Raw genomic sequence first — 144,179 nt, forward strand, 5'->3', positions numbered from 1 at the left:
TAACCTTGACTTTATTTGGTTAGATATGCAAGTATAAGCTATAGGCTTTCTCTCTGAGCAATGTTTATGTATTCTGTCACCTTCAAGTAAATAAACAACAATTTAAACATATGTAGAAATACAAACTACAGATGCACCAGTTTGGTGCTGTAAAGCTTTGTAATAAGAAAAACAAGTTAAACAAGTCTGGATGAGAAAATGTAGAAATGAAAATGAGGAGACACGTCGACACAGGTTGTTTATTCTTCAGCCAGAACTGGAGGTGAGATTTTCACTGCCAGTCTGTGAGCAGTACCATGCTAATGAGCTAACATTAGCCTGAAGAGCTAAAATGATTACCATTGTTCAACGATGCCTTCGACTGCTCAGCTGCTTCGTCTTCTGTGTGTGTTGCTGTGACGTTACTGTCTGTGTTGCTGCAGGCATGATGTGACCATCGTGCAGAGTGTGTGTGTGTGTGTGAATTTGACTGGTATAGAATCGGATATGTGACGCTGAATGGCCGGTCAGCGGTCAGGACCGGTCATGCTGAAAATTGTCCAGTTCTGGTCTCTTGATGGTCAATTGGTACATTCCTAATTTAAACTTGAATAATATATATTAAGAATTTTTGACGCAAGGTCCTTCCTCTTAAGATCTGATAGCTCGCTGACAAAACTTTATTGGTTTAAAGGGTTAAATTCAGATGCACACTAGATGTAAAATAAGTAAGAAAAATACAAATACAAGTTATACAAGAGCTTTTAAAGTCAAAAGTACAAGGCAAGCAGTAGTCCAGGTGCACAACACCAAATGTAAAAAAACATGGCTGACCATGACAAAATTCTTTGGCAAGTGACTCCAAAAATAAACTGCCTACCCCAGCTTTAAACTATGATACTTAATTTGTATTAATATAATAGAAACATAATATAATAGAAAAGTAAGGACAAATGAACTTGCTCCTTGTAGTATTCAATTTCAGAGACAAACAAATTCTCATTGTGCTTTCTGTTCCTTCTCAACCTTTTTATATTAGCAAAGAGCAAGGGAGAAAACATTCAGGTAGTGTTTGTAGGCTTTGCACTCTTAGTCGGTGCCGACAGCCGCACAGCCGGATAAAGTGGCAGACGTCAGTAGATTACATCAGCTGTAGCTCATTTACTTTAATCCTGTAATGACTAAAATGAAATGTTTGGCTGTTGTTCAAAGATCATTTGAGAGTGAAAAGAAACACTCTCTAACATCACTTTCTGACTGCAAATGGATGCAGGTGTGTAGTGCAACAACACCATGAAGGGTGGTGGTGAACGAATGAGTGAATGAATTAACAGTTTATATTGAAGTGTCATACACTCAGCCCACATGTGCTTACAGGGCAATATTTACATTTCACACATAGGCAAGACAAAAACATGCAGGAATCTCAAAGTTAAACTCACGTGGATAACATTACTTCTGTAACTTACTAGATATCCATTGGGATTTCCAATACTGGGAGAAATTACTCCATAAATTGAGCAAAAACATGAGACTATACCTGTTATTAGACTGCTTCAGACACGTTTAATCAATATTTACAGATTGTAGGGACAGGTTGTGAGCATTAATTAGGCTGCCACTACAAACTGTTTCTTCCTTCTCGGATAACAAAGCTGATTACAGATCAAAATTGAATCTTTTAGGCTTAGTTACCTGCGAATTAAGAAATATTCTAATTAGATTTTCTAAAGGATTTGAAGCATTAGGGATTAGGTAAAATTAGGTAATGATGCGGGGGCCTGGTAAAAGTGTCTCTGTTTTCCGGCTGTGGAAATGTTTTAACTGTGAGGGGAAAACGTACTGTGGTCTATGATGCTGCAAACCTGACAGAAGTGCCTCATTTCCAGTGAACTCAGACTGTGAAACTGACGGAAATAGTCGATAAGAGGGGCTCTTAACAGAATATTTTAGCAAGCAAAAAAAAAGAAAAAAAAAAAAGGATCCTGGTACTGATGGTCCAATGGGCATATACAATGATTTTTTCCACTTCAGTTGAGCCAAGCCAACTAAGATCTCACTCCGCTTCACTTCTTTCAACCCTGAAAAGTGTACTTCACCCCCTCCCCTTGGAGCCATAACTGTGATACCTTGGTACAGACACCATAAACAGTTGAGATGGTGTCGAGACGGTTTGCAGCCACTGTCTCACACGATTTGGACGTGCTAGAGTTTCTAAAAATCCTGACATTTCTCTTGAACCTTGCTTCCTGTTGTAAAAAGGCTGCTGGTGGTGTTTGCTCTGGCAGAAAAAGCAATCTGTTTTGTGCCAAAGCAGATACACTATAGATACCCCGTGAAATCTGGTCAGCCGCACACAATGTAAATTACAGTGTGGAGGCCAGTCGTCTGTGTTAATTATGTTCCAGACAGGCCACTGGTCTCAGAAGCCTTAACTGTGATCCCAGCAAACACACCAATTCCTCATTGCTCTGCATGCCTCAAGAACACTGTTGTTGGCTTTCATTAAAAGTTACAATATTGAAACTGAGTGAGAGTCCAGAATACACTTTGCTTTGGGGGCACAATAGTTTCCAGTTTATATTTTATTACCTCTGAATCGCTGAATTGCTCCACGTGGTTGGGATAGCTGAGCCTTCGCTGACTGCCAGCAGCTGTGATCAGAGCCTATGATGATGGTGTGGTGCGAGCGGTATTTGATGCAAGAGAAAAAAGCACAGTAAAAGGTGTCCTGTGGTCTTTATTGGCTACTGTTGGAGTGTTGATATTTGCTCAGACTGCAGTATGTATCTGTTGGTGTGCATCTCCTCAGTTCACTGTGGCTGTTTTCTCCTTTAACCAGTCGTACGTGCATGACTAAAACACCAAAAAGTAATTATCTTTATGTAGACCTACAGTGTTTCTATCCTACAGCATGTCAGTAAGTTGATATATACATTAATCCATCAAGCTTCAAAGGCTGTGACTGACATCACCCTTCCATCATGGTGATGAGTCTGCCTGCAGGTTGGAGACTGACCATCTTGTGACAAAACAGCTTGGGACTCAATGCTCTAAAGACGGTGGAGAGGAGGATTTCAGGTTTAACCTAGTCTCACCTGCCCCGATCAGCTTGTGTGACTCCCAGGTCGACACTGCGTCTGCTTCCTGGGCCCCATCATCACCCAAGGTCAGCTCCATCACCAACAAAGCCCAGCAGAGGATGCACCTTTTGTAGTAGCTGAAGTTCAACCTGCCAAAGACACTGACGGTACACTTGTCCACCACGAACATGGAGTCCAATCTAACGTCCTCCATCACCATCTGGTACGCTGCTGCCACTGCCAAGGACAAGGGCAAACTGAAGTGCATCCTTCACTCTGCTGAGAAGGTGATCGGCTGCAATCTGCCACCCCTCGAGGATCAGGAGTTGAGCGGGAAAGATTATGGCCGACCTCTCCAACCCTGGACACACATTTTTGGAACCGCTCCCTCAGTTAGGAGGCTGCGGTCCATCAGGGCCGAAACCTCACGTGACAGTTTCTTCAGTTTCTTCTGACTGCAGCTGGCCTCATCAACGAGGCCCTGGAGCCCCACTGCCCCTGATGCCAACTCATGGACACTACATAGTACATTAATGAAAAGTCTCCACATCTGACTGAATGCATATTTTTGTATATTTAACATATATCTTAATTATTTAATTATTCTATTCCATTGTATTCTTATTGTCTAATTAATTATACTTATGATTCCTGACTTTTTCTCTTCCTTTTTTCTTTTTGGGACAGTTATGCACAAAAATATTAGCCATTTCTTGCATGTAAAAAAAACTTGTCAAACTGATGCTGACACTGTGATGAATAAACACAGTCTGCACAAACAATTCAGCAGTTTCGATCAGGTTTTATTAGAACTTTTTCTTTAACAGGGCATTTTTTGATTCCCCAAAAATATATTTGTTGCTATCACCTTTTTCCTTTGTACAATGATTCCCGTGAACTCTATTTCTGCCAAATTTGGAACGGTTTTGTCATATCACTTTAGAGACTTTGTGTTTGCTTGTTTGCTCTCTCACTGGTTTGAAGTAAGTTGGGCTCTTTTGGGAAAAGTTGTTAGTTAATGTTGCTAGGCTGCTGTCAATCAAATCTGTTCAAACAAGGTTTGTTTCCCCCCAAACTTTCACTTTGATTGCTCTTATTCAGTCATTAATATTTTAAAACTTTAAAACCGAAGGTTTTAAAGAGACTGCGCTTAGGATGCACATTTTAATAGCTTATTTAATCATCTGTACTGTACACATGCAGTCTGCCTGGTCTCTGTCATTCAGTAATGCAAATAAAATCATCAAATCAACAAAATGACAAACTCAGCCTCTCCTCAGGCATGCCATTGATGTGATCTGGAGTGCTGACATGGTTATAAACACTCCTTCAGCCAGTGTGACGAATCAGGCTAATCGCCAACTGTCAGGTCAAATTGCACTCCAATTAATGGAGGACTGAGAGAGTGAGCCAAGTATGTTTTGGAGAACCTATAGACATCAACAGAAAGTCTGCCTTGACCTTCTCCTGTCTTTGCATGTTCAGAAATCTGCACAGCAGGTTCTCCTACTCATTCAACAGATGTATTGGTCTTTTTATTCTTCAATAAAACCTTTTAATCTCACCAATCTTTTGGATCAGGATTGTCAATTCCAAAAATGTTTTTCCACATTTAATCAAATTAAGATGTTCTTTGAAAACCTTTTGTACTTGGAGCTGTTTATAATTCATATCTTTGTCCTGGAGTGAATTGCAGATATCAAGTGAGACCTTATGCAGTGTGGCTGACTCATGGTGTGATCTCTGTTTGAGTCTGCTCACCTACTGTGTGTGAAGATCCCCTCCCAACTAAACTAATTAACTATGCATGTTCACCCTCTGGCACAATTCGTACTTTCGATATCTATAATGTATACAGACAACTTTGTAAAAATGTGGCTTTGAATTTTCTTCAATGTTGTATATAGATTCTCTTCTATACACTGAGGGTTTGGTGACCTTACGAACCAAACAGCATCCCAACCTTCAGTAAACCTTACTGAGGCGACTTGGCAGATGTTGTCCATTTATCCTCACAACCTCGCTCTATATTGATTTGGTTGACTTTATTTGGATAACTGTCATGAATTTTAGAAACCTTCACTACTTTCATTAGGATTTTATCACCCAAAAGTCCTGAAATGTGCGCTGGACATAAATTTACAGCATTTAGTCTCTGGTTGGAATTAATGTGTCGAAGATGGTTAAAAGAGATCCTGGACGCTGTAGTGTAGGTGACTTTAGCTATAGATCTGATCTGTTTCTCGACAGCAGGTTTTATCAGTTGTCGCTAATTAATGTTAAAGATGTTGCTTTCTCACCAAAAGGATGAAAAAACTTGTTGTCTAGTTCATTGACTAAGGGTTCAACCTTTGGGGAATCCCACAAATAATCCATATCCCATGGACACACATCACTGAGAGCTGCCTCCTGGTTCTCAAGTCAGGTGCAACTTGCCACAATAAAGGATATGCACTGATGCCACTTTACCACTAGAAACCCCACCCCCAGTCAGACTGACATACTGTAACATGGCTGCCTTCAGTAGGGTAAACTACGAATCTGGGAGTAAAATAATTAATTATTTGCATAAACCTAAGGCAGTTTGACTCGAACGTGATACTTATAACTTATCAAAGAAACAGTGGTTCATGGACGTTGACATCTGGCCAGGAATTTGGTTTACCTGGCAAGCATCATTCTGTAAAACCACTCTAATATCACAAGTTTATTGTTCAACCAGGCTTCATGTCACTTTAAGCTGTTAAAACCTCCAGGCTAAAATATTGATATGAAATGAATGAAATTTTAAGTTGATCAACTCAAAAGTTGTGAATGAGGACTTTTAGTATTGAGAGCAGGTAGCTCATCTTAGGTCAGTTCAGGACTATATTTAATCAGCATTTTATGTAATCTCTACTCATCTGATTTTCAGGATTTCTTTAGCCCCATTTGTACAGTCTGTTCAAAGCAGGGATATGCACTGTTCTGTATAAAACATGCAAGCATGTTGTGTCACATGTCACGCCTCTTTTGCTGGTGTGCTATTTAAAATCAGACACTGGGGCAGCATTTTGTCAGCATCGTTTGGTTCACTGTTGAAACAAAGTCTGTATTGTCGGCCCTTCTTTGCTGCAGTATTGCAAGATCTCTGTTTTAAAAGGGCTTATGAGTTATGATCAGGAGTGGATACAGAACTCTGTACTTCTAAGGATCTGACCGGATTACATTAGTACTACTGACTATTGACTGAAGTTAAATCATTTGGTGCCAAATTTCTTGACTTGAGAGAGTAACAGTGAAAAGGGAGAGTGAAGTTACTTCTACAGCGTGCTCAAGTTACAGTGAGTCAAGGCAAGCTGAAAGCTCAAATGTGGTTAAAAATTTGATGCAGACAACACTTGCTGCAGTATTTGTGATGTGAAATGCAACGCTGGTGAGGCCAACCCATCTAACCTGCGGAAACACCTGGGAAAACACAATCTAAACGCGGAGTGTACCGTGTTTAACTGCCTAAAAGCATAATCCCCTGTAGCAGCTGCAGCTAACATTAGCACGCCTGCAGAAATGTAATCATCCACAGCCAAATAAACTTTAATTGAACTTCATCTACATCTTTGTGAAATTACCCAACTCATTGGATAAGTTGTTGTTGGAGTTAACTGGGCTGTTTTTCACTGCCTTGGTTGATGTTATTGTAATATTTTCACCAGCCAAAACTCAGCTATTGGCTGCGCCCAAAATTCCTTAACACCATGATAATGACACATAGAGACAGACAACCACTCATGGTCACATTCACACCTATAGGCTACAGAAGCATCAGATAAATAGAGTCACCAGTTAACCTAATTAATGTGCTCAGAGAGAACCCATGCAGACATGAGGAGAACCTGCAAACTCCACACAGAAAGGCCCTGCCCCAGCCACAAACTCCCCAGCCCCCCAGCTGTCTGGGAGATTTGAACTCAGGACCTTTTTACTGTGAGGCAGCAGTACTGTACTAACCAACGCATCACCGTGCTGCCTGTAATATTCCAAAATATCAAAATGTTACACCAAGACGCAATGCATATTTTTGCTTTAAAATACTATAAAAAATGTTTAAGTTACAAATACAAATTCATTTATGTAAACTGTGTAGAACTCTGTTTAAAACATTTTTTAATGGTGTTAAATTTGGTGAAGGGCGCATATTGACTTGTTTAGGACCCAAATTGCAAAGTTTGGGACTTGGAATTGCCTTGATTCAGGACCTCACACCACCAGGACTTATTTGGGACTTGAAATACAATTATTCGTTCCACCTCCGCTGATCATACAGGACCCAAGGACAGCAGACCCTGCCGGAATAAAGCAGAGTGTAGGCGAATCTGGCGACAGCTTTGTGTGTTCAAGTATTTAGTGACGCAGCCGTTACTGTGGTGGCACATCATAGTGCGAAACTCTCAGAAGATTTTCACATGCGTCCACTGTTGCCTGCTGACAGTGACAGCATGGATAATTGGATTGTCGATGTTAGGCAGTGTCTCTCAGTAACTGATGAAGGTACCTTTTTGGACGGCAATATTAACATTCTTCAAATTTTACATAGTAGTTAGACGTTGGCTGTGACAATTGCCAGAAATAGATAATAAAGAAATGGAGAAAAAGATGACCAACTCTGCCACATTTAAGTGATGAAGTACTGTATTCAGAATTTTCAGGAACAAAGTCCTTTCTGTTTTAATTCTTGATCCAGTTCTGGCGAATGCCTAGGGAATCTGTGTAGATGGTGTGGTCTCAGACAAGGCCACTCTACATGAAGTAAGGGCTCATGTATTTTGCATTCTATTGCACTTTAATAATTCTGTTTGAGCAGCCGAAAACTGCACAGGTTCTCCCAGATTTCCTAGACATTGTTGTCAAATGTAACATTACATAAAAAAGTACATGTAAAAGGAGAAAATGTACACTTCTTATGGCACCTTACATACAAGCGTGCATACTGTACGGAGATGCAGCAATGCCGTCTTGTTTACTTCCGGTAATTTCCCTGGATTCGTGTATAATAAAATCTGATCTAAAACACAGTGAATTCAAACAGACCCAAATACAGAGAGAACAGTGACACTGGGATCAGAAATATACATCACCAATTAATGAGCAGCTGCGATCAAAAACAGTAGCACATCTCCATGTGCTTAAAAACCCCCCACATTTTTCACATGTAATCATGATCATATGGGTTATGATCAGAGCTAGAAACGAGTCAGTGCAGCTTCATAAAATTCCTGATTGGAATGAGACTTGGACTCACTCCAGTTTGGGTCTTTGGTCAGGTGTCACATACTAGAAGCCAATTGCAACTGTGAACATTTCTAGTGTGAGGCTCTGCTGACACTTTAATTTTCAACTGAGGACGTAAACTGTCTGTGTTTTTACATAATTTCTCACATATTGCACCTTTTACGGCTCGGCTGCCATTGAGAATATCCATCAGTCAAAGGTCACTTTGTCACCGCGCTTTGTATGTCAATGCTCTCCAAACAGCTTGGGTGTTACAATCTTTTTTCTTCTTATAAACAGATCTGATTTTAGAAGATATGAGTCATCCACATATTGCAAAAAAAAACTACAGCCTCAAAGATGACCATAGGTTGAATCAAAACCTCCTGACAGTATCACTAAAACAACAAAAAACGGACATTTTAAGCTTTACAAATAGAGGATATATTGCAGGGCTTTTGTGCTGGATTGCATGGGGTTGTAGGCTTCGCCCCCTCCCCCGTTTGGCTGTAAGGTTTTAAGGGAAAAGAGGACAGAATTTGACCACAGTCAGCACGATGAGTATGATATGCTGTCACAAGATTTTAACTCAGTTCAGCTTTGAATATATTACAAAGGCATGTGTTTCTGCGGAAGCGGTGTGATTTGAATGTTGAAGGTGTTTTTTCCATTGAATTTCTGACAGACTGCCTAAGGAGAATATGCAAGTAGTGTGTGATTGTTGTATGTATGTGTCCCACAAGGTGGCTTTTATCCTCTCCATTGTTGTCAGTCTACACAAATCAGATGAGGTTGCATTACAGCACTATAGAATATGCTTTACAGTCCCACATGCCTGCACTGAGTCACACATGAACAGGCTTCCTGAAGCACAGTCCTGACAAATAATAAGCCCAAGAGCTGGGGACATCAGTCCCTACTTCCCACACGTTTTCCCACACTATGGATGTCTTTATTGAGGACCCCATCATTAGATTGCTGAATAAATTTAACTACACCATGGTCACCATAGGAATGCACACCACCCTGGACTACATTAATCTCAAACAAATTTGTAGCCCATCTAATGAATCATTTTAGACGTTTAACAAAGAAAAAACAAAACAAACATTGTTTTCGTTCATATGTCACGACTCACACCATTATTTAACCACCAAAGCAAACATTAAAAGCACTGGCTTAGAAACGGTTGCCCAGCAATTGTGATCACTGGGCCTTATTCACAAACAGTGCTTAAACCATGCATACAAACGTTTTAGGCACAAATCTCGGATTCATCATATTATCTTACCTGAATTTGTCCATACTCAGAGCGAATTTAGAACTGCTTCAGACCATGCATCTGCACAAATGATTATAGCCTGGCTGTCTTAAAAAATGTTGAAACACACCTTTTTACTAAATGTTAAGCACATCAAAACCACATTCATCATAAAAACTGTATTAGAAGTTTTGGAATTGTTTTTATGGTTCATTTATTTGATTGTATTTTCCTTGTTTTTAGAATTTTATCATAATTGTTATAATTATCTGTTTCTACCTTAGGCACATCCATTGATTTTATGAATGTATTGTGCTAGATTACATATCATCATCATTGTCTTTGGGTGAAAGTCCTGGCTGGATGTCATCGCTTTGACCCTCATTTTTTTTTTTTTTTATCCCACTTACAGATATTTCCAATAACTGCAGTCAGTTCTTGAGCTGACAGATCAGGTGCTCTTTCTCCTCCACCTGTTTCCTTATTTTTCTTGTGGTGTGTTTTTCTTTTTAATGCAACAACTTTAATGTCAAACCATTTCTCTTTCACTGGAGACAGTCAGTTTCTCCCGGGATACAACACAACATGCACCACTTCGATTATTGCAGCCCAAGGAGTTATTATTATGAGTCGCAAAAGTGTCTTTTCTAGCGTTCTCCTCGGACTCGGGCAGTGCAGCGGCGTTTCCAAGGTACAGAATAAACAGGCAGAGATGGCGCTCGGCGCTGGTAGAAAACAGGCGAACCAGAGAAATAAAACATTATTTTTTCCTGATTGTTTCACCATGATAACGCTCTAAACACAAATAAAGACCACACCAAGGCAGTTTTTTGATTTTATTAATTCAGTCGACTATCTGCTTCATCCGTAGTCACTCTGCTCATGTCAATGGGGCAACTGGACAACACAACTGTTAAATGATTGGCTGTTTGTGTTGCACTCGTAGCATGCTCCATCATCAAGAGAGACGACAAGCTGCTTATGAGCCGTGGAATATTTGTTATGTGCTTTCATGGTGGTTTGCAGTTAATGCATTCAAGAAAAACATTTTATTGAACTACTTTCTTATTGCTATTGTTGACATGTCATCAGCCACAGATATTGATATTGTTTTATCATCCAGGCCTATACTGTATATACAGTACCGATTTCTTAGCAAAACCTTATGTTAAGTTCAATTTTAAGAAGGTTGATTTTCTTCAGGAAATCTATTTAGTCAAGAGTTCGTGTAAGTTTGTTGGTTGTCTTCTTGATTTTGGCATGAAGTTCATGAACACGCTCGTTTGTCATTGTCTTTGTAGCTTTTGCTTCAAAACGTTAATAACCAAATAAAGGAACAAAAGATCTTTTGTGTACAAAAGAGTTTTTGTTCATGGTGCAGTCAGCCTTTTCAACAGAATTATATAAAGTTTATGGCCTTGCAAGTGTTTCTATGTATGAATGCCATATGAGATTTACTTGACAAGCCTGAGGACAAAAAACAATAACTGCTACATAACAGCGTTACCTAAGAGGCTGGGCAGTGACAGAGTAGAAAGTAATGGAGGTGAAACTGATTTCCTGTGTCGTTACAGGCAGTCAGTGAGACTGACTTTTTCCCCATTTCAAACTTTTAGACTTGTTTTGTGTCCCCTGAATGTTGCCCAGCAGCCATGTTTCCACAAAGAGGCTTTAATTTACACTCTGTCTTCTTGGGCAGAAACAGAGCGCGACCTTCATTCCAAAGTCTCTTAAAAGAGAATTGGTTGACCCCACTCACATACTGATTGTCACCTTTTTCACCGACTCTGACCCCTCAAGAGTACATCATCTATGAAAAGGTCGATCTTCTGTTGTTCTTTTGAAATCTAGATATTGCCTGGGGCAACAAACCAACTACAAACATTTGTGTTTTTGTCCTCCTTCTGATCGCTTCTACATTTTCCTGCTTTTAGAGTTGCCTTATGAGCATTTTTCAGGGATTAATAAGCTTAGATCAAGACAGTCCAGACACACAGTTATTTAAAATATGGACAATTAGCACACATTTGTACTCTCGTGTTTTCAATCATGGTAATTCCCGTTTTCTTTCCGTAAATGCTCAGTATAAAGCATTGATAATAGGGTTAATGTGGTAAGGTACTCAATTTAATGCACTGCTTATTATCAGCAGTGTTGTAGGAGGCATTTGATAATACTTCATGTGAAAAGGGAAACCTAGAGAGTAAAACCTGCTACACTATCAAATAAAAGAGGGGGTGGATCCAATAACTGAAATCCAACAGAACCATCCTGCATTAAATTCAATCTTTTTGAAGGTTATATCTGGTGAGACTGTCGGAAACATGCTGATTCAAGTCTATAGGAACTTTTGAAGCAGTTGCTTGAGGTGGTGTATTGGGCTGCATTATATTTGTGTTCCTTTTATTTTGTCCACCACTCCTTGCATATTAAGCTGTCTCTTTCATTCACAGTCAAGTCACTTCAGTTCAACTGGCAATTGTTTTTCCATCAAACATTGGCTGTTGTCCTTTCATTTGTTTATATGTCAGATCATCCATCAATCTTATTGACTCTCGTAGCTGGATTTTGATGAAGCTTGGGGAAATAATAATAACTCACCACTTCAATACAGCAATTTCAAGTATTTCAAGTAGCAATTGGGGAGGGGGTTTGGGGTTTGGAGTTAATTGTTTGTCTATGTGATATCTTATACATCACAGATTAGATCAGGACAAAACCGTTGGGAATTATGGATCTCACCACTGTATTCAGCCATATCCATAATTATACAGAGTGAAGCAGCTACTATTAGAGGTTGGAGTGAAATTACACATCAGACTTAATTGTGTATGGAGACTTGTACCCCAGAGGGTAGTTCTGCAGTTACCAGGGGGTACGTGGAAAGATTGTGGAGCAGCTCAGAAAATTTGAAACGAGACATGACACACTAGCTGCTCTCTGAATCTGTTAGATACATCAGTGCCAGAGTCAGCTAAATGCTAATGTTAGCATACTAACTAATATGGTCACAGTGATGCTAACATGCTCCATGCATATTCAGCGGGTGTAATGTCAGGATGTTGCTAGCGGCAGATATGCTTGTCATTGAACAGAACTAGTTGTTTAGTTGGAGAGTAAGAAAACACTTGGGCAGTAAACAATATCATATCAGTTTGCAGAGTGTGGTTAACGTTAGCAGTGCTAGCACCAGCAGCCTGTACTCCTTGCAGGTTAACGTCCTCGTACCTGTGCTGAACGTGGTTAGTCATTGCTCCGGTCAATATTTTCTTTTTTCTTGTTTTTTTTTCTTATGAAATACTGCCTAAGCGTGCTGGTTTTATGAGAGGTCATCTTTACTTTCCACCTCACTGGTTTGCATTTGGGCATTAGAGCCCACAGCATGGCTAACTGTCACATCTGTGAAGACACCATTAATGCTCAAAGGTACATACAGGTTTTGGAGTAACATATACTGCCATCCACACAGTGTCTTAAATTTGCTTATCAAGCAAAAATGGGGACGAATTTTGGTTTCACAAATTCAACAATTATGTGCTCACTTCTCAAATGCATACAAAAGACAAGACATCAAATGAACATTGAATATCTTGTAATGTATGCTATTGTTTTTATTCATAGTTGTATTATTTCTGGTGCCGACTAGCAAGGGTAGCAATGTTTTATGCACAAGTCCCTACTATGTTTAACGCGTACACCATCTTAGCTTGGCATATTAGCATGCTAACATTTGGTAATTAGCATCAACACAAAATACAGCTGAGGAGAATGCCATTTGCAGGCATATGGCAATAATCAAATGAAACTGCCTTCAGCAGAGCCACTCTGTTAGCATGGCTGAAAATAATGATTTGCCCTAAACGTGTCTGTGAAGATTCTCAGTCATCCAGGTCATTGTATTCATAGAAAAGGTTGTCGCAGGCAACTGGACTTGGTGGAGTTCTTGAACTTGAACTGAACACAAAGTGAAGAAGCCTCTTGGATGAGAGGCAAAACGTCTTCAAGAACTCTACCAAGTCCAGTTGCCTATGACAGCCTTTTCCACGAATTCGCCCTAAACATTTGTGTTTGAATTAATGCACAGGTTTCAAAAGCTCATCTTTATTCTGTTTACTGTCAAAAGAACCAATAAACCATCACCTACAAAAAGACTGACTTTACAGGACAAGATAACCACCAACCTGAGAATGAGAAATACTCAGTGTGTGAAAAGTATCTAGGAAGTAAGCTAAAAAATGTATTGCTAAAATGAACAAACAAATGATTGAAACATCCTGCTGCTGCTGCACCAACCATTGCAGGAATAGGAAAATAGTTGATGACAGACTTAATAAACAAGAAGAAGAAGAAGAAATCAGGCGATCCAACTTTAAATCCTGCTTAAGTTTATTCCACCTGAGTGTAGCAAAACATTTAATGAGCCCTGATTTGAATTTTGGAACTTTGAGAATAAGCTGCTGCTTAAAACAAATACAAAGTTTCGGTTCAGAAGAACAATTTTGGACTCTGCTTGTTTCGATAAAGGGATACTTGAACTCATCTGATATGGGTGAGGGGCACATCAGGAATCACTGAAGTATAGACCTATTACCTGAAATGTGACTAATAGCATTGCAGAACTTGGAAAAAAAAACCCATCTGGCAGCACCTCACTTAATCTGTAGACAAAAGGCGATTTCTAATTCATTAGAGCTGCTCGAGGGTTTGGTGGTTTGGCTTCAGGTGTTTGCAGATAGTGACGGAGCAGTGAAAGATCACAGAATAATGCATTCAAGTGGGATTAAACTGCACTGTGTCCTGTTTACAGGTGTTTGTGGAATCTGCTCAACTACTCAGAGATAGTCATAGTTCAAAGTGCGATGTCTGTGCCGTGACTCTTTTATCTGAGTTGGCTGTTGTCGTCATTTCTGTCCTCAAAGTCAGACTGTCTGCTCAGTGCAATTTCCCGAACTTTTGTGCATTCCTTTTTTGTAAGGTAGAGATATGAAATTCAAAGCACGCAGTCCTTTTTTCTATTACACAAAGGTTCATGCTTTCACGACGTCAGGCAAAACCAATTAACCCAAAACTAGACCAGTAGAATGGGGTACACAAATGACACATTGAGGAAAGAGGATTAAAATGTTCATTGTGTACATAATTGCTCTGCTTGGCATAATGTCAATGCTCTTCTCAATTCCAACAGACAAAATCTGGAATTGCTTTGCTGTACAATGAGGAGACCAACAATACCTATGATGTCTGCCTGAAATTGACCAAAGAGGTATTAACCATACAGAAGCTGGATGTGGTTTGCACAAGTGGAAGTGAATCCCAAGTAAATGTAAGTGCGCCAGAGGGCTTGAGGCTTGCATTGTTATTCATGCCGCATAACTCCAGAATACTGTTTCAATGTTCACAATATCTCTTTGCCAATAAGAAACTCCCACTTTCTAAAGCACAGAACTGTTGTACTGCGAAGACAGGCGACTGGCGGTCTGGGCTTAAGCATCAAAGTAAGCAGATAAGTTTTGATTCTGGAGAGAATAAAGTGAGAATGAAAAGTCTCTGGGTTGCAGAGTTGACTGTTTGTGTCTGAGAGAGCAGTTTTGGCAGCAAATTCCACCACTGAAATGCAACACCGTTCATTCTCATCTTCCTCTTTATGCTTTTCAGGGAGGTGCAGAGCACAACGTACCAGTGGTTATTTCAAAGATTTTCAAAGACCAAGTAGGTAAGAAAGTATTTTATTTCACTCCTGCAGTATGGATCTGGAAATAATTTATCAATTCAATGGTAAATGTCATTAATTAAGTTGATTATAGAAATGTTAATGAAGTTAGAAAAAGATACTGGATGCATTACAGATGGCATTTAAAGGGTAACTTGGGTATTTTTCAACCTGGACCTTATTTTCCATGTTTTTGTGACTAATTGGGACAACGATTTTAGAAATTGATCCACTATTGAGCGAGTCCACTGCAAGCGATGGAACAGCATGCATTGTAATCCTTATGGGCAACTGCGCACCATTAAACGTACTTCCACTAAATGTGCTTGTTTTGCCACTGACAAGCTCAGACTTTTGTAATTTTCTGGCAACATTATGGAAAAGATTCCTACAGAGATGAAAATAGTCTGGCTCTACTCTCTGTTACTACACGCTGCTTCTCTGTTGTCCAACCTCCCGCTTTCTCTTCAGAGACAGACTTTTTTGTTAAAGAGTAAGATACATTTTCTTTAATCAGAAAAAAAGCCACTTTTATTGCTGTCATCAAACTCATCATTAACAAACTCAACAAAAACATTGTGGTTTGTCTTTCCACTGTTCCAACAATCACCAACTCTGGTTTGGTCATAATAATCCATTTATTCACAGCATCACATGTAAAAATATCGAAGGAGGAGCGAGAAGAGGTTGGACATCAGAGAAGAAATGGGGAGGAATAGTGTGTACAGCCAGAATATTTTCACTTCATCTAACATAGTGAAGAAAGAGTTTATTTTGGGGGAGCAGTGGAAAGATGAGCAACGACTATTTGGAAAGTTTTATTTTGTTTCTGTCGAGGTTGAATGACGTGTGTTTTATGATGATAAACTTATCTATAAAGGGAGTCAGGTCACTTTGAACAGAGTGATATAGCGCCTGTCTGTGGTTAAACAAACCATATCTTAGTCTATAAAAAAAGGTCTGTCCCTGCAGTGATCCTTTCCGTAATGTTAGACACTAATGTTCGACTATAATAACAGTCTGAGCTTGGCGCACTTGCTCATAAGAATTACGTTGCATCTTAGTTTAGCCTCCGCTGGCTGTAGCCGTCTCGCTCAGTACAGGAAGATTTCTGAAAATTTGCATTCCCATTAGTTGCAAAGACACAAAAACATGGGAAAAGAAGGTCTAGGTTCAAAAAGCAACAAATTTACCCTTTAAGTTCACATTAAGACTTGGAACATTTTGAGAGCATCATTTATTTTTATATTTCCTGTAGAAGTATCAGATTATATTGGGTCAATCAATCAAAGATGAAACCAAAGACGGAAAAGTAAAGAAATGGGCTTTCGATCTGGGAGACAGTGGAATAGTTCAGACTTAAAACAAGCAATTTTGAATTCTTTCCAAGGTGAGATTGAAGGTTTAATATCAACCTCAGGTACTTCAGCGATTTATATTTTGCATTTTCTCAGAGTTGGGAACATTTGTGAGAGTGGGGTATAAAAAGAGGAGTAAGAAGCCAAAGAAGCAGGGTCCACCTTTCCCATAATGCAAAAGTATTACATCTGCCTTTCCTGGTAAATTCTCAGGTCTTTCAAATCCCAGTTTGTACTGCAGGATTTCTGTTTTAAATTTTGCAGTCTCCAAACTCTAACTGATGACATCATCAGTATTATTTTCTTAGACTTTGGAAATTGCCCTCCAGAGCCAAAGAAGTCGTTATACAACTGCACAGACTGGGCGCTACTTCTGACAAGTAAACTAGTAAACTTCATGTTTAACATCTGACCCATATTCTGCTACTTTATTATGGAGCTGGACTGAGGAGGTGTTTAGCCTAGCTTAGCGTGAAGACTGGAAACATGGGGAAACAGTGAGGCTGGCTTTAAAAAATATCCCTATCCCAACTAACACATCTAACACTGACTCAACATCTTTGTTAGTTGATAGTAGTTAACAATTATAGTTAGTACAAGAGTGCCAAATCTGGCATCCTCATTAACATCGGAAACTGCAAACAATCACCACAATCAGCTCTTCGTCATGAAATAGATTGTAGTTCTAGTACACTCCTAAATTTACATTTCTAGAAGTATGGTTAAAAATCTCTTAACATTTGCCTATTATGTCCCCTAAAGTAGCTTAGAAGGTTGGAAAAACTAACTTAGTCCACATTATGTCTCATATATGTGTATGTGTGTGTGTATTTATATGTGTAAGTGAATGGAAATATTCTAAATTTGTTGTGCATCATTTTATACACTAGGGCTTTTGTCAATCAAAGAAAAGCACATGCAAGCACATGAATTCCTGCACTTTCACAACAGTTCTGCTTCACATGTAGTTATATTATTACCTTCAGGGCATGTCTATCAAGTACATATAGTGTTACATAAACACACAGGCGACAAGGGTCACACCGGCTTTCATATACAAACAAAGCTCAGAGTGAATGCAGCTCGCCCTGCAATTTAAACTTCCACAAAAGCAACACTTACAGTCATCAAACATGCTACTCTTGTTCCTTAGTTGCCTTCACATGAGGCTTAAAGTACAAACTGCTTCTCTTTCATTGTCCCTCAATATTATAACATGATTCCATCATTGCCCCAGCATGTGGTAATATCCACATTAGCAATATGTTAACGCCAGATTCAACAGGATAACGTACAAAATAAATACCAAACCAACATCAAACTTGGCAAAACTGTATGTTTGAAGTTAGGTCACAGACAGCTGGTATTGAGCTTAAACATAAACAGTCCAGTAGAGTAAAATCCACACACGTTGTCATCGAAAAAAAAGCTCCTCTGTCCTCTGAGGCTGGGGGCTGATGTGGCGTATAGCGCTGGTACTTTGATATGGTGTCAGTTAATTTGGAGCCAGTAAAAGTTCAGTAAATAGCCACTAAAATACATCAGGTCTGCATGTGTCATGCCCGACAATAATGGATTAAAAACCGCTTCTTTCCTTTAAAGTAACAAAAGCAGCTGTCCAAGAATTAGGTCAGACAAGAGCAGGTCGACCAACCAATCGATCAGCTGACCAGACGGTTTCAGTCCTCTTATACACAATTCTCCAAATTCAGAGATACTTGGAGTCTTCAATAGATTTTTTTTTAAGTTCTGTAGGTTAAAACAATGTTTTGTTTGACAGGTTAGGTTTAATTAAACAACACGATACATTGTGTAAAGGCCTAAATATACTCCTTTCAGGAGTCTGCATTCCACAGACAAGCCAGTCTCAACAAATTAGAGGTCTGGTAATGCCATGCAGAGCCTTGCGTACTAGTGGGCTCAGAAAGTATTGATTTAAGCGTCCTGTAGGAGGCATTGACCAGCTGTTTGCCTGTTTATGCTAAACCAGGCTAAACATGTCTTGATTCCAGCTCCACAGCATAAGATTGGTATCAGTCCCTTCTTTCTTTACCCCAAAATGTTGACGTATTCCTTTAAAATCTGCTTTATTGATCGGGCTGTTTACACCTATTGGAACCCAATAATAAGTAAAAATATGCTGTTTATGTATCGGGGCAACAAAGTTTGATCTAAAACACAAGAAAAAGAAAAGTTTGCATACATTTCTTGTAATTGGGTGTGGAGTATATTTCCTGTGAAGAAGTAAACAGAAGCCTGATTGGGAGGGTAATGTGACCGTGCTGTCAACAAGATGGAAGAGAAAGTATTTGTTCGTCTGTTAAATTGTAGGAAGTGATGACCTCTCAGTATTCAGTTACGATGATCAGAGTGTCATGTGACTGAATCATTTTCCTGTAATTCGTCGTTTTGCCCACATCTCTCTTAATACCTTTCTGCATACGAGTGAATCATGTCTTCATATCCCGGGGGACGTTAAGAGCTCTTTTCACAGAGCTTTACAAATCTTTTCACAACAGAGCTCTCATTGTTTCCTCCCGTGCCGCTGCAAATGAGTTTATATCCTGATTAGTTTCAAATTTCATGCTTTCCTGTGTTCTTTCTCTGAGCTGTGGGATGTTGCCAGAGATTAGTCAGACAGAGACACTGATTGCTATTTCCACCACATTAACATGTATGAAATGAGCAATTATTTTTTAATGTTTTCATTAACCTCTGACACTTGACAATCGACGCCTGCAGCTGATCAGACGGGGAAGCTGTTCGTCGGGGACGCTGTGTTGCAGGTTGGTACATCAGTTCATGACTTATTTGCTCCAAGGTTGATGCGGGTCATTACCAACAGTGGCGACTTGTTGCGTCTTAATGTCAGCCCTCTTCTGTTTTGAGAGTGTAATTTCATTTAAGAAATAAGAAGAGAATCTTTTTAAAATTTAAACGCTGTGATTTTAATCGGATTAGACTGTTGATGTCTCGATGCTCTGTTGAAGAGATAATATTGTGCTCAAATTTATTCTTACTGAATCATAACACACAATTTCAATTTAACTGAACAAATACCTCATTGTCAGATTCATTGTAAGGTTGCCAACAAATATAAATAGCTCCTGTTCATTAAAATAATCATCAAAAGCATCTAGTCTTTAGTAATGATATTCATTTAATCTTTTAAAAAGTTAATTTGAATCTGTCTGGCAGGTTTATTGGATCTGCTGTTAATCTTGAGCATCAAGTAGATTCACTGGACAGCCAAGCATTAATAACATTCATATTGGAAGTTATTATGAATTATATTATATTGTGAATTGCTGTTGCTTTCACCTTTGGATCACAGCTGCTTCACATTTGATTTGAAATTACTTGTTTAAATACTTATGCTGCAGAATATTGCATTTATTTACATACTTTAATTTATGGCAGAGCATGCGGGGACACAAAGTGTCTTTGTGGTTGTTTTGCATCTCTTTGACATTGTTTTGTCTCTTTGTGGTTGTTTAATGTCTCTTTGTTGCCATATTGTGTCTTTTTGTGGTCTCTTTGCATCTCTTTTTGGTTGTTTTGTGTTTCTTTGTAGTTGTTTTTTGTCTCTTTGTGGTAATTTTGTCTCTCTCTGTGATCATGTAACATCATGTTGTGGTTGTTTTGTGTGTCTTTGTGGTGATTTTGTGTCTCTGTGCTGTGGTCATGTTGCATCCTTTTGTGGTCATGTAGCCTCTGTGTTCATGTTGTGTCTCTTTGTGGTCATTTGACTGTCTTTCAGTCTGATATGTTATGTATGTGAGTCACTTCATCCAGAGGTTTGGTCCGGGGGTCCTGGCCCTGTGCCTGCAGCAAGTGGCCATAGAGTTGCTAAATTACTGTAATTTACAATCCACATTACTTATTTGCTTTTCCTCTCTCTCTGTTGGTTTCTTTAGGTCAATGGCATAAATGTAGAGCCTTGTACACACGAGGAAGTTGTGAGTATATTTGTAATTAACTGTTTAAAAAGCCAATATCCTGCTCCATCTATCCATTGCTGTTCCATCTTTCTCCCAGGTTTAACACCAAATCCCAGTGGCTTTCAACACGAAGTGGTGCGCCTCAACAATCTCAGTTGTCATCTTGGCAGGCTGCCTTTTCTTTTTTTTTTTTTTTTTTGATTTAAGCTGTGACAAATTGAAAAGATTGAAAAGGAGTAGATCGGTATCACAATCTGCACAGAGATTGAGGGCGCTAATAATGATATTTCAGAGTTTTAATACAATTTAGCGTTTGTCCTTGTTAAATATTTTCTTTTTTCTCTACCACCATCCCCCATTTCACACACACAAACACACAAGCACACACGCTCTTCCCATGTCTGTCATCTCTTTCTCCTTGCACAGCCCCAAACAGCTGTTCACTGTATTCACCTCCAGAGCGTCAAAACACATAATGAGCAGCTTCTCTTGAACAAAATCCAGAGCTTTTAATGGCAGGCTGTCACGCTCGCACCACCGACAGATGCTCAGGCTAAAGTAACAAGGGCTATCGCACGATGTTCGAGAGGATAGTGAAGGATCTGATAGCAGATGTGCATTTAGGGTGCATAGATGTGACCTTGCATGTTAGACGTTGCAGTCAAGTGTCTCATTTGCGCTTATTTTCTCTCTTTGCCAACGTGAATGGAGGATGGACAGATTTCAGATTTTATCCTTTAATCCTAACCTTACTTGAATGCCTCTTTGAAACTATGACTCAACATCTTTGAGGACATATTTTATATCACTTAGGCATCAGATAATCAGACATTCAGAGCGTAATTACTTTGTGGTGTCAGCTGTCACTTTGCTGCCGCCTGTCATGAGAGAAACGCCGGCCTTCAAGTTCTGCCTTTCATCATTTAAGTGAAGCTGCATCTGTCAGGCTTTAACTTATGATTAGGTATTCTGCACTCATCTCCTGTTACATTTTGTTTGCTCAGGCTGTGTACAGCTCGACATGAATGTGGTTTGTTTCATTTATGTGAGATTAAATTTTATCTCCCCGCATCGCTTACAGTCTCCCTCTCTCTCTTGCTATCTATCTCAATCCCTCCCTCTCTCGCTCCCATCAGGTTCACCTCTTGCGCACTGCAGGAGATGAGGTCACCATCACCGTTCGCTACCTGCGAGAAGTCCCATCATTTCTCAAACTGCCTCTAGGTAAGACTCACGTAGTTTTGATGCCATGCAAGCTCACAATAATCTTCATTTCACTGAGCATTTTGGGCAATAAAGGAATAAACCAAATTTATGGCAGATTGTCTTTTTGCCCACTTTGACGCTTTAAAGCAGTTCAGTAGATGAGCATTTATTTCAAAGTAATAGATTGTCATGCTCAGTGGCCTGAGGCAGGCAGTAATGTCAGAAACACCCAGAGCTGCAATCCCCCGCTCCTGTAGTTACCTTCAGCAGCTTGAAGCGATGAAAACACAGACGCTAAAGTCATCCATGTGGAGCCGGTAAAAGGTGATGATGGCGAGCAAGAAAATGAGAATTTGAAGGAGCACTAAAGACAAAAAGTAAATTGTAAATTCTAGAAAGTTTAGCAACTTTATGGAGCGCTGTTTCAAAGCAAGTGGAACTACTTTGTATTTTTTTTATATATCAAATATATAAAACAGATACGAGAGTGTTATCAATCTTCTCATCTAACTTTCAGAGTATTTCGCAAAATGTTGCACTTTTCCTTTAAACTCTTAGCTTAACCAACACATATGTGGGAGCTAATGAGGAAGCATAATGTAGCACATTAGGGGAACTTGGCATTGCATCATATGTGTCCAGACTGTGAAGCCAAGGATAATTATTGTCTTATGAATTAGCTGTAAGCAAAAAGTGAAGGAACACCACATAATGATCATTTTGCACAATTTACCTAATTATGAGGAGCACACAGATGTAGGAAAATAATTAATACTAATAGATGCCATGAATATTTATAGCTCAGTTGATAAACGAGCAGGATCCACAAATTCAAACTGAGAGCTGTGAGAAAGTCTTCATATCTCGTGGGCAAGTTAACATTCATAGGACGACTCAGGTTTTTCTGTAGGGCGTTTGGCTGACGAATCATGCTTTGGTGCCTGAGAACGAAAAGGTTCAAGTTGCATTCTCTCTAAGCCGTCCTTTGTCTCACCATGGCACAAAGCAGAAAAGGCCCAGAGCCGTTTACTGAGCGTGCCCGAATCAGAAAGCAGGTCCTCTAACGCCAAGCTAATATCATATCAAAGAGCAGCATTTGTCTCTTTTGGATGCCGTCCATGACCTACAATACACTGCAGGGCTTAATGGCAGGGCAGCAGACTGAAGTCAACAATAAACTCTAAAATTTACCACTACGAGCTGGGCCACAGTGTTTGAGGTTCAGGTGGAAAGAGTGAAATAATAAAAGACCTGACAGGAAGTTGGACTAAAAGTTCAATAGTGATTCCTCTGAAGTGTTTTTGTAAAGAACATGACTCATTCTCCTCCCTCTCTCAGGTTCTCCTGGGCCGTCCACTGATCACAGCCGAGTGTCCTCGCCACTCTTCGACAGTGGTGTGCACTTAAATGGAAATGGAAATGGAAGCAACACAGTAAGATTTATTTGATATCACATGTATAAGGTTGATTGGACTGTTTGATTTGTCTCAGTATTTATCTTTTTTTTGAATGTGTTATTTTCTTATACATATGCCAGTTGGTGCATTGTCAACATAAGTAAATGAAAAACTTCTCATACATAAATCCAAAAAGTATGTTCAAATTAATAGTCTTTCAGTCACACAATTGAGCCCATATTGTGTGGTTTCCATCGGGTTCTAGTCATTCTTCCTCTTCATTATCCAATAGGTCCATATATTTCACAAAAGCAGTAAATGTTCCCCAGACAGTTTCAATTTCTTTTGTCCCTTTTCACATATAAGTCACACTTCTTAAAGAAAAAGAAAAAGATATTAGCATTTGTCAAATCCACATGGGTAATTCTTGGTCTGTTAGCACTGTGATTGATCTTTTGGCATGCAGGAGACGCACATCTATCATTATTTGTTCACTTTTGGCTTGTGGTCTTTTAGATATTAGCCTCAATGTTTTCCCTATGAATGTTTTTGAGACAAAGCTGGCAAAGGCTGGAGAACATGTGTGGCATGCATGGTGCGCACTACATGCTGCGCTTAAGTGACAAAATCGCAATTTGATGGACGAAGGTGGCCACAGGGATTCGAATTTTATACCAAGCTCAAGCAAAAATCTAAAAAAAAATCAAACATTGTGACAAATGACACTGTTAAATTTGGCACAGGAATTGACATAAAACACTCAACTGCAGTCTGTCTGGGCATAATACACTCTCCTGGCTCTATTTCATGATAACAGGCAAGTTAAGAATGACGAAAGAAAAGAACTCTCCATTGTGAACAGGTATCAACAGGTGGGTCAAAACGGGAAAGTCGGCACTAATGTTTTGGTGCAGCAAAAGCCTTTACATATTTTGTTGGAATTTTCAACAAAGATGGCAGCCAGTAATACAACAGTGGCCCACTTTTGAGCTAGAAAGGCAGAGAAAACCCTTGGCCTTAAATAAAAAAAGGGTCCATTGGAATCTCTTTTGATATAATGTTTTCTATTGCTTTTTTCAACCTCCTTCTAAAATGATCTTATCCTACTGCAGCGCCAAACACAATAAAATAGTGCCCCTTCAACTCAGAGCATTTTGTGCATAAATCTGGGCTATTATATTGATTTAATTTAACTTAACTAGAATGATGCATGTTCTCATTAGCCATTTACACTGCAACAGTCTTAGCTGAGTATTAATTGATTGAGTGCGGGCCTCAGTACACACTGATTCCAAGTCCTCGAATGATACATCTGTTTCTAGGTCTTCCAGCCGTGCATTTAGTTTGTAATTAGAGTTCCCAGGTGAATTGGACAGTAATTAATTGTATAACTCTGATGTAGCACGTTTGCTGGAACTATCCTGAGACACAATTTTTTCCAAGTTAGATTTTTTTCAGATTTAATTAGAAGCCTTATTAGAACGAGCAAAAATAATGATCTGAGTTGAAGGTGTTCGAAAGATATTTTCTATTTAAGTCATACCCATGTCTCATTTCTTCAAATAATGTCATGCTACCCATATCGTTTCAGTTTTTACAAGCAAATGGTGCTTTCAAATTTAATTAAATTCCAAAAGAATAAGATAAAGTAATCAGGAGATACATGTCTACTGTTTGAGTTGCTAAGATATAAAACAACATAGAAATGTGCAGTATTTACACTGTAGGCTTAATAATGTTTTTCTGAGGGGCTCATTCACAGCTATAATAAGTATCTTGACATAATTCACTTTAAGCTGAATAAACACACTTTTGAACTTGCAGTGCTTTAAAAGTAGCTTTTACTTTGTGTTACCAGTGTGTTTTGTGTGTCAGCATGAGGACTTGAGTGTATATGTGAATTAAATGGTCATTGCTAAATTGTCACTTAGACATAACATCAGATGCACTTACATTTAAAAAGAACATGCAGCTGACTTGCCGTATGCTGTGGTCACAAGAACGTATTTGGCTTGAAATTTTATAGACGTGTGGTCTGTACTGGTGGGGCGTTAAGTCCATTAGGAGTCCATTAAGACTGTCAGTGCCATTCATGTTGACAAATGATCCTCCTGCTCAAAGAGCCTGTCCTGCAGTGCCTACATGTACCAGAATGCATTGCGTGTGCCAGACTAGCCTAGCTTTTTGTGTATGTTTACTGCGATGCTAATTAAGCTTCGTATCCTAGCTTTAAAATGGTCATTAAGATCACAAGACACAATAAGTGATCTACTTCAAGGTTCAGGTGAAACAGCCAGCTCCTCCATCTGGCTCCTCTAATTCAGAGCAGTTTAACAGCTGTGCATGTCACCCACAGTCATCCAAATTTAAGTAGAAAAGTCTCATCTGCATCTGGACCTGGATCTGCATCAGTAATAATGGTAGACAATCGCAAGATAAATGCACCAAATCCTAATTCTCATTCCAGCCAGTGCCATTGTTCATGAGGTAATAATGACAATATCAGAAGATGAAAACCCTGCAGTCATTCGGGTTCATTAGACTCCTTTGCTGAGGTTTGCTGGGATTTATGTGAGATCACAAAAGTCAATGTGATAATGAAAATTATGAAGGTGTGAGTTTCCCGTCGTTACAGGTTCGACAAAACCAACAGCACATGGGGGAGACGTCAGTAAAACGTTTTGTCACGTCACAGCAGGAAAAGCACACGTGTAGTTGACAACATTAAAAATGACTTCATTACATTTAGAGGGATAGTTTCAGGGTCCAGGTATTGTGCATGCTGGATCATTGTCACAGCCATGGTTTCCTGGATCATTTGATGGAACTGAGATAGTGTTACCGTTATTGCTAACACCTGGGTTTTTGTTATTATGACACGTTGCAACATCTGCTGAGAAAAAAAAGAGTCATGCATAAGAGCAGCACCGTGACTCTGATGATCTGAATGGTATTATTGGTTAACACCTGTGTTTAAACCACTGCTTCATGTCATAATGGCTGCTGTGAGAAAAGGTCCATACATTGACAATTTTTGAGGTAAGCCTGTAAGCTTGGGTTGAGCTTGTTTGCTGTTCAGGTTAAATTTCTCAGTGAGTTCAGTGGTTTGGGACTTATTAATTTAGCATCAGTGTTAGTGTAGAGGCTAGAGGTGGAGGGAGATAGTTAGCCTGCCAGTAGCACCATAGTTTATTGATATGAAGGGTTGTGTCTTGTTAGCTTGCTAGCTAACAAGTTGTAAGCCTGCATTCAGGAAACCCCTGGGTTTTGTTGAGTGCTGGAGGAGGCGTGAAACCTGTGGCTTCACTGTGGCTAAACTGTAAACTGTAGACTGTAGACAAGTTTTGTTTTTCTTCATGTTTAAATACAGAATATCAGGGTTTTCTGTCTTTTGCTTTGTGCTTAGGCGTGCACACTTACACAGTTCGGGTGCGCTCCTTCAGAGTGCCTCACTGTGAAGCAAAAAAAAGTAAAGATTTCGTTTTTTTGCTAAGCAACTTTAGAGCAGACAAAGAAACTGGAGAGAAAAGGGACAAAGGGACAGAGACTGACATTGGGAAAAAAAATAATTTTCCATGAATATATTCATATAAAATAGAAGTGCTAATATCAAATAAAAAAGGTCCTCTTTGTACAGTGTAAAAAGTATCCAGAGTAGGATACGAGACTTGTTAATCAGGTACCTGTGCTGACATGCAGTGTTTTCTAAATGATCTGTCAAGTATCGGTGGTCAAACAGCAAACTACTGAGGACTGATATCCAGTCCTATTTACTACTGCGACTTAAACTAACATAGCTTTCATTACAAGCGCATATTTATTTGCCTCACGATTATCTTGATCTTACAGAAGTTGTGAGGGCATCATTCCCTCGTTCTCTCCACACTCGAGTGCTACGCCTGTCTACATAGTCTTTGTAGTCTTTGTTTGAGGTTTGTGGTGGATAAATGGGTTAAACACAGGAGTCTCCCCTGGAGACTGGGGTTTGAGACGTGTGAAACTCAATGTCAGTGTTTTTAGGCTTTGTTGATTTATTATTGTTGTTATTATTTTGGCCCTGAATGAATTGGCGACTTGTACAGGGCGTACCCCACCTCTCACCCATTGTCAGCTGGGATAGGCTCCAGCCCCTCCACGACCCGTCAGGATCAGCGGCTATGGACAATGAATGGATTATTATTTTGTTTTGTTTTAGTCTTTTTTGTCACAATTTGGTCAGTTTGGCAGCTTGTGTACCTACTTGGTCGGGTTTAGGAGCCATGTGGGGTGTAAATACCCAATGTGTCTATCTGCAAATAACAGTTTTGGCTATGGACACTTTGTTTCTTCTCTCTGCCATGTTTTGTTGTATACTCTTGGGTGTAAATGGTATTGTTGTCTGCTGACACCTGGGTGCTAATAGCATCAGCAAATATTTAAGTAGTTTTGATGTTGAGTTATTTGTAAAGTAATAGGTTTTTCAGTGAGAGAATTATGTAATTAGCAACTGATTACAGTTTCTCTGGACAAAGGATTTGTTGGGCCCTTAAGGACAGAAAACATGGCCCTGTCTTACTGTACATTCTTGGCAATGTGTAAACACAGCTTTTGGCTACAGAAAGTCCTCTTGTTCATTTAATGCTAATTGTTGTGGGGTTTTTAGTGGTTTATTGATGAGAAAAGGTACATGCAGGCCCAACCTGCCTTTTCATTGATGTTGGCATCAGATAAAAACCAACACCTTACAGTGAACCTCACTGCATTGTCTAGAATTCACTTTGTATTGGAGGGCAGCAGGGGCAAAAACACTAGCAATCAACTGCTTTCTATAGAGATTCTCTGTTTTTATCATTTGGGCTACCTCAGCAGGACTAACCACTGGCCGGGCAGCAGCAGCAGCAGCACTATCAGCTGCAGCCTGAGCCTTTGTGGACTGTGGCTCATACAAATCCGGTTTGACTTTGACATGTTATTAAATGTGAAGTAATCCATAATGTCCTCTACGCATATATGCTAGGACGGTGTTTGGCTGTCCAGAATGTGGGTCTCAACCCTGATAGCCGACTGCTGCTGTGGGAGCTGCCCCCCCGTCAGAGGCAGGAAAATTAAACTTATCTGAGCCAAACTGTTGTTCTTCCAGCCTCCACTGATGTCAAAATAGGTCAGAGGGTGATAGAAGTAAACCAGGGTGTTAGCAACGCTGCTGCAGAGAATATTGGCAGGTTTTGTGGATGTTATAAATCCTCTTTTGTAGAAAAGTCCTGTGACTGAAAATCAGTAAGGTTTGTTGATGTACTCCTTTCATATGAGGTCTTTTTCTAAACGGCTGTGTTATAATTCATCTGTTTATCAGCTGTCCTGGAAATTTTAATCTGATGTAATGCAATGAAACAGGGGTTTCTTGCATTCATTTGTTGGATTTTTTTCTTTGTGAATTTATTTGCAGTGACTTACTTAAATAATGACACTGCAGAATATTGCATTTATTTACATACTTTAATCAATGCAGGAGATGCAGAAAATAGGGTGTGAGTTTATAAACTGTATATTTCTAATATGAAATAGTATCAGTCTTTTGCAGCCATAGTCAGATATTGAGACAACGTGCTCCAGGACACGGACAATCATGTAAAACTTTTTGTGGTGTTTTGTGTCTCTTTGTGATCATTTCAGAGCTCAACAGTAAGGCTTGTCTGCTTGCCCAGGGCAAGTAAACTGCCATGTCTGGCAAGTAAATCTGGCAACTCACTTGCCTGATCAGGCAAGTGGTTAAAAGTAGTTAAATCATCATCATCATCATCAATTAGTGAATCATAACTTTTAATGCCAAAATGGCAGAGCCTCTCAAATATGGAGATTTCATACTTTTCTTCATTTATTATCATATTGCACTGGATATTTTTGGATTTTAAACTGACAAAATGAGACATTCAAAGACGTCACCAATGTAAAGTTAGTGGGGGTCCAGGGCCCACACTCATTAGACCCATTCAGTAACACATTGTTTTGACTCTGTTCGAAGTACCAGAGGTTGATCATACTCCAGGGGGGCGTGACACCCCTCTGGTTCTGCGCCTGCAGCAGGTTTTGTGGATGCTGTAAACTGCCCCTCTGTGACTGATACAGGGAAACAAGAGAAGCAGATCAGTAAAGTTTGTTAACGTACTCCTTCATATAAGGTCTTTTGTAAATGGCTGGGTGATCATTCATGTGTTTGTAATTGGTCTTGACGAGTTTTATCTGATGTAATGCAGTGAAACAGGGTTCTTTGCATTGATTAATTTTTTTTTCTTTGTGAATTTTCATACATCTGCAACCTCATGGCATATTGATGTAAAAAAAAAAAAGACTAACTGGCCCTGTTTTCAGAAATGAAATGTTGAATATGGGTAATTCTGCTGCGTTTATTAATTGTCATCTCATTTCTACAGCCACGTGAATGATGTTTGATCTCTGCACACAGCAGCAATACATCAACACAAATGCCTATTTGATCTTCTGTAAAACTGCACAACAGCTCAATCAGTGGCTCTTCTCGCGCAGGGTCAAAAGGAAGAACAAACAGTCACAAAATTTCATTTTGTCCCATGTTATCCTGCAGTGCTATTACTGACTCCTTGAGCGTGCTTGATGTTGGAGTGGTGATGGCTGAGATTACAGAGTATACTGCTGGGATGATAGGTGGGCTGTAGCAGCAGCTGATTCCACAGAGGGAGTTTACCAATCAATCTTAGCAAAGCACAACATGATACAGTCCACCCATCCCCTGTATCAACAGGATGAGTGCAGCACTAGCCTCTTTAAAACATGGTAAATGCTCTACATGTGATATGACCTAAGATTTATATAGAAGTGTTTTTTTTTGCTTTTTAGGTTGTCACTGTGTTACAGAAATAATAAGCCATATTCCTCTCAAAACATGATTCTCTCTGTTTTTACTCTCTTGGCAATGTAAGGAAGCATATTATAAAAGAAGAAATATTGTTTATTGTCTCCAAATGGGAATGAAAATGAGGTACAGGCCTGCATGTTTTTAGGGAGGAATAGCCTGCTCCAAAATGTATGTTAGTTAACATAATGTGATTCCTTCTTAGAGTTGGACAAGAACTGGATTAGGCATCTCAACAGCATTTATTTGGTAGAAAACCCAAAGTATATAAACAGAAATACAAGAGACAGTGTACCACAGGGCATCAGTTAGTGTTCACTGAGATTTCTGTATTTAAAAATGGTCCAGTAGTAGAATTTTCCAAAGCTCAGTACTTGAGAGGCAATGTTGGCGTGCTTGCACAGAAACCGAAGCGAATTTCCACCTCGCGCAGCACAGAGGGTGTGTGTCTGAGTTCAGTGGAGCCGGACTGAGCAGCGCACTCAACAGCCTCTGGTTGTTTCTGTCGTTTCCCTCCAGCCCCTTTTCTTTTCCCCCTCGCCCTGCCATATGTATGCACGTTCACAAAGTAAATTACATTGGATCAGAACAGAATCCAACATGACTCGCTGTGTTTATTCATCAAAAAGCTCTGCTCAGCCCCCGGCTCTCTCCCCCAAAGCTCTCTACGCTCTGCAAAGCAATACATGCAAAACTGAATATTTTCACCTTGCACTTTCTTACTGTTGCTTAATACAGTGTCACCTGCCAAACTGTAGTAAGCATTAGTTATTTGGGGGTCTCATTTGGTGCTTTTTAAAATGTATAGCAGCTAAAGAGCGCAACCAATCATGGCTAAATTACTATCATCTCTAATGAATATTTAATCTAGTTCCTAAGTTTCAGCACACTAATGTCATTTTTGATTTTATATATATTTATGTTACTTGAGAATATTGGCAGATATATTGATATTAGATGCTTTTTTTACTCGCCAATATCAGTGTCGGCCCCAGGAATCCAGTTTCAGTCAGGCTCTACTGCCAGCCTCTAGTATACTGCTGCTCCCATCCTAGAAAAATGGTTCAGTTTATAGTCATAATGACCAAATAAATATCTATTAGTATGTTGGTACAACTGTGTTGCCATGCTGCAGAAATATCAAGCAAATTGAGCCTGACATTGCTGTTGAGCGCCTCTGGCCAAACTTTACTCTGAATGTGTAGGAGTGGAAAAAATGTAAATGTTTAATTTTCTCCCCCAAAGCCAATATATCACCGTTTTAATGGTATGGCTTGAGAAAATTGCATATTAATATGGTAATCTATAATGACAGATTAGCGGTAAAGACTGCATCTCCTGCTTGTCATTTCACATGAATTATTCAGAGAAAGCGTGAGGGACAGCAGGTGGCCACTTTAACCTTTCATAGATAATCTAGATTTAAAGTGTTTCCATTAAATTCCCTTGCAGGAGCTGAAGAAGCCAAAACATCCCTGTGCCTTTGCGTGGTCTGCAATTCTTTCAGTTCCCAGTTATGTGCACTTGGTTTATCTGAGGAGAAAAAAAACATAGGCCCTGACACATGCCTACCTATGCAAAAACAAATAAGGTATGAGTCAGTGTGACATATTAGGTCAGCTGGCTCCAGCAAGGATCTTTACATTTTAATTCTCTAGTCTCTAGAAAACTATGTGGGTGACAAACAGAATTTGCCAGGCCGTTTCCTCATCCCAGAAATTACATTTAAGCAGTGAGAAACACAAAATAGCATAAGCTGGCCTCCAGTTAGTTTTTCCTCTTGTCAAGTGAGATTCTTCTTCCCTCACAAATAAGGACCATTATGTGAGCGTTTTTTTTTTTGTTCTTAGAGTAATTGCTTGTGTTTTTTTCTATCCAGTAGTGCAGTATAAGTGGTGAATGCACTTTAATGTTCAGAGTATAATGATAGAAAGCCTCCAGATAGAGATTTGCAGGAAAGTAGGGCAACCCATAACTTTATTTTTTTCCCCAAAAGAAAAAAAAAGACATTGCATGCCATTAAGCAATTCTGCGTCGTATGAAAGTCTGTAATGGAGAGGGTCATTAAGCCTGAGGTTGAGCGAGGATTGGAATAGTAAATGACCTCAGATGTGCTGCACAACATCTGCACATCCTGTACAGTAAAAGAGATGAACTGGGTGTCTCTAATTCTGCTGTTGACTCTCAGTTTGAACAAAGGTTATAATTAGGGCTGAACAACTAATTGAAATATTATCAAAATTGCAATACGGCTAAATGCAATATACTAATAGCAGGAACTGTGAAGGTAAAATGTGTCACAACATACCATTATAAATGAGGCATTGTGGTGCTGGCCTACAAATCATATTCATGAGACAGAAGGGAACATGTTTCTTTGGCACAAGCCCTGGCAAAAATCACATCACCATCATTTTTATATGTATTTTTTCAGTGAAAATGAAATGCAGAAATTAACATTTTCAATCAAATCAAAATATGATTTTTCTTTTACATATCCTTCAGCCCTAATTACAATTTTCTCATCTGAGATTTTGCTCAGAAAAGGCTTGAGCTGCTTTTTTTGCAGGAGTGAGGAATTTGTTGGAGACATTTAAGGCCAGACTGATGAATATTTATAAAGTCTAAGTCTATGTTAAGGAAAATGGGAGACTTTCTTCTAAACACATTATGCATGTTAGACCATAGTTGCTGAAAACATGAAAACAATGAGAACTATGTAGTACTGAATTCTGGAGTTAGACCGTTGGTCATGATTTCTGTGTTGGGGATCTTTTAGGTGGACCTGAATGATGGCTCGGTGTCATGCCAGAGCCACGGTCACGCAACAATATATAAGCCAATGCAAACTGACACACCCTCAGTGACCCTCTCAGTCCAAATCAGGCCAGCAGTTCACTCCAGCTCACTTCAGTTCCAGCAACCCAACACAGAAGAAAAAAAGACCATCCTGTCACAAGTTTGCTTTGTGCGGAGTTGCACCCGAGATGAAACATCTCTGGAGTGGGGCTGAAGTGAGCTCGAGCCGCCTCCAAGCAAGCTGCAGTGACACCTTGCCAAGTTTGGCCAACCCGTGATGACCCCTATGTTCCCCCTCAAACATGCCATGTGTTGTGAGGCTCAACTCCTGTCTGTGCAGGAGGGCAGAGAGGTGGATGTTTTTTATGCCTTTTATTGACCGGACAGTTGAGGATATGACGGGAAAGAGGGAGGGAGAGTGGGGGAATGACATGCAGCAAAGGGCCACAGCTCTCAGTACTTTTGCGCCTTCTGACTGAATATCTGTGACCTGAATTTTCTCTTGTGTCTCTGTTTGTACTTTCATCTGCTGAAAGCAATTTGAACAGCTCAGTACTATGACAGGCAGAGAGGACACAACTGTAATTAAAAACCAAACTGTTCACATACTCGGTTTCCAGCTAATTCACAAGCTAATAAAGAGAAAGGTCACAAGGTGTCTTCAGCAGCTGAAGCTGAAATGTTCCTTTTGAATGTTATACCTCCTGTGTACCAGATCTTTTCATCTAACATTAATGTTGCATGATATCTGCCAAGCCCTAGAAAGTGTTTGGGGATTTTTTTTTTAACCAATGTAACCTTGATGATGTGCACAACAGCCACTTACCGGTGGAGCAAAACACCCTGAGATATTTTAACAGTGATAAAGAGCTACAGTATGAGCAGTGCTCCTCGCATTCCTGGGTCTATTTTGTTGTTTCAAAAGGCCAAATGTTACCACAAATTGGATGTTTTCAGCACATTTCAGTTAAAAAGGATCATTTCAGAACCATTAGCAGTAAATGCTTACCTCAAAGACGAGGGAGGGCTTCTTTCTAAACTCACCTTTTTTCATTAATGTGCTACAGTCACACGGGAAGGAACGGTGGTAAGAGAGAGTAAGAGACAGCAATTTCTCCACTGACAGCAGACCCAATAAACCCAATGCAGCGCAGGCACAAGGGCCACAGTGGGGTGAGGTGCATGATGCTCCCATTTTCTTGACAGGAAAGACATTGCTTTTCTGAGGTTCATATCACTCCCTGTACCTGTACATTAAACTGCTGGATGCGAGCTGAATTCACTGGGGAGTGTCCAAACTCATTCTGGAAATGTAGGAAGTCAAAATGAGGGATGAAAGTTGAGAGACAGTTGATACAACACAAAATAAATTGCCATAGCTCATCACAGAAGAACTACAGTGCTGCATGGCAACATTGAACACCTCCATTACTTTCACCTCATATAATAATGGGGTAATGTTCCAATGTTAGCTCAGTAATACTGTGTAATTTGTTCTTTCTTACATGTGTCACCTAGTAATTACCTGCACTAGATAAACAACCCGCACAGTCCTTCTCTCATAACTTTTCTATTGCTTTCTGTCAAACTTTTTTTGCGTTTCCACTCAGTATGATCAGCATGAGCCACTGATATTAATACTCATGCTCTGTGTATACATTATTCTGGGATGGTAGTGTCTTGGTCCACACTGAAGGCTGCAGCCTGGTCTCTTTAGTCAGTGTACAAATAACACAACTTTACACTTTCAAATCACATGCCTTGCATACAACAGGTGATATGCCAAACCTTCCAATTAATCTCTGTGGAATCAGGTGACCTTTGTGGTCATGGAAAGCTTTGTCATAGTTAACATTGTTAAAGTGGAGCTGGTTGGTTGGGTTTAGCCATGGAAAAACGACTTGGTTAGATTTCGGAAAAGATAATGTTTTGGGTTAAACTAAATTCATTAGTGAGGATTATTGATGGAAGCCATCTAAAACCAAAGGAAAAACCCCAAACCAGTTAAACCAAAATTTACGAGCTTCTCCCTCTCAGACAAAAGTGTGTTGTGAGACTCAACTCATCGATGTGCAGGAGAGCACAGAGGCATTTTTAATTGCTGTCTGTGGTTTCAGCTCGGTACTTTTGTGGCTTCTAACTGAATCTCTGTAGTTTGAAGTTTAGTTTCTTTCCTGCATGGCCTTATTTTAGCGTTTTTATGTTTGCTTTCAGCTGTGTAGGAGTCGTGTTAAGTTACTGTTGATGAAAACATTTCCTGTTTCAGCTGCTTCAAAATAAAATATTTTAAATAAAACAACGGGGGGCTTTTACTCTGAGGTATTTATTGGAACTGCAATGTCCACCATTTACAGCAGCTTGGATAAAGATTAGCGCGTCATGTATGGGTTCACAAGTTCTGAACCAATTTGACATATGTGGCCTTTTTTTTCCCCTTATACTATGTTGTGTGATAGCGTGAATGGTAGGAAGTTACATGTGAAAGTAAAAAAGGAGTTCTGATCACATGAAATAATTTGGGACATTAGCGCCATTTGGTGAGACTTGGCTGGACTGAAATATCTAAACAACTATTGGTCAGATTTTACATGAAAATCTGTATAAATATTTATGGACTCCAGAGCATGGAAGCCACCCAGATGGCATTTTAGTTTATTTTGATATATATGACTACCAAATGGTTTCATGACATTTCCTTTCTTTATTTATTTGTTCAACATATTATTACTCAGCAGTTGGATAAAGTTCAAGAAATATTTTCTTTAATAACTAAAATAAATTTGGTAATTCATTAACATTTCAGAACATTCAGTGACATTAGGATCCATTTAAATTTACATAATGTTTACAAACAACTCAGTTGAAAATTGCCTTGGAATATTTATGATGTTATACTTACAAATCAAATCCAGTAAATAAAGTGAAATATAATATCACAGCATTTCTTACAAATTGAATGATGAGTATTTTACTAGTGTGAAATGAAGTGACCCTGTTAATAAAATATTTCACTATTTTTCATCTAAAGTTAACGTCTTCCTCCTGATTTCTCCCGGCCTACAAATAATTTTTTCCGGATGTGAGGGAACATGCTCGTTTGGCACAAAGCACACCACAATACAGCCATTCAAACTAAAATCTTGACTCGTATTGATTTTGCAATATCTGTTAAAATAATCACAATATAATTTTTTTTTATTTTTTTTGTTTGTCATTCAGCCGTAGTACAAACTCACAGACCATGCCGTTTTTCATTGCCGTCTCTTTGAAGGGCCTCTTGTTCACTTTGCATTCCCACCTGAAGATGATGGTAGACTGTAGTGACACATTGTCAAGATTTAACTGAGGGATGGAGGGATGAGTGTGTTCACCTGAGCCAGCTCTAGCTGTAAGCTTTATCAAAGATGAAAGTCTTATGTGGAGAGGGTGTCTGCTTTCTGAACTCAAACTGGGAGCTGATTCCACAGGAGAGGAGTTTGATCATTGAAGACTCTGGCTCCCGTCCTCCTGTAGGAACCACAAGTAACCCTGCATGCTGAGAGCACCGTGTTCTAGTGGGGTGATAGGGTATGAGCTCTTTAAGATGTGGTGTCTGACCATTAAGGCCTTTGTAGGTGAGGAGAGTGATTTCTGTTCTGAATTTTACAGGGAGCCAGTGCAGAGAAGCTAATACAGGAGAAATATGATCTCTTTGCCTCAGTCTTGTCAGCACACTGGAGAGTCTTGAGAAACTTTATTGAGACAGCTTGATAGTGAAGAATTACTCTTAATTAATGTTAGCGTGCTCTTGTGAGCCTTCGCCTCAAAGGATTGCTATGTTTAAAGTTCCCATGAATGGGGTGATGATCACATATTGTGCTACACCTCGCTGGTATCTAGCCCAACAATGACAAAAAAGTTGTTTTCCAGATATTCGTCTATTTTTAATGATATTTCAGAATTTGTTTTGTCATGAAAACCTTTGAAAACAGTTGATGACTCATTTTGCATTCAGGGGCATACACTCAATTTGTGTCCATGAAATGCTTTCTCGCACAAACGGTCACCGGGACGAACATGGCCTCTGAAACCAACAGGGAATAAAGTACATAGGTCTTTTGTAGTTTCCTGCTGGAAAGATAGCTTTATTTGTTCCTAACATAACTTGGCTAACCACAAACTGCCGTTAGCTGTGGCTCAAACTGAGGCCAAACCCAGAGAGAAAACCACTTTGATACGGAATCCTATTTCCTGTTGTCAAACTAGCCTTTGTTGGCTGTTTTTATCCCGGTCTGTCTGTGTTTGCCGGGAGCCCTCAGTCAGGGAAGAGTAATAGGACCACTCTCCCCCCTAGTGTTTCATCAATGACCAATTTAGCTGTATGGCAGCGGGGAGGCGTAATGCACAGCGCTATTGGCTACTGTAAACGCCAGTGAACGTCTGCTACAAGTCCCTCCCTGGAAGGCTGTTTTGCAGGAAACACAAAGCCAATACACACTCTGCTAGCCATTTCATGGGAACTGTCAGGACAGACTCACAGAGATGAAGACACTCAGATTTGTTAAATCTTCACATTTCCACTGTGACCATACCTTGCTGACTGCAACGTGTTTTGGTTGTTGTTACAGTGTGAGAGAATGTCACAGTTGTCACAATTGTGGAGTTTTTTTTTTTTTAATCTGCTTGAGATTTCCCTCTCCAAGTACTCACACAACTTAAGCACCTTCCTCCACTGGAGGCGATTATAATTCATTAAGCTTTGTCTGCACAAGGCTCTCTTGACATTGAAATGGTTTCCTTTTGAATGCACTCTGGACCATTTACCTCACTGATTCATTTACATGCTTTGAAATAATTATGCTCGGTTCATGTCACATCTGAAGTATCGGTATCCATGAATGAGTGTTAGACTGATGAGGAGAACAACACTGTGGCTTTAGCTACTGTTTTGCAGCTCCTCAGCAGAGGCAGGTGCTTTGTCAGTGTAATCCCCTCTGACAGCCTTATAGTTTTCTATTTCCTGCCACCTCACCACCTCTCTGCAGAGCTCCACTTAAGAGTTAACTAAAACATTTTGTTCTGGGCTGACATAAGTGGAGCAAAGGATGATCATTTCTTTAGAAGTGTAGTAATTACTGGTGAGGAGCTGATAGGGGGTCTGCATGCGACACGTTGTAGTTTAGCAGTGATGTGCGACTTACTTTGCAAAGGTAGGCAGTTTTTCTCTGCTGTTCGCTCTCGACTTCACTCCACCCAGAGGCTATTTTAATACTCTGGTAATATGTTCAGTCATTTTGAACTCAGGGGAAGGCAGGTGATTTGGTTCTTTTGTGATGAACACACACTTACCTGTGCTGTGTGCATAATGATACAGGAGTTACATCAGATTGTTTGCGGTTGTTTGGAGGAGTTTTGGGATTTTGTGCTGACAGATAATCTTTAGCTGCAGGAATGATTCACTGTTTGATGTTGCTAAAGCTTCACTCATTTGATCCCTAAGCTTGTAACTCATTAGATAATGTGTAATGCATCTGTTCTTCATTAAGTGCAGTGTGATTTGCATTTAAATGTGGCGCTCTTCCAGCTATCAAAGCTTTTGTCAACACATTGTGCTGCAGGACCTTTAGAATTAATGCTTTTTGATACACTGCCACCACTCTCCGAGGAAACTTCATTAAACCTGTACATCTTGAACGATTTGAGAGGCATCTGCAACATGTTACAGTCTTGTGCTGTTAAGCAACAATCCTGACTTGATACTAGTCGTAATAGAAATGGAATTAATAATCGCTTGAGTATCAATCCTCACATGTTTTCTAAAATTTTTACTACTTATGAACCAAGCACAATGGTTAGACTTTTATTCTAGACAACTTCACAAAAGAGCACTTCAGTCTGCCAGGAAGCTGCCTCCTCAGCATCATCACTAAATCTCTCAGTTCTAGTATTGTACCTACAGCTTGTGGTTAATCCTTTAGTAAAAAGACTTTTTCTTCAAAATGATTGATTTATAATGTTGCCTTCATGTCAAAACTGTTGGAAAAGGTTGTTTCTAGCCAATTCACAGCCCGTATATCTACAGTCTTCTCAAGAGATGATGGTCTTGGTTTAGAGCCAAACACTTGAGACTGGACTGACCAGGGTAGCAAACGATTTATTACTACCATGGATTCTACATCTGTCCTGCTATTACTAGATTTCAGTGTTGCCTTTGAGACTGTGGACCCTGACACCTCCCAGAATTTCCTGAAACCCTCATCAGTCTTGAAGCGCTCATGCTTGCCTAGTTCTGTTCATATCTGAGTAACAGAACCAAAGTTTTGTCTTCCTGCCTTAAGGTTAAACATGGTTTTCCACAGGGACCGATACTTGGGCTGCTTTTGTTCGCGTGAACAGTCAGACACACCTTCAGAGAAATTAACATCGCTCAAAGCTTCACATATATTGGTCAGGCAAAGGAGGGAAAAAAAGAACAAAAATAATAAGATAGTTAAGAAAGTTCACTTCAGCTTAGAGTAATACAACTTTTCCCTGAACTTGGGAAAAAAAGAAAGAAAGAAATATTACCATCGCTATGCCGATGACACACAAATCTATCTCTCCGTATTATCTGTCTCGCATGTGCATTTTGAAACCTTTTGATTTTCATTTCAGCGCATATTTTAACAGTTTAGAGCAGCCGTGCACAATGTTTCATCTAAAGCAGGGTTCTGCTGTGTTTTTCAGGCCATGGATGCCGCAGCTGATAGATACATATACTATATTTTTTTGTGTTGTGTTTAACTCATTTGTTTTCACCTGTAGCTGCTTAGTCAGCAGTAATTGTAGCATGGCTAATGTTAGGTACATTAACCTCAACCTCTGCAGTTTTGCCGGTGATTTTAATCAATGCCATGTAAATTAAAAGTTTGGGGATGTTTCTTACAAATAGGCAGATATATCTTAATAATACCCAATAATAGGTTGATTTCATGTTAATTTGTATTTTCAGGCATATTTGTAATTTTAAAAAAAGACTGGGTCCTGTTGAAGACCCTGTATCTACAGATTTGGCATTTCAGCACAGACAAATGGTAACATAGTGGTTGCCAAACATTTCTCTTGAATGTAGGACATTAACTTGTGACTGTTTTTTTTTTCACCCTACTGTATAAATACTTTTACTTTAGTAAAGTACCTAAATACTTCAGCCATGGCAGTTTTTACACAGCACATATCCAGGATAAACTTCACGAAACTCCTTGGTTCTGTTAAATTACATACTTTTCTGTTGCCACTGCATTTTATTTAGGTTAAATTTGTGACTGCCTATTCATAGCTACACTACACTGTAGCTGCGCTATCATTTTTTATTCTGTTGTTTAGTTCTGTTTAAATCTTTTTTAATGTTCTATTTTACTTCTAAATCCTTTTTATGTCTATTTATATTGCCTTGTGTTTATTTTACATCTCATTTCAATGCCTTTTATGTTTTAAGTAAAACTGAATGTTCCTTGTTGTTGAAATGAGCTGTACAAATACATTTTCCTTGACTTTATTCTTTGAAGAGGATGTCCTCACTGTTATGCAGCAATCATTCAACATTTTATCAGTTTTATTTCAGGAATATAAAGCCTTCAAGCTGTTATCAAAAGAAAACTTAAGCACAGAGAGTTTGAATATGAGGCAGAGTATAGAGTGGCACAGTAGACATCACTCCTATCTATTCTGAGCAGTAGAAAAAAGTGGTGACCATTATTCTCCTAGTGAATTACTGTAAAGTGCATTCTAAAGTAATATGAAGTCCTCTTTGCTGCCATACTGTATGCGTTTCCACCATAAGGAAGTACCTGCACAGCTTTCAAAAACAAAGCTATTTCCATGCCACATTAACACCTTTATTATTGCTTTAAGCCAGGCATCTTTAAGCTGCAATTTTAGCTCTTTCTCATGCTCATTACTGCCTATGAAAAGCCTAAATGCATCTGTGTATTTGCCACAGTCAGAAGCTCATACTGCAGGCTCACTGTTTTCAAAAATCCATTAAAAAGAGCTCACAGAGACAAACTGCTGCCAAGGTGAATGCAATCCATCAATTTAAACAGCAAGTGTGTTTTTACCTAACATGGCTTCATAACACCACAACACTTGCAGCTGAGATTGTATCAAAACCAGTTTCATTCTGTCATTAATGAATGTCAAGAGGCATTTTCTGTCGGTCTGTTTTTATCCACTATGGATCCATTTTCTCTGGACCCACTTGTGTGTGTGTGTGTGTGTGTGTGTGTGTGAAACCTGGAAATACAGCCTATTTTTTACTTGTGAATCTGTCTGTGCAGCTTAAAATACAGTTACTGCGCTCGTAACGGCAACATCAAAGTGTGTAGAGTGCATCTTATAATGCGAGTCAGAGCAAAGATTTTTGGTAGAGTGCTTATCAGAACTGTTGGTGATTTATTTTCGTGTCAGTACAAAAAATATGATGTATGAGTTAACATCTTAATTGTAGCCAGAGATCAGTTTCTGCATTGAAGCCACTCACTGACATGAGAAAATTGAAGGAAATTAATGCAGAGCTGACGCATATCTGAAAAACACTCTGTAGAAAATATATAGTCTAGCTGCCACTGCTCTGCTGTCTCTTCCAATAACAACTGATGGACTTTGTTATGCAAAACAACAAGAAAATATAGAAAGGGAACTTGCCTTAGTGCACCATTAAGGCTGAAGCTTTTTGATTACTTTAGTATTCTGCTGAGTATTCCATCGATTAATTGAATAAATACTTTTTCTTTATTTAAGTGAAGAATAAATTTACAAAAGATAAAATAAGACAAATTTCATATAATGAACAACTAATTGCTTTTCTTTTTATTGCTTAAATTCAGCAAAATTAGGGTTCTAAATTAGTTGTTACATATACCACCACTAAAGTACTTTTTTACTGGTCTTTATCTCAACTAGCAGCCATATTTATTTACACGTTAACACTACCTCGTGTCTGGTCCACTCCGTGGACTGGATGCATAGACTGGATGCTCTCTGAGACATCATGATTTTGTGGTAGGCTAGTTCAGTGAAGCCAAACTTTGCGCGCTTACTGTCGTTTTCTCTGGACAGTCTATTTTATTGGGCCCTTGCCACTTTCTCTCGTTTTGCAATCCGCACCATCAAGTCTTCCTCACGCCATGTCCACAGTGTAAGCGCTTTGAATGAGAGTAATAATAGTCCGGGTGAAACACTGGAGCTTAGATGAAAAGAATTTGCATCACTGATTTTTAGTAGTTGATTCCAGATTCTTGAAGAAGAATCTGACCCTTCCCTTTTCACTCTGTGGTTCAGTTGCAAAACAGGACTCAAGTACTCTGTCTAACTTGCAATAAATAATTTATTTGTGACATTTCGGTGCTAGATCTTCATCAGGCGAGCAGTTTTTGTCCTGTCCACAACCAATCACATTCCCCACATGCAAAAAAAGGAACAAAATTATCAATGGGTTATTGAAACACACAACAATATCCCAAACAGTATAACAGTATAAATATACATCCTACAGTTACAATGAATAACAGCAGTAAAAAAAAAAAAATTCCAACATTTGTGGCTGTACCTGATTTCTGGAAACCTGGCATCTAAAAAGATCAATATCATCCTAAAGTTTAATGATGCAGCAACACTTGAACAAGACTCAAACCTCGGTCAACTTTTCTCATCTCGTTTCCTGTACTTGTTATGTGTTAGGCCCGTCTACATTTAAAAGAAAATCGAATTTTGAAGCTGTTTAAAAAAAAAAAAAAAAAAATGCAGTTGAAGGACTTGTCAAAACGACATATAGTCACATCTTAAGCTAGCTAATGTTAGCAAAACACTAACTAGTGAACAAATGGGCATCAAATATTAGCTAGCTACATCTGATGGGTAACTTCAGCAAAATGCAGCGAACTAGCTAGCTAATCTACATAAATCATTAGCTTGCTACTTAGCTAGCATTTTGCTAACCATCTTCAAAAGTTAGTTGTCTTTTGAACGTAGAAAAGCCTTGATTAGGCAACAGGAAAGGAGAAAATTGACAGTTTTCAATGTGCAAAAATAGGGTGGGATCACAGTCAATAACAGACAATTTTTAAATGCTTTATTACATTATATTTGATAATTGGGCATGGAGAGAAATTATGTGTTTCTGTTTTTAATGCATTAAATGGAAAATGAAAGCAATTCAGGTGAGACAAGCCTGCAGTGAAAAGACAGCAGGAGCCTGTGAGTTTGATCAGCAGGAGGTCAGAACTTTAATTAGGCAGTAATGGTTAAAGGTGCAGGTGTTATCCCAAAAGGACTTTGCAGTGTCAGAGTACTTAATTTTGATGTTTACGTTCTGTACAGCTGACTTACCCGGATCAAGAAAATAATTCTTTTTCCATGTAAATGGTGCAAGTGTTGCTTACACAACACATCCTCACTGATCAAAAGGACTCGGAGAGCAGGAAGCTCATTGCATTGTCTATGTATTCCACGCAGGCTCCATCGCCCCCTTCGCCCTCAGCTAATGAACCAAAGTATGAGAAGCGCTGGCTGGATGCCGTCTCCCTGCCCTTGTTGATGGCCAGAGTCTCCAGATACAAAGCTGGCACAGATAAATTAAGGTAAGGGTAATCCAGCATGATATAATTCACCTCTGAGGTGCACAGTTCACTGAGCACAGTTGTTGGCTTAGCAAGCACTTTTCATTTAGGTGGGAGGATGTTAATGCCAATATCTATGCACAGGCATAAACGGCTTAAAAGGTCACCGCAGCTGCGAGGCTCCGGCTCAGAAGGTGTGACTGTGAGAACACTGGTCGAACTTGTAAATGCATTTGATTATTATGCTTGTCCTTTCTGTATTGATTTTCGTGTGTACAGTATTTTCACGGCTGTTTTTCTTTGGAAGCTTTTTCAGTCTGTTGTGTTTTTTTTTTTTTCATTTAAACCTTGAGAGGTTCATTGTTTCCAGAAATTACAGAAAGTTTTACTACGATTGGGCAGTCACACCTCACAGATCCCGCAGTGCATGCTAATATGCAAAGCCGAATCCCATTCAAATATTCCATTGTTTATTTTTCCCACGCTGTATTAACCATTTTTCAGGGTTATCATTGTCAAACACATTTAGCAAGTTTTGTATTTTTGTTGTTTTCTGCCGTTTTCAGTTACAATAGGAGGTTATAAGCTTATATTACAGGAGCATGGCTGATAACAGCTCAATCCTGTTCATGTGGTACATGAAGGCTGAGATTGTTAACACCTTTACATGAGGTTTCATGCTAATTTATTTATTATTATACAGACACAGCGTTACAAATGCAAAAGAAAGTTGTAGTCTGGTCATGCTACAGTACACACAGACAGAACATATATACAGATAGTCAGATGCTGAATAGAAAAGGACAAAATACAAAACAATATACACTTATTTATGCACATATAAACATGCATGTATAAACTCAGGAAATGATTAAGCACTGCATTTTGTAATCTGCATCTGGGGGAATGTAAACAACAGCAAGTAGGTGGTGATGATAATATGGTCGACATATTCACACCAAAAAAGAGTCCATCAACTTTTGAGTTTTTGTCTTCATGGTGGATCATATGGCTCTGGTCCAACAGGTGACACCAGATGTTATTTTAGATTTGACATGGACTCACATTCTCTGCTTATACAAGTCTATGTATTACAAACTGTCTTCAACAAGATGAAAGAAAGATGCTGTGTGCATTCAGTCCAAACCCCACACATCCTTTCCCACTACAAGAGTAATTCTGTCATAGGTAATATGTGTTTCAGCAGTTAGGTGGAATGAATGAATGAGGATTAAAACAGAAATAGTTTGAAGGAGCTGCCACCACTGCCACTTAGCAAGCTTTTGAATATTATAGTTTAAAACCAAAGTGTGGTGCTGTGTGTTCAAGTGCTCCTGCAAAAGGTCTGAGTACTGATGAATGACTGTTTTATGCTAACAGGAATCTTAATAAAATATGTAATTTTATCTTTGCTTATTAACTTTTTATTCAAATTGGAAATTATGCACCTTAGTCAGTTCTCCTTATCATCTGTGGCACTCTGGCTGAGCAGAAGTCTCTTTCTCTTTAGGGTGTGTCTGGTTGCATAATTCAAGAATTGCAGGTACATAATGATAAATAAATAATGGAACTCTGTGCTGCTGAGTTAATTAAAGATGTTTATTAAAGCTGTTTGTTGGGCACCTCTTTGGGTATTGTCCAATTTTAAGCCCAGGGCAGCTGCCAGAGATAAGGAGAACTACCGCACTGCTCCTGTCCACAGAGGGTCAAGGTCAGTTACAGCGCAGCAGCTCGAGCTCATCAACACTTCACTGAGGGAGGGGTGTGTGTGTGTGGTGGTGATGGGAGGGGGGGGTGTTTTTCATGTTTTTCTGCTCAAGGCTGCTGAAACATATAACTGTAGTTACACAACAATAATACTTAGTCATTAGAATACAAGATGATACAAGAGGAGAGCAAGTGTTGAATCATTCATTGTCGTAATAATAATAATAATAATAATTAAAATAATAATTACATTAAATAACATTTATCATCATCCACCACGGCCCATTATTATCCATCATCATTATCATCCATCACCATCCATCATCACCATCATCAATTTCCATTATTATCATCCATCATCATCCATTATTCGTCATCATCATCATCCATTATCATCGTCCATCATCATGCATCCTCCTCCATCATTCATTATCCATCGTCATCGACTGTCATTATCATACATCATCTTCTCCCATCCGCTATCATCATCATCATCATCTATCCTCATCCAACTTAATCCATCATCATCCATCCCCCTGCATCAGTGTTATCCATCATCATGCATCCTCAATCATCCTACATCATTAATCATCCACCATCAGTCATCATTGTTGTCCGTCATCATCATCCATCATCGTCATAAATCATCGTCATCATCCATCATCAGTCAACACAATTATTGTATGACTCTCAGAAACATCAAATGAAACCATATACATTAAAAAAATATATTTTGATGTGACTGATCAGTGCAGCAGTGTAGTTTATAACTGTAGAAAATAAACTATTAAACAATTACAAGCAATTATTTTTATTATTCTTTTGGTCCTAAAATTAAAGAATGAAAGAACGTTAAACAGTTTAAACAGGTGAGCAGAGGCCAGTTCTTCAGTGTCAGTAGATGTTTAAAATTGCAATAAAAAGTATAGAATGATCACAAACTCTTTAACTGTAATACAATAGCGTATACTGTTGATCTATAACAGTATTCCATATTGTAAAATGTAAAATCAGTAAAAACCTGATGAAATGACAAAGTCATCCATAAGGCAACATAAGTAGATATACTTATTTATCTACTGCTGTATCATTAGATCAAACCACAGTAAAATGTATCTGTAGCACAGTGCACATCCCTGTCTGAGGAGTGCTCAGATACCTCAGTGAGAAATTCCTCTTCGGTAACAATCCTGTAATATAAATTCTGTTGGATGTTAAGCCCAATCAACAGCTTAATGACTGCTTAATGCGGAGTAAAATATTGAAGAAATATACAGAGGAGATCTGGAATTAGTCACACTAAACCTAATAACCCAGTGCTGAATCACAAATAGCAGAGTTCAGTCGATAAGGAGTCCCGGAGGCAAAGAACTTGTCAATATCAGTTTACTCAACAAAACATGGCTGACATGGGTATACCAGAATGCACAAATACTGATTAGATCTGTCTGGATAATAACAGGGGCAAACAACAGAAAATCTTTGACAAGATGATCTCAAAGACTAACTGTCTGCTTGGCTAGATAATTTATGATATTAATTTCTGCTCTTTATCTAATAGTGTGATGATTTGTGGCCAAAGAATATTTGTCATTTTATCCCTGACAAATATAAAATAATTTGTCATCGAAGGCATTTCATTAGAACGGACTCACAAACTAAAACTGAGTGTTGTTTGTGCTTTTGTACCTTAAACACTGAAGATTCTATGTCCTTTCATTTGTTTAGAAGACAGATGAAAGATGACAGTTGTGAGATTAGGGGAGATGGTGCTCGGGGAACAGCGTGGAATAAATGTCCCCAGCCAGACGTGAACAACTCATGGTTGGCACATTTACTGCACATGGAGCATGTTTTTGTGAAATCATGGATTATGTAGGACATTTGGAAGCTACTATTTTCGTTCTTTAAGTATCACCATCACTGTGTGGAAATAAACCTTTGCTATACAAACATTACAGTCAAATGCTCCTTCATAACTTTAAATCACAGATCTGATATATTTATTATTTCTGTTAGAAACTGGCAAAGGAGCTTTAACTCTCACTTTGTTTATGTATTTTAAGTTAACAGCAGAAACCCAATTCACTGGGTCCTTTACCTTTAATCTTATTATTCTCTCAAATTCATTTATAAAAACAGAAAAAGAAACCTAATTCAAATCTCTTCATCACACCTGATCTCACGCCTGTTTTTCACATAATTAGTTTTGTTACAGTGTAAGCAAAGGGTGAAGTATGGATGCAAGTAAAGTTTTGTTATCTCACATTAGGCAGAGCAAGTTTGGGGCTTTTGGTTATTATATATTGTGTGCTCTTTTATTTTTATGTACGTGTTAGGTTTCTATAAAGACCAGCAGGATTTAAATCAAGGAAATTGTACATATAAATTAAGTAATTCAGTGGAATCGCAGAGATCAAAGGGTTCGCTTAGGGGCGGGGAATTAATCTGTGCAAATGTTACACTTACAATTCATCTCCGTTGACCAACGGCAAGCTGTCCTCATATTGCTGACCTTAGAGTGTCACCAATGATACTAATTAAGGCCTTGTTCCATTTAGTGTTGCAGAGCCTTTCCATTGAGCAACATGCACAAAAGCAGCACCCTGACTCTGGTAGACTTCAATGGAATTAGTGTCATTGGTAACATGTGTTTAACCTTGTAATTCATGTCAAAATGGCTGTTGTGAAAAAGCTCAAAAAAGGAAGCTATCATAGCTTATTAGCTTTGTTGCACTATTCAGTTTTATTTAACCTCCTCTGTCAGAGTAAAAACTGCAGAGCAGTGGTTTGCAGACAGTTATGAGCCAGGTGTTGATGATACAAATGCGTCTTTTTAATTAATTTAACTGCATAAGCTTATTTTCCCATTAGCAACCAAGCTAAGCTAATGGTGCTGATAAGTTTGATAACTGCCCGTTAGCAAGAACATTGTGCAATAGTGGACAAAATACCAGGGTGAAGTAAACAGAACAGACTCGCTGCTTTTTATACTTTTTTGCCTTTCTCAAAAGAGTTCATTTGCTTATTGGGAGATAGAAACACTTTATGAACAAGTCTGGCATTTAACATTTTAACATTTCACTCACATGACTGATCAACTCTTTTCGGTTCAACAGTCTCCTCAGTGTTCCCATGGCTCGATAGCTAATGCACCCGTGATTGCTCCACAAACACAAATGTCAGATTTACCACATTGTTTTTCACACGTGGAGCTTTGCCTGGCGTTCTATTAATAACGTTATCTTGTTGTGCCCTCTTCTTCTGCCAGTGATTTTCCAACTGAAGAATTGGCAACAACCGCTGCTTATCCCGATCAACAAGCAGTCGTTTGCATTTTCTTTTCCCGAATGACTCACTTACTAGCTACCGAGCTCGTCAGCCAAAGCAGTTCACCATCTAGCCGTGCTAGTCAGTATATGACTAAGCTTCTGTTCCCACCTACTTCACATACACAAGCAAATGTCACTTTGCGGTGCGACTGCCATTTAATACTTAGATGAAGTTCAGTAAACTCAGTAAAGCTCCACTGTGCTCACTGGTAGTGATCACTATTCTCAGTTCCAGGTGAAGCGTGAGGAGTTGCCATTAGTGCTGATGGGAAGCTGTTCTTGACTCTGTTTTCATCTAACACTGACGCAGACTCTGTGTTTATAAAGTTATACAACGTTCTAGTGATCCTTGCTCCCAGTTGGGATGACAAATAGTTTTTCCTCACAATTACACAATTTAAATCCGCTACATGAGGGGAACAGGGGAATTATTCTAGTGTTCATGTTTAAAGAAGCAGTCTTGGAACAAGGCCACATGGGTAGCTGACAATGAAAAAGCAGAGAGCAGACCTTGTTTCTTTCCTTTGCACAGACTTTCCTGCCAAGTCTGAGGTGTCAGACCAGCTCCTCAGTCTGTCAGTGAGGTATTCTCCGCCTTTTGTTCAAGCTGTCAGAACGGATATATTTGTAAGGGAAAGAAACTTGCAAATTAACGGGGTTTTGCCTACCTCACCATGTGTTATTGGTTGGTTTCTCAGCTCAAAGCATGTGCTCATTTGCATTCAGTATTTGCCATTACTTACACAGAAATTACCCAATTAAAAGAATATGATATTAGACTTTGATGATCCCGTCCCATGCTCTTATTTCAGCTGAGTGTTCCTCGTTTAATCAGTGTCATGGATTCTAAGTTGAACTTGCATCTGCGCATTTCTTGGTGCGAAATCAAAAGCAAACACGTTCCTGTGATTAATTATGCTGAAAACGAAATGCCCCAAAGCTTGCCTACAGTATTTCCCCGCCTCACTAATCAGTAGACATGGCACATTTTCCCCTCTCATTGCCATTCGCACTACAACCAACAGCTGGATTCCTCTCATAAAACACCTTTTTCCCCCATATATACTTCATGTATCATCCTGCATGTTGACCGGGTGATATGTCTCTTTCCCGATGGATTTATTACCGCCTAGTCAGCAGGAAAGGCACAATAGTTTGTGCTGTTGGGAACGGTGCAGATGCATGAAAGAATCACACTCTCGCTAGGTGCTGTCTCTCAGTGAGGATTTCACTCCTGCTCACTAGAGGTGGAAGGGGTTTAGCAGCTCCTCCTGACAGGGTTGTGTTGTCCTGACAGCGATTCGCCAGCTGTTTGCTGCTTTGATTAATCTCTACTCTTTGGAGCTCCTCATTCATTGCACTTTCATTCCTTCTTGCATTTCCTCCATTACCGCATGCTCCCATAGGCTTTGCATTAATTGAAAGGGATCTAACAGATACACTGTAGATTCTGTCTAATGTCAATTCCTCACTTCATCTCTGCAGTACTCGCTGGAAGAGAAGTGGAGATGGGGTTGGCGCTGCCGTCAGTAGAGTTTTTTTGGCGTTGTCGGCACACAGATAAAGAATTCTGAATATGCTTTATGGTTGTACAAATCGCAGCATAAATTTGAGTCAGGCACCCTGACACAGAAATAATTTGCGCCCTTAAGTCCAGCGAAATTCACCCCTGGAGAGTCACTGGGTCAGTACACAGGCAGCGGAACATAAGATTTTAACAAGCCTATTGCAGATACAGTAAGAAAGTCATGCTCACCAGAGGATTTGTTAGGAATGCTGACTTTGTAACATCTAACCTCCAGGAACTGCTACGAGTGAGGGAGAGCTGTTTGATTTAGGAGCTGTCCTGGAAGATTTCCGTCTTCACACTGTGCATTGGACGCCTTCTATTGTTTTTGTGTTTATCAGCACTCGTCTCACGTCCCTCCTCACCATCTTCCCGCTCCTGATGTGCATCAACTAATGTTCAACATCCCCTCTGGCCATTAAAAATTAGAAGAAATCCCTAATGCTGCAAATTCTCCTCTCCAGCGAATGAGATTGCTTAACCGTCACCTTAAACTGCTCCCATGTTTGGTGACAACTATCTCTGAGGCTAAAGTGTCAGCAGTGTGAAAATGCACCGAAATTAGATGTCAGAAAGTATCATGTTTCGCTGATGAGTGCGACCTCTCTTAGATGACCTCATCAACACCCCGTCAACTGAGAAATTTAATTGTGTTAGTAAAGCACTGCACTTAACCTCAGGGCACTCAAAGAAGATGACAGAATCCAAAAAATGGACCTAAATGATGGCAAAAAAATAAATAAATAAATGAAATAAAATCCTCATTTTTTTCCTGTAAATTGTTTGTGAAGGGTAGCTTTCTCAGCTTGAACAAGGTGTATTATTTTGACATCTCTTAGCCCATTTGGGGATATCTAGGCTTTGTTAAGTTTTAATAGATTTGTCGGTATTTAAAACGAATAAATCCTATGTAAGTCAAAATACCATACTGAAGAGAACCTTCTCAAGTTGACCCAGGCATGATTTGGTGATCTGTGGCCGGGTGACCGCCACGGTGTTCACACTAATTAAACAGATTGGAGTTTTGGGGTCAGGTGTACTCTGATTTGGTCCCTGATGTGAAAGCCTCACATCTCTCTTCCAAAAAGCTCATGTCCCAAAATGAAAAACTATTCCTTTAGCCTTTTGACTCCGGCTGCAGTTTACAGGATATTCATGCGCACTCCCACTCTGTTAAACACACAGACCCTCTACCCATGACTCCTTTTAATTGGAGCCAGTAGCTGAGTTCTGCTCTTTATCTTGTAGGGACATTTAAATTCATTTTTAAAAACTGTTATGACCTTACCAGAGAGAGGATGTGATTTGAGAAACATTGTCCCACGAATATGACAATTATGACGGCATTCTCAGGCTATGTAAGGAGTCATGAAGTGCCTCTCTGGAGCACCTGTTGCGAAGATATTTTTATAATTAGACGTCACAAGACCATCAAGCTCATGAAAGAGGCTGTGCTGTTCGTAATGCAGCACGGGTCTTACTGCTTAAAGTAACTTGACAGGAGTAACGAACAGCTCCAGCTTCACTTTGTGCAATATTGCTTTCAATCTTCTGCAGTTCTCCTGTCTAATTTTGACCTCTACGCTCCTCCAGGTCCAACTGTTTTGAAGTCTTCGCCTTGGATGGAGCCAGCACCAATATTCTTCAATTTTGTACTGCAGCAGAAAGCACAGACTGGCTCCAAGCAATATCTACAAATATCAATGACTTGACACAGGAGAATGTAAGTCCACCTCTAAACATTAGAGGCTTGGTTGGATCTTCCCATGAGTCTTTATTAGTGATGAAGGTGGAGAGAAAAACTGAATTTCACATATCTGTGATCATTTTAAATATGTGAGAACTGGAATGAACTTATGGCATCTGGAAAATTAACATTTTACTGGCATAACAGCAAAATCCATTTTAAATGTCTGTTATATTTTCTATTAATTTTCTGTTAAGAGAAAAAAAAACTAGATTTCTTAATCATCCAAACCAGCTCTTACCCAGCTGTGCTGAGTGATGAATCCCACTTCATCATAAAGTGGAAGTGTGTGGCCAATTGTTTTTTATTAGCATAGGTAACGCTGCTTAAACATTATGTAAGAGCAGGTGCTGTGCCATGTTCAAATACTCTTGCATGAGAATTAGAGAGATGCCACCAAAAATGGACGTAAAAAGAACTTCAGCAATAGTGAAACTGTGATGTGATGCTGTAAACAGGCAGAAACTGAGGTGTTTGAGTGAAGGAGTTATACTGTTTTTAAACCAAAATTAGCACATATATGTGGGCAGACCTACTTGAATTGGCCCTTTCGCCATCAGGCAAGTTTGCCTTTCTTATTTTTCTGATGTGCAGGAGAGCAGAGAGAAAGGCTTTTTTAAAAGTGTTTGTTCAGCTGTTGTAGCTGCTAACTGAATGCCTGTGATCTGAAAATTCAGTTTTGTCTTCTGTCCCTGTTTGTACTTTTAGGTATCTCCTTATTTTCCTGAGTTTGTTGCTTCAAGTAAAAGCTTTCAGACAACAAAATAACAGGGGACTTTACTGTGAAGAATTTATAGGAAATAAAATGTTTATCCACTGATGAGATGCTTGATTTAAGATCGTGCAGACTTCAACACTTTCCCACTGAAGACCAGAGCCAGATGTTACTGGATGTTGGTGTATTTTCTGTCCAGTGTAAAAAGGGCTTCAGAGTTATATAAATTCAGTTTTATTTTTTGTAAATGGTTTGTGGCAAAGGAAAAGACATTAAAAACTGTTTTCTATTATTTTCCAACTGATTCGAGCTTAAAGGAAAAGCTATTTCTTTTTACACTTTTATTGTAAATATTTTACTAACAGTATTGTTTATTCCAGTTATTTAATCGACTTGTAGGAAACATTTTATTACATTATTTCAGTTTGTTGGCTCATAGACATCTTCAATTTACTTGTTTTGTCCAATAAATGTCCTAAAACCCCTAAAATATTGAATTTAAGATAAAACTGGCAAATTTGTGAAGCAGTAAATAGATGTGGGTAGACTTAAAGATGTAAACATAGACCTAGATGTAAAATATGAGGTCTTCTCATATTCTGCAAACCTCACCCCTACAACATTACACCCCCTGAGCCAGTAAACCTTCCTTAGGTGAAAAACAGATTATACAGTAGTTATTATTACAAATAATGGTCATAAATACTTTAATTTTTTTCTGTGAAAACAATTTTTTTTTCCTTTTCATCATTAAAGATTTTCTGTTACCTAAGAGAAGATCTCGATACTTAGATGAGCTTGATTTGAACAAACATTTTGTTTGTAAATCACTTCCTGCAAGAGGCCTGTTCTCTAATGCTGTTGATTTTTGTACTTGGAGAATCTGGTATTTCATTTCATCTGGATGTTTTAAGTCACCTAAATGTGCAGATTATTAGTTTATGGAATCACAAAGTTTCAGACAGTGAATTTGATCCTATTACCCACTTGTGTTTTTTTTTTAAAGTTGACAACACCATCTTATTAAGAAAACACTGAAACATGTAATAAATATGTTTTGCCCACAGTAGCTCCATGTATTTTCCCCTTTTGATTTTGCACAGCCACAAACTGCAGACTACAGTGCAGCGTGGTTTTAATAGACCCTTCCTGACAAGCACTCATTGAGTCACAGTGGCACCTCTCCCCCTCTGCTGACAAAAAAAGAGGCTCTCTCATACCTAATTAATGACTGCTAAGTAGTCATTCGGCATGTGCACTCCTCTCTCTCATTTCCTCCTATTTCACTTTGATTATCACACTGATGATGTGACGCATTTTTGGTGAGGATGCAGACGTACTGTATGCCCGTGCTCGATGATGGCGCAGCTGCCTTTTTTAAAAAGTGTGATTAATTCATGCCTGCATCACCTAATTACGGACGTGGAGTGTGATTGCTAAATGGCCAATCAGGATGTAATTGTGTGCCCGCTTTGGGAGCGAGCGGAACTTTTGTTTTAATGACCTACAACCTTTAAATAGACTGTGTGACACCCGCGGGGTCCCTCATGTGTTTTTAATGTGAATGACTGTCATCTGGCACGGTGGAGGAGCGCTTGATGCCGTTTGATGTTCTTTTTGAGAGGCTCAAACAGAAAGGATTGGGCAGCTTGTTAGTGCCTAATAATGTTAGGATTCCAGGTGACAAATTACTCTGAGTTTGTGGCTGAGGTGAGGTAAGACAGGAGCAACCATCATGCTGAGTTTGATATGCTGACACAGCAGGGGTCCCTTCTGTGTGAAAATATTTTGCTCTGGTTTGCAACATTTTTCTGACTGAATAATAATATGTCCTTTCAGAGAAAGTTACACAACATCTTGACAGCCTTTGAAATAGTTTTGCTTGACCCTCTTTGGTGGATCTGTGTCATATCCTTGTTTGGGCCTTTATTTTATTTTTCACCCATTTACAAGAATAATCAACTTTATTAGTATAGCACTTTTCTTAACAAGGTTACAAAGTGCTTTACAAAGGGAAACAACAATTATAATAATAGGAAAAAACAACAGATCACCTCCAGATGCACACTGAAAGAGTTTTGGTCTGGGTGATAATGGACAAAATCAAATATCACCAAATACATTGATAACAGATGGTCATGAATATCAGCAACTTTATATGGATGACTATTGGTGCTTCCACAAAATAATAACACAATGGGATTATTACTAAAAAAAATAATTCTATTTTAATTTATCCTTCTACTGTGAACTTTAAAATGAAGAAAAACTGCCTATATGCATACTATGTTATACAGCAGGGGTTTTCAACCTTTTTTTGCCTAAGGCACACCAAAGGCCAAGCCCAAATCTCAAAGCACCTTCTTATCGATGCAAAACATCTCCTATAATCAACCTAACCAACAGAGATGATGACTAGCCTATCAGAGGCTGTCAGAGTTCCAAGAGTGCAGGTGGGGGAAAAAAATAAGAAGGTGAATCAATCGAGGCCTTTGATGAGTCACATTCTATTAATTCCCACTAACTCGCACCGACCAGCAAATGCGCAAACAGCGAAAGCTGGGGTTCGCCTTGACGGACGTTTTTTAAAGGATATTTTCAAGGTACAGAATTTCTCTCTGTATCGGGACATGAGTGCGTACAAAGCACTGATATAGTAAATTGAAAATTCATTCATAATTTTTTTGTATGGTTAATGTATGGTTGTCATAAAATCCCAAAGCACACCTGGACTTGCCTCACAGCACCCCAGTGAGCCTCGGCACACTGTTTGGGAACCCCAATTTTACTGTATATTGTGTATCACTTATTGTGAGTTTGAGATTATTGGTCAGAAATCTACACATCCATTCAGTTGGTAATCCCAACTGCAAAATGTTTTCAATTAAATAAATTTTATAACTTGAGATTGAATTAAGTATTACATTCTATTGAATTACATAACTGTGGAAATGGAACTCGCCCAACCCTGGGTTTTTAGTGTCAGGATACCTTTATGTAATAATATATTTATTTGTAATTGTATATGTCACTAATTATTGTTTTGTTTTTATTTCTTCTGCAGATAAAGATCATCAACAAATACTGCTCTTCAGATGATCAGGTATGCTGAGACTGGAATAGCTCGACGTACTGGTCCTACAAATCTTTTTGAAAGCAGATACATTATTCAGTCGCATTATACGACTACTGACAGTTATAAGTATACCTTTATTGAACAGTGCTAGTAGCTATGCAGACATACATACAAACGCTGGGAGTGATCAGAGTCAAACCCATAATACAGCTTAAAACTTAAAACCATACAGCTTAACCACTAGATGAACTGTAAGAGCGTCAATCTAACGTGTTGGCGAGGCTCGTCAGAACAGACGTTGTCCTTGATCTTCATCTGGATATTCTTCATTGACAGTTGAAACACTCATCAGTTTAGTGCATTATACTCCATGACATCACAAGTGCTTTCTCCTCTTCCTCTCTCTTATCTGATCTGCCTTGATAGAGATATTGGTTAGATGTTTGCACTACGACATTTTGCTGCCTGTGGTTACTTCTTTTCTTAACAGTAATGAAGACTTCAACATTTATGGCTCAAAGGTAGCGTTCAGTTTTTCTCTTCAGATGTCTAGCTGATGGAAATCTTTATTCAGGCTAGCTTTCGTTTTTGCAGGAAATGTTTGTAAAGGTGTACAGAATTGTTATTGTGTGCAAATAGCTTGATAAATCTATAGGCTAATAAATCCTGGAGCACTTATTCATCAGTTGGCTGGGCTTAATTGTGTCATGAGTTTGAGTGAAACTGATTGACTGTGTATATTTTGCTATTCTTGTCTCTTGATTGAGCAATTTCAGATTCCTATTGTGTATATTTTTTGCTTTCTAAAATCACTGTTTAAATCAAAATGTAAAATTACGTGAATATCATCCTTTACATGTCTGCAGATTGTTCACATGGGCTGGACGTGTGAGAGTCCAGAGGGAAGCGCTGCTGGTCGAACGTCAGCATTCAAATTCCTGGCACTGAGAGGACCATATTTTCATATCTTCAGAAATCCCCCGGTAATTAGTCTTTTATCATCGCCATTCTCTGATTCGATGAACTTTTCATTTCTCATTCAGGTTTCTGGAAAATCTTTAAACATACCCTAATTTTGAAATGGCTTTGTCCAAAATCTGAAACGCATCACAGCGGACTACATAACTTGAATTCAAACAAGTTCAAATGAATAATTAGTCCCGTAGATTCAGATCAGTGTTAGGATTTGTTCAGGGTCTTTTTGACTTTGTTATATGAATGTAGGAAGTGTGATGATTTTTATGTTGCTGCTCACTGATCTGTGATTGTCCCCTACTGCGCTGCGTGGTTTGTGTTTTTGAAACAAATTGGCAGCAACTGTAAAACACTGCATGCTTCATTACAAATGAACAAGAAAGGACGGGCATGCAGCAACTGGTGATGAATTTATGTGTTGCAGTCATAGTTTGCTGTTATGTGGCAGTGACAAAAGGTCATACACTATTATACACCATTATTTTTATTTTTTACAATGATATGTTAATTAGGTTATGTTCTCCCTGTGTCTGAGCGGGTTCTCTCCAGGTGCTCCAGCTTCCTCCCACAGTCCAAAGACGTGCAGGTTAATAGGTTAATGGGCAACTCTTAACTGCCTGTAGGTGTGAATGTGAGAGCAAATGGTTGTTTGTGTCTACAGTTCAGCCCTGTCATGAACTTGCCTGAGTTTTAAATATTAAACCCAGTGCATTGGCAAGTTTGTCAGGTTTTTATTCCAGCCAAACTCCTGTGATTTTGCTCTAATCTAGTTGAAGGCGTATTATTAAGAGCAGTATAACACCATACCAGTCCAAGCTCCGTGTCACAGGAGCCATTCCACCATTCAGTTCTAGAAAATATCACTTAGACCTGCTAAAACCCCTCTTTATGTAACACGATCTCACCAATAGTTTCAGCCAGTCATACTTGTTGGTTGCATATGCAGTCTGCTGTACAATACCAACATTTAAAACAGTTTTCCCCACAGTAAGGTGTATTATGATTCTGTTTTTTATCATTCCTTAATTGATTTTTTTTTGTTTACTGGACTGATTCTATATGAATAACTCCGGCTATTCCATTAGCTCAATGCTAACACATAATGGGAATTACCATTAACATGCTAACAGGAATTAGCTTTGCAATCACAGTTATCTTAAAGCTACTATAAGGAGTTTTCACTATGAAACAGTCTCAGTTTAATACTGATGCCTCTATATTACTTACATAAGCAAACAAGGCCATCAGTGAGAATATTGGCTGCATGTGTGTAATCCGGGGCGGGACTCTCCTTGAAATTAGATGAAACAAGCCTGTTTTTTCATTTTCTCAGGCAAAGTTACAGTGACAAGTACTTAAAACGAAGCAGCAGGAGATTATTTATTTGGATAATTTGGCATGACAATTTGTACTCTCGCCAGAGGTATAAAAGCCTCTAAGCCTGCAGGTTTTTGGACACTTAATGCCTCCACTGACACATACTGTGATTAAATCCTTCCAGGGTTAGCCTGTCAGGAGACCTCAGGGACACAGTATGTGAGCCACATTAAATCTGCTCTGCGATAAACATTGTTCATATTGAGTCAACAGATAATGAATGATTGTGCAATGAGAACAAAAACTTTATTCCATATTTTATAAAATGTTTCCTATCTAGATCTGATCTGAGATGAATCAGAAGCATCCGACGCCGGCCATTAGATAATATTTAATACGGGTCCAGTTTATAATGCTTCCGCTTGACTGCCAGGGCCAGTGAACAAAGGATGTAGCCTTTTGTGCTGTGTTTGTTTACGATGTGACATAATCTCTGTTCTCCCATTAGTATAAAAATCACTGTAGTGCAAAATGTGCCTCTTTCATCTTCTTACTTCATTTGGCGAGTGTTTCGGCAGGTTAATCACATTTACTCTCTGGTCGCTGTGATTCACAGTGCCAAGGTGGGGGTGTGCACATTATGAGTTGTTCAGTCTCTGTTGGCCTGTCCTGCCTTCTGTTCGAGAGCTTTTCGTCACCCTTTAAGGCTGTTTGACAAGCTATTGTGGCTCAACTCCTGTGTTTTGAAGGTTCCCGAGCAGACTTTTGTGTGCCTATTTTTCTCTTCTAAATTTTAGAGACTACAACGGGGTTTCCATCTTGTTCAAAGCCACACATTACGGACAGACATCAGCTTGTGTGTCTTCTCCCAAATACCTCCTGTCAGTCTTTGTGAGGTGCTGTAAACTCTAACATTTCGAGGTCCTCGGCTCTCAAGAGGGACCTTTCATCTTGTGGTGACAGAAGGATGGTGCCAATGGATGTCCTGAAAGCTGAGATTAAGTATCTCAGGGATATGATGCAGCTTTGACCCTCATCTTAAAACCAGACAAGGACGAGAAGATGATTGGCCTATAAAGATTTCAAATCGTCATGATCCTCATAATGTAGGATTCAATCCATCCCCTGTAAAGTCTCTCCGAGAGACTAATCAGAATATCTTGCTATCTTAAAGCTGGGGTAGACAGTTTATTTTTGACCACACTGGGCAATAGTTCCATAATAACCTTTAACCACGATGTAATTCAAGTGGTCTGAGAGAAAACTAGACATTTGCTCATCCTTTTGGCTCTGATTTCAGGCTTTTAAAAGTCTAGCCTGTGAAGGGAGACTGACGCTGGGGGAAAAAAGAGAAGCTGAGAAACCTTAAGAAAGTAGAGCATCTAGCTGCAAAGCAATTTGAGTTTAGTCAACTAAGTTTGACAAACTTAAGATGGCACTTTAAATGAACTTCTTAACCTACATTAACACAACCAATCAGCACTTAGATGAGTGAACTCAAAAAGACTTTGCAGCAAGTTTTTTCAACTTTTTTTTTTTACAGTGTAAATATTTGACAACCTGGAACTCAACAATCAACCATCTTAGAGCCACCAATCCAAAGCGTCAGTTCTCTGTCGACTGGAAATGAGAATCAACCAGAGTGGGAATTTCACGGAGCCCTCAAAGGCCATGAATGACGTGTCCCCTCAGTTTGGCTTTTTGCCCCTCAAAAAATGGTATGTCCAAAGGCCACAGTGGCATTGATGCCCCGCCCTCACTGCCCGATGATTTCGCTGATGTCATTGTTTTCCTGTTGATTTAATTTTTAGACCTTGATGTCTTTTGTGGAGATTGGGCAACATCATGTGAAATGCTGCACACATGCTCAGTGCTGAGTTAGATCTTGAGCCTGGATTTCATACCAGGCTCAAAAAACTATCTAAGCATAATGCAGACTGGCAGCTCAGGATGACCACGAGAAAGAGAGGGTGCGAGTATGGACAGAAGTGTCAACAGTATATAAACTCTCTTTGATCAGGAAACCAAATATTTCTCTGCAGCTCTGTGGTTTACACTGGAATCAGCAAGATCTGCATTATATACGCTCGTCTCCTCTTCATAGTGCTGCTGGATGTGTTGTGTATTTCTGTGGAAGCCCATTACCACCAATGATGGAAAAAAAATAGTAAGTAGTAAGTCAATATAATGAAAAATGTAATTAAAATAATGACTTATTATCTCAAAATAATGAGAAAATTATTTTATTCACTGTCTATTTTGGGAAGGTTTCTTATTATTTTGAGATTTAGACTTCAGAAAAACATATTTCTTAGAAAAAAACGAATACAAATAAAATAATCCTTAACCCTTAAGTTCAATTTTTTATTTCAGTAGATATAAAATAGTATTTTATTTGTTGGCCTTGCCATGTATATATTATTGCCTTGTAATGATTTACTAGATCTTTTTTTTTTTTGATCTATTTCGTAATGGCTTTCTACGCCTTTGAGGGAATAGGTATACATTTTGTGAAATATTTGTACTTTTGTGCTGAGAGCTACCTGTTGATTCTACGTGGCACGAAGCATCAGCACCACAGTATTGATCGTCTGCCATATGGCTGCAGGTCCCACTAGCGCAGCGTTTTGCCTGCCTGATTATTTTGACTTGTCCAGATTTAGTTGATCTGGTCCTTCTTGCTTTTTGTGATTCTACCATGGATAAGTAGACTGCCTAGTTAAATCATTTCTTTTAATTTTTTCTTGCTTGGTAGCATCTAGCCATTGGACGAGAAGGTCAATACCTCTCTAAATTCTGTACATTAAGTACCTCTTTACCCGGCAACCTAACGGTGATGACACGACAAATCTACTCCTCCCAACCAAGAAGTAACCTGGCACAAAACCTCCCATAAAACCACAAGTTGAAGTTTTTAGGTACAGCTAGTCCATATGCTAAGCTAAACTGCTGCTGGCTGTAGCGTCACATATACTGTACAGACCTAAGCATGGTGTTGGTCATCTTATTTCACTCTTGGCAAGGATGCAGGTAAGCATACTTCCCAAAATGTCACACACTTTTCCTTTAAGATGGATCATGGTGTTCCCTTGCGAGTCCTGTGACACAGAGCTAAGAGGGTCGGCCAGCTGCTTCTCAGCCAGCAGTCCAATTTCCTCTGGGGAATTCTGCCCTTTGACATGCCACTGACACCAGCCTCTTTGGAGGAGATGAAGTGCTTCACCTCTCCGGGATAATGTGGATGCTTTATGCAACTCTCGTATCCATGCGTAACGGAGGTGAACATGGATTATGTGCCTGCTGCGGACCGGTGAATTGCATCTTGAGTTCTGTATTCTCCAGTTTGCTTGAGTCTCTATCCCTGGCACACAGATGACTCGCTCTGCGTAGCATATTACATGGCTGTCCGAACGGCACATATTGGCAATTCCCCGTCTGTATCGATGCTGCATGTAGGATTACAGATGGTCACTCCAGCTGTTTGTTACCATGGCAGGGACAAGAGTCTGGCCTTGTTTAAGAGGAGTCTCTCAAACCGAGCTTGTTGATACCATCAAACAGGCCTGTGTGGGGGCGGGCCGCTTTTCCTTCTGCTCGGGGCATCGCCACGGCAAAGAGACATCTATCACTGTTGGAGATCTTTCAGCAGCATTGTGGGTGATGCCAGCATTTTCTCTATGGACTTCTGTTATCAGTGTTCTGCACAATAATTTCCAAATTCTTGCTGGATTTAAGAGCTCATTTGTTCAAAAAGCAGGCTAATGTGCATACTCAGTTGTAAGTAATCTGCTTTGATAAATATTATTCTTTCTAAACCAGGGGTGCCAAACTTTCTTTTTAGTTCTTGGGCTTCATACACCCCAGTTCAGTCTCAAGTGGGCCAAACCACTGAAAACAGGGCATAATAGCCTATGAATAACAACATGTGCAATTTTTTCCCCTTTTTTTAGTGTCGAGAAGTAGACGTACAAGTACACGCTCTGGAAATATTCACAATAATGAACCATCTATGAACCAACAATAAGGATATCTCGGTTTTTCCACATTCAGTCAGTTGACTTTCATTACATGTGTTATACAGGTCGCAGTGGACCAAATGGACTAAATAAATATGTATTTTTTCTAACTAAACAACAATAAAATGGTTTGCTTCTTTATAATTTGAACAACCTGTTCTTTTAATCTTCCACACTCCAGTATAGTAATTCTGGTGTCACCAACTAAGGTGGAAGCTAATGAGGTAAAAGGTTAAGTTATCCCTGCCTTACAAACCATTTTCAGTTCAAAAGTTTTTGCAGTTCCTTAAAGGGGCAATATATTGCCATTGCACCCTGGACGATGAGTTCATTTGCTGCCTTTCACACTGCCTGCCAAACTTCATTAACATTTTTCCCAATTTAATCGTTACACGTTCTGCAAGTTTATTGATGATTTCTTTCAACTCATAAACAGAGACTAACTCATTCAGCAAAAAATCAGCATTAATTTGAACTCCAGTTATTATGAAACTATGAAACTAAATTATGTTTTAAGTGAGATATTTTGATATTAAAGCAATATCACGTGAGACGGAGTACTGTTGTTCTGAGGATGCTGATTATTTCCTGTACGCTAATGTTAGCCTGCTAGTTACTTTATGTACATCGACACAACAGTGGAGCTTCACTTTAGTTGTCCGGATGGTCGGGGACCAAACAACCGGGCCGAGACCGCTTGAAAAGGTAGAATTTAGTCTGCTTCCAAATGATGGTGCACTTTTTTTGTTTGTGGTCTGAAAGCAAATATACCAACCACAGGATTTTATGATATCAGATATGTGGCTTTAGCATAATTTCAAAAGCTGAGCTACTAATAAATCCATCTGCTGATTGTGAAATCTGTTCAGGAGGCAGTAGTATAACTGCACGTAAGCGTGGGTATTTTCTCTGATTAACAGGTCAAAAGCTGTTAAAACTGCTGTTCATGTATCTTTATGCGTGTACTATGTCAGATTAAAAAGTGTGCGACGACAGTATCACAGTAATAATCCCTGAATCATGTACAAGACGCCTCCTGTGTCTCTATGGTCCCACTGTAACATTAACATGGTTATTAGAACACTTGTAAGTGGAGTGACACATGTAGTTTAAAGTCCCACTGATGTTGTACTCATGGATCTGTACTGATGCAGCTGACTGACTGTTTTGTTGAGTATCTTAAAATATGACCACAATAAGTATTCATTGTTTTTCAGAGAACTGCATTGTGGTCTGTTGGTCTTTTGACACCCCTGTTCTAAACCATCAACATCTTGTTCAGCCAAGGGAACGTCTTCAGAGATCATACATGCCATAAAAGTTGTCTAAATGCTGCAGGAAGTGTCAGTGATGTCTCCTTTAAGATGAACATGCCACAGGCAAATAAATGCAAAAATGTTTCTTGCAGAGAGTAAAGTCTCTCTGAACTTGAAGCAAATGGAGAAATATGTTTAGTGCCTTCAGCTTTAACAAAAAAGAACACCAGTGTAGCCTCTGAGCAGGTGAGAGCTGAGGGAAACTATCTGAATGCAGAGCAGGACGAAGTGTTGTTTTACTTGATACGGGACCATCAGATGGGACCAACAAATCATGTTGAAGAGGTGTTAGTGAGAGAAGTCATCAGACATCATTTCAACAGATTGCATTAAACGTTATACTGTGGAGTGGTTAGAATCATGGTTGGGTGAACTGAAAGCCTCACGGATCTGGTGGGTTGCGAATGCGAGACCTGTCCTCCGGCTTCTGTTGAGATATGGCGGTAGCCAAACATCCCTGAGGTAGAGGGGACTTGAATATGCACCAGGATGGCATCAGTGCATGTGCTTTAATGAAACATGCCCTGCAAAACAAAATCTACTGAGTAGCCTCATGTCAGTCTCAGTTAGTGTGCACGCTATGCAAAAGTGTGCTCAGTGTAGCATGCTGCAAACTGTTAACACAGCCATTTATTTTAACCAGGGGATATTTGAAGCACCGCTCTAATGATTCTTCCTTTACACCACAGCAATAATACGGTTATCTCATCCAATTCTGTGGTCCTGCTCAAGACCGAGGTTATAAAAGGGTCACTATAGTACTGTGACTCTACACTGTGAGCTTTATTCCCCCTGTAAAACACACATCACCCATTTATGAGAACTGGGACAAATCATGTCCTACCAAAAACAAACCTTTAAAAATTATTGATACCAACACTCTAATTCCAACTTTTGGTGAAAATTATTCTTTTATTTAAATAATTTATATTGCTATGAAATATATGTATGAAATATTTTGGTTTTGCTTTATTATTTTTTTTATAATTTTTAAACTTGTTCTGAATTCCATCAACTCCATAATATTTTCACAAAAACATGTCATGAAGCATAAAAATAAAAAAATTATAGCTTATAAATATTAGCAGTTTGACGGTGACATTAACAAGGCAACACAGTACGTAGAATAAGCACGGCAGAAATGTCAGGTCGGACCACAGCATTTAACTATAGATCTTTAAATGTTGCAGTTACAGCAGAAGTAAACAAACTATAATTTCCGCAATTCAAATCAACTGCTAGTTTTCTACCTGGACGTAACTGTTGTCATTAATGCAACACTGCAGCGATTCAGTCTATAAAGTCCCCCAAAAATTTACCATGTGCACATATATGCACACACATGAAATGTTCAAAACTCCCTTGTACGCCTAAAAAGATACACCTATCTTTCAGATCAAAGTTTGTACAGAACTAAATCAGAGCAAACTGAACATCATTTGACTATAACATCAGGCAGGAACCATCATATTGCAATGCCTTAATCAAGAAGAAACAGGAAAAGTGACAACTAATTTCGAGGTGCCTCTGCTTATCTACCAAGGTGATAATATTGAATATCAATAAAAACAACACCACGGCAATCTGAGCAAACATAAGAGTAGATACACCCACAAGGTGAGGATATAATGTCGACATCAACGTCTGAGGAGTCATAAAAAACACAGGGCCTGTCATGAAGCCATACACAGACTGAGTGCAGAGAGCCAGCCAAGTCCTCATTTAACCCTTCTGGAGAATTTACAGCCCACAGTACGGACAGGCTCTGTTTGTGTTATCACACTGTTGTCGTAATTGATGACATTTTAAATGGCACTAAATGGCACTCGGCCAATTGAAAAATTCAACACCAGTGTCTCTTTCCAAAAAAATATGATCTGGTTACTCAAGATAATCCACAGATCTTGTTGTGAGCAGTTACATGCAGAAACTACTTTCTTTCTGCAGTAGAATCTACCAGAACTACTTACGTACTTAATTTACTTAATTTTCTACTAGAAAGAAAGTAGTTACAACATGAATGGAAATGTGAAATCTGAAAATGTGAATTGTGTTCCTGGAGTGAACTTTGAGTTTATTACTTACTTACTACAAAGTTAAATAAAATGATTTCTTTCTTTGCATTTGGTTACAAATAAGGTTTAGATTTGAATTTAAGATTCTACTGATTACCTTTAAGGTGCTTCATGTTTTACGTCCCAGTTTTATAGCTGAATTGCTGCTGTCTGTGAGCCGTCTGTGAGTGCGTCCTCAGATTCTCAGCCAGGGCTCTGCTGGATGTTCCTGCTGTAAAGTCTCAGCTCAAGACTAAAGGTGACCAGGCTTTATAGTCAGAGCCCCTCAGCTTTCGAGCTCCCTGTCTGAGGATCTGAGGCTGCACGATCAGTGATATCTTTCATTACATTTCAAAACTTAGATTCTTTTAAAAAAAAACAAAAAAAAAAACAAGGACAACTTTCTATTACTGCTAGCACAGCATTTATTTCCAGCATGAGTTGATTTGCCTCATTGTCGTCCTGAAATGTTTTAATCCTGGTTCAACCACGTAAAGCAGTTTGTGAAAGTGCTGTGTAGATAAAGTTAAGCCTTTTTCACAGCAGATGTTTTAAGCTGTCATAGCAGGAAAAGCCCAGGTGTCACTCATAATGTTAACAATGCTCTCTGCTCTATTCAAGTGTCCCAGTGAGACTGAGCCAACATGAACACTACCAAGATCCTGAAACTGAAACTATAACTGAAGCAGCTAAATGAAATTCATCCATCAATTATATTATTTCCACCCCTTTTTTCCTGCTGTGGCATGTCAGAATGTCTTCTGGATTTCAGTCATTTGCAGTATTAGACATGACAGTATAATTCAGAAATACTGATTGATTGATTGATTTGAATTGTCTTACTACGTACTGTACTTAAGCACAAATATGAGGTATTTGTAATGTACTTGAGTATTATCTTTTCATGCTAATTTCTACTGGTACTCCACTACATTTCAGAGGGAAATGTTTTTTACTAAGATTTTTCAATATAAAAATAGGATATAACATAAGATGCTTTGTTATAAATGAAACTACCTAACAACATATGCAAACAGAACTGAAAGAGTTAGTTGGTTGACTGATTGATTGATTCATTAGTTGATCAACAGGAAATGATGGATACTATTTTGACATTTTGTAAAAATACCAAACATAATATAGTTCCAACTTCTCAAATGTGATGATTTACTGCTTTACCTTGTTAGTATTTTAATTTAGATTTTTTTAATAGTTTTTAGTTGGACCATTTGTTGAACAAAACAAACATTGTGAAAATGAATCAATCAACTGAATAGATTACTACTTAATCGATAGTTGCAGTCCTAAAGATTCACCTCAACCAATTACAACAGAAAACTCCAGCTTTTCTAGTAATGTGTCAGTAATCGTTATCTAATGATATCATATTCTCTCATGCTTACTTTTCTTTCACTGTTATGTTTACAAAATGTTAACATTTGCACAACTCAATTACATAACTCAGATACTACCCTGTTTAAATTCTCCTTAAAATCAGATGAAGTTACAAACGTTACAGTGAGCAGCATGTTGGCCATTTAAAAGGAAGCGAAGGGGAAATTTTTATATAGATCATTTCTTTTACTCTTATATTTTACGGTTATGGTGGAAACAATGGGCTCCAAAATCAACAAAATATGAAGGTTCTTTCCCTTTAAGTAACATTTTCAAGGCAGAACTTTCACTTGTAACAGAGTGTTTTTTACATCGTGGTAGAGTTGCAAATGTTACGCATTTTCCTTAACCAATAGGTGAAATAACTGACCAGTTGATCAATTAATAAAAAAAGATCTTTTTTTTCTCTATTTTTCCCTTATTTTAAGTATCTGCCATACATTAATTATCAGTAATATATTTTTAATTGGTTGTATTCCTTATGGAAATTAATCAGTTAATGATTAATCATTAGTATGCACACAGTGTGATATTAATTCATTTTAATTAAGATCTGAATCCTTTTCTCACTGCTGTGTATAGTAAAGCGTATGTGATGTGGATGCCCTGGTTGTTGGGTTACTACAATATTTCCATGAGTCTGTACACGTCAGTGCTTCTTACACCACTGGGATACCCTCGTCTTTGTGGATAATGCGAGTGTTACTTCCTTGATGTAAATTTTCTGGAGTTCAACAGGATAAATCCGTTTTGATCACTGACGCTGGCAGTCATCCAGGCGCTCACACAGCTAAGCTACCTGCCTAGCTTTCATTTGCATATAGTGTTTGGATAAGGAGGTGCTGCTAACAAGTGCAAAACAGCCTGTTTTGATGTGCTGTCTCTCCATCTCACATTCCTTGATGTTTATTTCTCAGATCAGTGCTGCCGACTGGGGACACGCTGAAACAACATATAACCTCTATGAGGTTCTTTTCAAGGTCCACAAGGTACGTTAAGAGCAGCGTGCTGTTCAAAATTTGATCACTGCAGTTTTCATCTCAGTATGGATGGTTGTTTTTCTCATCTTTAGCAGGTGGAATAGTGTTTCAGAGAGCATACATTAACACGCACACACGCCAGGAAATGTACACGCTCTAACTTTTCGTTTAACCTGAGAATTAAGAAATGTTCTCTTCAGTCCACCCACTGAACTAAAAAATGAAGAGACAGCAAAACCTTTTCCCTTACATGTAATAACTTAAATTTTGTCTTCCAGCTGTGGATGGCAGAGGACTGCTGGCTCCAGGCGAGGCTCTACTTGGGGCTCGAGCATTCGCCTGAGCAGCAAGACAATGAGTCTCTGTGCTTCAGTATTCTGGTCGGCCACGGCCAGAGCCACACCTTCAGGGTAGAGCTGGCCACTGACCTGGCTATCTGGGAGAAGTCCTTCCAAAGAGCTGTCTTCTTGGAAGTGCAGCGAATACGAGTGAGTAGTTCCATCACGGGGCGCAGCCCTCCTGTCCCTGTTGTGGATGTTGTTGCCTTTTTTTTTCTGAACACTACTCAGATTAAAGGAGAGCCTTTCACAACACCTTTTCTCAACCTCAAAGGCTGACATGAAGCATTTGATGTTTGCTGAAATTAAGACCCCGGCTCCACTTTGTGTGCTTTAAGTTTAGTATTTAGAGCCAGAAGCAAGATAAGTAGCAGCATCAGCTCTAGTGGTATCTGCTGCTATGCATTCTGCAAAACACAAAATCTTTTCTCTCAAAACAGAACATTATAAGGTGTTTTTTTTTTAACTTACATTGTATTGAATTGCATTTAGTTGTACTGGAAGTGTCTCTTTTATTGTATCTAATGCTGCATAAGTCTGTTAAATTAACATGACAACACAAAGCAGCTACAGACATTAAAAATTAGACTGACATATCCATCTACATGATGTGCAGACAACATTTGGTACAACAGAAGAAGACAGAAGCAAGCTCTAAAACTGTAGTTTACTAATACTCAGAAGTACAATAATGAAAAAGACCAAAGCAAAGATTTTCTTTTTTTTCTAAAGATGCTTTTTCAATAATATTTTAAAACTAGATACATTTTTTTTCTTGAGGGCTTTCTTGTCGCCACCCTACGTATGGATATAGTGCAGAAGTTGTGTTGTTTTTAATGACATTTCAACAGCAAAATACTTATTTCTGGCTGTAGTTTGCTGTGTTCAGATGTTTAGAGATTTGTCTGCGAGTGTGTGATGCTGGCTAAAAAAATGCCCAGTGCGAGCTGCACTTATTATTTAAAGCAGCTTCACTCAGATCCACAGTGGCTACTGCGATCATAGATGAGGGCCGAACACTAAAACGTGATGGATCGGCTGATATAGCAGCAGAATCATATTTGTGTTGCAAATAATGTGTTTTTAGATGGATGGCCTGTCTGCCAGGGCATTTCTGTTCTGGGCGTGTGGCACAGAGAGAAAGACTGATCTTTTGACATTAAACCAGAGACGCTGACTGTTGGTTTCTTGATCAGGCCAGGAGTGTTTCTTTTTCTGCATTCAGAGAAATTGTAATTCCAGAACAATTATTTGTAAAAGCTGCTCCTGGCTCAGCCTTGTTCTACAGCTTGACTACTTCTGTTGTCTGCATGACACGGCCACCTCACGTGACCCATGAACCTGTGATGTCACAATAAAATTAATAAATCTATCAGAAAGCACACATTTATGGAGAGCAGTAAAAGTCTACTACAGTCCTGCTTTTCAGACTGGGGTCCACAGACCAACAGGGGTCCTTTAGTTGGATTTAGGGGGTCGTGGGCAAAAGGTGGAATTGAATATTTGAAGTTTTATCAAATTTTCTTAAAGTTGGAACAACAAGGGAAGAAATGGGGTCTGTCCTTTTGATTTATTGTAATTTATAGTGGTGGTTTGATTGACTATAAAATTTTTATTGTCTTCAAATTTAAAAATAAAAGGTACAAGTTAGAATTGCAATGATCAGTCGATTATTCTTCAATTATTAAATTAATCACCAATTATTTTTGATAATTCATTAACTGGGTTGAGTAAGTTTTTGAGGAAAAAGTCAAAAAGATTCTATCTTCTTAAATGTGAATATTTTTCAGTGTCTTTACTCCTTTTTGACATTAAACTGAATAATCTTTGGGTCGTGGACAAGATGGGACATTTGAGGACGTCATCCTACACCGTGGGAATCTCAAATCGACTATGAAAATTATCGCTGGTTGCAGCCCTAGTAAAAGGATTTATTTATCATTACATAGGGATCTATAAAAGTTCCATAAATTACACAAAGGGAATCCCTTATGACAAAAATTGAAGGTCATTTATCTGATGCGCATCTATTGTGGAGGTCCTTGATGAGATCTATAATATGTTGCTGAATGATAAACATAAAACTCCGTTAATATGATGGAACATTAAATGGTAGGGAGTTTTCCAAAGGTAACTTATGTAGCATATCTTAAAAATATATAGCTAACTAGCCATTTCCAGTGTAACTGTTAGTTTGTGTTGAAGGCAACATTTCTTATGAATGACAGTGTTGCTTACACTGTAGTTAACCCACAGTACATAAGTGTAATTTTTTTATTTTTCATTTTTTTAATCAATGCTGTCCCTTCCAATTTAATGCTTCATCGGTGAGAAGTGATTGCACGTGATGAAAAGTCTTTTCTGATGACACATTATAGGTTCTGTGCTGTTTTAAATTTTTCTTATTAAGAAATTAATTGAATTTAAAATTGAAAGCTAGGCAGCGCTCTGTTTTCCATAAATGTTTTTGTTACTTTAAGTGCATTTAGCTCAAGTAACCTAAAGAATTAGTCCTCACATCAATGAGCCATTAAATTGCCTCTTAAGCAAATATGTTTAAAGTGTGAAGGCGATCGGCTCTTGTGGAGAGTGCATTGTTAAGCAATTCTCAGAAGCAGCCGTCTCGTGTCTGTCAAGAGGCTCCAACATGAACAACGACTGGAAAAAAAACCGAGGAGACAAATGAGGAGTCCAGAGCTTGTGTTTTTAGGTTTGTTCATCTTCATGTTCCGTTGTGTTTAAAATTTCATTCACAGCGCTTCCATTTACTGACCAGTATTCCCATACAGAGCCAGCTGGATGCAACACTGTTCACTGAAATTCAATAAGCTTTCATTCAACCTGTGATTGCTTGATACCTGTGTGCAATGTGTCATTATTTGCTATTTTTATCGGCGTGAGTCAGATTGCTCAAACACTCTGATGCTACTTTCAGTACCTACTAGTTCTGTGGGTACAGTTGGGAAATACCTCCTAGCAATAGTAACGAGTAGAAAATAGTCTCCATTATGACTTATAAGACATTATTAATGTAGGAGGTACAGTATTTTTAATGCACAGCAGGGAATCCAGCTACGTTCATAGCCTGAGGTATTAAAAATTAAATCACAGTAATGCAATCGATTGCATTACTTGAGCAGGAAATATCTGCTAAAGCTTTTTTTATGGTTAATTCATATATATAAATATGTTCCTTTCATTAATGCAAGCATGGAAGTGTGTTTGTTAGATTTTTCCACTTGTACACAGTAGAAAACAGGCAGCCAGTAAAATAAAGGATAATAGGATCAAGGACATTAGAGGATCGTATTGAATTGTTGAAGAATATAATGTATTGGCCCTCTGTGTTTTGTCTGACAATACTAAAGCTACAGCCATAAAATGAGATGTATTTTAGAAGTCTTTGAATTATCAGTCATTACAATTACAATCATCGCAGGCAATTTAGATGGCTAGTAGTGTAAAAGTGACGCCAGTTGACACAGTCAGTTTGTGTTATTTAATCAGCAGTGTGTCACCACGGTCAAATTATACAAACAAAAGAATTTTTTGCCACATAATTATGCCACTCATTTTATTTTTTAATGACAAGTCAACAAGAGCCAGCTCCATTATTTACAAGGAATACAGGGACCTCCCAAACGCTGTCAGAGTGCAACAAATGTTCCCACAGATATGATAGAAAATGTATATATATTGTTTATATTTGTCTACAAATATATGTTGCCTACATACATTGTTTGTCATTTATATACACTATGTCTAAATCACAATGATAGTAGAGGGCTCATTAGTCAGTGACTGTCAGCCATTGTAATGGATTATGGCATCATCCATCAGCCCAACCTCTACATATATACACTGCTCAAAAAAATTAAAGGAACACTTTGAAAACACATCAGATCTCAATGGGGAAAAAACATGCTGGACTGGGTAAGGTGTTAGGAACAGAAGGATGCCACATTGTTTGATGGAAATGAAAATTATCAACCTACAGAGGGCTGAATTCAAAGACACCCTGAAAATCAAAGTGAAAAAATGATGCGGCAGGATAGTCTGTTTTGCTTAAATTTCATTGCAGCAACTCAAAATGGTACTCAGTAGTTTGTATGGCCCCCGCGTGCTCGTATGCATGCCTGACAACGTCGGGGCATGCTCCTAATGAGATTATGTATGGTGTCCTGGGGTATCTCCTCCCAGATCTGGGCCAGGGCATCACTGAGCTCCTGGACAGTCTGAGGCGTAACCTGGCGGCGTCGGATGGACCGAAACATAATGTCCCAGAGGTTTTCTATTGGATTTAGGTCAGGCGAGTGTGGGGGCCAGTGAATGGTATCAATTCCTTCATCCTCCAGGAACTGCCTGCATACTCGCGCCACATGAGGCCGAGCATTGTCGTGCACCAGGAGGAACCCAGGACCCACTGCACCAGCTTAGGGTCTGATAATGGGTCAAAGGATTTCATCCTGATACCTAATGGCAGTCAGGGTCCCGTTGTCTAGCCTGTAGAGGTCTGTGTGTCCCTCCATGGACATGCCTCCCCAGACCATCACTGACCCACCACCAAACTGGTCATGCTGAATGATGTTACAGGCAGCATAATGTTCTCCATGGCTTCTCCAGACCCTTTCACATCTGTCACGTGCTCAGGGTGAACCTGCTCTCATCTGTGAAAAGCACAGGGCGCCAGTGGCGGGACTGCCAATTCTGGTGTTCTATGGCAAATGCCAATCGAGCTCCACGGTGCCGGGCAGTGAGCACAGGACCCACTAGAGGATGTCAGGCCCTCAGGCCACCCTCATGAAGTCTGTTTCTGATTGTTTGGTCAGAGACATTCACACCAGTGGCCTGCTGGAGGTCATTCTGTAGGGCTCTGGCAGTGCTCATCCTGTTCCTCCTTGCACAAAGGAGTAGGTACTGGTCCTGCTGATGCATTGAGGACCTTGTACGGCCCTGTCCAGAAAAATGAAGAAAATAAAGAAATGGGACAACATCCTGGATCAAGCTCTTGCACTTGACCAGTCTGGGGCTGACAGGACGACTAGGGGAAGAGGACTCTGTCCATTGACTGTGTTTGAGCCTGAAGCACCATCACTGTCCACGCAATGTCCAATGGTGTCGACTATATTATCATCACCATCTTATTGCTACTGTTTATATTCAATCTGACACAAATGCACCAAAGAATTATCTCCTGAGTGCACATGTGTATATGTATATAACTGTATATTTCATAATTTTTTCTGAATGTTTAATTCGTTATCTGTATGTTTGTAGCATCAAGGTGCTACAACTCTTATTTCATTGCACAACCCTGTATTGCATAGTGATAATAAATTACCTTGATACCTTATTCAATTGATATGTATGTATGTATATATATATATATATGTGTGTATATACATACATACATACATACATACATACATACATACATACATACACATACACACATGTATTCAAGTAGAGACCCTGTGGTCCATCTAGACTCCTCTGTCACAGATGTTATGAACTTCACCCTCCACTGAACCAGAAAACGTTATAGCAAATGCAGCATTATAGAAAAAAACATGTCAATGAAACTGTTATAAAGACATTCATACACAGAGCAAATAGAACATATGTAACAAGGTCAGCTATTCATTTTTTCCCCAAGAAGAAGCTGAAGAAAGCAACCACACTGTGTTTGTGTCACATTAAATTCAGTAGTGAATCATTTGTAACAGTATTGTGGTAGAACAGAATTCTCAGATTTCACTGAAGGGCAAAGTATTTGCAACAAAACTCCAAGTCTGAATAGTGGACAACTCAACATACGCCTGTGTGTGATCTGACCTTCAGCAGCACCGAGAACCACTGTCTTTATCAGTTAAATGATAGTTGTGAAACGATATGCTTGAAATAAGAGTCACTGACTGTAAATAAGCACAACTGCAATCATTTTGGGGAATTATAACCATGTCTGTAGTATCATCATTCTTTCTTTGAGCTTTTAAAGCTTCCACATAGCCATGATCACACATTGTATTCAGGAATTGAGAAAGTATGCCACCTGTCAGCTCAGACTCTTCATGAAATGGCCAGCAGTGCCTTTTATAATTTTACCCCATTTTCCCACCCCTTCACCCCTCAAGTGCGGCCAACCAAAGATAAAGGCTAAAAATGCTATGAAGCCTGAGGGCTTTGGTGCCCGGGACCCTTAAGTAGGGACATTTATAAATATTACAAAGCAGAACACCTGTCAGAAGATATTTGAATCACAGGCAGGCTGAAATCCTTTCCGGGTCAACATGGGAACCATAATTAAATGGCTTCCTATTTCACCAGCTGTCCTTTGGTATATGTGAGCATTATACCAGCAAGTAGCATGGTTGAATCTGGCACGAGGCTCTCTAGCAAAAACCATCAATCTTAAAGTCTTAAGAACCATGTTAATCCCTTTATATTTGGAGGGTTCATGTGGTCACTGAGAGTTTAGAGTCATAATTCTACTGGACTCATTAAGTTCTCCACTTAATTCTGCACACGCTAATCCTAGAGCTAAATGTAGACTGTAGGACCTGTATGTTTTAAATACAGTATGACATTTTTATTAGTCCATGAGAGAAACTAAAAGTATGTGGTTGAAATTGCTTATATCTCTAAAACTAGAGTTGCCTTTGTTGTTCGGTTTAAAGTGTGGAAAACCTTTTTTTTGCCGTTAACTGTGGTCAAATTATCCGACTGATCTTAGTCAATGAGTTTCCTTGAGTAGTTTTGTTGAACATAGTGTTGAAATTCTGCAGTTTCATGCCAGTTTGATTGAACCACCTTCTTCCCATAATGCATTTTTTATTGATGGGTGCCATCAAGGCTTGGGCAGGATAAAAGTGTTATGGTAGACCAGGGTACTGGGAAATTCTGATTTTCAATATTGTCAAAAATATAGATGCTTGTCTCTTCTATTAATCTGATATGGAGAAACTTTGAGACGGGGTGATAAAGTTAACGAAAAACGCTGCTGCTCCTGTTTTCGTTTATTTTGGGTTTCGTCTCGATGACAAAGGTACGCTAGCAAACATTGCAGAGCACTGATTTTTCAGAGAAGTAAAGGGTGAGTGACAGCCTAATTATTATATTGTCTGTGGTTGCAAAGAGTGTCAGTGAATGTGCGCTGAGTGGACAAAAATGTGAGCAGTGAAACTGTGACTCTGGCAGTAAATGTACAGTGTAGGTTTGAGTTTGTCACTGTATAAAGCGGCTTTTCAAGACTCTGACTCCTGAGTGTGTGTTGTTTCCCAACTGTGGTAACAGCGTTGCTATGACGATAAGCTCCATGTACGCTGAGGAAGCACTATCTGCAGTGTAGTAGAGCGAGAAATTTTTAATTCTTACAATATAGGCATAGACATATTGTGACTTTTTCCTGTGCAATTTTGGCACAAAAATGCTTTGTTGCCATTTCATACTAGTATGCAATAGCTAGTGAACATCAGTAGTAAGATAGTTGTTTGTAGTAACAATTAACAGATGCAACTTTGTCCACTCAGGAGCACTCATAATGTTTTTTTTTTAAAGAACTAGCTAGCATGCTACCCTGGTAAAATGTCAAGGAGGTGTGAAGGTATGAAAATTACTGCCCAAGTGTGGCACCATCCATAATACAAATTCCACCAAAAAGTGCAAGTTTCCCTGGTTAGTACAGTACAGTATAAGGAAGATCTAGGAAGACCTTTAGCTCCGTCTAATGCACTACTTTGAAGTACTGGAGAATCTGTATTGCGAGTGGGGAAGTTAAGCAGATGTGCATTTGTTCAACATTGAAACGCTTTCTTTTTAATTTACCTGTAAACAAGCAAAAGTTTTGTTTACAGTCAATATTTCTTGCCAAAACACACTATGTCTTCTCAAGGTCTAACAAACATGTTGAATGCTTTTCTCATGAAACTTTTATAAAGTCTTTTTTTTTTTTTTGTTTTCTGAGAGATTTTCAACCGCGCATTATTATATCAAGGTTTTCTCGTTAACAATTCTCTTAGCAGCTGTCTTTCCTGCCTCTTGGTGCATTGCTTCTTTGTATGTTACTGCCACCTACTGTCAGTCGGCAGAGTAGTGTGAAGTGATGGATGGACGGATGGATAGATAGATGGATGGAGAGATGATTGTGTCATCAACCATAGTTGCAGTGGGTCTTTTCCCTCCATCGGTCACAGAGGGTAGCAAAGATAGCATTGGCAGGAGGTGGATCTTCTGGTATTGACAGTGATACTGAAATAGAGAATGGTGGATTGTGTTGTGTTGTGTACATAAATCTACTCTCTTATGGGAACTTGAGAAAAAAAAAGTTAAGCCTGGCTGGAAACTCCAGACAGCAAGAATGCCAGGTTGGAAAATGAATATTGTGATTGTTTATATTTCAGTCTAGTCCACAGAATCCTAGTTAGCTGCTTTGTAGGATTATGTGCTTGTGTGTGTGTTTTGTCTGTAGCTGACTGAGCCATATAATGGTGAGATTTGTGCTTTATCGTAAGTATTTCAAAATGGTTCAAAAGGCTCCATGGATGAGGACAAAATGGGTGGTTTCTCAGATCTATGCCGGGGTAATATCCCCATCTCTGAGCAGCACATAAAGCCGATTCCCTGTGCTTTTCAGAGGGGAAAACAATACATTGGATGAGACAGGCTGAAATGGGGCTAAAGAAGACCCAGTGTAATGTCCATAGAAGACGCTCTAAATGTGCTGTAATGAGTCAAAAAATTATAATAATGGGAATAAATGTATTTGCCTCATGCCTTCAGCATGTATGAGGAACAAATCATTTCCCAGTGCATAACTATTACTGTTGACTTTACTCAAAGTCAACAGTATCAATATTTAATTAATAAGTCTGCTTTTGCTGTCTAGACTTTTACATGTGCCTGATTGGAATGAGTGAAAACAAACTTGACTGAAAATACTCCACCTGTGACCACCAACATGCTACGGCAGCACGCTGTCATTGTAACAAGGAGAATCACCAAACAAAATATTTAATTCGTGTGTTGACTTAGCATCCGCAGTTAGAAAATCGGAGCACATTGTATTTCCCTCTTGCAAAGGCTCTGTGGGCACTGCACTATTCAAGCACTGCACACTGTAATTTCCCTAAGCAACTGTGCATGGAAGAAATGAACTGCTAACAAACCGAGCACAGAGGGAAGACAGACCGGCTTTTTTAGAGCCCTGACGTCTGACTGCATGAGTGAGCCACTTTCACAATGCTTTGTTAATAACTTTATATGCAGTTAATGTTTGAAGAGATTACAACCGAATCACAGAAGGCCTTCGATATATCTTTCAGTATTCTCAATGTTTTTCTGTCAATTGTATCTTAGAATTCAAAGGTACTTGGATATAATGAAACGATGCAGCCTACTGTGCTGATTGTCGCTGTCAGTTATCGACTCAGCACTGTTTAGCAGTAAAAGTTCAATGATATAGAAGTGAGTGGAGATGATGATGTGTGTCTTTAATGGATATAATAGTGAATTTCTAAGTGGTGATGATTCAAAGAGGATGATCGTGTTTCTGGAGTTTTCTGTTCCGTGGTCTGTAGCCGGTTTATTCCTCTGGGCACGGCATGCCTGCGCCACGGTGTTGATCTGTTCTCCACATGGCTGCTTATCCCACCAGTAGAGTTTCAGAAGTGTTTCAGCAGTCGAGCGTTTACCCACCTGAGTTATGTTTACTTGGTCAGGTTGTGTTGATTTGGTCCTCTTTCCTTGCTTTTAGTGTTTCTATCATGGATAAGTAGACTACATAGTTACATAGTTTCTGTTTTGACTGTTTTTATGATCTCAAGTCTGCATGGGGTCTTTTATTTTGAAAACTGATGGGATTCTCTGTGTTTTTTTTCTGTGTCTGACTTCCTGCCTGCTGAATCTGCTCTGTGCTAATTAACTGAAACGCTGTTGAACATAAAAAAAATAGAATGGCGGTGCACCGTATAACCTGGATCTGTAGGTACAGGTGAATCATAATCATTTAGAAATGATTTTGGAAATGATTTAGAAATGATTTTTTTGTGATTAATCGTGCAGCCTTAGCCCTGTGTGCAGCCACCGTTTGCATATTCCAGACTCCTTTTACAGGTTTTTGTTTTGATAGCTGAAAAACTTGACTGGTGAGGGCCATTTCAACCAAGTTATGAAGCTAATGTTAGCTTAATTAGCTAGTCTGCATTTGTCTACGTCTGTCTGAAATCAAGGACCCACTGTTTTCATAATTACTAAGATTTTTGAGAAGTAAATCTGTCCGTTATCATTGTAATATGTGCCAGGCGAGAACAGAAAGCTTTACAGGCAGAGAAGGACTTAGCAGATGCAGAGAACAATGAAAAAATACTGTATGGTAATTCATATAGCAGCCTTTATGAATGGTGATAACTTATTCTTCTTTTTTCATTTGCTTGTGCAAACTTGGAGTTGGGTGGTGAGATAGCTTTCAGATTGTCAAACAGTAGCCAAGTTTCCATAAAATAATGCAGACTCATTTATTATCATAATGAATGAAAATGCTAGAGACGGGTGATTTGTTGGTGAAAGATATTATATTCAGAAGTGCCGTGTTAGGATTAGATTGTAAACTTGGCAGTGGATCCTTAAGAAGCTGAGCATTAATTAGATTGTTCACGTTTTGTCTCTGTGCACCTTGTGCTACATGATCGATGGAACCAGTACAGTGGGATGATAAAGAGGCACAGGAGCACAGATTTCAGCACTCACCAAGATAAGAATCCTGTATGAAGGATCGCCTCCTGAGGAAGGAAATCAGTAAGATAGTCCAAGAGAACTGATTGGGTTTGTGTGTTTAGGTAATATAAGGCCTCATCTGTTAACTGGTGGTGTGTTTTTCCCACACAGACGCAAAAACAAGCTGCAGGATAGATGGAGGATGGACACGTTACCCTCTTTGTCTTTCGCTGCAACAATATGAAGTCCCAGTGTAGGACTCCTCTGGTGCACCACACATTAGCTTCAAAGGGGGATGATAATATGCAGGAGTGTTTGATGCTGCAGTCCCACAGTTAGCTCTTAGCCAGGAAATGGGACTGAATCCATTGTGGATGTGGCATCAGTGTCAGCTGTCAAGCTGCAAGTGACATTAAGGACAGTTTGAAATCCAGCCGAAGTTACCAGACTGACACACATCTCAAACAATGAGATCTGATGTCTAATTACTGTCAAACTTTAGTGCAGTTTAAATTAGTCAATCAGATTGATGTCTTATGTGACAAAATCTGACTTTTCGGGTGTATTTGAATGATTTATAATTGGCCAACACAGGGTTAGGTGCCATTCATATTTGTACCAGTACCTGGAATTTTATATGGTATCTTGGTAAAAAATAAGACCCAACTTCCCAATTTCAACAATGTCAACTATTCATAGCATGAAGCAGCACAAAATGAAATCCTTCCTTTACCTCTGCCCTCCCAAACCAGTCTGTCACCAGGAATTCAACACTGTTGTGTGTGTCTCGGAGAAAGACTTCCTGTTATGTCATTGTTACTTTTTGTTGGTTGGATGCTTTCAGGGGCGGTAATCAAAACTTTAGTTTTATCTGCATTTAACTGCAGCAAATTATTTATCACCCAGTTCCTAACAGCATTTAAACAGTTTTTCAATGCAGACAGTTTAAGAAGCTCGTCACATTTAAATGAAAAATACAGCTGGATGTCATCAGCATATAAATGATTAGAGATGCCGTTGAAATAGTTGATCATTTCTCCAAGAGGCATGTGAATGGAAAGAATGGGAAAACAATCTCTGGGTGGGACCACATGGCAAAGCAGCAGAGTCCAGCACAAATTCACCGACAGAGACCGAAAGGCCCAATCTGATGGGCAGGAAGATAACCACTCTAATACTGTCCCAAAATGCCCACCAGGTGGTTTAGCCTGTGGATCAAAATTTGGCGATCAACAGTATCAAATGCTGCAAGATCTAGTAAAACCAGAACTGAACAATATCCAGCGTCTGCAGCCATTAAAATATCATCGGACACTCTGAGGAGGGCTGTTTCAGAAGAAAGCAATTTCCGGAAATTCGACTTGAATTCATCAAACACCCTGTGTGGTTCTAGTTTTTTTTTCAACAATCTTTTTTAAGACTTTAGAAAGGAATGGGAGTTTTGATATCGGCCTGTAATTCTCAGACAGAGAAGGATCCAGGTTTGGTTTCTTCAACAAAGGCTGGACAATAGCCTGCTTAAAATAACTTGCACCACATCCTGATAAAAGAAAGGGACTAAGAATATTCTCCATGAAAGAGGCAATGGAGATAAAAACTTTTAAAAACAGAGAGGTTGGTAGGATATCTAAAGTGCTTGAGGAGGGTTTAATGTGTCCTAGCAAGGCTGCAATATCATCTATGGACACAGGACAGAATGAGTTTAAGATGGATGGATTTGAGAAACCATTAATGAGAGGACTGGTCGAGGATGAGATGTTTGCCCCGATGTTGCAACCTTGACAGTGAAATAACTGAAAAAGTTATTTCAGTCACTGTTGGAGAAGATTGGTGAATTAGGAGTGCTAGGAGAGACAATATTGTTTAGGACTTGAGGATTTCTCTTGTTCTAAGATATTATTATACCCAATCATCATACTGTCACCTGTTATCATTCAACCTTTTGAATGTTCCAAACAGGAACATTTTTTCATTCGTGACAACTTTTTTTGAAAAATGGTTCAGGCAAAAAAGTTTAGCAGTTATCAGTATCAGTTTATCAAAAGATTAAACATCTTGTCTTTGTACTGTATCCAACTGAGTATTAGTCACAAATGATTTGCAAATCGTTTCACACCAGTTTCACACAGAATCCTACATTTTTTGGAATGGGGTTGTAATAAATCTCACATACTGGTTTAGCTTACTAAATAGTGTGTTTGTAATACATTTCAAGTGCAGCCCAGTAATCTCAATTTATCCAACAAGCTAATTATTCATCTTTAGATGTCGGTGAACTTGTTGATGCCAGACTTAAGGTGTCATTGTTCATGGAGGGTTCAACTTCGGACTGGTTGCAGGCTTGCTAACTTCAGCTGCGGCTGCTGTAGGGGCTTTCAGGCTATCGAAGACAGTACGCTCTTCACCAGCTTTGTGTTTCACATTACGTTCACTGCAGCGAGTGTTATCTGCGTGGTGATCTGAAAGGTTTAGCCACACTTGAGACCAGGGCTGGGTACTGAACTTGGATATTTACTAATAATACTATCAAGTATTGGAAAGGTTTTGACGGTTATTTGTATTTTTATATGTAGTCCAATACTGTACAGATATTGCATAATTTTCTATTTTCAGTCCAGTTACCTGGTTGAAAAAAGTTTGCACAGTTTCAGCTGCTCCCAGGACAGCTACTGGTATCACTACTGGTATTGAAGAGATGGCTCTTCCAGATACACTCTCATGTAGCGAAATTTGAAATGGAACTCTGTAGCACTTACATAATTTGGTTGGTACCCTTAAAAGTTTGGTACACAGCTCTAACCAACACCTAGAACAGAAGTCGTGTTTAATGACTGTTCTGTTCTCATCCAAGTGACTCTGCACTTCTTACCAAGTCAGGTTTAAATGCCCAGTTTCCTCCCTACGAGCATAAAAGCAAACGGTATGAAATATGATAATGAAGCATTTTTTTTTTTCAGTCTTTAATGATGCAAATATGGGACACCATCCTTTGGGAAACATGAATCTGATGAAGGATTTCAATTTGCTTGTGATTCTATGTTCTCCAGCCAATTAGGCCAGCCTCCTGTGGCTTCTGAGGAGCACGCAGCAGAGTCCAGCTTAAGATAACCTTTAAATTGACTGGATGTGAGCGTTACATAAACGTTGCTGATGGGGTAGAAGTAGGGAGTAACTGACAGAATTACCCAGCCTGCATTTTTCCCTCTCATTTTTCTCTTTATACCTTATTTTTGGAGATGGTGAAACCCATAACGGCATTGATGGGGTCTTTTAGCTCACAACAAGTGGTCAAGTTTTGTCATATTTCACTTCTAGGTGTCTTCTAGTGGCTCAGTTGGTAAAAACACATGCCAGACTGTCCTGTAATATCCTCTGTTAGTCTGGTAAAAGCAACTGCAGACAACAGTGATAAACAGAAGTTCGGCTACTCAAAGTAATTGAGTTGTTTTTGTTATTTTTATTTGTTATTGAGTTTTGTTTTTGTTGTTGTTTTCCTTTTGGCTTCATTGTTTACTTTTAAAATCTGGCTTAGATCTCTCATCCTTTTCTTTAAAATAATTAGGACGCTCTGACCTCAATTAATTTGTATTTTTTTCCAGTATTCATTAGACAGAAAATATGCTTGTGTTAACAAAACACTAAACTGGCTACAATCAACATTTGATGAAATGACTGTGTAATGTGAAAGAGGTTTCTTGGAGCGACAAACTAACAGAATCATCACCCGACTCTGTAGTCACTCTGAGCCTAGAGCTAGTTTTTCTGCACTCTTTCATAGTTTTACAACCCTGTTTTAGTTCACTCTCGCTGTTCTCATACTGCGTTTTTGACAGCAAAAACTCGGTCTTCGCTAAATGCCCTGCACACAAACCGCAGAAAGAAAGATGAGCGACAAGCTGGTGAATACAGTGGAGCATTTAGCTCAGGGGTCAACAACCTGTACTCTCAAAAGAGCCATCCCTGGCCAACAAAAGAGAAAAATCTGTCTAGAGCCGCAAATTCTCTGTCTTCCTCTGAGACTTTGTTTTTTGACTTTGCATCCAGTTAACCTAGACTATCCACTGGCAAAAATTAGAGTAAAAGGCTGGTGCACAATTTAGTTCACAACATATTCATCCTTTTTTAAATTCTGTGTATAGGTTACAAAGTTTTTATAACTGAAGATGTAAGAATTACATTAGACAATGAAAATGAAAATGTTAATTGATTTCCATATAATTCTTTGACAAAACCGCAGGGAGCCACTAAAGAGGGGCAAAAGAGACGCTTGCTGCTGCAGAGCTGCAGGTTGCTGAGCCCTTATCTAGCTGCTTTAGAGCCACATATTTTGCTCAGGAATCAGAGGACACCAAAAAAACGCTAAAAGGAGGGCGAATATTGAACTATGCTGTCAGGTGAACAGAACAGAGTTCTGCAGAGGCTTTAAACTTAGACTTTAATCAGCCTTTACCCATTCCAAGTGTTGTCCAAGTTCAGACTTCACAAGAACTATCTAAAATTTCAGTTCACCCAGATTAAAATTCAAGGAGCAGTATGTACAGTAGCAATTGAACTTGCAAAACTAAGCACTGCAGTCCAAATTGCGAGTTGGAGCCATTGACTGTATATTAAATAGGTTGAGATCCTATTTAATATATGATCTATGGTTGAAGAGAGCTGTCTCTCCCCCTGCTCTCTCCTCCCTCAGACTCAGGGAAGTTCATGCAGGCTGCAGAAACACAAGAGTAGGAGCGCAAAACAAACACAACATCATGAATTGTCAATAAGAAGCAAGGACGAGTCCTCCATTGTAAATTGATAAGCTGTTTATAACTTGCAGTGTCTGTCAATATAAAGTTAAATCTGTTATCTTGAAAACAGAACCCACTGCTTTGAAAGTACACTATGTACTAAGTGTCTGCCATACTCCATTAAAATATTGCTCAATTTAACCATTATACACACGTACTCCTTCTGCAAGCTAATTAAAGATTTCCTACGACACCTAAACAGACACTTACCAATTCAGCGAACATTCGGCATTAATTTGAACTCTTAATTTAATAAGCATTAAATGTGGCCACCGTGACTGGAGTGATGTTAAACAGAGAAACAAGTACTTCAACTTAACATGTTTACTTGATTTCTAATGACATAATGTGGGCATTTGGGCAAGTTTACACTCCCAAAAGATTAACTCGTGCATTTTTTACTTGTTCCATTTTAAAACAATAAGCTACTCAGAACTGGTCTTTTTAAATAAAACGTCCTCCTACCCATGCCGCCCTTAATCATTGCTGCAGCCCACTTCCCACACTAAATGAATTACTGAATACTGTTATAATACCAAAGACAGCAATTACTTTTAAAAGCCAAGAAAAAACAACTTGAGTGTATGTTTTACCACTTAAACAATGTACCAAATTATGGAGAAAGTGAAAAAAAAAGAAGTGCATGTGCCCATTCTGCAGTTCTCTACAGCACCCAGGAATGCCTGTCATTTTAAAATCATCTCTAGTGTATTAAAATACAAAAAGAAAAAGAAAAATCTCCTGAACTTTGTTGTTTCAGTTGTTTCCTGTTGTTTTTATAGATATGTTGAATCAAACTAGGACTGAAAAGCTACAAATTCCACATATTTGATATTATATTAAAGAGGAAATTGTGTTTTTTGCAGTTGACCATTTGTAATTGTCCGTTTTTCTCTGATTCTGCGATAGAGCTGTTTGTTTGGGTTAAGAAGGAAAATTCTCCTTTAAGTGAGATTCTCACTGAACTGCAGCAACGTTCTTGAATTCTGCTGGAGTCCAGACGGCTCTCGTGGGGAATTTCATGTTCATTAGCTGCAAACAAATGCGTTGAGTTCATCTTTCACCAAAAAACATGAGCGCGTTCTACTCTTTTATCATGTTCATGCACTACACTGCCCGTGCCTGTCGGTCCCACCCCTGATTTTTTTTATTCCAGACATCGTAGATTATAATAAGGTCATTTAATGCTGTGTGATCACTTTCACACGGCGAGCGTTTGATAGAGCAGACAGTTCACACCAACCCAGCCTATTTTTAGTTCTAAACAATGTGAGCTTTATTTATGGGCAACAATAAGCCATCTCAACTTTTAAGAGCAGCTTAACACCAGCAGAATGTCTTTGGCAGACGTCCAGCGGTTGTACGCGGGGTGTGGTCTGAGCAGCTTGACAACAGTGGCGGATGCGGTTACAGGTGCGACATGGCACACCGCGGTGTTGCTGGGCGTGGTCAGAGGTGCGACAGACGGGGAGATTCAAACCAGAGGAGTTCAGTGAAAGGGTGCTTTTTAGCTCAGTGTTGAGCTGCTCTTTATATTCTGAGCTGTATTCACACGCTTGGCGCTGGTGTTTCTATCAATATGTATGTAGCAGCTTCTTTGTAGTGGATTTGTGGTCAATTTCAAAAGATGCAGCTCTCGTACATTCGAGATTCCTACACTAACTGTCTCCTTACCTTTTATCTCCTCACTCTCACACAGATGCAGTACAACACTACACGCACTTGTGAGGGAAAAGGTGTTTTTGTTTCTGACACATGATTTATTATTTCCCTACACATGCCCTCCTTCTGTCAGACATAGCTAAGGAAGGTTTAAAAAGAAAACATTTATGTTGCTAATTCCCACAGAAAAATAATTTCCAATTGACGCTTCCTAAGTCCTGCCCCTTTTTGCTTTGTGTTCCTGTAACAGTTGAGCAAACCCGGCACCTTGGTCAACTTTCCCCTTTTTATTGTAAAAAAAAAAGAGATATACAGGCCTTTTCCACCAGCATCCTTGATTACTGGTGGAAATGCAGCTTGTTCGCTAGATAGCACCGAGGTTCCAAAAATCTTTAATGGAACCAGTTTAAGAACCGGAGCTAATTTGGTGGAAAAGGGTCTACAGGGTCACATTGTCAGTTAGCTAATGTTAGCAGAATTCTGACTGACTAGCTAGCTAATGATTGATGTAGATTAGGTGGTTAGTTAGCAAGCATTTTACTAACATTACGGCGGGGTTATGGTGGCCGCTTGAGCAAACCTGTTGGTTTTTATTTCTGTGCCCATGTAAACAGGATATGCAGGCACGCAGCCCACATGAGCAGTGTGGCAGTGACGATGTTTATTTTATTTTATTTTATTACACAATGTAACAAACCATGTAGCATATTTTTTTTTACTTTTTAGTTAGCTAGCAAACAGTGTAACATTTTTATAAATTTTTCAGCTAGCTCCAAACCAGGTAGCTTAAGCTAACCGGCCAAAAGTTAATCATTTACCCTCTCTTTATACTTGCTAGGTCCCAACAGCACTCACGCATATAACACAAATTTATTTTTTATTAATTTCCTTTAATGTCAGTTTACATCAATAAACCTGGATTTTAAAGCTAGTTTGGCTTAACTCTAATTTGAACAAATGTTAATTTAAACTTTGTTTTAATCTTTAATGTTTGTTTACTATATGTCCTCTCACTCGTGCTCCAAAATATGAAAAGTCAGATGCAACACTGCACACACTAGTGAGGAAAAAAATATGTTTTGTCTTCTTGTGACACTTGTTATATTATTCCCCCACACATGCCCTTACAACTGTCAGATACAGCTAAGGAGATTTTCTTAAAAAATATTTCATGTTGCTAATTCTCACAGAAAAATCCCTTCCAATTAGTGAAGTGTAAGTCACTGCTCGCCATGTCACAACACAGTCTTACATGTGGTGACAGGAAGAACTTAGCGGGTGCTGGCCTGCCACTGTTTCTTTTCTTTCTTTTTTTTTTTTTTTATCCCCGTCACAGCTGAATTCTCGACATCGCTAAAGACAAGGGGGGCTGAGGCCTGTGAGCAGAAAAGACTTTCAGTGAAAGGGTTGTACAGTCCCATGCCATATTCACTGCACACTGCACTCTATAATTGAAATCACCACGTCCCCGCTGTGTTCTCGAGTGAGGAGGAAATAAAAGGAATAACACAAATAGAAAATCAGAATACATTCCATGGGATTTCAATTGAGTGGACGACGTAACACGAAAATTAAGTCATGTGGCACGAAAAAGCCTTTAGAGGGGTATTGCTCCATGGAGAGTAGAGAGCTTACACTTCAGTGCTTGCAAAAGACCTGTGAAAAGAATCGTGAGGCACACGCTTGTTTGTGTTGCAGCAGCAAAATGAATGTTAAAGATTTATGGTTTCAGAAATGGATTTCTTCTGTCATGTGTCTTGACATTATCAGGAAGCTGCACAGGATGCTGCTTTTGCTAACAGCTCAAGCAGGACAAAAAAAAATCAGATTTGCTCTTGTTATCAGATCTTCAAAGCCTAACATGTCAGACAGGCACTTAAACAAGCAGCTCTCACGTGTACAGTGTATATGTAAGTAATGTTGTGAGTAGGGCTATAAATAAAGAATTATGAACAGAAAATGAAATAAAAGCAACAGCGGCATCCTGTCTTTACGAGGATTCATAACACAATAATGTTTCATACATAGAACTACTTGTTCTACCACTGAGAGCAGGATGAAACAATGGATGTTCAGTAGATTATGCTGGTTGCTTTCTACTAAATGGGGTTCACATATTCAGAATCGTGTGTAATGTGGTTAGGTAACATGCTCTACATCTGCATTTTAGTTCCAAATCCTGTAGCAGTACACATTAATACTGAGAAATCCTGTAACTTGCCTCGAACTTCCTGCTTCATTGGTGCCAAAATATCTGAGAACATGAGGACAAAAGATCATCATTAACTTTATTGGCCAATTATGTTTAAGCATGCAAGGAATTTGACTCGTCATAGTTCCAAAAACAGTCAAATGATGTAAAAGATTCCTCATTTTTGTGGCATTTCACACGCACGACAACAATTTGACTTGGCCCAGTGGTGCAAAACAGTGATACTCAGCCAGTTAGTGACGACGCGCAGCCTGTTTTTGTCGTTTAGATTAGACATGTTTGATCAGTGATGGATGTCAAAGATCTTGAGGAGTTGCTTTCTTTGTAACTTCTCTCCCCAGAATGTCTGTATTAAGGTCTGGTTACACTAGAACAGTGTTTCCTAAACCTTTTTTTTTTTTTCTGGGAACCCACTTTTTAAAAATGACAAACCATCGTGACCCAAATCAAAATGCGCACGTCCATGCGCTCCACCTGTTCTCGCATGTTTGGACCTACTTTTCAGCTGGTGATTAATCTGGCGATCATTTTTCCACTAATCAATTAGTTGGTTGTGAAAACAGGTGGAGCGCATGGACATACATCTGTGTGCTCCACCTGTTTTCACATGTTTGGACCTATTTTTGAACTAGTGATCAATCAATGGCTATTGATTTGTTGTTTTGTCCATAAAATGTCATAAAATGTTGATCAAAGTCCAAGATGACATCCTCAAATGTCTTGTTTTGTACACAAATCAAAGAAATATTCACATTTAAGAAGCTGAAATCAAAGAATTTAGACTTTTTTTCCTCATTTATTAAAAGTGAACCACAGATATAAATGTTAAATTTGCAGAATTTCTTCCATAATTTTTTTTTTATTTATTTGGCAACCCAAATAAAAGGTCTTGTGACCAACGCTAACATGCATGTATTGGTTAAGCTGTGGCGGGTGAACGAAACAACCATTCTTCTCATCACTTGCACTGCTTGAGCTAAATACAAATGTGCTCCAGTTTATATAACCTAATGTTATTGTGCATCATCAAACCATGATTTTTAGGCCCGCCCAAATAAATCCTGTGCACAGAAATGGTAAAACATCGTTTAACTGTCTAACTCCACAAGTCAGTACTAAGTAGTTCCCAATCTTTACACATTTCCAGCAATTATTTATAACATGTATAATGTGTTTAGAAATAAAACTCTGAATTTCAACCAGAGCTTCCAAATGTCACACACTAACTGAGACTCTGGCAATTCACACTTTTCACACCCTATCACACCACATGTCCATTCTCTCGTGCAGATAAAAACAAATTAATGCTGCATGGACAGACCCAACGGCGCAGCAACAGTTTCTATGGTTACGAGGATGCTCTGTGTCACTGTCACTCTGAAACTTTCTTGCTCTTCCTAATAAAAGTATTTTAAGTTACTATGCCTGTGCATACTGCTAAATTACTCCATTAATTAACTAGAATGCAGGAAAACAGTCTCGGAAATTAACAATTTTCTGTGGGGAGGACGCCCTGACAGATATATGATGCCATATATTGTTCAGTCGGGTGATCAACCAAACTGATTCATCACTGACCATTATCATTGATTTGGCTTTCCATATATGTGTTTTAAAAATTGTGAATTTGGCTGCCGAACTTTTTAAACTAAAGCCCTGGTGGTTGAGGAGCGATGACCCCGACCCATCCGATAGGTAACAGCACAGAAGTCCGTCTCATAAAATGCACTTCACGATACTGAATCTCACTCTGAGCAAAATTGAAAACCTGGCAGCACAGGGTCAGCGGTGCAAATTTGCCTGTCAAGGTTCACCAAAGTGGATTCCATTAAAGTTAGTTTTCGCAGAGAAATGTTGCCGTTTAAAATGCAGCTGTGACTTTATACCTCAATTAAATTAAACACTTCAGCTCTGAGTGTTCACGGTTTGATTAGTGCCTGAAATCTAACTTCATGACAGACCTCTCTTACAGCAGTTATACTGACTTGTCAAACTCAGGTATAACTAATAACATTAATAATGGCTCCATTCCACTTGGATGTGCCAGTCTCTTTGCTCTGTAACTTTGAACGCTGCCTCGCGGCTTACTAACACAACTAAACAGAATGGAGCCATTCTTAATAATGTTAGTTACACCTTTGCTTTGCCTGCTATAACAAGACACAGTGTTGGAGGGAGAAAACCCTATTTTCAGTAAAGTAAACTGAAATGTATGAGGAATATTAAATGAATCATTTATTCATCCCCCAGTAAAAGCAGAATGCATTAACTGACACAAATAGGGGATAATAAATAAGTTATGATTTATTTATATACTGAACAGCCATACTTACGAATAACGTGTAATATGTTCTTCGGTTTTTCATACAGAGAAATGTACCACAGTACTGTTTGAACTATATGTGATTAGAGAAATATGGAAATAGGAATGTTAATGGATATCACTTGTCCTTCTCAACAGTCCAAAAGCTACATGTGCAGCAGCCAGGGGAATGTACTGTGCTTCACCATAGATTTTGGATCAGGCTTCACCTGCTCAGAAGGCACTTCAAAGGTGAAGTATTACCGAGTTCACAATTGTTGCCGACATCCTCGTTCTGTGCTGTTCTTCCATTACTAGCCCCTGGGACTGCAGTTTGACACATTTATTTAATGTAATAAAGGGTTAGTTCGGATTATTTGAAGTGGGGTTGCATGAGGTACAGTAGATGTCAGTCAGCACACCCTCAGTTTTTAGAAGTAGCAGGAGTACCGGTGCAGGAAGCTAAGCAAGCTGTGGACAAGGTGAGCAGCTGAATGTATTTTAGCCACCTCAAAAAAGAACATATATGTTCACCCATGCTGTGAGACGGCCATTATGTAAGCCAAATATTGCTCTTCATCGCTCAACCAGACTACACTGACAAAAACAGTAATTTTACCTTGCAGAAAATGGGAGTTGCTGGTGTGCAGCTTAGTTAGTTTATGTTATTGTGTGATTTCGGCGAATCAAACTAATCTTTTAAAACCCCAAAATCACACAATGACTCAAACAATCTAACAAGTCAAGCTAGCGGTAGATCAGCAACTCCAGTGATCTGCAAGATAGAATTGCCGATTTTGCTAATGGAGTTTGGTTGGTTTGGAGAGAGTGATATTTGGCCTATGTGATGGTTGTTTCCTGTTAGAAAAGGTCTGATGACAAGCTAAAACAGTGAAAATATTCTAAATATAGCATACACTTAAATTGATGGTGACTGGTTCTATTGCTGCTTTACCAAAGTGGGGGTGTGCCGACCCTGGTTTACTATACTTACATACACTAACTATTCAATAGTACCTCATACAACCCCACTCCAAATAATCTGGACTATCCATTTAATACACTATGGAATTGTACATATTAATTTTTGCTTGCCTTGTATTTAAAGATATATTTTAAATAACTGAAATAGCCACAAGAACAATATAAAGATAGCCTCTCACTGTCATTAATTTTGACTGACTTTCCAGAATAAAGTGTTGAATTACTGTATCTCAGAGAATGTGATGCTATTGTTATTAAAAGTACATTTTGAGCTTATTTTGGCAGCCTTGCTTTTTGAGGGGATACGTTGCTCAATGAATCACCACGAGAGTATTACAGCACTGATTTCAAAAGTACTAATGTTCTTTTAAATTATACACTTCCTCAAAGTACTAGTGTGTGTTAAAATGTAAGGTCTTGATCATGTGGTCCCTCTGTAGTCAGACATGGTATTTAAATGTTGTGCTCATTATTGAAATCCCTGCACTGCTGTGTTTTATAATCCCTTCCCTTGTAGACCATACTGTGGCGATATAAGTTCTCTCAACTTAAAGGCTCCTCTGATGACGGGAAAACCAGGGTAAAACTCCTTTTCAAGAATGCTGAAAGCAAGCAGATAGAGATGAAGGTAATGAATGATTTATTTTTACATCAAAATCAACGGTACATAGTGACGTAGAATTTTAGTTGGGTTATTTTGCACCAGTTATTACTCGGTGATGCCAATGAGCTTACAGCCAAATTAACTAAATGTCAAGTGAGAAATTTTCCCTCCCAAGTGGTGACTCCTGTAGAAAGTTTTTCAAGATACCTTGAAGGGTAATTTGGATATTTTTAAACCTGGGTCCTATGTTTTTCACACATTTTGGGATCTAAATGACAAAAATTACTAGGTACAAAAAAAACTTTGGAATCGGTTCAGTAGATCGCCACAGCAGCTTGTTATTCTACAGTGTCTCTTTTATAATTGTGGGTTATTTTCACTGTAATTCTGTGAGTGGCCACTTGGCAAAATGGCAAGCAAGCCTGAGCAGCAGTGCCGTATCCATATTCTCCATTATACTGTACATCCCTAGTGTTTCAACATTTTATGTTATGTTGTTTTTAACACCAGTGCATTTGCCCCAAAGGATTACATTACAGCCATTGCAGGCATTTAGACCTTAATATATGTTTTAAAAAAGGGCATAAGTTTGAAAGCACTAGAAATACCCTTTATATGTGAACATTTTATTTGAACACTATGTACTGATGAATTTCTCTTTCTGTCTTTGACTTGTGTTTTCCAGGAGCTAGAGTTTGCTAACCTGACAGCCGTCCTCCACTGTATACATTCTTTTATTGCTGCCAAAGTGGCCTCCATGGACCCTCTGTTTATGTGCAGTCCAAGCTTCCCTGGAAACACATACATGAACAGTTAAGAAGACACGTCCTCATCGTCATGTGCACCTGTGTCAAATCAGCAGTATTTTATGCACAGAGCCGATTGATATGTATATCTTGTTCTTGCTATTTTTGTATGAACTACTGAAACAGAACTATTTGTAACAGACTGTAGAGGTAGAAAATGTATGAATTAATGTCGGAAGGAATATGTTATATAATTTTTGAGAAGTAGAAAAAACACAGATTCACAGTTCTTTCTTTTATATTTTTTTCTCTCATTACATAATGGACACTGATTCTGATGGGAGGTTATTTGTCTACTGTCATTTTGAAAGGCAGCACCCACGCTACCATATGGTGTGTAGCTGCCATACATTTGACAACATGACACAACTCGCCAAATATAGCAACTGCCACTGTGTTTAGCAGAAAATCTCCGCCGATACTGTATCTATGGAGACTTATGATGTTCTACTTACATCTGGTAAGTAAGTACATTTTAATTGACTAAACGGATCTGATGCTGGCTTACTGTCACAGGGGAATTCACATTTGCCACAGACCTTTGGCAGGGATTTTCTTTAACATTCACAGGTGAAATGTAATGAAAAGGTAAGCTTTCTCTGTCCACTGTTCCTCTGGTTTATTTAGGCTTTTTTTGGGTCATGTCTGAAGTGAGACACAAACATCTTGCAGTATAATTCAGTTTAATAAGCCTCCAAATAACCACTGAATTGAATCAACTCCTCTTTGATATGACCCCAACTAAAATTAAACTTAATCATCTTCAAAAAAAAAAGGCAGCATTTCCTGCATGGCTACTTTATTGGCTCAGATTAAATTAATGATTGATGATGTTTGTGTTATCATCTTGATCCTTTGTATCCTTTGACGAAAGTCCTGATTTTTAAATCTGAAACTGAAATGTGACACTTCAACTTCAAAGTATTGGGTAACAGTTTATGTGAAGAAGTGTGTATAAGTTATTACACTGTCATAACCATGTTATGAGTTCTGTCAAGAACATGAAGCCTTTATGAATGTTTATGACTGTCATAAATGTCATTTGTATCACTGTGTACCATTTTGCCCAAGGAGGTCTTGAGGTCAAGGAAAACATTCATGACACACGTATAATGACAGTATTATGTCAAAACATGAAGCTAAAAAGTTTCTTTACATTTGATAATGTCAAGCTGTCATAACACAAACATCTCAAACAATGTAAACTTTGCATTAAAAATTACATAATTAGCAACAGTTATAAACATTCATAAAGACTCCTCCATGTTCACAACATCTGTTATAACATGATTACGACAGTTCAGCAGTCGTATGCACACCCCTTCAATTCAAGTTTAAAATACTGTATATCTTCAGTTGCTTCATGTAAAGGTTTCAGTGTGAAAATGCATCTTTGCTGTGTTTTCAATAAATTGCTCATAAAGCACAACTGCCTATCATGCGAGACGTGTCGGAGCTCCCTGTGGGTTTGTGCGTCTACTTTGAAAGTGGAACTGCTCATCTCCAGCTTAGCTCTATCTCTGCAGCTTTTGGGCTGCTGAGCACAAAATAGAAGTTGACGTTCTCTTACAGAGGACTTATGTTCACTAGAACTTGTCTGATTTTACTGGATGAGCCTGTCCCAATCATTATGTGTTATTTGGTGCAAAATGAGCTGAGCTGCAGTGAAATACTAACTCAATGAAGTGCTCCTTTCATCCAGATGATTTTATCATCACGCTCGGTATGAAAAATTATGTTAGTTTATTTTAAAGGAACAGTTTTTGAAGAATAAGTGACTAAGAAATTCACTTTCTTACTCAGAGAGCAACCACAAATCCAACATAACCCCCTCGTTTTACACTTCTGTTTTAACAACAGATGAGCTTTAGAGGTCCTGGTAGGAAGATTTTGTTTCCTGTAGACAGAGCTGGACTAGCTGTTTCTCCATTTCTGGTTTTTAACCTAACGGTGTGGGATCATGGGAGAAGTCATGCATGTACAAGGTGATATTTAAGTTTTATTCACATCACATTTAATCACATATGATCTATACTTCCTCATATCCAACATGTCACGTTTTCCCATAAGTTGTAGCAACCATCAGCAAGTTATGAACGGCTCGCAGGAAACGCACATTACCTTGAATAAATTACAGATTTCACTGCATTTGAACATTATTAGAAACATTTGGGATAATGTGAGAACACAACAAAATATATGTTGTGCGTCTCACATTTTTTGACATTTTAATGCAGCAGTTTTACATATTACAGTTTTAAAGTTTATCTGTGGTGTTTTTAAAGCTTAAAGGTCTTTTTTTTCCATAATGTTGTCAGACACTCATGATAGCAATCTGTCTGTGTCAAAACAAGCACTTTTAGTGTACTGTGTGCAGTTGCCCCTAAAGGGACTATGTTGTTTTGCTTCTTTCAGCTGCAGTGCTCCCCCTCAATATTTGAAAAATTTAAAAATTGTTTTCCCCATTAGACACAAAAACATGGGAAAATAGTGTTCAGGTTCAAAAATACCAAAGTTACCCTTTAATGGACTGATACAGGACTGGTACTGAGCTTTCATATACCTCTTGACAAGAAACCAAATAAGTTCATTACCCAAAATGTCAAACCATCCCTTTGGCACGTGTTTCATATGGGTAAATGCAGCTTAATTGGGCCACTTGATAGGTAACATGCTATGGCAGTCAATGCCTGGAGCCATAACCCTGAAGTTCTTTTTTGTTTTCTCTTACTTTGGACCAGCATACCTCGCTCTTACTGTCCTTTTCGCTGCTGACTGCTGACTCCACTGGTGTGGGGGTTCCTTTGATACACGCCACCAGCTGCTTCTGGTCACTGCGAAGAGCCTCACCTGAAAAATGTATCACGCGCAGATGTTGGTGCTGCCCCCCCCGGTCCCAACTCCACGTACAGTAGGCAGCCTGACACAACAGTATGTGTTACTAGTGCACCTTGAGTGACATAATCCCCCACCGGCTTCCCACTGGTGAGTGATGACAGGTTGTGTTTGATGAGAACCCGGCCAAGCTTGAGGCGTTGCTGCAGGAGATTCAAGCCATTGGACCTCTCTGTGGTGATTTTTACCCTACATGCATCACTGTTTGCATATTAAGCTGGCAGACTCTGACACCAGCAATGTAGAGAAGTGGTGAAGAAAAACATCAAAAAACAGGTGATTCTTGCTTGAATATATGGGTTCATACCAAAATGGCCTGATTAAATAAAGATAAGATAAAAATAAATAAATAAGCTTAAAGGAACAATAGAAACACTCACGTCATACATAATCACGTATCATCAGGACTAGATATTATAGCGCTACATTACGTAAGAAATGCCAATGTCAAAAAAGCTGTTTTGACTTTATCCAAGGCCTAAGATATCTGTGTCTCCAGACACACAGTCTGCATGGTGAGTGGGCCATGAGCGAAGGACTCTCATTAAGAAGTTTGATCAGCAACAAGAACATTGGCTAAAATGTCAGCAACAGTATCAAATACGCTGTTTAAGTAAAACAAAGCAGGTATAAAACAACAGTGTTAAAATATAACTTTTGCCCTGTATACACAAGGAACAGCACCATATAATACTGCATTATATGAAATGATATCAACAATGATTTAAAGAGAGTTGAGAAACTGTGTGCCACCGTCAGTGGTGTTTCATTTCCTTGTGTCACACAGAAAGGTTATGAATTACGCAGGAGGTTACACAATGATTGATCATGATAGCGGCTCAGGTTTGATCAAACTTGTCTGATGGGTTCATTACTCGCCTCTTTTTTTTCCCACTGAGGAAGTTCATTTGAGACTGTTGTGATGCTCTGATGACATTGGCGTGACAACCACGGTTTAGATACCGATACTGATCAGTTCACTACTTTGTATTTTAATTAGACAATGGTGACAGGACAATGGCTGTCAGTTTTTATATGGCGTAAAGGTACCTGCCTGCCTGCTTTGGGATCCTCCACCCTCTTTGGTTGTTAATCCATTGTGTAGGCCAGAGGTTAGTTATTTTGGTCTTGTAGGTCAATGAGTCATGGAGGACAAAGGGTTATTTACAACAGCCTACAATGAAAACAGACCGGGCTTTGATTCCCGTGTGAGGTAAATCGTCAAAGTTGATTGAGAACTATGCAGTATTGAATTCTGGTGATTGATTTTTTAGGCAGACCTGACACACAGCTCAGTGATGTGCCAGAGCCATGGTCCCCAACATTATACAAACCCCTCCTCCTCCCCTCCCCAACAGTTACTGTACAAAGATACTTTAAGCGACTCGCTCAGTCCAAATCAGCCCAAAAGTTCGCTTCAGTTCCAACAACCTGACACTGAAGACAAAAAAAAAAAATATCATCCTGTCACCGTCCCTTGGCTCCGGTGGCTCAAACATGTCTGGTAATGTCCAGTAAAGCTGCTAGACAGAGTGATCAAGTCGTTTTCAGGTCGTAATGGTGTTTGACACTGAGACAGCGGAGCGGACACACCCCCTGCATTTCAGAACAGCTGCTGTTAATGTCAAAGGTCACCAGCAACACCTACACCTGTTAAGCTTGGTTAGATAAACGAAGAACAACATCATTTAAATCTCATGGATTTGTCCACACTTTGTAAATCACTGACCTACATGATTATTCTCTTTTTTTCACAATGTGAATCCCTATATGGTAATTTATTTTTCCACAGAAACACAGTCCAAAACTAGTAAAAGTACAGTGAAAGTTTTCAACCTGAAAATGTGAAATTACCTGTAAATATAGAATGTAAAATTTTCCTCAGACTGTTTAATCTGTTCCTCGTAACAGAACTGCACTTGGTGTCCTCAGTGGTAGCTGGTAAATGCCACATCTGTTATACCTCATGTAGGATATAACATACCTTAATTTATCCTGAAGGGTTCAATTGCCATTGCTACAATAGCACCATTCTGATGTGTGTGTTATTTGAGATCAGTAACACATTAGTTCACCACTGAGCCTCATCATCATGATAAATTACATAATTATGCAGCTCATTGACCATAATACAATATCATCATAGAGGTAAGGAAACCCCTAACACATTTATCATATTTAATTTATAAAGTGACTTATTTAACAAATTAAATTTCTTTGTGCAGAAGAAATACACTGTGAAATCTGTTACACATTAATTCTGTTTTGTGATGGTGTTATAAGAGGTGTTCTATTATTAAAAAGGGCTGCATTAAAGATTTAATTTCACCGACCATCTGTAACCTGTAGCCTGTAGGTAAGCTGAATGTGAATTTGCAGCAAGTTTCCATCATGTAGTGATTTTTCAAAGATGTCATTAGGCAACTTAGAGGTAAAAAAAAAAAAAGGGAGGCTGGAAAGTTGCTGCTTATTGCCTGTCAATTATTCTCAAAATTCCTCAGAATAATGTTTCTTGGAAATTGGAAAAAGTGTTGGCAAAAAGCATCAGCAGTCAGAGAGAGACTGTCACCTAAACTGACTTAAGGATATTTAATGGGGTATCTGAATAACAACACAACAGAGTACAGTGGCAGAAATGACCATCAACTGGATTCAACACCTCCTGACACAGTTAAAAACTGAAAAAATTGTTGTACTATATTGTGCAGGTGTCAGTTATTTTGACTATCTTCGAAGTCAGTGGTTCTCAACCTGGGGGTCAGGAACCCCAAGGGCATCACGAGATAATTTCTGGGGGTCGCCAGACGGTTGTGGAGACGAAACTAAAATAAAATGTTGTGGCAAGCAGCATGAAATGAGAGCCAGGAGGCAGCTCAGAGCGACATCAGCCCCTTCAGGCTCAAACACTCGAAAATATGCAAAATAGAGCCTCAAGAAAACAGCTACCTCACTAAAAGTTAAAACTAGACACTAACACAAAAACTATAATTATCAATATAAAGCACCATGTTCTGAACAGACACAAACGCTAACAGAAAGTAACATAGCAAACTTAAAAAAAAAAAATACTCAGTCCAGCACTAGGCATGATGGGAAATGAGGTAGTATGTTAGACTGGGCAATGGCTTTTAAATTTCATCACCTCTGCTGGTGATAATGTGCCTTTGAAAAGATTTTATAAAGTATGTTTGCAAGGGTCAAAGCGGAGGTCTTTGTGTTTGAGTATCTCGGGCAGACGGTGGTTTGGGGGCGAACAGCAACCTTATTATTTTGGGGGGTCACAACTCGAAAAGTTTGAGAACTACTGCTCTAAGTATGCACTGAGGATTTCATAATCTGCCTGATACCACATTGCGAATGAAATATTCAGATATATGCCATATGTTTTTCTTTGAATGCCACTTGCTTCATTCTCTATAAACTCTGGGGCTCATTTGTAGAGAGGTTTTTGCTGAAACAGTTCTGCGTCGAAGCTAAACCAGCCACCGTGACAAGAGAGCACAGAGAGCTACAACTGAGATGATCTCTGGCCCGCTGCTGAAGTCACTGCCGGCTGCTGCCACACACACACAGCATCATGAAGTTGCATCAGCACCATGTCAAGCATGAATTTCAAGTACACTGCTCAACCATCAATGGGCCGTGACTCTCACAGTTGACTCCACTGGCGGCATTGGACCCTGAATGCTAACTGAAGTACTTGTGATGAGGAAAAAGTTTCCAGGGCAACTTCGAGACCGCTGCCACGGCCTTTCTCAGGGTTAGTAATCCCAACAGTCTGCATCTAAAACTTTCAGAAATAGGTTGGTGAGGATGGAGGCACAGTGAAGGAAGCAGGACCCATGAGCACACTTAAAGACTGCAACGAGTGCTGCTTCTTTTCTTTTAACAGTTTTGTCCTTTGAAGTAAAATGTTAGGGAGAGATAGCGACAAGTCCCATAATAAACAGTCACACTCAAAAAATGTTGTTTTCAACACAAACTACTTGTATGGATTCCTTTTAAAAACTAAAAACTGGCTGGTGTCATTAAGTGTTGATTATGTAATTTTGAGTGCAATTGACATCGTTTGAGATGTTTTTGTTAAGACAACTTGATAAGACCACATAAAACTGTTAATCTTTATGTTTTAACATTAAATTAAATTGTCATATGTGTTCTGAACTTAAGGTCAAGGAAAATATTCATGACACACTTATAATGATCTCATGACAGCCAGTGTCAAAACCAGCCACATATGAAAGTTTAATGTCATGTTATAACATAAAGCTAAACAGTTTCAAGTTGTCATAACAAAGACATGTCAAACAATGTCAGCTTTGCATTAAAAGTGACATGACTGACTGTTAATAACAACAGTCAAACACTCAGACTCCTTCATGTTAATGACATGGTTATGACAGTGTAATGACAATCTTATGCACACCCCTTAAAAATGCAGTGGTACCAAATTTACAGATAACTGACATTTTTCCTGAGCTAGCCTGCGTCACATGACTGTGTAAACCTATAACACACACACACACACACTTCCACATCAAACTCATGAGAGAATGGCAGAAAAGAAACCTGGTGTTGTACTGCTTTTCACCTGAAGATAATCATATTTCTTTTTGCAAATATTTTTTTTATCATCAATGGCTGGCATGTTATTTCCCATTTTTTTAATCACTGTTATTTATATTTAGATACCCCTTTAAAAAATATTCTCAGTATCATATTGGTATTGCTAAAATTGTAACACAAAGTATCAGTGTCGTATTGACTTTTAAAAAATTGGTATCACATATCCATAGAGTGAGGTTAATTATTAGTGTTTAAGTATGGACCATAATATTTTGATATGACTTAGCAGGTAAACAGAGGTTTAATTAATGATACCAGTGAACTAACATGCACAATAGCAGCATCTGGACAGTGTTGACCTCTAAGAGAAAGGAGAATCTGAGACACCAACACTTTTGTAGCTTAAACACTGTGTTGCACCATCTGTTGAAATATAAAGATCTCCACAACAAGGAATGTTTTACAGACAGTCGAAACTCTTGAAACTGTGAGAACTTATTTTCTTGTTAGTCACCAAACTAAATTGTTTGCTAACTGACTGAATGCCCTACGGGAATAAACAGCCCAGTTCTGGGAGAAAAGAAAGAATGAGAGTTATATAAAATAGTGGGGTAAACAAACGTGTTGCCAATGATACTTATTAATGTCCTGTTCCATTTAGTGTAGCAGAACCTTTTCGGTGGGCCAACATGCACAATGGCAGCACCCTGATGCTGTTTGACCTGAATGGAACTGCACCTTGCTTACACTTGTGTTTACCCCACTATTTCATGTCAAAATGGCTGCCATGAAAATATCCATTGTGGCTGACAACGAGAGCTAACATGTGTTAGTGGTTAGCTTGCTAGCTAGCCAGCTTGGAAGGACTAGACCTGCCACTTCAGTCCCCTGCCTTTACAACAAAATGTTTTTCGCTCCATGACTTTCTGGTGTCAGGAAAAGGGTTACTGAGTAATACTGACTTCAACTTCAATCTTATAACAAAACTGGCAAGAACTTGACATGAACAATGTACCAAACATCCAAGAGACCTTTTTCATGGCAGCCATGTTGATACAGAGGAGTGAGGTAAACACTGGTGTTGCCAATGATACTAATTAGCGGAGCCTCTCCAGTGAACCAACATGCACAATAGCAGCAGCCTGACTCTGTTTGACCTGCAGTGAAGAGAACATTAATTAGTATCATTGGTAGCACCTGAGTGTTCCTCTGCTGTCTGACGCTGTGAAAAAGGTCTAGTCACTGATATAATGGAGGGAAGAAAGACGACTTCTACAAACCAGTCAACCGAAGACAAGAGAAGCACTGAATGTCTGAGTTAGTCTAGTGTGGGCCGGCTCACTTAACCTTCACAGTGGGCTTTATCTGAATATATAAGGACAGGGCTGACAGTGACGCTGTGGACATCTTTGACTCCTCTATTGTAAACTGTACACACACAAAAAAAATGGCTTCTTATTTTAATGTAATCTTCCTCGTTATGCTGCTCTGCATTATTCTTTTCAGTTTCTCAACTAATGAAACCAGACATCTAAACTGTGAGTAAATCTTTTTATATATATATTATTGTTGTTTTGTGACTTTACTGAAATCTATTTTTATCTAAAATGCTTGACAATCTATTAGGCTGAAATGGTTAAAATGTAAGGATTGGATTGGTTGTAAACTACAGTAATTATAGCAAATGTGGTTTAAAAGTAAAAAGTAAAAGTAATTTAATTGGGTAATCTCATAAACCATATGCACAATGCTTTATATTCATATACTGATGTGAAATAACAAAATAAATAAATAAATATGCAGGATAAGACCCAAAATAAGAACATGTGTTGGCATGTCAACACATTTAGTCAGAATTCGATTCACTCATTAAAAGGACAGAAAAAAAGAGAACAAATAGTAATAAACAATCAAAAATAAAATGAAATAAATTAAAATTCTAATATTCATAAATGGGTCTGGGTATGGGTCTCAGTGTTTTGTAATAATAATTTTAAACCTTATTTCTGTCTGTTCAGGCATTGGAAAAGAGAGAGAAAGACAATCAAAATTTTAACGTCTCACTGAACCTTTCTCTTTATTTATACATGTTGAAGAAAATGCTTTAGCTGTTAAGACACCATGTTCCTCTTCATATTTCTGTTTTGCTTTAGAGAAAGACAGCAGATTTACTACCAAACCTGATACAGCATGTAGCTACAAGTGAAAATACGACGCATAAAGCTGGAAAAGCTCCCACTCTTGGTTTTGTATATTAAAAATGAGGATTCCTCGGATACATTAAAATACCAATCTTTTTTTTTCTTACATGTAGCACCTGTAAAGTGTGGAACTAGTTTGAACTACTTGATAATCCAGCTGTTCAAATTCAGTCTATTTGAAATGCGTAGGCTTATCACTCAGAGAGACACTACAAATCAGTAAAATAAATAAATAAACAACAGAAAGCACACAATATTCCATGTAAAAGTACACACACACAGGTAATAATGTTAATATGACGACATGGTTCAGGTTAGTAATTTTAAAAAGAGTATTTAACTTTAACAGGGTTGGGGAAGGAAAAAAAAAATCAGTCAGTGGTTTGGGTTCCTCAGTGGACAGAAAAAAAGTGTGTTTTCAGCCTGGATTTGAAAGTATCAGCAGAGCTCACTTCCTGAATGTGTAGTGACAGATTATTCCAGAGGAGTGGGGCTCGATGGACAAAGGCTTGACCACCAAAAGACTTCTTACTACAGTAAGCTGGAGAATAGTCCAGTCACTTGCATCAAGAGCATGATAGAGTATGTGGATGAATGAGGTCAGAGATGTAAGGGGGGGGGGGGGGGGGGGGTCAGTCCATTCAAAGCCTTCTAGGTAAGAAGAATGTTTCTGAAATCGGCTAACTTGAAGATATTAAGCTGAACCCACAATTCTTCAGTCACACTTGCTAACAAATCTGATTTCCTTTTACATTTTTTCTGTTTGAAAAGTCAATTCCTCATTTCGCACAAAGAACTCACAGCTTCAGCTGCTCCTGTTGGAGCTGCTTTGTTCCAGCATCGGCACAAAGAAAATATGTGAAACTGCTCCCAGGGAATTTATTCAGTTTTAAGTGCAAGGGAGTGAATTCAATAACCTTCATCATGGTTCACAGTGTTTTCATTATTGTGAAAACAAGCAACCATGACTTATCTTAGAGACACACAGCAGGTTTTCATCATGTTTGTTTTCATAGTTGTAAAAAAAAAAAAAAAAAAAAAAAAAAAAGATGGGTGTCAGGAGAGTTTTAACTCTCAAACAATGCGTGCTGGAAAGTCTGGTAATACCCTGATCATGTTGCTTCAGCAGCTTAAATTAATGAGTTGATTGAACTCAGTACAGTACATTCAATAAACTCATCATTTCACTCGTTTATAAAGTGTTTTAAGTTTAATTTTGAGTTTAATGACTCGAATGAATAACATTTGTATATTACATTAAGTTAATAAGAAAAAATGGTTGATGTTAGAAAAATATGGTGATTTTATACTTTATATACTGTTTGAACTGTATGAACTGAGATAACTATGCTGTACATAGACATGATTGTGCGAGAGTGTGAAGAAGAAGCTGCACCCTTGAAAAGGAGAAACTGACATTTCACAGAGTAACAGAATAAGTTGTTTCGTTTACAAGGACACCGTACCATTTGCTGTCACGAGAATGTTGGTAAGAATGTTATATTTTGTCCATTTTGCGTTATAAAAATCCTTTGTGAACAGTCTTTCTTCGAACACTGCAGACTCCTGTGTGTAACCTGTTCCCTTGCATGCAAGATTTTCATTAAATGATCATATTCATTTTGAATCTGACTGTTCCTGTCTTTTTGTTTAAGAATTACTCTATCAGTTGATTCCAGTAAATTCCTAGATTTAGTAGATTTGTTTCCTCTTCTGAAGGGGTCATGAGATGAACAAAGAGAAAGGAAGGATGAAAAAACAAAGTTCTGATACACACATTTGTATTCATTTTTCTTTTGTATTTGATGAAGTACAGGATAATCCTACATCGAACTGATTTAAATAAACTAGAAGTTTAGAGTGAAAGTTCTTTCTTTGACAGAGACAAACCATAAAGGGTGGGAACAACTGGTTTAAAATACAACTGTACTGCAACTAACAGTTACTCACATTGTCATATTAATTGACTAATGTTGATTGTTGTCGATTGTTTTTTCTCAATGAATAGGTGTTTGTTTTAAAATGTCAAAAAAACGGTGAAAAATGTCAATTGGTGTTTTCCAAAGCCTAAGATGATGTCCTCAAATATCTTGTTTTACTAACAACACAAAGACATTCAGTTTACTGTCATAGAAGAGTAAAGAAACAAAAAAAAAATTCACATTTAAGAAACTGAAATTTGATTTTGACTTTATTTTCTTAAAAAAACAAACTCAAACCGATTAATTATCATCAAAATACTTGCCGATTAATTTAATAGTCAATTAGTCAATTAATTGTTGTAGGTCTATACAACAATGCATCGTATTTTATGTAAAATCACTACTAAATGCACTATTTGCTTAAATATGTTTAGTTACTTGCTACCACTATATACAAATTATATTCTAGGTACAGACTGAGAGTGTGTTTTGAAAATTTAACTGACTTTCATGCTGTTATTTTTTTATGATTCTTGCAGCCACATCGACCAGAGAACTGCTTATCTCCTCATATCAAGAAGGCCTTCAAATAGTACATGAAGCCTTTCTCCACTCTAGACAACGGTAATGAACTATTAATGAGTTATCAGCGTGTCTGTCTCCAGTTTAACTGACCAAGAAAGGACGGAAGAAACCAAAACTTCTATTTTACCTGTCAATTTTCTGCGCCCAGACGAAACGCACCCTCATCTTCTGCGCGTGTGTTTACATTCCTTCGGCAAACGGAGCCCGAGACCCTGGAGATTTCCCGAGCTGCAGAGGTTTTTCAAACAACTCTGCAAGTCCTGAAGAACAGAGCAAGGCAGAGGCATAAAAGGGATGTCACGGCAACAGGTAAAATTGCTCTCTTTTATTAAATTCAGAGGAACTGACCTTGACAAAAACACATTAAGAGGCAAAACAACCAACCCAACTATAGTTTCTGGCCCACTGCCTCTTCTTAACATTTTAATAGTCTACCAAAACACTGGATTATTAAAACCTTGCATACCACAGGATCACCAGGGTTCTCAAAAAGAACATTTTAAACGGGGGACTTTTTTTTTAAATTATAGTGTGTGCCTTTTCATTTCATTTGATGTGCTCTTCAAGACTCATTTAATTTCCTTAATTTCTCTTGTGTTGATTTCACTCTGTCACTGTGCTAGAATTGCTGTCATGGGAGGACGTGGAGTTGATTGCAGAGCTGTCTCAATGTCCTCCTGCACCACATCCAGCCATCTGTCAGCACAGTCATCTCAACAAGTACCGCTCCATATCTGGCCTCTGCAATAACAGGTAGATACCAGTCCAGAAGTCCAGAACCAGGACCTTATTGCTATAAAATAATATACTGTATATTGTACACACTATGAGAACCAATAATGCGGGCTTAGGGGCCCATTTTAATTTTGCAAGCTCAATAACCAGGACAAAGGTCTAGGGCACAGTCTTGTACAGTGGCATGTCTCAAACTCTTTTTCTGGGGACTCACTCTTTAAAAATGACAAAGAATCCTTATCAATAAATCTTGGGAAGAGCTCACTTGAACTTTCCTGACTATTTTATTTCTACTGCCATTTCCGCATCAGCGTATACTATCTCGATGTGTGTTATCAAAAACATTTAGCCTGTTCATGTTAAATATTCTAAAATGAGAAATAAATGCATTCAGGCTTTCTTTTAAATTTTGTGTACTGGAGATATACTAAATATTCATTTTGCAGAATTTCCTTTATAGTCTTTTATCTATACGGTGGTCCAAATAAAATCATCTGTGGCTAACCTGTGGGTCACGGCCCAATCAGAAAGTGTGATGATTAATGAACACACTTTCAGCCAGTCACATCACTGGTGTCATCGCTCTGAAACAGCGGAGCCTGATCACAGTGACACACTGACAACAACAGCTCAGTTAATGGACAGACACGTCTTCGTGAAATCAGGTTTTCTGTGCGGTGCAGAGCGGCACAGTATGAACACACAACACCACAAATCTGCAACCAGATGACGATGTTGTGAGGTTTATTTCATTTGTGCAGTGGTGACAGAAGTACATTTAATTAAAAAGACATTGATATGTTCACATGAATCTGATGCTATTTCAGTTCTCATTTTGATCATATCTCATGATCCACCGTGATCATGTCAAATGGAAATTACACTTTGTGACTCGTGTCCTTGCATTTGAATCTTTTTGCGAGTCATTTAACGCCCTGTAGTCCGACACATTATGAGTTTTAGACGCGGTAATAACATTCATCATCATGTTGATTTGGTTAACGTTGTAAAACAGTTGCAGTTTGGTTAGGTTTAGGCAACAAGTGACAGTTGATGTTGGTTTTACATGGGACACAAACTGTGGTCTTCTGGATATAAATTATGTATTTGATTGATCCATCCATCCATCCACCCCACCTCCTTTATGTGTGGACTGTCACTCTTTTTACATTACCTGACATACCTTCTCTGACATTCACAGATAAAAGGGCATGCTGTCTCTTAACAATATAAATCAGGACAAACTAAGTGGCATGAAATGACAGGTGAAACCCATAAAAGGTGCTGTGATAACACGCTAAATTACTTAAGACATTAGTGTGCCATTATTTATATATGCCATTTTCCATTTCACCAGGCTGAATGGTCACATCATATTGTAATCTGTAACACAAGGACTTTTGCTTTTGCTTGGACTTTTGTTTAATAAAAGTTGGGAAGGAGGCTGTGACACAAAGAATTGATAAACCCCTGAGATCTCCTGCATAAACAACAGAATAACAAGTCATACCCCCATCTGATATGTGTAGTTATTTTGCAGCAACCTGGTGTCATTTGCAATGGATTTAATGAAGGTAAACACAGTGGACGGCCGTGGGTAATGGCGCTGGACTCCGGCGCGGCACTTCTCAAATCAGAGACTGCAGATTTATCAACATATCTGTCTGCCTTTCAGATAGCTGCAGGGATTTAATGAACTGAAGGAGCTTTTCATACAGTAGAAAGCAGCTGTGGACGACAGATACACTGATATTCATTTGCAGATAAATGCAGACTGATTTAGCAACGTTACTGTTACATTCTTCCTCTTTGTCCGTCCCTGCAGCCACATTCTCACCTCAAACCAGTTCACTGCCATTCTTTGCATCAGATGCCCTCTGACTTTCCCTCCTGTCCCAGTCACCTCACTCCCGCCTCCAGGCAACTCCCTCCTTCCCTGCAGTAACCACCGCCAGCAGTCACCTGACCTTACCTGCCCACTTCTTCACCTGTTACCACTTTACCCCATTAGCTCTGCAGTAGCATGACCTTCCCCGCCCACTCGCTCACCTGCTTCCCATGTCCTCTAATCAGCGACAAAAATGCGTGGAATAAAAACAATATCTTCTTTTCTGCTTCACCAATTTTGATCCTTTTTCAAACTGTCCATCGTGACTCCAACAATATAAGAGAAATTATCTTCTCACACAATGTGTCTGTTTTCTTCCTCTCAAAACTATAGTAATGTGACATTTGCCTACAAACTTGGTGATATTTTTGTCCTTAAGTTAGTTACTTCACTTTTCATATATTGTTAATTGTAGGGATGCACCGATACCACTTTTTTTCAGACAGAGTACAAGTACTTACATTGGGGTACTTGCCGATACAGAGTACCTATACGAGGACTTAATAATTCCATTAAAATTCTTACAATAACTTTGAAAATGTTTTATTTTCATTAGATGGCCACTTTCTAAATGTAATAAATCACTGTTGCTGTTTCGTGCTACAAGTGTAACCATAGTTACTATACACATTATATTTTTAGGTTATTTGTAGTAAGTTACTTTACAGATTTTGTGTTCCTTATTAAGCCGTAGAGTTTACTGTGTATGTGACATATTTCAGTATAACAATTTCACAACATTATTATGGACTTTCAGAATTAAGTTTACTATTAAAATGGTGTTATATATGATAATTATTTCATTATCATTTACAGCATTTTAACTGGTATTTTAATGACACATTTACACATGTAGTATTTACGTTTCTTCTTCATGTGTCTCTTGTCTAAGAGCTAATTAGTTCCTACCTGTCATTGTTTAGGGGGGACAGGTATGAGTGTGGTGCCATGTGTGCAACAGTTTCTTTGACCCCGCTGTGAGCAACGAGTGAAGGTGTGTGTCCTGTGCTGTCAGGCCGTTTTGGTGAAGAATAAGTACACAAAGAGAAGTTGTAGCAGCTTATTACAAAGAAAAGAGGGTTACAGACTGGTGGCAGCGGTATTTTTTCTTCGTCTTCGGATTAATTTGCCGAGGCATTCAACTAGTTTACACCCGCCAGGACTTAGTGGACAGCGGCTGGCTGCGGTCAACAGGTGGACTTTATTTCAGTTTTACATGGACTTACATGGGATTTTACGAACAGTTTCCAAAGTCGCAGCGAGTCCCTCGCTGATGATGACGACGCGTCCAAAAAAAGACGGTAGGCATCAGCAAACGCCTTGAACTCTGCATCATGGCGGTTCTCTAGAGCAGTGTTTCCCAACCCTGGTCCTCAAGGCCCACTGTCCTGCATGTTTTAGATGTTTCCTGCTCCCACACACCTGATTCAAATGACCAGGTTGTTGTCAGGCTTCTGCAGAGCCTTGATGACGAGCTGATCATTTGAATCAGGTGTGTTGGAGCAGGGAAACATCTAAAACATACAGGGCAGTGGGCCTTGAGGACCAGGGTTGGGAAGCACTGCTCTAGATGTTTACTTGTATCGAGCGGCTACTTGTGTGACGTGGTATTGGGTGGGGGTATCAGAGTAGTTTTATGAGTACGAGTACGTGAGGACAGTACTCCAGACCAGATACCCGATGCTGGTATCGGTAGTGTCTGTATGGTGTTTTTGAGCGTTTTGATAATCACCCCAGTGTTTTAGATAACCGTTAGCAACATTAACTAGCTAACTAGCTAGCTAGCTAGCGTCTTCATCCTCATTCAAACTTGACGGGAACAAAATAAAACCCACTAACTTTTCACAGTTGGTTTTGTCCATTCTTAGTAGTATTTACTGTTCATTTTGTATTTAGTGCTTTTGAGCATTTTTATAATCACCTCAGTGTTTTAGGTAACCCCTACCAATGCTAGCTAGCTATCATCATCATTCAAACTCGACAGAATCAAAATAAAATGCACCAAAAGCGTCTTAGCTAATCTTACCATGTTCCAACATTCAGCAACTCTGATTTGGTAGAAATAAACTTTCAATTCACCTTGTTAGATGGGAAAATATCACCAGGAGAGGAGCTAAAGGAGGTCACTGATCAGAGAAGCAGCAGGGAGAAACGGTATGTAGAGCCAGATAATTTTCATGTTTACCACCATAAATTAAGAGTTAATTTCGACCAAACAATCAGAATTGATGATCGCTGGAACAGTGGAAAGACAAGCTGAGATGTTCTGATGAGTTGAATTTTGTTTCTGTCGAGTTTTGATAAAACTGAAGACTGCATCCTTAGCATTTAGCTTTATTGGCACCGTCATAGTATGTCCACTAAAAATACTTGTTTTATCACATCTCTTCCCAGAAATTCACCTCTTTGGTTGTCTGTCCAAAATAAACCCTTAATTTATCGATATGAAAATTTTCTGGCTGTACATTTTTCACATCTGACAAGATGATTTAAGTGTTTATTTTAACCAAACCAAAGCTGATGATGGTTGGAAAAGTGTAAAGATGACTCAAGGTGTTTTTGTTGAGTTTTGAGTCTAGCTAACATTGCTAACTGTTATCTAAGGCACTGTGGTAATTATCAAAATGCTCAAAATCTGTACAAAATGATGGGAAATACTAACAATATGTACAAACCTAACTGTTAAAAGTGAAGTAATTAACTTAAGCATGAAAAATCATCAAGTTCATACATGAAGTAAATAGACGTGCAACTCCTAAAGTGAACGCTGCAATGTACAAGTAGGGAATCATAAATTGGGTGAGTATAAATGTAGGCTTTGGCTACTTCTTTGTTATATTTATTTCAGTCATTGGTGTTGCCTCTGCAACAGCAGTGACTGGATGAAAAAAAAACCACATCAGTCATTGTGCAGCATGTGGTTTTTCCCACGGAAGAAGAACCCCCTGATAAGAGCAAATAAAGACGTACTTAAACTGACTACACCCTGAATCACTACGTTGCATCAGTCAGTGCGGGTGTCAAAATATTTAGCGAACCCCTAAATTTGCTAATGCTGTTTGAAAAAAAAAAGTATTCTAAACTTTTGATGACCTTTTTTGGAGGAAAACAAGTGATGTTGCATTCAGTGATGCCATATACTGTTTTGCATTGCAGTATTTTTGGACACGCTTCATGATTCTTTTTGTCAGGCAAAATCCTCTCTGGGGAGCAGCCAACACTCCCTTGGTCAGATGGCTTCCAGCTGAATATGAAGACGGAGAGAGAGAACCCAAGGGCTGGAACCGAGGACGGCTCCATAATGGATTCCAACTTCCCTTGGTAATCTACAAAATCCCGGTCTGACGGACACAAAAGTCTTGGTGGAGAAATTAAAAATGAAGCGAGCTCACCCTGCAAAAAGTTAATGTAGCTTTCCATTTATTTTTCTAACCTGTTTTACAGCAGATAGAGTCCACAGCAATTTGGGGACAGCAGAGGAGTGTCTCAGATGACACAGATTACAGCCGCATTTGAATATTGAGGCCTGTGCTTTTAAATACATTATTTCCATCGCTTGAAAGAAGCTGATTTCCCGTCTAACATAATTTCTTTCAAACAGCAGATGAAACTGCTGATATTTGCATTGAATTTCAGTCTTAATTTATGCACTCATTACACAGAGTGAAGTCCTTTAGTGGAAGAACTCATCAAATATGCATCAGTTGCATCCAGTCTGCAGTTTACCTCCATATGTAAGAGTTATAATTTACTAAAGTGTTTTTGATAATTAATAATCTTTGATTCAAACTCTTCCATCTCTTATGTAAAGGGGTCAAATAAATAATATCTTACTTGATACTCGATGTATTACATAACACATTTTTAATCATTTGCCAAAGTTTCTGATAGGACATGAAAAGAAGTGAGCAGCTTGCCAGGACATATCACAGCCTCTTTGTTGAGCTTAGGCCGTTTATCTATTTATAACATAACTCAATGAATAAAAGAATGAACTAGTTCACACAAACAAGAAAGCTATCATCCATCAGAACCCCTGACTGGGACATGATAGGCCTTCCCCAGATGATATGTTCATTTCCGTTAATGATGAGATAATAAACACACTGACTGATGAATGACAAGTCGCAGCGGAGATGACTGGGGGATAAGGCATTTGCACATTTTGAAAAGGTAGTACTCACTCACCGCAGTAACAAATCTGACTGTGTCAACAGCCGCGGAAAGTCAGCAAGAAAATAGTGAGGACCTCTTCTAAAGGGAAAGATGATGTCTACTCACAGCTGTTGGTGGAATGGGGCCAGTACATCGACCATGACATAACTTTAACCCCTCAGACCTCCGGCAGTGCTGCTTTTTGGGACGGGGTGGACTGTCTGTTGACATGTGAAAATATGCATCCATGCTTTCCCATTGAGGTAAACTAAAGCACATTTTGCTTACCTGTAGTGAATTATGCTTGCTCTCTTGTTTCAATCCTGTATTTTGAAAGAATAATTCCACATTTTGGGAAGTACTCGCTTTATTTTCAACATTGACCACTCTCATATCTGTCTGTTTCATATGAAATTGGTGCCAGCCAGTTAGCTTAGCATAAAGTCCGACTTCATGGACTTACCACACAACCAGCGGAGCCTGCATTGACCCTTTGCTAAGCCCCGCCTCCATATAGCAACTCTCCGATCATAGATTAACAACCAAAGGAGGTTTCATGCTCTGATTGACAGCTGAGCTCTGCACTTGGTAGTCTTGGTCACCACTGCTGTAGATCCAAATGACATCATTGGGGCAAGATGTGTTGTACAATCTGTGCTCTCGACCAACCAGTGGTCAGGCACATAACCCCCCATAAAACCCACAAACTGTCAATTTTACACTTCAGCTTCAGAACAGGTTAAACAAATGGATGTTAATTAGGCTAGGCTAGCTGTTTCCCCCCTGTTGACTTTATGCCAAGTTACACTCACTGACTCTCGAAGGGACAGACATGAGAGTGGAGTCCATATTCTCAACTCACCTAGCAAGAAACTAAATAAGCATATTTCCCAAAATGTCAAAGTAGTCTTTTAAAAGTTCATATTCAAACAAACAAATTCATTTAATAGATCGATCAAAAGTACTATAAGATACATTGAAAAGCTTGTAATTAATAAATGTGTCTTCTCTACAGACAGATGATATTGGTAAGCAAGGTGCACAAGGCTGCATGCCATTTTATCGCTCCTGTGCAGCCTGCTTAATCAACTTTAGGTCTGATATTGAACAAGCTCTGCAGCGACAACAGATGAATAGCATCACATCATTCATAGATGCTTCAACTGTGTATGGCTGCACTCCAAAGCTGGAGAGCTTCCTCCGTGACCTCTCCGGCCTTAATGGGAAACTCGCTGTCAACCACCAGTTCAGGGATCCCAAGGGAAGACCCTACCTCCCATTCGCAGCCATTCTGCCATCACCCTGCCGCCAGGACCTGCAGGGGGAGAGAGTGGAGTGTTTCAGCACTGGAGACAGTCGGGCCAGTGAGGGTCTGCCCCTAACCTCCATACATACACTGTGGCTGAGGGAACACAATCGGATTGCAGAGATACTGAAGCATCTTAATGATCACTGGAGCCCGGAGACCACTTACCAAGAAACTCGCAAGATTATTGGAGCTCTGCACCAGGTATGTGACCCATAAGTGTTGCAGTATGTCAAAATAAAGGCCAGTTTAAGCTGAAAACAGAGCTGTATTGACATGAAGGAATAAAGTCAAAGGCACACCACAGAAAGTGGGATTTTAATTAGAGAAGCAACTGATTAATCTGCTGATTATTTTCTCAATTAATTGCTTTGTCTAGAATGTTAGAAAAATTGTCAAAAATGTGAATATTGACATTCTAGAAAATGCACAAATTTGCTTTTTTTTGCAAAGATTTAGATGAGAAGCTATGATTCTCTTGCATACTTGACAACCTCAAATATAGGGAGGATTACGAAACCACGGTCTGCAGAAATGTTGAGTGTCCTAGACTTTGTTTTCTGCATTTTGCCGACTTTCAAAATATTAAAGTTTTGGAACATAAACAGTTTTGGCAAACAGATGTTTGCAGATGACTGATACTCAGCTGGAAAAGTACAATGGGACCACAGCATGTAGCTTTACCTTGTCCAATTTTAATTTTATTACAGTGACACAGAAAAGCAAAATTTTACCTTTTTTAAGGGTATGCTTGTTAGGCAGCTCTTGAAAAGTTTTAAAGGAGAGGAGCACATTTTTTTTAAATCCAAACTGGGAATTCTTATTTCCAGGACTTTCTTCCTTTCTTTCTTCCTTTCTTGTAAGTCCTCTCCACTTCTGTCTCTGTCTCTCACTCATGGTCATGTCTAGAAGAGAACCCCGGATTCTCAAAAGCTTGTGGAAGTGATAATTTTAACTCAGTGAATGGCCCTAATGTCAAGTACAAATCTTGCAAGAGTTTCGCAAATAAAAGGTTCCCTTCTAGACACGATTCTCACTCACTGAGTAGATGATGCGAGATGGAGGATGATGAGGCGATAACATGATTACAGTAAGAGGAACTGGATACAGCGAGTGAGGTGTTTGCAGCTCCGTGGAAACAGTAGACTTTTGTAGTTGCAGGGCTTGGAGAAATACAGGAGAATTGTGTCACTGGATATGAAGCTACAAGTAGGACACAGTTAGCTTAGCGTAAACAGAGGGGTAAATGGCTCCGCACCTCTACATTTTACTAATTAACATGTTTCAGTGAGGGATAATGCCTGATGAGGTGTCCATTATCAAGAATGATTGGATTATAGGGAGGCCAGAACTATCTGGAGCACAGCAGAGGTTCTGGTGGTGAGGGCAGGAGACACACAGCTGCGTGATGAAAATAAAGGCCAATGTGAGTCGCAGCTATAAAGTGTCTATTGAGGAACTCAAATGATGCCTGAGGGGAAACAAACTAATCTAGCCTTTATGGGCGTGGTGATTTTATCTCCAGTAGATGTCAGGAGTGTGAGCATGTTGCAATTACTTGTTATTAGAGAAGATCAAACTGATAGGAAAGATGCAGGGAGGAGTGCTGTCTTCATGTGATGTTTACAAGAGATTTTTTTCTATTATGAGGCAAAATTATGACTCAGTGCTCACAGTGCAGAGAAAAAGAAACCCTGAGTAGAGCTTTTGCAGAGATGAAAATATTCTTGCAAGCTGTGACTCCAAACTGCAGAATGATAGAAGTACAGTAAAAGCTTTAAAATCAATGTGCTGACATCTGCTGAATTCATAAAACTGATTATTCACCTAGTTTTGAATTACATTGTATTATGATTTCAAGATCAAGGGTCCCTTTTTGTGTACATATTCATCTAAAGGCTGTACAGCATAAAAGGGACAGTTTGCTCCAAAATTAAACTTACATGTTTTCCTCCTGGCCTGTAGTGCTATTTATCCATTTAGATAGTTCTGGTGTCAGATGCAGAGTTGGAGACATCACCAGTGTCTCTTTCCAAAAATCATGAACTGGTTACTCAAGATAATCCACAGGCCTTGTTGTGCCTTCTACTTTTACTAGAAAGAAAGTAGTTCCATTTGGTCACATTATATTTTAGCCAAAACATGTTCAATATTTCCAAAATTCTGCAGCTCACACCAAAAAAAAAAAAAATACAGATGGATAAATAACACTACAGGCCAGGGGGAAAATGTGTATTTTTGATTTGGGGGTGAACTGTCCCTTTAAATTCAAAAGGAAAACACAGAAGCGTCGAGCATCTTGGTCTCAGTTACTTTTACAAAACCCTCTGTTTGAATATCCATCATTTGTTCATTACGTCTAATTTAGTCCATTTGGGATGAATAATGCTGAACAACAAAACTGGCTATCAGTTATTTTATCCCATTCAAATGACAGCAACTAGTTTATCAAATGAGCACAATAAACAAAAATTACAGAGCACATTACATCTGAAAACAGTTTTAAAAATCCATTAAGCAGATTTGAACATCAACTTTAGCACCAACATGGATGGGAAGTACATAAAGTGCTCATATGATGTGATCACAAGCTTCAGAGCAGCAACTAAATGGATTATTGTTTCTCAATTACTGTTTCCAAGCACAAATAAAGTATAAATTTTAACCTTTAGTTATTTAAAAGTAGTCGGTATCTTTGCCACTGGATGTAAAATACATTGTCACGATGCTACAGGAGTACAAAAATTGTACGTTTTCTGTGTAATGAAACAACACTGATAAAGATGCTGCCTATAGTGAGTGAGGAGTTACATGTATGAATAAGAAAGACAAGGTGAAAATGACAGACTTGCAGAGAATTATCATCATCCAACTGTATAGGTCAGCTCTATTGAGTGTTTTAGTGTTTTTCAGCTATTTTTTTTTTTTGTTTTTTGTTAGTTTGTTTCCAGCCCACAGCTTTACTTCTCTTGGTTCTTTCTCGCTGCTCTCATAGCATCATTCACAGCACAGTAAAAGCCCCATGAACCTACTGTACACTACCTGTCTCGCACCAGACTGCAGACAGACACATTTAGTGACTGGATGAAGTACCTTAAAAAAACAGATGCTTTCCTCAGCAGTTGGTAGAGACCAAAACAGAGCTTATAATGAGTATGAGTATTGCTGTTTACTGTCGGCACATATACAGTCAGCCACATCTGAGAACAGGTGTTAAAAATAAAATCTCAGAGGCACAGTAGAGACAATACATAAGGTAGTAATTTTTGGAGTAGATCTTTATAGATACAAAAATAAAAACGTTGGTCTTGCCTGACAGAAAGGGAGAGCCAGACCACCTTTTGGTCAGTGAGAAAAATAATAAATCTAGCAGCATTCAGATATTTGAGGTTAGAGACAGGAGCATATCTATAAATAATATCACCATAGACTAAAACAGGCAGAAAAGTATCTGTTTTCTACCTGTAGAAAAAAATGCATCCTTAATTTGTGACTTAAGTTGTACATATGTGTTTTAAGAGTAAATTCTCAATACTCAAGTTGTTTTGCCTGGGGGCCACTTTGACAAAATGACAGCAGGCCAGTTAATAAACAAACATCAATAATAATGTTATTTATCAGATAAAATGATGAACAAAGTTATCTTGCAGTGCTACCAGACAGGTACTCTGCACGGAAGTTAGCATGATTTGACTTGTGATGACACCTCATATTGGCAACCTTGCATATAGCAACTGTCATTTGGCAGTAAAAGTAAAAACGGGATTATCATTGGTATGAGGTGGCAAAATAAAAGCAAATTCATCTGTCCATTTTTCACTGAATTGCCTGTTTTCATTAACAAATCTGACTGCAGCTGCTCCACACAAGTCATCTTTAGTCAGAAATCAAATGTTACCACAGGAAAAACATTATGGTGTGAATTGAATTAGTTTCATCGTGAATTAGAAAATGGTGAGAGGAACTTAGCTGTTATGCAGTTCATTTTTCCGCTTCAAGTGTACTTTCTTCCATGTTACAGTACATACTGTGCCTAAACGCATCTGTAGAAGGAGCACAGAAGCTGCTGCTAATGTGCTACTTTCCACAAGCTAAGGAACATTTTATTCCCGTGTAGAGATTGTGTTTTAAATGTGGCTTGTTTTCCTTTTGTTTCCTCTTCTTTTCCAAAGCAGAAAAAAACCTCCCTCATTGGTTTCCAATTTGTGTCTTTGAATGGCATCTCTTCTTAGCTAATATCTATTTCAGCCAAAGTGCAGCAGCTAATGTGGCTCTACTTTGTTCAGTGCAAACTCAGACACACCTCTGCTCAGATGAAATAAGGCTCCTCATAGCACGGCAGGCATCAGAGCCAAGGAGACAATCTGTGTCAAAAATCGTCAAGTCATAATCCGTCATCATATAAACGGTGTCTGTGCAAAGAAAACACTCATGTTTCATACCAGCTAGCACAAATATGGATTTCTCTCACTATTGTCTGTGTTTTTAAATGTAAAATATGAGGTTTTGTTGCTTTTGTTTGTAGTCTTGGTAGCGATGGATGAGAGGCAGGTTTTGCAGCAGTGACTGATTGGACTTAATGTTTAATAGCCGTTTTTAGCTGTAGGCTGGGAGCTTTATTAATGATGAAGGAAATGTTGGGTGCATACATTCTACATGACAAATAATGAACAGAATTCATTTTAATGAAAATGATTCATTGCTTCTAGAGAAGGGAAGCGGTGACCCTGGTGCTCGGCTGCAAAGTTTCTGAAGCATTTTTAGAGCAGAAGGAAAATAAGCCTGTAATCTTTCTGACTTTGGGGGCTGACATTTGACCACAGCGGTGGATTAGCAGCTGCTATTTTCAGGTGACTCGGGGACAATCCCAGAGGAAAGAGATTTACAATATTAAAAAGAGATGGGTCTAATGTGGAGGGCTTTTTTAAAATCATTTGTGAGGATGGAGTATAAAAGGCAGGTAGAGGATTTACATACTGTAGCTATAACCATGACCAGCTTTGAAAATCCGCGTATTGGAAGTGGAGTGAAATGTAAGGCACTATCTAGTCTGACCAGCCTGCAAACCGGCAGACTGTAACACTATCGATTTTTTCTCAGTAAAAAAAAAATCTCAGAGCTGAGACGAAGAATTAAAGAAGCACTTAAGCTCCATGTTTGTTTCTCAAGATTCATTAATGGAAGAATACATATTTTAACAAAAGGTTTTTGTGCAACTACCACTGGATGATTAGCACAGACAAGAAAGATAGCTTCATGAAATACACTCATACAAAAACGTGTCTTAGTCATACACGTGAGCAGATGTTCAACATGACTCCGTGTGACAAAAGATAAAAGAGCTTTGGCAGACTGAGCCATAAGTGTTGTGCACAGATGAATGAAAGCAAAAAAAGAGATCCTTTGATCTTTTGCAAAGACCTACAGCATCAGCAACATAATCACATCTTCCATTGTGTTACTGTATGTTAAAGGGAGATGTTATCCCTGAGCTCCCCTTTTTCTGCCAAATGAGCTCTGGTTGTGGTTCCTTTCCAGATCAAGGATGTCCTCAACAGAGGACGCCGCACGAGGCACAACAACCTATAGAATATGACACGCCCACTTTGGTTCTCAAAGAAATGCATGCTATTTTTTGGTTCAAGTTTAGAACCAACATTTCAGGCTCTGAACCAGTTTATTTTTGGTGGAAATGCTGAGAAAAGTTCAGAATTCGGTGCTTGAACCAGAACAGGGCTGGTTCCATGATGGTGGAAAGGGGCCAGGTCAGGTCAGCTGCAGAACAGTGCCCCTTGTGGCCATGCATGTAATTTATATGCAAATATCATCCATTTTAGCTTCTGTGGAATTAAAGTCAGTAGTGTTATAGAGCTAAAGTGACTACTCTGATAGATTAAATTCCAAGAGCAGGTGATAAAATGAGAATAAAGCCTGTTTTACATTGGACAAATAATGCATTAACACCCACTAATGTCACAGTAAAAGTCCCCTGTTATTTTGTTATTTAAAAGCTTTTATTATGAAGCGGCAAAATCAGGAAATGTTTGGTTTTCATCAGCAGAAACTTAACACAACTTCTATCAGCTGAGAGTGAACATGAAACAGTAAATTAAATCAGATACCTGAAAGTGCAAACGGCGACACAGGAGAGAAACTAAACGCCAAACCACAGTGATTCAGTTAGAAGCCACTGAGAGCTGAACACAGATTTTTAAAAATGTCTTTCTCTCTTCTTTCCTGCAGATTAGCAGAGTCTCTGCTTTCCAGAGCACATCAGAAAAAAAACAGAAATATCTCCTTGCAATGGGAAAAGGGTCAATCACCCATTTTTATCATTTTTGTGTGAAAACGGCTGTTACTGGGTTATTTGTCCATTGAAAATATTTCAAAGAAAGCATGACCACATTTCCAGTAGGTTATTTCTTAATTTCTCCATTTTACTTCCACTTAATTGTTCATCTTATTTTACTGTTTAGTCACAAACTACTTTAATCATGCTCACCTTGCTTTTCTCTTAACTTCTTCTTTCCACACTCACACCTACACCTCTGTGACTGCTCTCACACAGCGGCTCGCCCAGTCCCTCCTCTCTCTGTGTCACTCTCCCTGCATGTGTCTAATCTGTTGACTTTCTTCATCAGCAGGACTTTTTATCAAGTTGGCCAAAAAACACACCTCGTATTTTGGATTTATTCACCCCTGATTTTGTTTTCACAGCAGCAAGTGAACCGTGTGTGGGGGAGGCTTGTTGTCATTGACAGAGTCAAATAAAACGATCAAAACCAACGTAGTACCAAGTGACATCAGCACCGACGACCAACTTATAAGCTTTAACCAGTTAACTACAGAAGTAGGCGTATACATTAAACAGGAGACTGACAGTTTGACACACACTCTACAGAGAAACACACAGACAGACTCTCACACAGCAGAGCAAACAGGTGAGAGACAGACAGAGAGACAGATTAAAAAAAAAACAGCTAAAAGGTCAAAAAATATACTACAGCTTCTGCCAAAATAAAGTCTGTGTGTTGGAAACGCTACCAGAGTGCAACATCATGCTCACAGACGGTCTGTCGTCATGTGTCTGTGAGAGGGAGAGAGAGAGATGGAGAGGGTCATGTCTAGAAGGGAACCTCAGACCTGCAAAGGACTGTGCGAGAGTGATCATTTTTTACAGAAACAAAGAGCATAAATCTCACGAGAGGTTTGTAAATCAAAGACGCGATCAAGAGAGGCGGGGGAACACAGCTCCAAAAATAGAAAATTAATATGTGGCGGCTGATGCTGTTATTGTAGCGGGGCATCACAAATAAATGAATAAAAGGCAAACACTGACTTCTAGCTTTTATTTGTCTTTCAGAACACTTATTTTTATTGAAGTGATAATACTAAGAACAATATGAAATTAATTATAATTTTAGCTTTAAAGGCAGAATATGCAGGATTATTTGGAAACACACCAGTCAGAGTTGGCCCCTCTTTCCTGGCTCAATGAACGACAGAGCGGGAGAGAGACAGAGTGGATGAAGGGAAGGAGCAATGTTAGCAAAAACACAACAGTGAATCAGAGACATTTGTGATTGTTTGACAACAGTTATGCTCTAAAAGCACAAATAAACGCGGCCACACCTGCACACAGCACCAGATTTTTTGTTGAAACATGCAACGTGATCCTCAGTCTGCTCTGCCTGTGTGTGTGTGTGTGTGTGTGTGTGTGTGTGTGTGTGTGTGTGTGTGTGTGTGTGTGTGTGTGTGTGTGTGTGTGTGTGTGTGTGTGGCTCTCACAGACGGAGAGGAGAGAGACAGAGAATGCAAAACGTGCTTGTTGTATTGCCTTGGGGCTACACGCCATCGCTAAACAGGCGATACCCAGAAATGTCTTGAACACAGCAAAAACATGAGAAAGTCAGAAAATACAGGCAGTCGGCAGCGTCTCTGCAGATTCACGACACATTTCTAATTTTTTTTTTTATGGTAAAAGTATACATTGCTTTTAATGAAAATCCTGTATATTGTCCCTTCATGTATATGCATAACAAACACTTGCCAAAACTATGCAAAATTTAATTCTAACTTGACATCAAACCAGATGACTTCTCTCATAGAACAGTATCTCTTCTGCATCAGTGAAAAATCAGCCACCTGTCTTCGGTTGGAATCACATCCTGCACAGTTTAACTTGGCAGTCCATGGTACATGGTGTTTATCCACTGAGCTAAACCACCATTTATGATAACAGCATGACTAGGACAATCTATTCACCATTTATGTGCTGGGTGCTCTCCAGGAACCATGCATAGCTTACTTGCCCCGGGCTGAATTTTAACTTAGGAGCACTCTTCCAGAGTTTTAAAGGGAGAGTTCAGCCCAAAATCAAAAATACATGTTTTCCCTCTGCCCTTTAGTACTGTTTATCCACTTTTGGTGTGAGTTGCAGGGTTTTGGAAAATATCAGCCTAGTCTTCTCAACAATGAGAAGTGTCTAAATTTTTAAAGCACCAAAAAATGCATTTGAAAAACTCAACACCGGTGTCTCTTTCCAAAAATCATGACCGAAATACTCAAGATAATCCACAGACCTCGTTTGAGCAGTGCCATTTAGAAACTACTTTTCTGCAGTAGAATCTACTGAAACTGTTCACAACAAGGTCTGTTGATTACCTTGAGTAACCGGGCCATTTAGTACTATTATATTGGAGAGAAAGCAGACATCTCAACAGCTGATATTTCCAAAAATCTGCAATTTACATAAAATCTTTCTAGCTGGATAAATAGCACTACAGGCCAGGGGAAAAATGTTTTTTCATTTTGGAGTGAACTGTCCCTTTGAAGAGTGTCTGAAAAAGCTTCTACAGCATCTGACTGAACTTTAGTCAGAATCATTTTTATTGTGTTGTAATCAGTCTATTCAAAGCATAAAGCCACCTTATGTAGTGCAATACTGTTAATTCATAAACGTAACAAATTAGATGGTTAAGACATAAATTAATGCCTAATATAACATAGTTAAGATATCTTTAATAAATAATGTTGAGGTGTGTGTCTGTGCTGTGAAAACTTTGCTAGTTATAGAATCCCACCTGAGGAAAAAAGCATCCAACTCTGCAGCCCTTTGCAGCTCGCAGCAGCTTCCAGCTCATTGTTGTGGTTTGTCAGTCCATATGGTTGAATCCCACCAGCTCTCACCAAGCCCCCCATTTAAATCCTCAGGCAGCTGTTCCTGGCAAACAAGCTCACACAGGGTGAAATGTAATGTAGGATGCTGTTTTCATACATTCATGCATTATTCTTGACAAGTCACTGTAAAAGCACTACTTTAATGCATTAAAAGATGTGCTATGGCAGTAATTGCTTGCAAAAAAAAGCAATTTCCAGGCAAAGGGTAGTGTGCAATTAGGCAGGAAATGTAACTGTTAAAAGTGTTTTAAGTCCTGTGCTGTGAGGATGTGTACCTGTGCACAGAATTTGTTAATGTGTTTGTCAGCCACTGAACTTTTGCTTATAATTTCAGGAAAAAACAACTTTCAATCTAACCACATTTATCCACGTGAAAATACAGATATTTGGTTGGTTGAACAGTCACAAACTCAAACGGGAGCATTTGAAAACAAGCCAACATGTTGCTTCACCTTGTTGAGCAGGAGGGAGGCAGGCAGGTGAAACTATTCATACTTTCTTTCCAGCTGACGGTCTGCAGGCAGCCACTTGAAAACAGTGGCTTGGTGAGGGGAGGGGGGCCAGGACTCGCAGAAAACAAATGGAAAGGTCAGAAACCATTTCAATACAGAGCGAAAGCCTATTATTTGCAGGAGACAGGGAATACAAATGATCAGGTAACAAAATCTGGTTTCATTCTGACTTGCATTTCAATTGTAGTGCACAGTTGTCAAGGCTGCAGCTTATTCAGTGAGCGGTGTAGGGGGACCATATCATTATTTGACTTGTAAGTGGTCAGGACATAACAGGAGAATTATTGTACAAAAGCTTAACAGTTTAAAGGTCCGGACCTGTTCTGTTTCAAGTGTTTTCAGTCCATTAACTCAACTAACAAAGAGACTCGGCTGCTGAAGAGCTCAGAGTTCGTGAGCTCCGCTGTCAGAGAGGTGAATTTAGTGAACAAACAGGCAAATGTGGACATTGTGAAAAGAATAATGTGACATTTCATCAGAATTTCCAGTAACACGTTACAAAGTAATGCATTACTGTAATTTCACTACTTTTGGCAGTAACTAGACATATCTAATTACTTTTTTCAAATTATTAATGCAGTTACAATTACTGGAAATTTAATTGGACCTTTACTGGATACTAAATAGAGGTTGACTGCAGAGGAGAGCAGATGTAACACATGTTTTTCATCATAGTTTAATATGAACTGTTCTGAACTGATAATTCTTTGGTTGATAATTACTTATTAACTACTGTAGCAATGCTTGGTTAACATGTGGAGCTTCCTGTGGCCTTTTACCAAATCCCACTGCCCAATAAAAGTATAGCTTAGAGGCGGATGCTAGTCTCTGCTTCACTGAAATAATATAACCACTAAGAGTATAGTTAAAATTAAAACAGTATGTGCATGAAAAACAGACATTTCAAAGAAACATAAATGTTGCTTTCCCCAGTAATTACTTTTGTAATGCAGTAATTGGTTATTGCATAACTTTTAAAAGATGTGACTTGTTACTTTAACTATTTACTAAATATCAGTAACTTGCCCAATGCTGCTTTTCATTGTACTCCAGCAATAAAGAGGCAAAGTCCTTACCTTTCATTGGACGTCAGAAATCTTCAGAAAACAATATGAACGGTTGTCAGTGTTGAGAGAAAAATATGTTTTTGTTCCTGTTTAAATTGTCATGAATTACACATAAGTTTTTCAAATTTAAAGGAGAATTTTACAAGTCAAGAAAGTCGCTGTTTGTCATAAAACTGTATAAGACTGTGACAGATGCATAATTAGAAAGACTACACACCCAAATGTGTATAAGTGACATCATGACGTTCGACGATCGCTAGCCGCTGAAGCTATGATATTTTTTTTTTTTACCAATCCATTTTTTAATATAAAACCTGAATCGCAGATGCACAGGTGCCAAGGGGCCAGTGCCTCAGGAAATATCAGAAGACTTTGTCATTTTTTGTCATATTGTGACTAAAGTGAGTAGAAGTTAAGAAGGTTGATATCATTCTCACTGACTCTGCCTTAAAAAAATGGTCACCAGAAATATAGATTCTGTGATGTGTAGTCATTTTCACTAACGTTTTCTGCAACAGTTATTTTCACTATCGATCAATCTGTTGACCTATTTCTCCATTAATCAATCAGTTGTTTCGACCATAAAATAGCAAAAAATATTGACCAGTCCAACTTGACGTGCTCAAATGTGTTGTTTTGTCCACGATTCAAAGATACCCAGTTTGCTGTCAGAGAGGAGTAAAAAAAGAGAATAAAATTCAGATTTAAGGACCTGAAATCAGAGAATGTGGACATTTGTTTTTAAGATATATCAAAATAGTCGGCACTTAATTTAATAATAGACGAAACATGTATGATTGTCAGGTAAATATAGATGTAATGAAGTAGATGCAGGATAAAGCAGGATAAAATGAAAATTGTTATAAAAATAAGTATAAATACTTTTAAATTGTGATCACTGTGAGTACAGCATTTGAGTAAATATACTGAGGTACTTTACAGCACTGCATGGATGACTGTTCCTCTGACTTTCAGTGTTGAGGAGAAGACTTCCACTGCAGTCTGCTGACTGCTCCTCAAATGGGACCAGGATTATCTCCAGGACTGTGGCTCAGAACTGAGTCAGTCTAAGCTGTGTTTTCCTGTCACAGTTGACATGTTGTGGCTCAGCTTCACTTCATTCAGAGTGTCGCTTGCATGTCACAAATACAAAACACATAATACTGTATGTTAATTTCTCTTTGCAGGTTTCCAGTTATGGCTGTTTTTAATTGTATCATTCTAGAAGTTAAAGGCATGTTACGCAGGAGTTGTTGGTTATAACTAAACACACTCAACATTTTGGCAAAAGGTGGCTACTTTAAATAATAATCTAAATTATCTAAAATATAAAATAATATAATCTGTAACAATTACTGAGAATAAAATGTAATTAATTTATAGTTACAGATCAAATGTTGGTGACTACAAAGGAGTACACTCTTTTAGTTTTTACATGTATCTATAATTTCTTTTCTTTTTAGGAAAATCCTGCATAGTATTCCTTTAAAGTCAGTCAACATGCTAACTCTTGCTATTCAGTGAGTCATTACAACTAATCCAGTTCTCTAGTCTAGGCCATCGTTAGCCCAGTGTTTTTACTCTTACATTTTTAGAAAACACTAACCTCTCCATCTCCTCTCTCTTGTTTCACTGTCGTCCACTTCATTTTTCGTATGGCTCCTCGAGATATTCTCCTCCTTGTGTGCATTTTTCCTCACAATAGGTGTGTTTGGATCCAGAACTACAGTGTTTCTGAAGCATTCATTTTCTTTTTATTTTACCTCCTCTTACTATCTTGCCATCACAGTTTAGCTACGTGCTACATGATCATGACTATGCAGCAGGCTGACACTGAGACATGTATCTCCATTTAAAATGTTCTAGTTTGACAATATTATGTTTTAATTGAATTTATTTAATTAAAAAAAATATTTCTGACAATCCTAGAGGGAGCTTGCGTACCACCAGTGATACACGTACCACAGTATCATCAAAGCAACAAGAAGAAAAAAGTCATAGTATCTTGTTCCAATGCTTTACTTTGCTCTGAAAACTACATGACGTGTGTGTTTACATCTGTGCCCGTGCATTTGTGTGATATATGTTAAGATTCAGCTGGTGAACCGAGGCCTTTATAAATAGTGATGAGGACAGATGGAATTCTCTGCGGTGAACTGTGAAGGAACAAATGTGCAATCATATGTCCAATCTCAGGATGTTACAGTACTCATCTCACTTGAAATCCTGTGGGGATCCCCTTTAGCTGAATGCCTACACATCCACAAGACACTGTTAATAATTTCCAAGTACGATATGTTCTAGTAATATATTCAGTTATCTTCTTGTTCAAACTCTTGTGGCTTCATAGCGTGCTTGTGATGCGCACGGTCGTCTGTCATGACTGTCTAAGAGCTTATTTTTGCTTCTTTGTGACCCCAGATCATAACCATGAGAGATTATGTTCCAAAAATTATTGGCCCGGAGTCATTTGAATGTTACGTTGGAGCCTATGGGGGATATGATCCAACTACGGACCCGTCAGCCTCCAACGTGTTTGCCACTGCAGCATTCAGGTTCGGCCACGCTAACATCTCCCCGATCCTCAGCAGACTGAACGAGAGCTTCCAGGAACATGAGCACTTCCCCCACTTGAGACTACACAACACTTTTTTCAGTCCATGGAGAATAGTCAAAGAAGGTCAGTACACTTTTATGAAGCTGCCTATTGGAAGTAATAACACATCCTGCAACAACACTGAACATGCCATAAAACACAATGGAAGGAAAGAAGAAGAAAAAGTCTATTTAGGTCAGCTCAGCATCGGGTGTCTGTGAAATAATTAGTTACATGCAATTCAACTGACTCATGCAAGTAAAAAGTTTTTATCTATAGAGTATTAAAGCCTAATGCATATCATTGACAATATATTAATGTACTAATGACAGCAGTGCAGTGTTAAATATGTTTTATCATTAAATAAAATCATGCAGTGAGCTTGTACTCTCAGGAGACTCATTACAGAAGGGGCATTAACCCATCTAACACACTGCAGGGACCTTTTTCCTTATCCATTTCATTATTATTTATTTATTACTCATTACATACATATGTATAAGACAGTATTTTATCTGTCATATACAGACATGCTGTTAAAGGTGCACTCATGGCTAACAAATTAAAAGCAAATTCCTGTATTTTTCACCCTCACTCTCATTATGGTGTCTGTAAGGTTTATGTGCCGCGCTAACTCTGCTGTAGAGATTCAGAAACAACGAACTTTCAAAAGCTTTCCAAATAAAGTCCCCAACCAAGCTCACTTTGATGTTTTAGTCTCACTGTGTAGAATGATGTATGTGCAGAGTTTGACAGTGGGAGGCTGTTTTCACATTCATCTGCTGAAACTCACCTTGAATCTGAGTTTAAGGCACAGTTTGTAAGATTCATTAGGATTCATGGATGAAATGTAATATTCATAAGCGTACTTTTAAAAAATTTTAATAATTTTCTTTCATGTCTTCATTAAAATATAATAGCAGGCTTGTCCAACCAAAAATAAACACATAAATTAGCTGCTGGTTTAGCTGTTGTGGCTAACTGTACAGAGGTCTACTTCTAGGGCAAGGTCTATGGTGTTGGTTCCCAAACTGCGGGTCCCAACCCTATAGGTTTCGCAAAAGTTTCAGGGTGGGGGTTGCAAGGCCGTCTTAGTTTTTTTATAGAACATATAACTTCTATAGTGTAGGTCTATAGCTCAGCTTTTTATTCATTTCTGGAAAGGAAACTGAGAGATATTGTTATTTTTTAAATTTAGATAATTATTTAGATATAAAGCTTATTTTAGAAAACACAGGATAAGGGCACAGTGAAAACCTGAACACAAGCTATAGTCACAGAGCCCTCAATCTCTGATAAATAGCTTTGCTCCACGTTAGAAAAGTACACCGTTAAAACAACCCATGAGCCAATAGAACAATGGTCAAGCATCAAAAAAGAAGCCTATGCGAGCATGACTGCTCAAAAGAACAAAACACAAACAGATAATTGCATAAAAATTCCTAAAAATGTCAGGAAAACTTATCTCTGATGCAATATTCACACAAAATTCTGCACAAAATTCACCCAAATCACATTTTACACAAACATCCTGCAGTTATTGCTTTCACTTTTTGGATTAATTGCACAGTTTATCAGTTGTTCTGAACTATTATTTTTATGCGCTGAACATGTTCTGAAATACGTGGTAGTAAAAGGAGTCCCTTGAGGAAAATAGTTGGGAACCACTGGTGCCTTTAAAGCTCAGTGGTAATTTCAAACGTTATGCCTCCTATTGGTTTAGTCTTCAAAGGCCCCTTTGTTGCATATCGTTTGTATCTCTCCTCATCCTTCTTCTTGTCTTTCCTTTATTGTTAAACTGTCTCAAAAGAGCTTCTTTGCTAAAACCAGCTGCCTGCTGTGACTGAGACTGGAGAGTGAACCAAAACAGTAAAGATGTTGGTTGGACAGCTAAACAATGAGCTGAAACTCACTCTTAATATATTTATTATTGCTGTTTTAAACATTCTATATATATAGTTATACCATAATCTATGCATGATATGTCTATGCAAGGTCATCCAAAGGCATGTTTGTTACCTGATTCATCCATACAGCCTGCTTCAAGTTTCTTTTCCCAGCCAAAGCCCTCCTGAATCACTGATCTCCAGCATCCCTCTGGAGAAATGTCATGCTGCCTGATTGTTTCCTTGACCCCATTCTTTTCACTGACATGAGCTCATGACTGTAGGTGAGGGTTAGAGCAAAGTCTACTCTTCCCAGCTTCACATCTCAGCTCTCACTTCATAGTCCTGCATTACCGCAGCCACTTCACCTAATCAACAGTCAATCACACCAAATACCTGCACACACATAGGTCAGTTCACCCTTTATTGACAGAACCATTAGTCTTAGAAGTACTGCTCCTCATCGTATCCGTGCCAGCTGTAAATCACTTCAGTGCACACTGGAGGTCACGGCATGAAGGAGTTCATGGAAACACTCTGAACATGAAAAATCCAGTAAATTGGAAATACCTTGTTGCACGTGTCAGCCTCTTTGTATATGCAATCACTTGTGCTCTTTCAGTTGCTCAAGACAGAGTAGCTGCCTTTGAGATTATGAACAGGTTTGGGGATTACATAGCTAGGATGCAAAAAATATGGAACTGTAATCCATGACAGTTGCAAGAAAAACTATGTAATCAGATTGCAGATACATTTATTAACACTGGGGATTATTAGCAGGATTACAGTTTTAATTTAACCAATCTTTAATCTTTCAGCTGTCAATTCGTTATCATGGGTGATAGTGAAAAAATGCTTTGCTTGATAAAAATCTTAACATTTTGTCTTCAAATCAGACAGAAGAACAATATCACAGTACAGTGCTGCTATCATCCAAGAATGCAAACAGCTAATTTAACATACAAGGCTAATGTTAGCTGTATAGACCAACCATTCACATTAATTAAACAGAACAACCTCTAACTTCAGCTACACAGACCAACTGCTAACATTAGTTACACAGAAGAATCACTAATGTTAGCTACCCACAAAACTGCGAACATTAGGTACACAGAAATCTACTTATCTAGCTAATCTGTGAAAACTGCAGCTAGAATTGCTGAAAAAAAAAAAAGAAACTGTAGGTGGTGATGCTGGTGACCAGGATTGTGAGTGGGAACATGTTTATGTCAGTTTACTTGAGGTTTTAGTGTTTAACCAAGTACTTTTAAACATACATAATTGCTGCAGTAACAAATTGCAAACAATAAACCTGACAATCAGCAGAAAACATTTTATTAGACTCAACAATTTCACTTTTCAATTTCACTTTTACTTTTTTACTTTATTGTGATACTTGGATTGACATTTTTTAGAAAGTATGAACAGGGAAGGTTCAAAGTGCCAACACATATACACACAATGATTCTTCAAGCTCTCTGCATCTATTTTCTCTCTCTATGAATACATTATTCTCAACATCGTTAAGTTCACATTTTAATGGATTACTCTACTGTACCATAAACATCAACATGGGTTAGATTTTTTTTTTTTTTTTTTTTTTTTGCCGACCCCCGTGGCTGAAATTTTTACACTGCTGCAGTGATACAATAGGACATGTTCAGTAGTCTCACCACAGAGCACAAGTCTATTGCTTTTATGTGTTGTTATGATAAACAGCGTATTCATCCCCAACAGTCCATTCATCCTGTTTGCTTAAATGAAATTGTTTGGACGCCAGGAAGCTCAGGGGACACAGCGATTCCAAGCTTAGGAGTGATATACAGAACTGTTTTCTAAACAGCATTAAGAAATCAAACCATTCAGAGATTTTAAAAAAACTGTATTCACCAACCATATATATATATATTCTGTTTTACTTGTCTCTTTACAACAAGGAAGTACAGGCATGCTGGACTGGTAAAAAAAAAAAAAGAAAAAAAAAGAGCTGTTGTCCAAATGTTAACAGGACAAGATGACATTTTATTTGAAGTGGTGTGCAAGGCTGTCATTACACTATCATAGTCATGTCATGATACCAGCTGTGCTCATGAAGGAGGCTTTATGAATGTTTATGACTGTCATTAAGTGTCATTCAGTCAATTATAGAATTTTAATGCAAAGTTGACATTGAATGGTATGATTTTGTTATGACAACTTGACATTAATCAAGCAAATAATGTCTTTGTTATGACGTTATCGAACTTGTCATGCATATTTTCCTTGGCCTCATGTGAAGTGGTACATTCTGGACTTGTCATAAACATGTCATTAAGTTTTATTAGACTGTGAAATGCTTTTAAGTATCATGAATAATTTCCTGGTCTACAGTGGTGTCATAGAGATGTTGTTAAATGTTATAAGGCCAGTTTGATGACAGTACCATGACATGACAGTGATTTAGCTTACAGTTACCTGACAGTGGTTAGCTAGATTCCTGCATATTCATGAAAAGTGTCATGACAGTCTTATGCACACCCCTCAAATAAAGCTTTTCTGAAATGTCTTACCTTGTTACCTGGACTCTGAGTATTCCCCCAATCATCAGGAAAAAGAAGAAAACAGTGGTATCCTATATTGCCATTTTTGTGTCTAGGTGGAATTGAACCAATCCTGAGAGGTGTAATTGGAACTGCAGCAGCAACTATTAGCGCGGACATGCTGTTGACAGAGGAGCTGACGGAGAGGCTGGTCACTCTTAACGTCCCACAGCACATAGATCTGGCTGCACTGAACCTGCAGAGAGGACGGGATCACGGTCTCCCAGGTAAGTACTGGGCTTAGAGTCAGTGCCATTCAGTTAAACCTTTTAAATCAGAATGAGAATTATCAATGTCCTGTTAAATCCTAAAAACTCAAAAAACAGTCTTTTGTGTCTTTTCCTTTGGTAATACTCTTAGCCCCGTTCATTCATTCATTCATTCATTCATTCATTCATAAATTTACAATATCAAACCTTCTATCTGTTAAACCAAACTGATGTTTTCAGGTATTATTCACTAACTTGAGTAGACAACTTTAAGTCATTTTAACAGCTTTTGCAGTTTGCTGCTTTCTGGTCCTTACAGTGATGACCATAGGCGCCATCTCTAGGGGGTGATTGGGCCGTATGCACCCACAAAGTTGAAGTTGGGGGTGCAGTGACCCCCCCCCCCCCCCCAGTCTTGGGGCAAAGCAGGAAAAAATTCAGTTGTAAAATAGCCATAGACTAATACATTTATTTGGCATTTGGTAGGAAGGAAAATAAAGTCTTAGCATGTTGCTATTTAATCTTTATGCAGGCCGGTGTGTGTTTTGTTGCTGTTATTTCTTACCAGCCAAGCATTTTAATTGATTAGTTCACAAGCACAAAGTGCCATGAATTCAATATATTTTTTTGCATCCCCAATATTCAGCTCAAGTTGGCGCCTCTGGTGATGACTACAGATGACAGTTTTTCCCATTGGCCACTTGTGGTATTGCAGCAAAAAATCCCCCACTGACCCAAAATGCATTTTGTCCCACAGGCCACCATTATAAGATCTAAATAAAATAAAATCTATAATTATCTAATAGTAGGACATTAATCTGAATCTCTTTTCTCATAATATATCTATGGTCAATATAGCACACACTGAGGAACTTGTTGTTTTAATTGACTACAGTAACCATCAACACTGACAGGTCACGTGTGAAAAGTATATTTTTTCACATTGGAGATAAATAACAATATAAAACCCACAAAAACAGTTCAACTACTATCTCAACCCAGACTCTAATGAGCTGACAGTCACATCATTCAGACAGGTGTGCTTCTACAAAAGTACCAGAAACCAGTTTACTAACTGAAGACTGATTTGAAAGAACTGTTCCACATTTTGGGAAATATTCAACCAATACTACCCTTGTTTCTCTTCAGTAAATCTAAACCTAGACAATTAGCTTACTGTGGAATAAGGGGAACATTTTGTGTCTCTAAAGGAGTTGTGTGAACTCTGATGAATGTCCTCAAGTGATGTCACTTGAGTCGGTGTTGGTTTGGTCTACAGACACCAAGTTTTAAAATGACAAAAATCTAGGGGTGTGAAGTTAGCAGAAAGTGAGCTTCCCAGAGTTTTGTGGTTTGTTCTTCATGTCTGCGAGACCAACAGTGGCCAGTTTGACGACTGGGAATACAGTACTGCAGTGGTTTCCTTGCTTGGTTTGGCTCCTGGCACCCCAACTCTGAGTCAGCTAATTAGGCAGCTAGCTCCACGGTTAACCAAGCGAAGTATCTAACGCCAGCTACAGAAAACAACACATAACAGTTAGCGTATTTTAAAAGTAAACTATCTGTGCATTAGGTTACTCTTTAAGCTAAATCACCTTGGTACTGTACTCTGTCATCAAACTGGCCTCATAATATCTAATGACAACTTTATGACAAATCCAAAATATACCACTTTACTTGAGGTCAAGGAAAATATTCATGACACACTTATTACATTGAAATTACTTTGCAGGATACAACGATTGGAGATCTTTCTGTGGACTGAAGACCATTAAGACGCTGGATGATTTGAAAGAGGTTGTGGGAGACTGCAGGGTCGCTGAGAAGATATTAAAAATATACAAGCATCCTGACAATATCGACGTATGGCTCGGAGGGCTTGTTGAAAACATGTTGCCGGACGCGAGAACTGGTCCCCTCTTTGCTTGCCTGATTGGAAAACAGATAAAAGCGATTCGGGATGGCGATAGGTATGTTAATACTTAAAAAAAAAAAAATGCTATGTATCAATATGATACCATGGACCACATGTATCATATATGACTTCAGAGATCAAAATTTAATGTCAGTAGCTTGGTCTAGCTTTGAAGTCAAAGAGTTTGATTTTAAATGGAGAGATCAACTGTTTTTTTGTTTTTTTTTAGGTTTTGGTGGGAGGCAGAAGGTGTGTTCACCCAGCAACAGAAGGCTGAGCTTTTAAATGCTTCTCTGTCTCGGATCATTTGTGACAACAGCAACATAAGGGAAGTCCCTCCTGATTCTTTCAAGCTCAGCAAATGTCCCTCTGATTACATCTCTTGTGATGATATACCATCGATGAATCTGGAAGCTTGGAAAGAAGAGAAGAGCCCAGGTGGGTTTGACAAACTAACACCAGACCTTAAAACTCACACCCATTCCTTTGAACCTTATTGTTCCACCACACATTAACATGAAAAACTTTTATCATTCAATTCTAGACTTGGAGCAGTGTGGCACTCCAAGAAAGATAAGGAATGGGGATTTTATTTTGTCCTCTACATCTGGCAAACTGGTCGCTCAGTACTCCTGTTACCATGGTTTCAAGTTAAAGGGTGCCGCTGCAATAGTTTGTGAGGGAAATCAATGGAGTGATCAACCCCCACAATGTACAGGTACCTGAACTATTTTTTGCCCTGGATCTGTTTCATAACATTTGTTTATGATGACTGTCTCATGTTGTCTGTGTGGAGCAGTTTAACATGAAAGTGAAATTCCACTGTCAGCAGATTAATGGCGTTATCTCAACTGTATGCACTGCTGCATATTAAAACATGTACAGATCAGCCTCAGAGGGATTGGTTCATAAACCACAGACATTCCACAGCACATATATATCCATGGACATACAGTCAGTACCGTACTGTTCCTGTCTGACTGGAGCTTTACTGCTATCTGCTGGTGCTAATGGAGAAAGAGAAATGTTCCAGCAGGAAATATATTGGGAATACGGCTCCTGCAGGATGTGAACCATCTGCCAGTGATTTAAAGTCTCAGTGCAATTATTAAACTTCATTTTAATAATACAACACGCAGCAAAAAGCACAATGTTGAATGCACATTGAATGTGGGTTTTGAATGAGTCATACACCTTTTAACAGTCAGTAGTATTAAAATCCTTGCAGAAACATGTTACAGTTTGGTAACTTAATAATAACAGACTTGATTTGTATAGCACTTTTCATGCAAGGAATGCAGCCCAAGATACTTTACGACAAAGAAATTGCATGCACCAAGTGCTTTGCATAAAAAGGCATAGCATGAAAATAAAATCAGTAAAATATGATGGAATGTCAAATCAAACCCACTAGTAAAATAAGAAAAAGATGAGAATAAAATACATACAATGCATCTTCATATGAATAGAATCCACTGGATAGTATGAGTGAAATTTCGAATGCATAGAATGCGTAATTTAGGATGGAACATTCAACCTACTGAGTAATATTAAAGTTAAAAATTCCTAATTCCTAAATATAAAATGTATGAAAATTAAAGAAATTCAACATATTGAAAGAGGTGCAGTAGTGCGCAAGTGTGAAGCAATATGTATGTATTATTCTTTTGCACATGTGGGTCGAGTCAGGAATGTGATATTGGCCACATGTTAGAAACTAATGTGAACACCCCACCTATATCAAATCTTGCAGTCTGAATGGAGCCTAAGATGTTCAGTTGTAATTATGATTTCCATATTATTTCCATATGTGAGAACACATACCTATAATCCAATGACTCAGAGGGGTTTCCCATTATGAGTAAACTGTGACAGATTGTGCGTCGTGAGATTTCATTCCATATTTTTTTCAATTATATAATGATGGGAAAACAAAAACAACATAATTTGATTATGATCCCAAAGCCCAGTTTGATTGTATTTTTAATTGCACCTTAGTCTAAGTCATTGTCATTCATGCGTTGTTACTGACTTTTTGGCATTGACGTCACTAAGAAATGTAGGTGGGCCTTCAATTATGTCAGCATTGCTCAGCATTTAAAGTTATGCAAATAGTTCAGGTGCTCACATAATACTCCTTTATTCTAGCAGTCAGATCATTTTCCAGCAAACAATATTAAAAGCTCTCCGTTTATTTGTTACTGTTGCTGTTATCAGCTGACATGAAGTTAACTTGTGGATTTTCAGCAACACCAACCAGTGAACGGATCTATTATGACCACCGTTTTGACTTTTCACAAAATTTACAAGATATTTTATCCCACCACTGTGAGAAAATGTCTCCTATTGCTCTCATAATTGAATTATATCTTTCCCACAATAATGATTTGCTAAGCTATTCTGGATGACTGGCATTTACTGACCTCATTATTAAGTCATGTGATAATAATAACCACGTTGTTTGTTTACAGGGACTCATGACTAATTTGTTGGCAACGCAGTGGATCCAGAGATACCTCTTAGTTTTACAACCAAGCGCAGGGAAACGACGCTGCCCTTGTTCTCACTTCAGATGTCATGATTTAGTCATTTAAGAGAATGTTGTTTTAAAATTAAACTTTAAAAAGAAATTTCAATGATAAGTGCTGGTATTCTGTAATCTGATTAACACTTGGTAAACTTTTATTATCTTGTTATTTACAGTAAGTTGAATTGTGTTTAATAAAAATATATACACAAATAACGAAGCACTTTGTCATGGCTTGTTTAGACAAACTTTATCATCTTAATGTAATGTCCTGTGTGTGTGAGGGTGAGTGTGTGTGTGATGATGTAGGGACAGCATATGTGGGAGTCATTTTAATGTTGACAGAACTTTGCAAATCCCTTCTGGTTGCATCTGGCAGTTGTGACATTGCAGTCGGTGCTTCACCGTTTGTTACCTGGTGGGGATTTGCACTCCTCCAGTATGAAGTTTGTTTTTCAGCCCAGCTTTTACTGCTCTGAAGACGAAGATGTGTAAGGAAACAATCAGTCTCCACCAACTATGTATTTAATTTACTTTAGAAAAGGTAACAGAAACACGTGCTGTCAGTTAACCTGTAACAATGAAGACATACTTTTCCTTTTTGAAATGTGGCCAAATCAGTCACACAGCACGTTCCAGAGAACATGACTGACACACCAGTCTGCCTTCCAGCGTTACCTGAGAGCCAATTAACTGAGGTAACAGTATGTATGTTGCGTGGCAGCATGTTTGATGGATGCTTATTTAAATCACAGCTGAACATTAAAGGAGCCCTGGGAATTACACTCAGGAACTAAGTCACTAACAAAAAGCCATTTTTGTACATTCCTGTTAGCATTTCCATCACATCACTAAAGATTAAGCAAATTAGATCAATAAAAGATTAAAAGGCGACAGCTCTGTTTGAGCAGCAGTTAAGTTTCATTTCTCTCGTTTGCTCCGTCTCTAATTGGCCTCCTCTCTGTCTCTTTATCTTGCTTTTTTTCTTAGACTAGTCATGAGGCTGGCTTAATATAAGTGACATTACAAGAATTCCCCATCCCAAGTCCATACACTGGTACTAACAACATCAAGACGGGTGCAAAGCGTAAATACTTGTCAACATAGCCTGTGCTTGTGTTTCTGCACCAGAAAAACACACGTCGGCTTAAAGTCCCATCTTGGCGTGCTGTCACAAAGGAATGCATTGAATACAGAATACATTATTTGGGAAAGCACTGTGCAGTATTATGTTTAACTGTTATCTAAGTACATTGTTAGACAAGTACTTTATTTGAATATAATAATATTAAAATGTACTGTGTGTATAATATTTTAGTACGGTGAACTGCTGTAAGATAAACATGAACACAGCATCATTGCAATTTAAGATTTTGCTGCAAGATTCCCTTCAGCTAAGAGATGTTTGCTGATATTTTTACTGTAAAAAGTTTCCGTTTACAATGCAAAACAAAATCTTTAGATTTGTGCTTGTAATGTTTAATTCAAAAAAATGCAAATAGAAACTGGGCTGTTAAGAGTTGCATGTTGGGCAATTTGCATAATTAGTATGATGAGTATAATTAGCTCCTTATCAGGTAAAATACAGAAGAAAATTTCTGAAGTATGTTTATTTTAATTTTAACAGCGTATATAAAATATTGGAGAATACTTCTAGCCTCACATTAATCATTAACAGCACCATATTTAATGAATAAAAGAACATTGTTTAAATGATGCTTTGTTATTACTAATAAGTGGAAAATTGTGCTTGCATCAAGGAGGATTAACAAAACATGAACTTAGACTCTCAGATCAACTTTCTAAGTTAACTGAAAGTTATCTCAGCAACTAAATTCAATCCCATCTGCTATAGATGACACTGCAGTCATAAAAGTTCATAGGAAACGACACTGCTGGGTTTCATATAGACCATATAGGAGTTTCCAGTACTCTTTGAGTGTTTGTAGGACTCTCGAGAACTGAGATGAGATGCAGCTGTGACACTGCTCTGATTCCAGCGCACCTGTCTCCACTCAGAGGGAGCGCAGGGAGTGGCAGCAGGTAAGGCAGACAGACATGACACATGACTGACAAGTAACTCATTTGTTTTGCAATTGCCATCCTGCATAATCAGGTCTCACGTGGAGAAATCAAATTCCATTGACTGAGAGCGAGTCATGCTGGAACTATAATGCATCTAAGTGCATGTTATGGAAAAAAGTTGTTGTTGTTGTTTTTTTTACAGTAATATTCAGTGTGGGTGTGGGGGATGTTACTGTGGCATTGCTATGTCATGCACTTCTTAATGCATGTACTGCATGTATGCATGCAACTGCCAAGTACGTGGAGTAGGATTCAAGGAGAGGAGACTGCAGTTTTAACTTTGACGGGAGCCATATTGATCTGAAAAGGTGGGTAAACACAGGTGTTATCAACGATACTAATTAAGGTTCCATTCAGGTCAAACAGAGCGACTCAGTGGAGTGGGACAGTAATTAGTATCATTAGTAACACCTGGGTTTACCCTATCATTACACATCAGTATGGCTGCTGTGAAAAGGGACTATTGATCAGACAAAACCCCTGCATCCACATGCTGATGTGTGTGTGTTATGTTTAGCAATGTTTAACATAAATATATGACTTTTAAAGATTGGTTTTAAGATCATCTCCTGACCAGTTCATGGTCAGCAGAAGGATTTAATAGGAGTTCAGTTTGTGAAATTACATACCTACCTTTAGAAAACTTGGTGGTTGGCCCATTTGCTTTCACACTACAAATATACGACACCACAGAAGCAACTGGTCTGGCTGTTTGGTTGACCAGGTTTAGACTGACAGACAAAACCCCCTGAGATAACTAAATACATAACTACCAGATTGATTTTTTTTTTTGTCGATTTTAGAATTAATATTACAACTGTGACACCCCTAACATTGTGTCACAGAACCCAATTATCTTTGTAGTTTATAAACACTTGCAATGGGACGTTTGATGCACCATATGTTCATTTTAGTCCCTATTATTTAATCTATGATCTGTAATCTAAATTATGATCTCCCATCTGCTGTATTTTCTCAAGCAAATGATCATATATTTGTGCATCAACATTAAAGAAACCTGAAGCTTTCAAAGCATGAATACTAATAACAACTCTTCACAGCATTTATTTAATGCTTTATTCTTCATATATATATAATATGTGCTGTTCTGCGGCCACCTCCATCTCATGTACTTTGTGTCTAATGACTTGTGTCGCTTTTCCTAGCCGGTTTCATAAAAGTTCTTGCTTGAAGTCTGAATGAATGCTGGACAGAAGTTAGCAGCCGTGATGTCTCTGCTTTGACTAATTGGTGACGTTTAATACTGAAAACTCATATTCCCTATCAGGGTAAGAGCCAAGAAATGGAAACATGCAGATTAAGTTCTGGAGCTACTGCAATGTGCATGTGTTGGAATATTGCCAAAACTTTTGAGAGCTCTGAAGATTGGGCTTTTCCTACTTTATGCTTGTGTTATTCTGTTGTGTGTGTGTATATTTGTACAAGTTCTTGTATGGAGGTATACTCCTACTTTTGGCATTCAAATAATTCTGAGGCTGCAACATTTAACTAGGTAATGAGTCATTTGGAGTTTCAACCTAGAACTTCTGACAATTCTTTATCCTTCTATCCACTTCATGTACCTCCTTTTTTATTTCACATTTCAGATGGTTAGGTGTGAAAGTAGGGGAAAACTTTGGGCAGGTCATGGGTCTACTGCAGGGCTAACACGTAGACAAATCTTTTCAGCCCCAAGGCCAATTTAGAATTTCTGTTTTACATGAGGGGCTTGTCTCTGGACTGTTTATAGACTCACTGATGAACGAAGAGGCAATATTGTAAATCCATAGAAAAAAGCCTAGGGCATGTGGTACTTCCAACATTCATGCAGGAGATGATATTAAATCTGTTGCATCATTATTAACTGCAATTTTCCCCTAAACTTAACCAAGTGTGTTAGTTACCGTGAAACATCATTTATTTGGCACAATGACAATCTATCCCTAAACTTAACAGTTTCATTGTTATACAGAGGAAACTGTTTTAAAACCGAAGGCACTGGACATCAAAAAATGTAAAACAATCTAGGATTTTTGCAGACTCTTCCATTGATTACTGATGAAAAATCTTTGAGCAGATACTTTACAGTTGAGCCAGTCAAGTTTTGAGCAGAACAAATGATAAATCTCCTAAATTATATAATCTATATGTGAACTCCAAGATAAAGCAGAATCCACAAATCTGTCTGTACAACACTGATGAATGCTAGGATCATCTTCCATGCCAAACAATAACAACACTGTGGTGTGATATAAAAATTACATATTTTAATCATCTGTTTAAAGTGTGCAGCGTAAATGTGAGTTCACACAACCCTGGAGGTGCTTCTCGAAAGTTCTTTACATCTGATTGCCTTTAAAATCTGCGTAAAGCAATAATAAATATGTGTTCTGAGTGTGTTACGCCACATAAAAGTGTGTTATTAACCACCCAGCCAAATTTGAATGATAGAATGCTAGTTAGATAAGATTATGCGTCAGAATTGTGAAAAAGTAGGGAATATTCTGTGCTCTGAAACGCTGGGGGTGTGTTTGCTGAAACAACACCCAAATGTTGCAGTGTCAAACATTGATCCTCCATCTGGTAGATTTATTTTACAGCCAATTCATACTGAAAGATTTGCTAAAGGTATTTTTGTGACCGTTATTTTGCTTGTGTTTACAAGGGCATATGGCTCTCTTGCTTCATCGAGCTATGATTTCAGACCCACTCAAAAAATCGGGAACACAGAACTGGTGGGAAAAACTATGACTTCGACAGGTGTCAAAATTCTTACATACACCTTTAATTTAACCTCCTTACATTGCACCTTTAATATTAGGTGTTTCAGGTGTTTTTTCTATGTAGTTCCACCGACATGCAAATTGCCAAGCATGTTTGCCAACTTGACTTGCTACTGAACCACAGTTCTTTTTTCTCTAACATTTCTATCACAGTAGGGGCTATAATCCCTGGACTCTGTAAAACAGACTGTCTTTGAAAGCAGTATTATATTTGAGGTAAGCACACACATAAAAAACAGTTCTGGTCTGACTGCAGTTTTAGTCTCGGGGTGTGTCAGAATTATAGGCAACAAGAAGGTGATACCTTAGTGGAAAGCTGACGGGTGTATTCAATTTTGATGGGCAGGTTGGTTTTCTCTTCATTTACTGTGTTGAAAAACTGGACCTGACATCATACCGTCATGGTATCGTCCTCGCACGGTGGATTAAAACCCTCTTAAAATAACTGATGCTAGTTTCTTCTTTCTTTGCAGAAATTTGATGGTTGATTTTGTAAGCGTTGTTTTAAAGGCCTCTGACATGTTTGTAAATTTAAAAGGTTGCTTTTTACAAATCATGGCAACTTTAAATTATTTTGTCTATTTGGATTAATTCTGTCATATATATATGTATATATGTCAAGTTGTGATAAATATGTTCTGCAATGTCTGTCTGCTCAGGTGGAACATGCTTCCATGAAAACATGACAGCTGCCACAGTGAACTGTCACCTGGCGATGCTCCCTGTACAAAAGCATTCATTCACAATAGGTGCAGCAAGACGGTGCAAGATCACTGTGCCATATGAACAACATGGTCTGATGCAAATATCTTCTTAAGCAGGGTTTCTCATAAGTGCTCTGGAGCCACGACTACATGATTAGCTGAGATACATGACTCATCTTGCTAAAGTCATTTACCTTAATGTTTTGGCTGAATTACTGTGTGGAAGCAATGGGAGCTAATTAGATTGAATTAAACTAGACTTAATACATTTTGGTATGTAACTTCTAATCTGTGTGTTATCTTAACAAGCTTATTCACAGCTAATCAGTGCTGCAGTATCAACCATTGTGAGATTTTAATGGGTTTCTACTGTATACTGGTACAGAGTTATAAATACAGTGGGGCTAAATGGGCCTCCATAGGTTATAATTATAATTAATTTTAATTACGAAACTCATAATAACTCATAAACTGTACATTTCATCATAATGAGCTTAAGTACGGTTGATCAGTGTATAATACTGAGTATTCTGAAACTGGAAATGAATGGAGTTTGTGCTGTATATAGGAGGTGAGTACAATGTGACTGAATGGGCAGATCAATGGGCAAGAAGTCAGACATTGAAAAGTCAGAAAGAATCTCAAAATAAAAGACTGCCTCCAGACTCGCGAGCAAACAGACAAACAGTAAAGGAACTATTTAACTATGCTACCTCGTCCTTGCTTGAAGCACAAAGAGAGAAAAAGAGAACCAAATCAACAAAATCTGAGCAAGTCAACATAATCAGGTGGGGAAAATGCTTCACTGCTGAAACGCTTCTGAAACGCGGCTGGGCATTAGAGTTTGGCGTCTAGGCTCCGACCTCATCACTCTGAATGAGCAGCCAGTGACGCTGTTGCAAGGCAGCAACGGCATCGACAGGCAGAGGGAGAGATGGGAGGTTTTAGCAGTTTAAATAGACCGGCAGATCAGAAGGGTGTGTTTGGTTTGTACTTCAGAGTCTGAGGCGTGTCACATGTGATTGCTGTTATTGGAGGACAAAAGACAAAAGAGGTGGGACTTAGGAGGGGTCATTAAATGTAACTAATTACATGTAGTTAAATTACAGAATAAATGTAACCGTAATCTGTTGCAGTTTCTGAGAAAAAACATAAATAACAGTTACTAATAAAAATGTTGGTGATTACAAAGGTAACATTCAAATATTCTCCAGGTTGGGGAAGAGTGCACTCGTCTAGTTCTAGTTTAGAATTACATCCTATACCTGTTAGCTAGGTTTTTCTTGGTTTGCTGAGTTTACTGTGCACATTCATGAAGAGCATGATCATTAATGAATTAACACATTTATTGAGGCTTCAGTTTATGTTTGGATTTATTTAGAGAATCACCAAGTTATCCCTTAAATATATATATATGCTGCACACCAACACAAAGCTGGCTCATGTTTTCTGCTCTGCTAACAACCAAGGACAAACTGTCATTCCCTTTTCTGGGGCTCAAAGATCAAAGGTAAGATATTCCTGAACATTGCATAAACGAATGAAATAAATAAATGAACAAAAAGCACACCGAGCTGATTCAGATGTAGCTTTGTACATATCAAAGCATTCATACTTTCCTTTGCTTTTAGTTTACCAAGCTTCTTGCTTTACCAGTGTAGACAGCTCTGTAAGACAGATGGTGCACACCAGAGATGCTGGTTCAAGGCTCTTCCAACAATCAACTTTAGTTTCTTTTAACCATGACGGTGTTTGGTCTATAAAACTTGATGACTTTATTTACTTTTATTACTGAACTAAATGTAATACTCATTTTGTATGTCTCATCTGTAAAAAGTACTAAATAAATATGCTTTAATTTTGGTTTTCAGTCAAATACAACATCGGGTAAGGATAAGTTTCCTCAATTAATTAATAATTAATTGTGAAATTCAGCATATAATCAGACTGTTAATTCTATGTAATTATTTATGTTTTGATATTTGTAGGGCCAGGTCCAGTGACCAGTGAAAAAAGGTCCGTATGCAAATTTCTGATAAAACTGTTTTTATGTAACGTTTAACTTACCACCTAACACACCAGTCTTCACCAGGAATATAATATCAATTCTAATTTAATTTAACATACAATAATATTCAGTTTTGTTTCAACATTTTACTTTGTACTAAAAGCAACCATGCCGCTCCAAGCAGTGCTTTCCAGGAAACTTGCCATGCAGTAAATCTACAAGAAGCCAATCACAGTGTAAGTCAGTATTCCCACTGAATTCAAAATGCCCAGTGAAGTGGTGTTGATAAATTACCCCCCCTTGTGTTCAGTTGCTGACATTACCTTTGTCAGTCTCCTTCCCTTGTTGCTGTGTATTAAAGACATCTGTCTGTGTTTTTCTCTAGATATCTGCTGCAGTGGACACGTTGGCAGGGGAGCTGTCCTGTAAAAGGGCTAAAAATGCAAGTTTACCAGAGGACGAATCCAGGGAGTTGGAACAAAACCTCAGACAGATTGTGGAGACCACCGTAAAAGTCTTCCTTGACCTGGTATACAAGTTATTTTACATTTTTAAATATCTTCCTCACATTTGTGTAACATGGATATTGTTGTTTGTTTTTTAAAAAAAATTCTCTTGAATTGGTCAATTTGGACATGAATTCTGTTGTTTAATTGTGAATCTGCTGCAGCTGAGCCGAGGCGTTGGCATAACTTCATTGATAACATTGTTATGGGTTTGGGAGACTTTAATGGATTGTAGATAATATTTTGAAGGACTTAGCTGAAGAGATCTGTATTCAGCATACCTGTACGGTAAAGGCTACAGGTTAGTATGAATACTAGAAGCGGAGGGAAACAGCTAATCACCTTTTAATATCACTAACTGACACACTGTATACCCAAAAACATGCAAAAATGAAAGTGTAAGAACAACAATTTGTGGTTTTTCATTGGATAAACCTGTTGACCTTTTTAAGTGGCTAAAATACCTTTTGTTGCTGACCCTGGCCACAGCAGTGCATTGCTCAGATTAATGCTTTTAGTTCTCTCTGTTTCTAAATGGGAGAGTGTTGACTATTAATAAGTACTTCATACAACTGCAATGCAGTTGTGTCTTGGAAATGACCAGAGGCTACAAGATGATGAGTTATAATAGTATCTCAAAGTGCAATATGTGATCCTCTGTAATTTGTCCTTTCTAGTTAACACAGCGCACTGCATACTGGGCAAAAGAAGTTGTGAAATGTGTAATGCTCTTTATTATGAGTACTGGGCAAAGTATGCCAACATGAGAGAAGGCCAACAAGCTGTCAGTTGCAGAGGTAAAATGTAATGTAATAATGTAATCATGTCTTTTTGGAAAAGCAACTTTCTTGTAAATCTATGATATTTTCATTGTTGTTTATTGTCCAGTGTGTAAAAAACTTCAATAACTTCACTGTTTTATTTCAATGCAGGCTTTGACTGTAAATGATGTGCAAGGACTTATGGGTAGCCACCTACAAGATCTGAAGGTGTTTGAGAACGCGACCGTAGTGGAGCGCTGGAGGAACAGGCAGCTTCAGGCAGACCTGAACAAGCTGAATATCGGCCTGACCACCAACAGAACCGACGCGACCACTGCATCACCGAGCTCCAACAACGACGCAAACGTTACATCAGCACAAGGTAAAAAAACCAAACCTTTTGTGGGTTTCAAGCCAACACTTCAGTATCCAGTATTTATAGTAAGAGTGGTTGGTAAAACTTTGTAATAACCATCATTAATAAATGGTAACTGTTAAGGTCCTCAAATTACATCCTGTACTGTTTTCAGCCACAAGAGGATGCAAGAGTGCCACAATCAGTGATAGTGAATGTTTC

The 144,179-nt window shown here is 38.7% G+C and overlaps 2 protein-coding genes across 2 annotated transcripts; both read left to right on the forward strand.

The window, feature by feature from the left end:
• Positions 1–3,250: 3,250 nt before the first annotated feature.
• On the forward strand, positions 3,251–93,050 carry sntg2 (syntrophin, gamma 2). The gene is made up of 17 exons (XM_084742954.1): positions 3,251–3,454; positions 14,756–14,893; positions 15,009–15,065; positions 15,226–15,283; positions 19,381–19,424; positions 20,556–20,597; positions 21,716–21,803; positions 23,124–23,218; positions 43,323–43,447; positions 51,626–51,755; positions 55,559–55,597; positions 56,437–56,553; positions 67,561–67,632; positions 67,902–68,111; positions 89,797–89,889; positions 91,139–91,249; positions 91,911–93,050. The coding sequence occupies exons 1-17, from the start codon at positions 3,251–3,253 to the stop codon at positions 92,040–92,042; spliced, it is 1,755 nt and encodes a 584-aa protein (XP_084599080.1). The 3' UTR covers positions 92,043–93,050.
• Positions 93,051–100,818: 7,768 nt separating this feature from the next.
• Positions 100,819–134,943, forward strand: tpo (thyroid peroxidase). Its single transcript, XM_084743256.1, has 13 exons — positions 100,819–101,030; positions 104,155–104,239; positions 104,349–104,509; positions 104,824–104,953; positions 110,015–110,144; positions 111,041–111,241; positions 111,994–112,488; positions 125,465–125,723; positions 130,161–130,331; positions 132,046–132,283; positions 132,458–132,666; positions 132,773–132,946; positions 134,700–134,943. Exons 1-13 carry the CDS (start codon positions 100,940–100,942, stop codon positions 134,711–134,713), a joined length of 2,358 nt encoding a protein of 785 aa, XP_084599382.1. The 5' UTR covers positions 100,819–100,939; the 3' UTR covers positions 134,714–134,943.
• Positions 134,944–144,179: the final 9,236 nt, after the last annotated feature.

This window comes from Lutjanus erythropterus, chromosome 18 (genome assembly GCF_056507025.1).
Source record: "Lutjanus erythropterus isolate fLutEry1 chromosome 18, fLutEry1.hap2, whole genome shotgun sequence".
NCBI lineage: Eukaryota > Metazoa > Chordata > Actinopteri > Lutjaniformes > Lutjanidae > Lutjanus > Lutjanus erythropterus.

Coding starts and splice junctions, on each gene's coding strand:
- sntg2 (XM_084742954.1), top strand. CDS start 3,251: ATGGAGTCCAATCTAACGTCCTCCATCACCATCTGGTACGCTGCTGCC. Junction 23,219..43,322: donor ATGGAAATGGAAGCAACACA/GTAAGATTTATT, acceptor TATTCCACGCAG/GCTCCATCGCCCCCTTCGCC. Junction 89,890..91,138: donor GCTCAGAAGGCACTTCAAAG/GTGAAGTATTAC, acceptor CTTCCCTTGTAG/ACCATACTGTGGCGATATAA.
- tpo (XM_084743256.1), top strand. CDS start 100,940: ATGGCTTCTTATTTTAATGTAATCTTCCTCGTTATGCTGCTCTGCATT. Junction 104,510..104,823: donor AAGGGATGTCACGGCAACAG/GTAAAATTGCTC, acceptor TCACTGTGCTAG/AATTGCTGTCATGGGAGGAC. Junction 111,242..111,993: donor ATCCATGCTTTCCCATTGAG/GTAAACTAAAGC, acceptor TCTTCTCTACAG/ACAGATGATATTGGTAAGCA.